The sequence below is a fragment of the Chanodichthys erythropterus genome, chromosome 21 (genome assembly GCF_024489055.1).
Source record: "Chanodichthys erythropterus isolate Z2021 chromosome 21, ASM2448905v1, whole genome shotgun sequence".
NCBI lineage: Eukaryota > Metazoa > Chordata > Actinopteri > Cypriniformes > Xenocyprididae > Chanodichthys > Chanodichthys erythropterus.
The window spans coordinates 11,898,710-12,042,888 of record NC_090241.1 but is presented as its reverse complement, the minus strand read 5'-3'; the positions used below and the strand labels follow the sequence as shown (position 1 = coordinate 12,042,888).

At 37.6% G+C, this 144,179-nt stretch overlaps 4 protein-coding genes across 6 annotated transcripts in view; all 4 read right to left on the bottom strand.

The window, feature by feature from the left end:
- plxna1b (plexin A1b) overlaps positions 1 to 49,437 on the bottom strand; it is a 152,160-nt gene extending 102,723 nt beyond the window's left edge. Inside the window, exons 1-3 of the mRNA XM_067374658.1 lie at positions 49,305 to 49,437; positions 18,874 to 20,234; positions 13,748 to 13,930 (exon numbers count right to left, since the gene is read on the bottom strand). Of these exons, the coding sequence (XP_067230759.1) occupies positions 13,748 to 13,930; positions 18,874 to 20,049 (1,359 nt within the window). The 5' untranslated portion in view covers positions 20,050 to 20,234; positions 49,305 to 49,437. The remainder of the gene's footprint in view (positions 1 to 13,747; positions 13,931 to 18,873; positions 20,235 to 49,304) is intronic.
- Positions 49,438 to 83,752: 34,315 nt separating this feature from the next.
- On the bottom strand, positions 83,753 to 116,957 carry chchd6b (coiled-coil-helix-coiled-coil-helix domain containing 6b). Its single transcript, XM_067373798.1, has 8 exons — positions 116,749 to 116,957; positions 116,078 to 116,171; positions 115,953 to 116,001; positions 112,463 to 112,607; positions 109,322 to 109,405; positions 98,722 to 98,792; positions 93,342 to 93,477; positions 83,753 to 83,943 (listed from the first exon to the last, which is right to left on the bottom strand). The coding sequence occupies exons 1-8, from the start codon at positions 116,830 to 116,832 to the stop codon at positions 83,920 to 83,922; spliced, it is 687 nt and encodes a 228-aa protein (XP_067229899.1). The 5' UTR covers positions 116,833 to 116,957; the 3' UTR covers positions 83,753 to 83,919.
- A 1,417-nt stretch (positions 116,958 to 118,374) lies between these two features.
- On the bottom strand, positions 118,375 to 135,995 carry tpra1 (transmembrane protein, adipocyte asscociated 1). The gene is made up of 11 exons (XM_067374107.1): positions 135,844 to 135,995; positions 134,933 to 135,110; positions 128,713 to 128,845; positions 126,485 to 126,571; positions 125,280 to 125,352; positions 124,619 to 124,698; positions 124,336 to 124,446; positions 124,183 to 124,243; positions 123,949 to 124,051; positions 122,093 to 122,173; positions 118,375 to 120,149 (listed from the first exon to the last, which is right to left on the bottom strand). Exons 2-11 carry the CDS (start codon positions 135,094 to 135,096, stop codon positions 119,906 to 119,908), a joined length of 1,137 nt encoding a protein of 378 aa, XP_067230208.1. The 5' UTR covers positions 135,097 to 135,110; positions 135,844 to 135,995; the 3' UTR covers positions 118,375 to 119,905.
- Positions 135,996 to 137,285: 1,290 nt separating this feature from the next.
- trim107 (tripartite motif containing 107) lies at positions 137,286 to 143,012 on the bottom strand. Of its 3 annotated transcripts, none has more exons than XM_067374136.1 (2): positions 142,716 to 143,012; positions 137,286 to 139,172 (listed from the first exon to the last, which is right to left on the bottom strand). In XM_067374136.1, the coding sequence occupies exon 2, from the start codon at positions 139,159 to 139,161 to the stop codon at positions 137,722 to 137,724; it is 1,440 nt and encodes a 479-aa protein (XP_067230237.1). In that variant the 5' UTR covers positions 139,162 to 139,172; positions 142,716 to 143,012; the 3' UTR covers positions 137,286 to 137,721. The 3 variants fall into 3 exon arrangements, with proteins under 3 accessions (XP_067230237.1, XP_067230240.1, XP_067230238.1); XM_067374139.1 differs by having other exon boundaries at positions 142,869 to 143,012; XM_067374137.1 differs by lacking the exon at positions 142,716 to 143,012 and adding an exon at positions 142,418 to 142,535.
- Between the last annotated feature and the right edge of the window lie 1,167 nt (positions 143,013 to 144,179).

Sequence of the window (144,179 nt, the reverse complement as noted above, 5' to 3'; positions counted from 1 at the left end):
AGACAGTGTTCCAGACACTACTGTAAGTTGCTGTGTGAATGAGACATTTCAAGACTCACACCTGTAAGTAAATGCAGTTGTCAATTCCAAAAACTGACAGTGTGAACGTGGCCTTAGTGTCGGGGCTTGTTTGCAGTATAAAATTATTATTATTATTATTATATTTTCTTATTTTTATTACATACTTTTTTTCTTCTATTACAAAATATTTTAAGAGTTTTGTTTCATATTTCATTAAGTAAAGAAAATACTTATTTTATAGTCATATTGATATATAAAAATCACAAAACCAAAATTTTGACAAAAATTGTGCCGCCCTACAAACAAACACACACAGGAAACTTGCATTAAAAATGAACTTTTTAAATAATTTTCTTAATTTTAACAGAAAATTTCCCCCAAAGCATGCAGCTCAATACATAAACAGATTCACTATTTGCCACCATCAAATCGCATTCGTGGTTCAGCACTTTCAAACTTGCGGTCGAGCTCAGGTCACATGACACACCAGAACCAATGGTGTATGTCAATGTGGCATCAAGCATCTAAAACCACTAGCTGATTTCATTCAGCTTCATTAACATAGTTGTGCGTCTCTTAATGTGGCCACATCTCTCTTGATTTTATCCATCGGGAATTGACTGGAAGGTGAAAAGGTCTCTGCATGTTATTTTCTGGTATTAATGTGCACTGATGAATCGAGCAGAAATGTGTATCAAAAAGCAAATAAGGTCAATTTTGAGTTCATATTGACTTTAAATATTCAGCGTGATGAGGTCATGCGACTACCATTTGACATGATTATCATTACATTCATTGTGTTCTAGTGTACTTCATGTTTCACAGAGGCGGTCAGAACACGAGTCTCGTTTGCCGACGGCAGTGCCAGTGATTGTAATAATCACACACACGTGTTTGGCTGCGGCTCGCCGCCGCTGAGGGGTTTGACCTCGTCTGATGGAGGGCCACAAACTATTACAAGCCTTTTCTGCTAAGAGCAGAGCAATTGAAAATCCATTCATCCAACACACACACACCCCCCACCTCCATCTGCAGTTATTGGCCCACTGAACAGCACGATACACACACGTTATCATAAGAGCAACACGCACATTCACAGAGCAATTATGACAGAAGTCAAGAGTGTGTTTGAGAGACCCATCTTTACCACAGATATTCACACACACATACATATACAGTTTGAACTGCCATTGGCTGCAGTCCGAAAACTTAGGCAGCTGACTTGCTGTCTGCGAAGTCATTGTCTGATAAGGCAGTGAGGCAACGTTGGCACACAAACCTGATTTTGGACAGAATTCTGAGGCAGCATGACAATTTAATGACCTACAACAAATCAATCACATGGTTTCAATTGCATGATTTCAATCACATCAAAAAAATAAATAAATAAAAAATGTCAGTGTTTTTCCTCACACGACTGCAGTAAAAATTACCAAGCAAATTATCTACTGTTTTACTACCCCCATTTCATTTTTTCTCCTCAACACTGCATTTAATGCTGGATCCACCGGTCATAAAAAGAGAATTAAATCAATAAATAATTGTGAAGAACAGAACATTGTCATCTTATCACATATGCAAGTCGTTTTTATCTCAATTGGTTTCATGCCCTTCTGCAAAGCTAACGCTCAGGCTATATAGACATCTTAGTAAAATCTACAATGATCCCAATCTCATCTCAATCAGTAGAAGGGCTGCATGATAAATTGAAATTATCAAATACACATGTCGCAATGTGCATATCGCAATGGTTTGCAATAACTTCATGATTTTAATACTCCAAAAGATTACAAAAAGTCCAAGTTTTAGGTCACTGGAGACAGCAGAGAGTAGATTGGGCACATGACTGTTAAATACATGTGACATGCTTAATGATATTAAATGTGATAAGTATTCACAAGCACAGAAAGTCACCTCTCAGACAGTGAAAGATGCCAAATTCAGCTCTCTTCCACAGCTTTTATGGCCAAACACACACAAAATTATGTCAAAATGTCCATCTTGGTGAGTATTCACATAAACACAGTCAGTTATGTCTTAAGTGGACTAAAGTTGAGAAAGAAAGCGCGTGTGTAACAATATATTGGATCCGTGCATTCGCTCTTAAAGGTGACAGCATCCTAATAAACCTGTGAAAATCGCTCACTGCTCTTGACTGAATAACTTTTGAAGCTTTAATAAGAATCAGTGTACATTTAATTCACACAGTGAAGAAGGCGTTTTATTTTCACATTTGATTATTCAATTTCTGTTGTTAAATTAACCTAATGTAGGCCTACCTGAAACCCTAAACTCCCCTGGTTTACACTGATATTAAAATAACACCTACTTTTATTAGGGCTGTCAATAGATTAAAAGTTAATCACGATTAATCATGTACTTATCGTGAAATTAAGCATGGACCATTTATCTTGTTTAACACGTCCATTTTGCCATCATTGCCTATATCCAACAAAGCAATCCATCAGATTGAAGTGTGATTCTCACAAAACTGTATTTTTCAGCTTTTTTCAAGATAAATTTAGGTGTCTTTCCAAAAAAGGACATTTGCAGACTACAAAAGGACACCAAATTACCAAATGATAGGAGTCCATATAATTCATACATTTATGTACACCAAAGCAACCATAAAAATCAGTGTATAGTATGTGCAACAGCAAAGAGCTTGTTTACATTTTAAACAAGTCAAGTTGAGATACTGAACAGGACCACATGGAGAATCCAAAAACCAGCCGCCTTGCCCTGTATATATACTAAAGTACACAGCAAAATACACAGGACAAATTCAAGCATTATCCTGAATGTGTGTGAAAACAACATGAATGTACTGAAATGTGTCTGTACATAAATACAATGTGCGATCAGTGCATCGAGAGCACTAATACATGATTTGTTTGCACATCAACGGACTCACGCGTGCTTAATGTACGACTCCTGTATGTCACTGCAATCGACTTTACTTTGATTGCAATCCTCATCCATCAAAACTTTACTAATGAGACGCTGGTTTGCTTTATCCAGCCAAGAGACACAGTTTGCATATCATCTTGCCATTCAGCGGTGGGATGTTTCGACATTCCGTTCAGACAGGAACAGCACGATGAGGGAGGGCTCGTGCTCTTCAGATACAATGACAGAATATGACAGAGAGTTTGTGTTCTAAAGCGAAACTAACACTGGAATGAAGTCTCTATTCTCTCTGCCATCTCAACTTGGACTTTTAAGATCATCTAACTTTGTGACGTAAATTACATTAATGACAATTTCACATGCTTCAATAATTTATTTGCGTTAAATCATTTTAATGCGTTACATTATTTTAACGTGTTTAGGATTTTGAATTAATCGCATGCGTTAACATTGACAGCCCTACTTTTATGTAATGCTACAATAAAACACTGCTGTTCACTTTCAGAAGTTGTAGGGATGCTTTCTTTTCACCAAAAGAATGTGAAACGTGCATGCTGGTGATATCCTTTTCAGTTTTTAAATATATTTAAATATAATTTAAATTTATTTTACATACATAAAGCATGATCATATCGCATATCGAATATCACATTATTTAACAAATTATCGTATTTTTCTTCAATATTGTGCAGTATACACATGAAATCACAGACATCCAGTGCTAAAAACTGTAATTCAAATGTCATTTAGAAAACCAATTCTGTTTGAATAGTGCAAATTATAGTATTTTCATTTTTGAGTGAACTATTCCTTTAATAATTTAGTTTTTTTCAGTTTCACATTTTTTTTTTCTTCTATCTTTCACTTTTCAAACAGGGCAAGATAAAGAATCACACCCAAATGACACACACACACACACACACACACACACACACACACACACACACACACACACACACACACACACACACACACACACACACACACACACACACACACACACACACACACACACACACACACACACACACGCACGCACACACACGCACACACACAGTAAATCCTCTTTTATCCCTCACTGAACTCATTCTCGGCTGGCCTTGACCGCTGCGCTCCGTCAGATGCTACTTTTGGCCCTGATGTACGGCTCTGTGGGTCTGCCAGCGCAGACGGCTGCTCTCCAATGAAACTATGGATTTAACATTCAGTCAGTGCCACCGAACTGCTCCTCCTGAACACTCAAAGCACATCCATTGCCGGCAGACCCTCGATAATCACGCCAGAAAAATGAGCCCAACGCACAATGTTTGAACATTCTGAGCGTGCTTATATAGTCCTTCACGTGATGTACTGCGCTCTCGAACAGAAAGAGTCACTCAGTCACTCGTCAATGGACTGCATGAGTGCGCTTCATCTGAAAGAGGAGCTTCACATCCTCAATGCTTTATAAAACAGATAATTCTGCCGCTAAATTATGATTGAATGAGCTGAATTCTATATTAATATTAATCATGGTAAAACCATTGTAATGCACAACCTCTGTACTGCACAGACATCATTCAGAAATAAAAAGGTTGCACTATAATCCGACTGTGGTTCCGGTTTCAGATCCAGATATTGATTGCGGTGAAGCTCAGTAACACGCACACTTATGCATTAATATTTAATTAAGGTTAATCCTGAAATATAAACCTCTCGCTGGGCAAGACACATTCATTATGATTAAAGTCAGTTCAGTGACCCGTTACACTGCTGAGACTGCAGGTAAAGTACAGCGCTCTGTTTTTACAGTGCATGTCATTTATGGGATGTGAGAGAGTGTTTAGAAAGCTCAAATCCACATGCACTTGAAAAAGCTCTCTTGTATCTGTAGATCTAGTGTTTGGCTCTCAGTCTAATAAGCGCTTGCGTTCAGACAGAATTGAGTGTGACTGCAGCCCCACGAGAAACACACACTGAGTCAAAAAACAAAGCCGGCGATGGTCTAATAAACCGGAGCATGCTTTGCTGCTGCGGCATTATCCCACTAAACCCTAATTTCCACACACATGCAGCTAATTAACAGGCTGGTAAAGCTGCAGTCACTGCACTTCTGTAGTGCTCACACACTTCAATAGCTTGATTCTGACACTGTTACAATAACACATACCTCAGAGAAACACCTGGACACATTCGCACTGATTAAAATGTCAGAACAGCTGGGGAAATCTTTACATGCAGTGTGTTATTAAACCCGAGGTGAGTGTGTGTTTCGGTGTGTGAGACGGGATTTCATTTCACCTGAAGAGATTGAAGACAACAGAAGAATTCCTGAAGTTACCATAGAAACACAATGATGAAGAAACACACAGAAATGGACAGATGCGTCGCACTGCATTAAACAAGCCTATGAAGAGAGGTTTATTATCTGAACATCACAGATGGACCTCAATGCAAAGAATACAAAGAAACATGCAATCAAGAATTATAGAGAGCCATGTAAATATATTCATGATTTATAATAATTATTTATTGATACATTTATTTATTATAATTTATTATTTATTAAAAGGCACAATATGTAAATTTTCACCACTAGAGGTCACCTATTCAAAAGAGACAAGCATGACACATGGTTCGAGAGCAGCGGAAATTGTATTATGCCACAGTCGCCGCTTCCGCTTCTTCCAGTCAAGCGTATGTAGGGTAACGCAGCACTGTTTTATCATATAGATACATTTGAGTGAGTTGAAAATTGTTATAATGTTACTCCGGCTGCTATGAGACACTGCAGTAAGCTAGATCGATATTAGAATATCAAATTAATAAATGCTGGATGGCTTGTGTTGATAAATGGCATGCAATTCATTTTAAAACATTGTAAGACGGAGAAAATGCTGTATTACTGTTACTTAAAATAAAGTTGCATCTGATTATGCTATGTTAGCTACTTGACAAAATAGTTTTTCTGTGAGGCAAGGTGAAAAACATGCAGTCGTGGAAAATCAAGAAAACGAGATTTAAACAGTAAGACTAAAAGTGTTGAGCTATATAAAAATGATTAGTGTTCTGTCTATAAATGTAACCAAACAGTTGTTCTCTTGTCTAATTAAACATGTAATATAGTGTCTTCGGTGTTTCCATGGTTTTTACAAAATAAAACCAGAAATCGAGTGTTAAGCAGGTATGATGTCATTGACAAAGCACAGTCACAGTCTGTGTCCGGGTAAAATTACTTATTTCTCTGGATTTAAACATTCTTGGAATGGGATAAAAAAAGTCAAGTACACAAGTCAACAAAATATATAACACTGTGTCTAGTGGGTTATGGATATTTTTATCCAAAATTCTTACATTTGTGCCTTTAATGTAAGGGGTTTGTGAGTTGATGAAAAACTAATAATTAATGATATCATAAAAATGCTAAATTAAAATGGAAAATCAAGATAGAACACCTAAAAAAAAGATGAAATATTTCATGCGTTTACCTTTATGTCATGTGACCATTAACCAACATCAGACAATCATGAACATGCAAATGCATTCATAAATTACTGAAATATTAACTCAAAACATTAGTGGGGACTTCAAAGGGGGAAAAAAGGTTTGGGAATCCCTGATCTAGAGCATGAAATAATGTGACATCCTTTAGTGTAACAAAAAATAAATAAATGAATAAAATATAAATAAAGAGAAAGAGAAATTAGGAGCAATGAAAAAAATAGGGCGGTACTAAAAGTGTCTAACAACAAACAATATATCTTTATAAATGTTACTGACGAATAATTCACAATAAGAGCAGGAACTTGAATTAATAAAGTAAATAAAGTCTGTAATTGTAAGTCTTTAATTTAAATCTTAATTTAATTAAAGGTGCCATTGAACATTTTTTTTTTTACAAGACACAGACACATCGCTCCCCGCCCACGGACCTCGCGCTTACCTTAAACAGTGCATAAAGTTTACACTGCTAATATAACCCTCAAAATGGATCTTTACAAAGTGTTCGTCATGCATGCTGCATGTATGCATCAGATTATGTGACGCATGCATGTGTAACATTGTATTTATTTGGATGTTTACATTTGATTCTGAATGAATTTGAGGCTGTGCTCCGTGGCTAACGGCTAATGCTACACTGTTGGAGAGATTTATAAAGAATGAAGTTGTGTTTATGAATTATACAGACTGCAAGTGTTTAATAATGAAAATAACGACGGCTCTTGTCTCCGTGAATACAAGAAGAAACAATGGTAACTTTAACCACATTTAACAGTACATTAGCAACATGCTAACGAAACATTTAGAAAGACAGTTTACAAATATCACTAAAAATATCATGTTATCATGAATCATGTCAGTTATTATTGCTCCATCTGCTATTTTTTGCTATTGTTCTTGCTTGCTTACCTTGTCTGATGATTCAGCTGTGCACAGATCCAGACGTTAATACTGGCTGCCCTTGTGTAATGCTTTGAACATGGGCTGGCATATGCAAATATTGGGGGCGTACATATTAATGATCCCGACTGTTACGTAACAGTCGGTGTTATGTTGAGATTCGCCTGTTCTTCAGAGGTCTTTTAAACAAATGAGATTTATATAAGAAGGAGGAAACAATGGAGTTTGAGACTCACTGTATGTCATTTCCATGTACTGAACTCTTGTTATTTAACTATGCCAATATAAATTCAATTTTTAATTCTAGGGCACCTTTAAAAAATTGTCTCATTGATGAAGATCATGTGGTCTACTCAGACATGAAGTTATTTCTCACACCTACTGCACAAAAAGATCTACCTTTTGTGAGTGTGTATGTGTGTGAGCGTGTGTGTGTGCGCGTGCATATGCATGTGTGTGTTAGAGAGAGATTTAAAAGCTCTCAGAGCAGCATGTCATGAATATTTCAGCACATCAGAAAAGATGACAAGCTTTCTCTCTCCAAAACTCACCCGTCCTGTCTCACTCTCTCTGACCACAGACAGAAAAACTGAATATATTTAAAGGTCAAAGAGGAATGTGCGTGTGTTTGTGTGGTTAGTCCTAACACAACACACACACACTCACAGACAGACAGATGTGTCTTTGTGCTCATCCTAATGTCTGAGTGTGTGTGTGTGTGTGTTTGAGGTGATGAACACTGTGCTCTTTGTGAGAAGGTCCCGAGGCATCCATGTGTATGTTTAGGACATGACCGTGGGAATGATCTACAAGAAGCGTCCAATGGCATATGATCACCATGTGACTGTCGTGCACACATTTACACACACACACACACACACACACACACACACACACACACACACACACACAGACGGCAGTCTACAGCTGAGTTCACATCCAATTCCATCCACTTACATTTATAAGCATCTTCTGAACACAAGACAGCCGCAAGGTCTGCTGCGAAGCCAACAAAACTGCTGCATACCAAAGTTAAAGTTGAACAGAGAAAAGATGTTTAACCAGCAGAGGATGTAATGTTCACAGACTGACCACTGACCTCTTAAGACTGAATTTGTAGACTTAAAACTGCATCATTGGCAGTGTGTTGCATGCTTTGTGTGTGTGTGTTTTGGGATTTATGAGGACACAAATTTGTATAATGACATTGGTATTCCTCTGGTATTATGACATAAACATGAAATATGAGGACATTTCATAAGTCCTCATATTTAAAATAGCTTTAAAAACATACTAAACAATGTTTTATTAAAAATGTAAAAATGCAGAATGTTTTCTGTGATGGGTAGGTTTAGTGGTAGTGTAGGGGGACAGAATGTACACATTGTACAGTATAAAAACCATTACGCCTATGGAATGCCCACACTTTGATAGCAAAACAAACCTGTGTGTGTGTGTGTGTGTGTGTGTGTGTGTGTGTGTGTGTGTGTGTGTGTGTGTGTGTGTGTGTGTGTGTGTGTGTGTGTGTGTGTGTGTGTGTGTGTGTGTGTGTGTGTGTGTGTGTGTGTGTGTGTGTGTGTGTGTGTGTGTGTGTGTGTGTGTGTGTGTGTGTGTGTGTGTGTGTGTGTCAATCAATGATCTGAACGTCAGTACTGGAGAAGAAACGCTATTGTAAATGAAAAGACGATCTGAGGAAACGGAGCATTAACAGAGATGATCTTCTCATTCATTCATTCTCAAAGCTCCTCTAGTTCATGTAGTCCGTAATTGATTTACATCCTACATCATGAAACATAATCGACCGCACAATGAGCCTGACGGCTGTCAGAGATCCAGCGGGGGAAAATGCTGAAGTGATTGTACTTCATTACTACATTTAAGTATTGTTTTGGGCAATCTGCGCTTATGATACACAATCAACACTGAAACCGAACACTCTTGAACAGTCAAGTTCATTACCAACAGAGGGGATAAAAACCATACTTTTTCTCTTTAAAGTTTCAATTAGACATTCAAAGAACAAAGTGCCTCTATCACAGGTCATCACTCTTTATAAAAAGCTAAAAAGCTAATCACATCTCACTGACATTTGAACTATTCTGATATTCATATCACTTCAGTAAAAAAAAAAACGTAAAAAAAAAAACTACAACAATGTCTATAAGTGAAAGCTTAAATGTCACATCAAACTGTAATTGGTTCATCAAGCAGTCTCTTCATAAGACTGACAGCTGGTCAATATTCACTGGTTCCCAGGCATGTAAATCACACAGAAGTCAACACAGACTGTTTGCAATGGGATTTCCTTTAGGGTCAGTATAGATTATTTTAATGTTTTGAAAGAAGGCTCTGTGCTCATCAAAGCTGCATTTATTTTTTATTAAAAATACAGTAAAAAATTGTAATATTGTGAAATATGAATACAATTTGGAAAAAAACTGTTTTCTATGTGAATATATTGTGAACTGTATTTTATTCCTGTGATCAAAGCTGAATTTTCAGCATCATTACTCCAGTTTTCACTGTCACATGATCCTTCAAAAATCATTCTAATATGCTGATTTGCTGCTCAAGAAACATTTCTGATTATTATAAATGTTGCTGCTTCACATTTCTTTCAGGATTCTTTAAATATAAAGTTCAAAAGAAAAATATTTATTTGAATTAGAAAATTGTGTAACATTATAAATGTCTTTATTGTCACTTGTGGTCAATTTAATGCATCCTTGCTGAATAAAAGTATTAATTTAATTAAAAATAAATAATCTTATATAATAATCTATCCCAGGCATTTGAACGGTAGTGTATAACACCCAACACACACATCACCCACAAAAACACTGCAAAACAACAGATGAACAGACGCTGATTGTCACAACGCACCCAGTGCCATCTGTAATAATCAGTCAACACCTAATCTACACTGATGAATCTAAGTAATAATAAATCAATAAAAATCATTCAATGGGAAACTTGTCAGAGTGAATCGGCATGTTCATGATGGAGTGTGTGTGTGTTCTCGGCCAGATCTCATGCTGAGACACTAATTACAGACATGTAGAGCTCAGCATAACACACGCAACAACCAGCAGAGCTGTGATGCACACACGCGTGTGTGTAATTAACCTCCGTGGCTCACATCACAGCCAACACTTTGAACTGAATGTAAGAGGAGCGATAATACAGAATTCCTCTGTGAGTGAGTGAGTGAGTGAGTGAGTGAGTGAGTGAGTGAGTGAGTGAGTGAGTGAGTGAGTGAGTGAGAGTGTGAGTGAGTGAGAGTGTGTGAGTGAGTGAGTGAGAGTGTGTGAGTGAGTGAGTGAGAGTGTGTGAGTGAGTGAGTGAGTGAGTGAGTGAGTGAGTGAGTGAGTGAGTGAGTGAGTGAGTTGTGATTTATGAGGAAATAAATTTGTATAATGACATGGGTATTACACTGGTATTATGCCGTAGACATGAAATATTTCCTCATGTTTAAAATAGCTTTAAAAACATCCTAAACAATGTTTTATTAAAAATGTAAAAATGCAGAATGTTTTGAAATTAATATACCATCTCAATCTCTCCTCAACATGACATGATTTGAGGAATCAATGTTTGGAGCATAAACTGAACTTAACTTTCATACTTAAGTATGAGGGATAGTAATAATAAAGGGCACTAATAATAGCAGTGATTTAAAACGTATGCAAGCATTCAACCACTACCACATCACTAGAAAGAGTGAGCGAGATGGATAGAGAGAGAAAGATCAAGTGTCTCAAACTGTCATCTGTTGAGGGTCACAGAGGTCAACAGGTTAGTGGGTCAGCAGATCAAATCCAGAGCTTCCAGGATGTTTAACTTCTAAAAACAGCCAAGCTTAAATCAACCCTGAGGATTAGCGTCTGATGACACAATGTGCATCAACTCAAAATGAAAATTTTTTTTTCTTTATATCTGACACTGAATACAGGGTCTGTCATTAAAGAGGACAAACACACACCTGCTATTGACACTCAAGGCCAGGAAAAGCTCAACGGAGGAATCTGCTCACAGACGCAGCAGCAGTTTTGTATGGAGCCATAATTAACAACATTATTACTCAGAGAGGGAGGCTGGCGGACTTTACTGTGAGTTTAGACCACAGTGTGTGCGTGTGTTTGTGTATGTGGCCCAGTTGGCTCGCCCATCTGTTGTTGATTTGACCAGACTGAATCGTCTAGCGCAGTAAACCCAGACGGGAGAGCTCAAGAAGGGTTACTCGTGCCCAGACATGCAACGACGCTCCAGATCAGCAGGATTAATCCAGGTTCAACACCTCCAGACACACATGAACATCTAAAACAGCCCTCACCAGCGACTCACTAAAGATGAAAAAGCTAAATCGCAACATTACACAAAAGTTTAATATATACACTTATGTGGCGTTAAAGAAATGGTCACACCGTAAAGATAATCTTGAATGGATTAAAATTGCATATAATTGCTTGTTGCTTGATGACATTGGGACTAGTGTAAAAGCCTGATCTGAATTGGCTGCAAATTTCAGCAACAAGGACCTAGATGATGTCTTAAACTTCATTTGTATGATGAGAAAATTTCACATTAACAAAGCAAGATATCTTACTGTAAACACTTTTACTATTATAATCACTTCAAAATATTGCCTCCATTAAAAAAAAAGGTTTAAAAATGTCTTACATTACAGAATAATTTTTAAATAAATTGTAACTTTTTAAGTATTTAACTATTTATTTTCCTTTGTATTCCCTCACTTGTTTTTGCTCTCTAATGTTTTGATTTTGTTGAAATCCCATCTGGCTAGCGCGCTTCCCATAATGTTTATGCATTCGGTCAGTAGGCGGAAAGTAGGTGGACTTTCGTGACTTTTCAAACGCATTCGACCACATGAGCGCCTACATTACAAAATCAATCCGGTCAAATGTGTTTTCAACTACCTCTGGAAGTGGTTGAAAGTGGACAAGCTGAAAACTTTTTACACCATTTACACCTGTATTATAGAACCGTCCACTTGAGATCCAATTTATGAAAACATCTTGATACCAGGTGTAAAGAAGGCCTTAGTTATTTTTTTATTTTCCATAAATGTGAAATGGGTCCTAAACACTACAAAAAGATGAACCTGAAAGTAACAAAAGTGAAAGACACACAGTAGACGTTGTGTGATAAAAGCACTTCTGTGACTGACTGACTGTCACACACACATAACATAAAGCTGCTGGATATTTCATTCACATCTTCAGTCAGTCTCTCAGGGATGGACAGAGTCTGTCCTCCATTTCACATCTCAGTGAACCGATCATGTGATGCTCCAGTGAGTCCTTCCACTCCTGCAAGCCTCTAACACACACACTCACACATGCATACACACACATACACACAATCACACATGATGAATTCTGAGCTCATCATACACACACACACACCTGATGCATACTACAAATTTCACATCTCAAAACTAACAAAAATAAGTCATGGTGCCAAACTACCATTTACTTTTGAACACTTGCACAGTTTCAGTGATTAATCTAGTTACTGCTCTATTGACCAATGCCGATAATTCAAATATAGGCCGATATATCCTGAAACCATGCAAATTACATGTCAACAGTAGTGGTTGATGTCCGAGGTTTCCAAAGCGCAAAAATGCAATGCCTAAATCATAATAATGAAAACTATGAGCTACAAACAATGAAAACCACAGTGCAACAATGCAATTACTAAATCATCTCCAAATGTCTGCTGAACACATATAGATTGTTTAAAACACTACTTGTAGTAAACGAATAGTTAAACCGTCCCAAGCACAACACCTGAATCTAATCAGCATTAAACACTGAATAAAATGCTAAATTAAAACCGACATTAAAATAGCATTTGCAATTTTTAAGTTTAACCAACATGCATGCACACAAAGCAATATCAAATGAAAAGGAAAAGTGGTTTGAAAAGCAGAGCAATTAGACTTTAATGAAAAATTAAACAATCTTTCCTTTTCTTTGGAATAATAGCACCGGTAAAGCATTCACAATATGACCAGGAACATGCATTAAGAAACTTAAACAGGATCAGTTTTGATTTGGTTGATGGTGTTGTGCCAAATTTCGACCCCCTGCCAGATTATTACCCCCTAGTATTGGTAGGTTTAGGAGAAGGTGTGGGGGAGGGGTTAGGATTAGTGGTGGGGGGCGGGGGGTTGTAGTAATTTGGCAGGGGGTCAAAATTCGGCACAACAATGATTTCCATTTCTTATAGCCCAGGAATTTTCCCTCATCATAGCAACTTTAAACAAATTTACAACACAAAACACCAAGAGTTGCATCATAAATCTCTTAAAACTACCTCCTTCTGTTCCACAATGAGTTAAGTGAACAAAAAGATGACAACTCGGAGAGTATGAAAAAAACAATAAAATCTACAACTGCACGACTCTTACCTTCTTCATTCGGCCGTTGCGTGTTCCTGCAAAAACCACTGTGTTGCTGCGATAATCGTAAGCAGCTACCGAAGTCATACCATCATCTTTGTCTATGAAGAGCGGAATGCCCTCGATAGTGCTGGTGCCCCCTAGAGGCTGGTTAAAATCCTGCCCGCAGAATTTATCGTCAATCTGGAGAGGCTGAAACAGACAAACACAGAGGGTTTGAGAAAGGGACTCCACCAAAAGGTCAATGCCTGGGTAAGACAGGCTGCCAGGGTGGGTTTTTCCTAAAAACCGTATCAGTGGAAGTCTTACACACACACACACACTCACACACAGTAGTAAGGCCATTTATTACATGGATGCCAAAACGGAAAAGCAAGGTCACTCTATTGCAGGAAACCCTGGAAGGTTGATGTAAGGACACGAAAGTTAGTGAGTGGGAAAAGGGTAACATATTTACAATACTTATAAAACCAATTTACTGTTCTTGTTATTTTCCAACAGAATGTCATCTTAAAGTATCTGTTAGTCATGTAATATATACACTACCATTCAATGTTGAAAACAGTTGTGCTGCTTAATATTCTTGTGGAAACCGTGATCAATTTTAAATACACCATTCTTTAATGAAGTTCAAAAGAACAGCATTTATAATAGAAATCTTTTGCAACCTTATACATTTTTTATTCTCACTTTTGATCAATGTAATGTATCTTTGCTGAATACAAGTATTAATTTCTTTCAAAAAATAATCTTACTGATCCCAAACTTTTGAACAGTCTGGAAGTATGTTTCCTATTAATTTTCATCATAAAGATTTAAAGAAATTCTTCAATAAACTTCAAAATTTAATTTGTGAAAGCGTGGTATTAGTAGAGTATTGTTTGAAATTAATAAATTACTCATCCCACATAACAAGTCACTAAATCATTTAAGATGAAGATTAAAAGTTTCTAAAAGTTGAAATCATGTTGACTTTTTTGGGGTTCTGACCACTCGTTCTAAATGTTACGAATACAAATATTGATTCTGAATGGAATGTTTACTTCCAGAATCCTGTTCTGTTCTATTGCCATTGTACAGGAAGTTCCTCTCTGATGAAGTCGGGGGAGAGAGCGAGAGAGAGGGAGAGAGATCCAAATGTATCCGAGCCCACAGAACTCGAATGAAAGCACTGCTAATTCCACAGAATGTGAATGCCATCCATTCACAATATTTCACACATTTTCCACCCTGCATTTTGAAAAATGTTTGAATAAAAGGTTGAATATATTTGGCTAACTTTGCATACTTTACAGCTGTACCTCATGGGAAAAAAAATAGGCTAAATTTGATCAAACCTCCAACTGGTGACAACTTAAAAGTTAAATATTATTCAAATAAAATGTGAAATTTTCTTTTAGGGTTAGACTTTAGGTTAGTCTTTGCTGTATACATAAACAACTGTCTGTAGTAGGTGCGCTCATTCAGAAAGCTAAGTAAACGTGTGTGTGTGCGTGTGTGTGTGTGTGCTTTTGTTTATATTACATTGTGGGGACCAAATGTCCGCGTGATGTAATATAAACCTGAGTTCACGTACATCGTGGGGACCAGCCACCGGTCCCCACAAAGTAAATTAATTAATACAAATACTAAATTATGTTTTTGTGAGAAAATAAAGGTGTGCACAGTTTCCCATGATGGTTAGGTTTAGGGTTAGGGGTAGGGTAGGGGATAGAAAGGACGGTTTGTACAGTATAAAATGCATTGCGGCCTATGGAAAGTCCCCACAATTCACAAAAACAAACATGTGTGTGTGTGTGTGTTCTAAAGCTGCCTAGGCACACATCAATAACCTTTCTTTCTTTCTCACTGTCTTTTCTCTCTTCACCTTCCCTTTTCTCTTTGTTTTTCTTTCTGTCTTAATCCGTCCAAAAGAGTCTCTACCTCACAGCAGGAAGAAAGGAAACAGAAGAAAAGAAAGAGGAAAGAGTCATACGGGCATCAATTCACTTAGCAAACTCACTTTTTCTCCTCTGAGCTAAAAACCTGATGTCAAGCAGTCAGACACTTCAGACACACTCTCTCACAGACACACACACACACACACACAAAGCCTGGCTGGAGGATTTACAGCTTTGAAAACATCAAAAGTAATTTAATTCAACATCTTTATGCCATCATGAGCTAAGCTTATTTAAATATCATTCTTATGTAGTCAGACTTTTAACTATTAGCATAAAAGCAATCCCTATGAACGGCTGTACAGAAAAACCCGGAACACAAAAACTAGTGGAATTTGGTATTGGATAGGCTATATTTTAATTTTGATGCAATGCATTATGCGACGGTCTTCTCTAAAGAGATTTTGAAAGAAGTTTTTTCTGCTCACCAAGGCTGCATTTATTTGATCAAAAATACAGTAAAAACAGCCCTATTGTGAAATATACAATTTATTTCTGTAAATTTTCAACATCATTAGTCCAGTCTTCAGTGTCACATGATCTTTCAGAAACCATTCTAACATGCTGATTTGCTGCTCAAAAAACATTTCTGATTATGAATGTTGTGCACAGTTGTGCTGATTGATGTACTTTTGTGGAAATTGTGATACATTTTTTCAGGATTCCTTGAAGAATAAAAAGTTCAAAAGAGCAGCAATTCTTGAAATAGAAATGTCTTTACTGTCACTTATTTTGATTAATCTCATGAGTCCCTGATGAATAAAAGTATTAATTTCTTTCGAAAATATCATACTGACCCCTAACTTTTGAATGGTAATGTATCTAACTAAAAAATTTGGCCCAAAGCAGGCATCTGAAGGACTCATGACCTTATGCTGCCTTCTGTGACGCATTTATGCATTTTGGAACAGAGCTCTAGTCCCACTGCTATTTCACACTTGATTGATGGCTGATTTGATGCAGTATTTTCTCAATACTCATGGGTCACACAAAGAAGATGAGCATTACATTCACTCAAAGTGTGTGTGCTAAAGTAATTACATTCTCTCACACACACAAACGCACATTCACACTTTACTAGTGAGGATTAAACTAATGCAGGACTAAACCGGTTGCAGAAAGACATACCAAAACACACACACACATGCATAACTCCACAACAATGGGTGTGTGTGTGTGTGTGTATTTTCAGACTGTTGATTATGTGTCTGCTCAGGGCAGAGGCGAAACCAAACACAACACACAACATTCCAGAGGGAGAGAGAGACATGACTCTATAAATGTTTCAAAAAGTTGAATGCGTTAAACCAGTTACATTAAACAAACACACTGCCCTGATCTGATCAGTGTGAATCATTTGAGCAGTACCAGATTTTCAACATTCTATTTTGATGAGATTTAAACGGCTGATTTCTGTGTTCCTGTGAGTAAAAATACACAAGCACTGAGATTCTGTCAGACATACAGCATTAAATATGTTATTTAGCAGTGTAATTGATCTGACAACAACAACAAAAAAATAATCATTTTCAAAAACCATAAGCAATTTTGAATCTGATAAAAATTATATAAAATGAAAAGAACATTTGTTTGGAAACACAATATTTTTAAACATGACATCAATTTGTTCACCATGGACTGCACCAATATAAGAATTCCATTTAGATGGCAATATATAGTTATTCTAAAGTAGCATAAACTCTGAAAAAAAAAAAAAAATGTAATGGGCTTTATTGGCATTTAAATTGTTAGAGTCATGAAAGACTCGAAAAAAGCTGCACAATTTGGATGCAGATTGGAGTGCTTCCATTTAAATTTTTGGACTCACAGGGCAATAATTATTTGTCATATGAGTCTCCATTTAAAAGCACAGAAAAAAAGATTTAAATCACTAATCAACATCACTAATTAATGGCTAGTTAGTTGTTGGATGACTAGTCAACCATCCTGGGAACTTAAGCACTGAAATTTGGGGTCAGTTGTGTAAAGGCCAGGTTTATTCTTAATTAAAAACGGCCATAAGATAGGGTTTTAAAAGACATGAATTGGTAAGCTGATAAGTGAATTGTGGAGAAAAAAAATAAAAATATTGAAGAGTTCTGAACAATTTCAAATGTTTAAGTATTTAGACGTGACATGTTCAGTGGCTCTGTATTAGTTTTGCTTCCCAAAAATGTCTTTCATTCTCCATTAATCCATCCGCTTAGAGGTCTACCGACAGACTTTGAATATAAAGAAAGGGAAAAAGATCAAACCGATTTGGAATGAGTCAGAAAAATAAAAATGAGGATCTTTATCTCTGAGTGCTTGGTTAAATGAAAGCCATTCTTTGCCACTGAAAGCCCCAAGAAAGACAGAGCGAATGAGACGAACAGAGACGAATGAGGAGAGAGAGATTAAGAGTGAGTGAACGAGAGGACGAAAAGCAAGCCCTGGTCCCAGAGGACCGTGATGGCAGAGAAGATGGGATCAAGCCTCGCTAAATGAATTAGAAAGCATGAGCGAGAGAGCAACTCATGAAATTTACTCAACTCCCCTAATGATGTTCCTGTCTGACTGAATAATGGAAGCACTTGGGAGAAAGACAGTGAGAGAAAGCGGACGCAAAAGGAAACAGGAGGTGGGTGACAGGAAGAGTTCTTGTGATATTTATATTCTACAACATTTAATGAAGTTAGACTATTAGGCACAGTTAGACACAAGCTAACAGTGTAGTCAAGGTTCTTGACAATAGTTGTACTACTCTTAACCAGTGTCGTTCTTTAATTTGCATCCCAGCCCAATAAGTAGACTGCTATAGAGCCGTGTTTATCAGCTCTAGTTCCACCCACCTCCCAGTTTTAGATGCCTCCTTATTCAACACACAAAGAAAGTGATGAGTTAAATCACGTAGTGAGACATCTAAAACTTTCTAGTAGGTGGGTCTCCAGGATAGTTGAGAAACACAGCTATAGAGGACTTTACTAGGCTACTCCTCAATGTTCCCTGTTGTCCTACCCTGACGACCCTAGTCTGCTCTCTAGTCTAATTTCTCCACTTATATCTAATCACAATCACCCTTTGCACCAAGATAATGGAAGCTGAACTCTAGCAGGGGACATTACTGAAGCACACAGCACACCCATTCATCCAACCCAACAAATCAATCGTCGTAGCCATGCAGTGTGTCTTAATGGCCTGCCATCAGAGACTTACCGAGTTGATGCATGGTAGCTCCTTGTTGAGTAGCCAGGGCAAAGACAGCTTGCCCTCTCCTCTATAGCATGACTGAATCCTTTCCTTGATCTTCTCCTTTATTCTGGTTAGCGTGAACAAGCAGAGTGCTGATTCTTTTGGGGGTTTGGCCCGGTTCTTCTGGCCTTGGGAGAAGACTGTAAACAATATGTCCTCTTGTTCAGACACTCCCAAAGAGTTAGCAAGTTGCTTTCCGGGTTTGCTCAAGTAGGCGTCCTGGATCAGTCGATACTCTACACCATCTTTGGTGCATCCAATTGGGAATTCCACATAGGAATAGAACCTGGGATCTTCAATACAGAGTCGGACGATCTTAGAGGTAAAGAACTGTTCCCCACTGGCATCAGGAGAAGTTAGTTGGGTATCCAGCTGCAAGGTCAAGTAGTAGACAAACTGTTCACTGCTAAAGCTGTATATGTAATAAATGTCAAATGCTGGGAATTTGGACAGCGTATCTGAGGGGATCTTCAGCTGGGACGAGACAAACTCATCCTGGTGGACAAAGCTGAATATGTCAGCATCCTCCTCATTGGCCATCAACTTACGGCTGGAAAGTGTTGGGAAGTACTCAGATTTCCCATCGATGGGCGTTCCAATGAAAAGCTTACTGATATGGCCCTCAGAAATGATGACGCCGGACATGGTTCCTGATTCAGCGACGCTGGAGAGGTAGTGTTCCTTACGGTGGTGTGGCTCGCCAAGCTTGAAAAGGTCATCCAGGCGCAGAAACTGACAGACGCCTTGCCAGGTGCTTCCACAAGCAATGAGTCGGTTTTGGGGATAGTCTATTAACAGCAGCTTATTCACATTACTATTTGGGTAAAGGTCATGGGGGCATAGCTGTACACTTGGAGGTGGATAGCATTTCTCGTTGTCCACTACCGGACCAGTCTCATGACTCCTCAACTTGGTCAAGTTGCTAGAGAGCTTGTAGATCCAGTTTACAGCGCCAACGTACACATCTCCTGTCTTGTTATGGATGGCTAAATGCGTCAGACCCCAATCAGGGGGCGAGAAGGACTTAAATGGCTCTGGTGCTCCTCCAGAAAGGTGAGGGGAAATGCAGATAGTCAGCAGCCCAAGGAGCATTACCGTCCTTGGGCTAATAATGCATTGCGGCCCCTGCTGAGGCCACATATCTGCGCTGGTCCTCGCAAGTGAAGGGTGTGGTGGTCCACACTATTAGTCTTCAACCTGGGACTTTTAAAGGAACTCAACAAAGAAAGGGAGGCAGCACAAGCCTTATCGATTCAATGCTTCATTGCCTTCTCACATAAAAGTCATCCAATCCAACATCCACCTCAATTCCTCGTCCAGGGCTCCTGCAGGGCAAAAAACACATTATGAGTGCAAATGGAACATATCTGATTCATTATGCATCATTTCTCAAAGTCAAACAGTAGGGAAAGAGATTCAAGACAATATCTTTCGGTTTGCAACAAATCATTTAAAACCGTGTGGTTGAATGAGGTGAACCGTGTCAACTTTTAATTACTAAGACTGATAGCTCTGAGGGTGAAGATGGATTGGAGATGCACTGTAAACAAACTCTTCACTAAACAACACTACAGCTGCAGAGTTGGACCTGCTTCAGTACAGGCATAAGACATCCATCATCACAAAGTGTCTGACAGCAGCTTTGTGTACATCAAGTATGCAGGTACATAACAGTGTCCCTTTAAAAGGGCACTGAAAAACAAACAAGTCTAAAATAAGTTTTTGAGGTCTGAGATGCTTGAAGTTGTTCTTAACTTTACAAGGACAAGAAAATTACATTGTCCTGTTTCAAGTCAACTTGAAATGATCGATTCCTTTTCTAATTCACAGCTCTGAGAACACAAATTGCAGTATAAAACCAATAGGTGCTCCACAATGCATTATGATGTTTCATATGCATTATAATTGTTGTCTCTGTACACCATAATAATATGATCCAAAATTCTGTTGAAATGGTGACAAACCATTGAGTAAACTGTGGTAAACTGTATTAAAATATGCTACACAACAATTACTTGTAAAAACTGGGCCCTAAGTTTGGACCAGGGGCAAATTCCAAATGGAAGGGAGAATCCCTATGCCCTACTTCCTTCGAAGGGCAGAGCCCTTAAAGTGGGGACTTTGGAGAGAGCAGGGCAATTGCGTGCCGTTATGTAGCTGTTTGGAATGCACTTGGCAAAAGGAGCAATGAAAGACAACGTAATTTCCCATGTTCCCATGACAACGCAGCACAGTGTCCATTAGCTGATTAGCTGTCCTTACAACAGAAATTTCTTATTATTGCTGTTAACATAACTGTTGCAAATAAAGATACATTTTATATAGTTAAAAAAGTGTTATATGTACGTGTGAGTGTATTTCTCTGTTCTCAACTTTAAAACTTGCCGTCTAATCTTTGAACGCTGCAAGAAAACACATTTCTTATAAATGAAATTTATTTAAAAATAACATGACCAAAACGTGTGAAATATATCACGAAAAAAAAAAACCTCCCCCACCATCTAGCTTTAAAATGAGCATTCGCTGAGTCACGTGACCATAATTTATAAATTATAAAATTACTTCCTTGAAGTGACCATTGCATGTACCCTTCGCTAACGGCCTTCTCGAAAGGCCCTTCGTGAAGGGATTCAGTTGTTCACTTTCGTTTGGAACACCCCTACAAATGGTGCCCCCTTATCAAAGTACCCTTCAAGAGTGCAAAAATGCCTTTGGAATTTGCCCCAGGATTCCTCAAATCCAGCTTTGGAAGGGCAATGCCCTAATCAAAGACACCTGAACAAGCTAATCAAGTTCTTCAGAGTTACTAGAAAATTACAGGAAGGTGTGTTTTAAACTCTGCAGACAGTGGCTTCAAATCCAGCCCTAGATAAAGATGTTGCCATTTAATTCAACAAATTAACAAATCCAGGACTGACATCACAGTGAATAAAGATCTGGACTGGTAACTCAAAAGGGCGACCATGAAACCATAGGTTACTCCAGAGGAACTATACTTGAAGTTGTTTTGGATAAAAGCACTTGATAAAAAATTACTACCCAATTAATTGTTAGGGAAACAAATTGCAATTGTGGTGATGACAGAAAATACATCCAAACAAAACAAATGAGTTCATCATGATTTCCACTTGAAAAAAATTATGAGACGAAACTACAAAAACAGGAAAATCTCAGCAACAGGAGAAAGTGTAAAAGATAAAAGGAAATAAAAAGAGGAGATAGAGCAAAGGGAAAATAGGAGGAATGTTTTCCTTTCTCTATCTTTTCTTTGCCCATTTCTTATCTCCATTGCTTTTTTCCTGTTCGGGTGACTGAGGGCCTTCTTATCTGTCCATCATTCCCCAAGGACGAGATGATGGGAAGTGGCGTCATTCCACAGATCTCCAGAAACATGCGCAAAAAAATGGACCAGAGAAGGGAAAGTATTCTTCTGTCTATCAGCAGAAGACCAACCAACTAAAATCAACTCAATACCACAGATGAGCTATCATATTTTATACAGAAAAAATTGAATTACTTTATTTTTTTTTTTACTTTATTTAAAAAGAACAAGCATTACCAGTGTAACCCAAAATACCCTACAATCATTGTTACTACTGTAAAACCATTAGTATATTAATATACATATAATATACAAACCATAGTATATTAATATACAAACCAAAATGTATTCAGACACCTTGAACATTTCATTCATTATTACAGTTTATTTACTATAGTTTAAAAAAAATCGAAATAAAATATGACAAGATATCAGAGTTAAACTGTCAGAAAAAAATGTATCTTAATTATATCAGATAACACCTAAGTAAAACATGGTCAGGTCAAAGTGTCTGAATAATTTTTTGTTTGACTGTAGCTCTCCTTCAAATAGCACAAAGAAGCTTTCAGAATTTCAGTTTTTATTTTGATGATAGTAGTAGTGGCCAGTTGGCTCTTTAATAATAACAAAAATTTACCATAGTATCCTACTACCACATTTTTGGACGTGTCATAGTACCATCCATCACGTATTCTTCAAAGAACTACAAAAGTAACCATTCAGTACCATGCTATTTCCATCACTTTACTATGGTACCACCACTATACTGTAAGGGAAGTCATTAGATGTCTCTGTTAAATTACTATGTGTGCATGTGCATGCAAAACAGAGCAAAATTCCCAAACCTCATTTCTCTTCATTTGAGTGGATCGGTCGTGATAGAGACGGCCGTAAATATCAAAACAAATTGCATCTGTGTGTCCTCATATTGTTATCTGGCAATGAAATGGTTAAAACAGTCTACACCAAATCATTTGTAGTGAGCTTAGAGATAAGGCATAAGAATGAAAGCGAATAAACATGAAAATTTAAATGACAAAATGTACGCCAGAATGCCTCAGAATGGACTGACAACTTAAGAGAATTATCAATCTCATCAAGAGATAAAAGAAATTCTTGCCTAACATCCCTGAATGCTTTCTTTCATCTTGTGTTCTCATCTTCCACTTTTAGATTCGCCAATTTCCCATGAGTACCTGCACTTCAGACGATCAGTAAGTGCTTAAATGATGCCAATCAATGAATCTGCAAGTGCCTGAATCAGCCTCTGAATATTTATCTGTCTGTGCATGCTGCTGTTATCATAGATATTCTTGTTTATATCACAGATCTCAGCCTAGCTCGATATTATCAGTGGCATCAGTTTCTACTTGTGTCAGTCAAATGAGCCGCTCTGAAAACCGCAGACTATTGTGCAAACATATTACAGTCCTAGAACCTGTATTTACTGGCACATCTACCACAAGCATCCAAAAACAATATGCAGAAACGTTTTAAATTTTTTATTTAATTAAATATCAAAAATGCAATAATTAACAACACCACCACCATTAAAATGCAATGTAATGCAAAAGAATGGTTCATTCTAAATTTTCTGCAAGCAAAATATATTTATTATTTTGCTTTGGGCAAAAAATGTTCCCGGTGAGATTCACCCTTAGAACCCGCCACACTCAACCGAAACGAGCGCTAGAGTACATTTCAGCATAAGGAACATGAGACAGAGTTAATATGGAAGTCAATTCATTCTCCATTTTTCCCACAGCTGCCCGAGGACACGTTATTCAGCGAGTCGTCTCACAACCCCTCTGCTTTAGAAAACAGAGCATAAATTCACATACACACACTGTGGACAGACCTCTAAACCCGTCTCCTCAGATAATGGCGAGTGGTGGCAGGCGGCCGGCTGATTTATTACTTGTGGCATATCAATTACAGAACTCGCCTCTCAGATGGAGCAAAAATACACACAGAATACACTCAGAAAAAGACGAGATGTGTATAAAAATCACAAAAGCAAAAGTCTCCAATGGAAAAAAACAACATACAAACTTAAATGACATGCTCTTTAAAAAATAAAGTACTATACATTTTGCATTCTGTGCACAATATGCACACCCGAATTATGTTCTGTATTTGCCAAGATGTGCAGAACAGAGCACACCATGGATACTGAATCCCACAATTCAATGTGCTTGATATGGCTTTCCATTTGCAGTGTGACTAACTAGACAGCACTTGTAGTTTTAAAAAACTAAGTTTAATGTTTAAAAATTACAGTTAAAATTGTTTATTACTGCATATAGAACACTATTTAGGATTACATGTTTTAGTATATAATATTTGGGTGATTCTTCGCTTAAGTTTCGACTACTTGAATAATGACATTTCTGATATTAAACTCTGAACGATGGAGGATGGGAAGGAAAACACAAGTTCACAGGAAGTGGCCAGTCAGCAATGACACGGTCATTTCACAGCTCATTATCCTACTAATTAAACACAGTAAATAAGCCTCAGACAAACGAACTGCATGCAAAAGTCAACATGCATGTTTATCTTGCAGCACATAGATGATACAGCGTTGGCCTGTGCATGGAGGGGTGTGAATATAATGATGCACACGAGAATCCAACACTTATGAATTGTATACATAACATTTAACCATATTTCCCCCCCAAAATACCACAGTTACTACTCTAAAATCATAATAAATGAAAGTAACCTTCTAAATCATTTTAGAATCTAAAACCTTGCAAGCACAGTTTTACTGTAGTAATACCTGAAGTAAGGCGGGGGAATGAACAGATGTTGTTTACGCTCACCCCTTTAATGCCTGACCCCGTCCAGCCCTCTTACCCCCTATGGAGTAAAATCCCTCTCACACTCCCTCATCTCCAGCCCTACCCCCCGTATCCAGCTCTAAACTCTCAGAAACAGGTTTTTGAACCGCCCGCATGTCAAAATTACTGCACTCATGTGGCCAAACAAACAGACATCTACCACAACACGTTTATAATTGAAAAATCTACACCTATAAAAGTATTATATGATCCCATTATCTGATCTAAACATCTTTGAATAAGAAGGAAACCACCCAGCAACCACTCAGAAAATCCTAGCAACCAAACAAAACACTGCAGCAACAAAATAGCAACATTCTGTATTAAAATTAAAATAAAAGTTGAAACAAAAGTTTGGCAGAGATAATATATTCTGTCATCTGAAATCAGATCTTCTAACATTAACACTGATTTTAGTCATGAAAGTATGTTTTTATCTAGTTTTTTCAGCTGGTTGGTTCTGAAAGTATTTTTCCCATAAGGATTTTAAAAAAGTCGTTGTTTAAGAGTTATAAGCCATGAACCAAACCAATCAGCTACGAGGTGAATCACAACATTACAAACTTTGGTTTGGAATTTTTTTTTTAAAAACTGGACAAAAAGACGAAAGTACTGTGAACTTAAAGGCTTTAATGATGGAAAGAACTACAAATCAATTAAAAAAAAAAATACAATATTTTTTTAGTAGTTCAGGAGTGTATGAAAATTGACTCCACGTCATTTGCAGTGCTTCATGGGAGTGGGCGGGGCTAAAATGTTATTTGTGCGATTTGCTAGTCAAGGTTCTGATTGGTGGAGACTTCTTTTCAGAATCATAGGTAATGACATTTTCTTCAGGAATTCCGCAGTTAAACACATTTAAAAAATAAGTTGAAATAATTATTGTGGGTTTGTAACTGTTGAGGCACACGCAAACACTATAAATGTAACCGTTATTCCTGCTGTTAAATTATGTACTACATTCGTATTCATACAAAGGCAAATTCAAACTCTCTGGATCTCTCAGCACTGTCTAGGCTAACTGTGTTGAGACCAAATGTGAATGGTGAATTACCGTTACAATGAAGATAGAGCAGGAATCAAGGCTTCGTCGGGACAGCATTCTTGCACGGAAAAGTGCAATTCCACAACATTTTAAGATAAAGAGGCATTCTTTGGTTTTTAACTATGGTAACTACTGTGCTCACTCACAGAATCAGACACTAATGCTTTTTATATAACACATTTCCCGTTATGAATTATCATTTGGTTCATTGGTCCATTGGGTCGGATTGCTTACACATCTCAAGCAAACTGTTCCACCTCTTCAAGGAGGTCTCGATACACTTGTTTGGTCCGCTTTTGTTGCGCACCTGAGTACGATTGCTGCATTCACACCCGCCCAAACGAATAGCACCAAGGGGGACAACGAACTCTAGTGCGATTCAACCAAACTAATTGAGGCAGATGTGAAAGCACCCTAAGTTATCATAAAAAAATCAATTACCTCTGGAGAAAAAGAATGGCATTTTGGCTTCCAGAACTGGACTGTTGCGCTCTATAGCCGCGTTTCCACTGTCGGGCATGCCAGGGCATGTTTCCACTGTCACTTTCAGGACTTGAGCAGGCCTCCTCAGGTCTTTGGCCCGTCAAATACCTTGGTCCAAAGTGGGCCAACTGGGGCTTGAGGAGTGGTCATGAACAAAGGCGGAGTTTATCGAATTCAGGATAGGGTCAACACTGCTGCTCATTTCCTGTGTTTTCATATCAGGCTACCAACTAACCTCCACATTTAAAACCTTAAAATAAATAAATAAATAAATAAATAAAATATATATATATATATATATATATATATATATATGTGTGTGTGTGATGCTAAAGGCTACTCATGCTAACCATTTCGATAAATGCACAAATGATCAAATGATTATGGAAAAGACCGGTGAAGAACATAGACTATTGTATTTATTTGGTTTCATGTTCTACCCGTCTCTTCCCTGTGCCTTTGTTGATGACGGACTAATGCAGCCGCATATGTCATAAACCACATATACTCCGGTTAACGCATATAACTTATAACTCTGGTTTTCTGCTTGTGAGCTCCCTCTGTTGCTCTGGCAGAAAGTATAACAGTAAAGTGAGATGGGAGATATCGCTCAAACATCCTTCCTCAGATCACATAATTTAAAAAAAAAAAAAGAATAAAAATGCTAAACATGATATTTTATCAATATTTTTCTAAACGTGTAAGCCTTTTGACTTAAAAGCCTTAGTTGAAGTTCACAATTAAATGGATGCAGGCGGGACTGAATAAGTATGTGTGTTCTCTTTTTATGTGAGCTAATGATCAATACCATTTGATTCAGCATGACTGATGTGCACTCCTGACAATTTTTTTTAAATTACTCTCACTGTAACATTTTTTATTGTAAATCATTGGTCAAATATTGATTAAAGTCTTAAAGGGTTAGTTCACCCTTTCAAAAATTAAAATAATGTCATTTATTACTCACCCTCAGTTCGTTCTACACCCGTAAGACCTTTGTTCATCTTCGGAACACAAATTAAGATATTGTTGATGAAATCCGATGGCTCAGTGAGGCCTCTACTGAGAGCAAACTCTCAAAGTCAATAAAGGTACTAAACACATATTTGAAACAATTCATGTGAGTTCAGTGTTTCTATCTTAATATTTTAAAGCAACAAGAATACTTTTTGTGCACCAAAAAAACAAAACAAAATAATGACTTTTCAACAATATCTAATGATGGGCCGATTTCAAAACAATGCTGAAAAGTCATTATTTAGTTTTCTTGGCATAGAAAAAGTATTCTTGTCGCTTTATAGTATTAAGAACCACTGAACTCACATGAACAGTTTCAAATATGTTTTTAGTACCTTTATGGATCTTGAGAGTTTCAATGGCTTTGCTCTCAATAGAGGACTCACGGATTTCATCAACAATATCTTAATTTGTGTTCTGAAGATGAAAGAAGGTCTTACGGGTGTAGAACGACATGACGGTGAGTAATAAATGACATTTTCATTTTTGAAAGGGTGAACTAACCCTTTAAGTCTTTAAGCAAGATCAAATGTTTGCTTCCGTCATGCTCATTTTGCGATCTAGCTAGTTTTCAGTCAGCTAGCCCCATGCTGGTCAAATGGAGGCATGTTAAGGGCAGGTTTTAGGGTAGCGCTGCAGGGCAACTGGCACGACAGTGGAAAAGCGTCTTATGACCTTAAAACTTTAACTGTTTTGGTAAACAGTCATGACACTATGAAAGTGAGTGTTTGCTGAACATCCCTCAGCCTTTATTTAATGTTGGACTTCATGCAAGTCCTTCACAGCACAGTGGTTCATCTAGGACTGTGAATTGAAAGAATTTACGGATGTTCTCTCATTAAAATCTTAAAACTACAGACCATGAAAGAGAACACCAGTTGTCTCAAATTATTTCAAAACAGACCAAGATGACCAAAAACCTTCCATTACATCACCTCGCTAGTGGGATTACGAGACTACCCAGAATCCCCTGCGTCGATGACTCGTGCTGCTGTTTGCTGTGATGATTCAGTCTGTTAACACTCCAAAGGAAAAGAGAGGAAACGAAGAACACGAGTGAAGCAGCAGAATGTGAACTCTATCTGTCCTTCTCTCTTTCCTGCCGTCTTTCCCGTTTCCTGCTTTTCACATGGTCAGTGAAGCAAAAGAAACAGTACGGCTACGGCATGTGTGTGTTTCAGAGATAAAACACAAGATAGCTTACAGAAAAATTGCGCAAGTTCTTTAAATCAAACAGGTTCAGCGGAGAGGAATGAGAGAGGCATGCAATCTGAGAGGAAACAGGAATGAAAACACATCTGAGCAGTCAAACTCTGAATCACATGATGATGTGCATATACACGCGTGCATATTAGCATACATGCATATGCATGACACACAGAGAGAGAATGAATGATTAACTAGTAAAACAGGCTAAATGTTGCCTTGACTCACCCGTCTCTTTCTCTCTCTGAGCTACACAGGCCTGTCATGATTATTACATCATATCCATTGCACTTTTTGCCAATGACTGATTAAGGTGCGCTTTAAATTCCAGTCATACGCAGTTATGCAAATAAGGAGATGAAGTAAATTTAGAAACACATGAATTGTTTTCAGTGCAGCAGTGCATTATGTGAGTGCTTCAAATTAACTCAGATGCATGAAGAACAGGTGAACACCTCCTGAACAACTATCAAAAAAGCTAACTAACTATACTATAAAAACTAGTGCTCTAATTTACACTTTACTGAAATATTAGCTTACAAAGCCTTAAATCATTGTGTGATAGTCATATTGTAGTCTTACTATATTTTACCCATTACATTTTTTTAAATATAAACTCACAGAAAACGAATGATTTCCATTGGTTTCCTGTCTCTCTCAGTTGTGTTCTGTAAGCTGTCTGTCTCTCAGCACTAGAGAACAGTTTTAGAACAGGAGAACAGTGACATTTTCCATTCGATTTGTTTTCTTGCCATCTCAACTCTCATTTTGTGACCTTTACAGACAGATAATTCTATTCTGTCTTGCGTCTCATTTGCTGTGGATTCGTGTATGAGTGTGTGCGTGTTGACACGATTACTGTGAGCTAATGAATGAGTGTGTGAGCACTCTGGACTCCCTCCTCTCTGTTTAGCATTCTCATTATCAGAAAGGATACATTTGCATCTTAAACACAAATTAAACTGTTGCAAATTGAATTGCAGATTTGTGCCACTGCACAGAGAGAGAGATGGAGAGAGAGAGTCTTGTGTATAAAAAAGGTGCTGATTGCAACATCAGGGAGAGGTGATGATGTCACACAATTAGACACTTAAAAACATTAATAGTGGAAAATGAAGATTGAGAAGTAAAAAAAAACAAAAACAATTGGTGTTATGAACACACCTGAATTCACAAGCAGCTGTCTTAAAGTTCACTTTCAAATGAAAATTAGCCCTAGATTTGCTCACCCTCAAGCCATCCTAGATGTATGACTTTATTCTTTCTGATGAACACAAATCAGGGAAATATTAATACATATCCTGAGCTCCGAGCATCATAATGGCAGTGAACAGGAGTTGTAGAAAGTGCTTTGATCCTCATCTATCCATAAACGTACTCCACACAGCTCCGGGGGGTTATTAAAGGCCTTCTGAAGCAAAGCGATGCATTTGTGTTAAAAAAAAAAAAAAAAAATCCATATTTTACAAGTTATGAAGTAAAATTTCTAGCTTGCGCAAGACAGCCTTCCATATTCAAGTTACAAAGAAAGTGTAAACTGGCATCACATCAGTTAAACTTTTTCCGTAAGTTGAATAGGGAAGGCGTATGACATAGCATAAGCTTTTTGAACTGCAAGAGAGTAGGGCTGCACGATTTATCGCAATTGGCAAAGGTTGCGATTATTTTATGAACAGCTTGTCAGAGCTTTACGGCTCTGTGATCAGTAGTAAATGCTTCTCCATCTGAAAGCCAGAGGGCGCTCTTGTACAGAAACTGCAAATATGCCCTGTTGCAGAAGTAGATAACCAGGAAATCATAGCATCATTTCAGGAAATCACATACTATCGCTGTAGTTGAATAAACAGAAGATTGAAACACTTTGATTAAACACGCGACTGCCTTATTCTGTGTAAGAAGCCACATCACCTCACAGAAGGACGCTTAGCTGTCAGTATGAAATGAGTTTGGAGTAAAAACATGTTATTAAATGTTGTCTTTTGTTGGACAAGATGTTAATAAATGCTTCTCATGTCTGGAAAGATGTTTGTTGCGTGTTGCTTTTTCAAATGCACATTATAAGCGAATCAAACTCGCAGTGCTTTCAGATGGATTAGCAATTGGAGCCATACTTCATTGACAAGCCGCACATTAAAAAAACAAAAACAAAAAAAATGCAGCTTTGCGATTTCATAAACGTACTAAGCCATATCATTTAAGCGCAATTTCAATGTTTTTTTTAAATTGTCCTTTTTTCTAATTGTCTGATTAATCGTGCAGCCCTGCAAGAGAGTTTTACACTTTCTTCGTACATTGAACATGGAAGGCGGTCTGGCGGAAGCTAGATATTTTACTTCATAACTTGTTAAATATGGATTTTTTTTTTTTTTTTTTTTACACAAATGCAGCGCTTCACTTTAGAAGGCCTTTATTAACCCCCCGGAGCCATGTGGAGTAAACGTTTATGATGGATGGATGTGGATGGAAGCACTTTCTTCAGCTCATACTTGTTGATCCCGCTCACAGGCATTATAAAGTTTGGATGCATTAAGATATTTATTAACATATCTCTGACTGTGTTCATCAGAAAGAAGAAAGTCATATACACCAGGGGCGGACTGGGACAAAAATTCTTGGTTCCCCGCAGAACCTTAGTGAACAGTTCTTCTTAAAAGAACCATTTTTTTCTTAGTGTGAAGAACATCTAAATCTAAAGAACCTTTTTTTTACTATAAAGAACATTTTGTGCAACATAAAGGTTGATGAAACATCAATGACCAAAAATAACCTTTATTTTTAAGAGTGTACTAACATGACAAAAAAAAAAAATTCTGGAAAATTTGGTAATTTGCATTTTGGATAATTGTTTGTACACACATACTGAACTTTTATAATTGGTGTTAAGTTTAATCACATCATGAGCACTAGTACTAGAGACAACTGACTTTACAAACAATGCTAATAGTACAGATTACAAGAGTGACTGGCTGCAAAACCACAAGAAAGAGTGTCCTATATCCTACAGATCTATGTGGTTTATCATCAAACTTCAACCCGCAGCTCAGCAAGAGACAAAACCACCTGTGACAATCCAACCAGTTCATTAACCTCCAAACAGTGACTCAACCAGACAGACCAGCTCGACTTCTTTACCGCTGACACACACACCTTGGGAGTTTGAGTGTTTTTTTTTATAATTTACATGAATGACATCAGTGTGTGGTTTTCTCCTCTCAAACTTCAACATTTACATAAGATACAGATAACATGTGTAAACATACAGGGCTGGTTTATATACTAAAGGTCTGAGATATAGCTTGTTAGCTACTTCAAACTACAAGCCACTCAATTTAAATAACAGTCCAGCTACTCTTAAAACAAAAGTTATCCATGCTACAAACTACTAACAAAAAGTGGCTAACTAACCCAAAGCAACTCAGGCATATGTATATGTATACAAGACAATGAATATATAATATTACTGTATTTTTAACCAAATAAACACAGCCTTGGTAAGCAGAAGAGACTTACAAAAATTAAACATTAAAAATCTTTACAGACCACAAACTTTATCTAGTGTGATAAAAAAAAAAACAACAACTATATTTTAGCCAGCAAGGTCTACTTCCATCCTGACTGATTTGATCAGACTGCCAGGAGTTAAGATACACAGGTTTGAATGTAGAGCAAGGCTTTATTTTATCATAGTAGATAAAATATTTTTGCTTAATTCTCCACCCTCATCGCTTTGGTTTCACACACAAAAAACACATTTCTGATCAATTTTGTTTTTCGATAGCCCATCTTTGCTCTCTCATCATCTCTGTCTGCTGATATCATTCAGTCAGGCGCATTTATGATCAGAGTTTTCAGCATATCTTTTTCTTCCATAAGCGTCCCAGCGTGACACATGTGTGCACAGGACGCTCTCTGCGTCTCCAGCAATCAGTTGTCTGATGCCAGCGCAATCAAGACGCTGATTTCTCATCGAAACCTCCAGCGGTGAAATCAAGCCGGCTGCAATGTGATTGGCTGACACTTTGCGATCAGAAAAACTCATGCAACTAGTACAAAGAAACTGTACACGCACAATCTGGAGATAAAGATAGATGCAGCTGAATGAGCACAGCAGAAACCGAAAAAGCATACTTTGTCATATCTGATAGGCCTGTAAATGATCAACATATTCAAAACTTTGCTGAAAAACCTATTGCACAATCTACTACATGTCTTCTGTTGTCTGATTGCCTTTTAGTATAATTGTACAAATGTCCACCTTCAGCTTGTGGTTCACTTGTCTTTATGCTGTGAAATCTTTACTCATTTTGATAAAGTAAACAAAAGAATAACATATTGTTAGTAACATTTCAAGGGGAACACTTACTGGACTGAAGCAACTTCGGTTTATTGATTATCCATCATTTTATCAAATATGTTTATTAATCGCTCAACCATCATTGTACTGCACAGCATTATGTTTGAAAAATACAGAGCTTTGATCATAAAACTGAGCATTTAAAGGTGCCCTAGAACCACTTTTCAATAGATGTAATATAAGTCTAAGGTGTCCCCTGAACGTGTCTGTGAAGTTTCAGCTCAAAATACCCCATAGATTTTTTTAATTAATTTTTTAACTGCCTATTTTGAGCCATAATTACATATGCACCGATTAAGCGCGCGACCCCTTTAAATCTCTCGATCCCCGCCCCCGCGAGCTCTCGACAGCCTTAAACAGCAAACACAAAGTTCACACAGCTAATATAACCCTCAAAATGGATCTTTACAAAGTGTTTGTCATGCATACATCGATTCCTCTGAGTATAGTATTTATTTGGATGTTTACATTTGATTCTGAATGAGTTTGATAGTGCGCCATGGCTAAAGCTAACATTACACACTGTTGGAGAGATTTATAAAGAATGAAGTTGTGTTTATGAATTATACAGACTGCAAGTGTTTAAAAATGAAAGCGACGGCTCTTGTCTCCATGAATACAGTAATACACGATGGGAACTTTAAACACATTTAACAGTACATTAGCAACATGCTAATGAAAAATTTAGAAAGACAATTTACAAATATCACTAAAAATATCATGTTATCATGGATCATGTTGGTTATTATTGCTCCATCTGCCATTTTTCGTTATTATTCTTGCTTGCTTACCTAGTCTGATGATTCAGCTGTGCACATCCAGGCGTTTTGCCCTTGTCTAATGCCTAGAACATGGGCTGGCATATGCAAACATTGGGGGCGTACACCCCGACTGTTACGTAACAGTCGGTGTTATGTTGAGATTCGCCTGTTCTTCGGAGGTCTTTTAAACTAATCAGATTTATATAAGGAGGAGGAAACAATGGAGTTTGAGACTCACTGTATGTCAATTCCATGTACTGAACTCTTGTTATTTAACTATGCCAAGGTAAATTAAACTTTTAATTCGATGGCACCTTTAAAAATCATCTTACTAAGACATACTTTTGGCAGATATAGAGTGATGATGCATTTATTATAAGTAGTCTGTTATATTGTTGTAAAGATTTCCATTACAAGGAAATCTTTATAATTTAATTGAGCTTTTTGGCCATATAAATATCAGCATCTGAAGCAAATCACGTATTTGGGCCTCTGAATAAAATTGAGGCTATTTTTTCCTCCATATTCTCACTATATCACACTATATGAGCCATAAAAGCTTGATTTGTATCAAATATGATACTCAACATCAAAAAACACATGAACACAGATCAACAAGAAACAAAGGGACTGCAAGACTGTAATGCCTTTTCAGGATTCAACGTACATAAATGGACAAAGTTGTTTAAAAAAGTACTAGACAACTACATTGGTTCTAAGGAAGAACTAACTATAAACTAGTCCTGCACATTCTGTATCTCACAATCCCTCATCTCTGTCTTATCGCTGCTCTGGTGAGAAACACCAGGGTCTTGTTCAGTTAAATTCCCTGTAATCTTTCCTCCGAGCCGATCACTGTTGCTCTGATACAAGCGGAGCCAAACTCTCAAATCACTCTGCTGAAAAAACCCGCAGCTCCTGCCAATGTCCACACCTCTGAGTGCTGGCGGCAGGTGTAAGCGCTCACCGCCGCGGGCCACAGATGCACACAGACCCCTGAGCTCAACACGCTCACACCTCACACCAGCAGGACTGCCACTGTGTTTGCTGTCATGGGTGTGAAGGGTTTCGGGATTACAGTTTGAAGCGTGTGTTGTGATAATGCTCAAATTGTTAGGACCATGTTTGATGTTAACTACTATACAAGCCATTCTAATTAATGGACGCTAAATGATACATAAGAAAATGTTTATGAAGCAGCACATCAGCATATTAAAATGATTTCTGAAGGATCATGTGACACTAAAGACTGGAGTAATGAAGCTGAAAATTCAGCTTTGATCACAGGAATAAATTACATTTTACATTATATTGATGGATCCAAAATGGTCAATATTCACTTATTCATGTTCTATGTTAATCATTCATTATTAATTATTATTAATCACTCATTATCACTTATGATTTTCCATGCTACTTATGATTTCAAGTATTCATATAATCTTACTTAAATTACTCGCATATAATCACTTATATTCAAGTATAACCACATATTTACTCAATGTGCTCTTTTTTCATTTTGATCTTCATTGTGCTTATTTCACCTGTTGAAATTTGTGACTTTGAAGTTCCAAGTGAACTTTAAGTTTTCTAGGTAAAAGAGGGTTTGGTACCTTTGTGGTTGAGTTGGGTTCCTGCCAAAATTTTACCAGAACGTTGATGTTCTCGGAATTGACCACATGTTGTACTTTTTCTTCAATAATATTTTGTATCTCTGTATTCAAATGAAAGGGAATCTTTGAAAAATGTTAATTTGTTATTATATTGTTCTGATGAAGGTGTTAACCCACCCTTTTTGGGCCTATTTTTGGGTGTTTTTACTCCATTTGATAATGTCAATTGTCACGAGACCATAAAAATTACCCAATGACTGTTTGGACAGCAGGAAACCATCAAATGTCATGAATTTCTTTAAATCCTCCAAAACAATGGAAAGGTTCATTCTGACCTTTCTTATCTATCCAAACAAGACCTGGAAGGGAGATGTAAGATTTTTCCCAATCTTAGGGTATAAAACCTGTCTCGTTCTCTCAATTGGTACCCCCTTTCCTGCTATCCTGACTTGCATCTTGCTGTCTTGTTGGCGCCATTTCTAATGATTTTCTTTCAAATTACTATACTCAGATTTCAGAATGTTCTTATCATAGATGTTCGATTTCTGATTTTTATTTTACCTTTTTGGTTTTATTAAATATTTTCATTATCGATTGAAGTTTTCGCGTGAGGCTGAATTTAATTGAAATTAATAAATTATTTTTCTTCAACGTCATCAACTGCCTGGATCTCATTTTCTCAAGTTTTTGCATCAATATTCAAAGAGAAAACAGCAATATTTCACAATTTTAACTATTTTTGATCAAATAAACACAGACTTGGTGAGCAGCATAGACTTTTTAAACATTAAAAATATCTCTGAACGGATTTTTGTGAAAATATTAGTATTTCTGTAGCTTAAGTAGCAGAATATAGCGCTAACAACAACAACAACAAGATCATCATGGGTTTGATTCCCAGAGAATGCATGAACTTGATAAAATCTTAATTTAAATGCAATGCAAGTTGCTTTTGTATAAATGCATAAATGTTTGTTTGTTTATGATTTAAAGCCATGCGAGCTACCGCGGCTATATTCATGGTGAGAACGAGATTTTTTTTTTAAAGGAAAAAAAAATGTAATTATATTTTTCAATTTGACCTTAGATAAAAATTCTGAAACTAAATCAGGCCTTAATTCATTAAAAATATTTTCATAAACGTCCACAGAAAAAGAAAAAAAAAAAAAAAAAAAAAAAATTCAAAGATTTCAAACAACCACAATCCATCAAAATATGCTTCAGTGATAATGGATTCTTATATGCATAAATGTAAATTCATCAACAAAAAAATTATTTTATCTCAATATATCAGACTGGAAGCCACAAAACTTGTTTTAATCTGTGAATTTTAATCATTTATAATAAATACTGAAATATTCCATAGAAAACAAGAACTTTCAATTTTGATTTAATGGTGATTTTAACCACTACAGCTAAACATTATTCTGTCTGAATAGAACAAAACTGCAGTCAGTTTATTCAGAATCAATAATAAGCTCATCTCACTATATGTAAACACCCACAGGAGTGTTGACCGAGACGGCAGCTAGACTAGTTTCCCAGCTCTCCACATGGACCGTGTTTCTGTGGGTGTGTTAGTGTGTTTGTAGAGCAGCCGCAAATGACACACAGATTTGGCCTGGTTCTTCGTTTCCATCTGGCACGGCCCTTTTATCCAATCTCCTGTACGGTGACCAAACGCCTGCCCAGAAACCCGTCAGCTGAGAGCTGAAGGGAGCGAGAGGGAGTGACCAGGTCAGTGAGAGAGAAATATGTACCGTTGTAAACTGGGACAATCCCACATCAGATCATCCGACCAGATGTACGACATTCCCGGCCGTGAGAAACACTCAGAGCGAGAGAAAACAACAGGGTAGAAGAGCTTCCTGTTAACACTCATTCATTCACACATTCTTTATGTGTAATATGCAGAATGAAATTTGATTACTCATCGAGGATTTGGAATAACAGAATTGGAGAACAAAACTAAGACCAATTAAATTCCATCATAATCCACGTCATCATTATTTCCAAGACAACCATTTTCTAAAGCTTTCTTAAGCTTTTTAAGGTTTTTAAAAAAAAGTTTTTACATTTAAGTGTAACAAAACTACATGTAAGTAACAAAAATGTACTATTTTTAAAAATTTTACAAAACATTAAACTATGACATTTAAATTAAATATTAAATTAAATGTATTAAATTAAATTAATTAATTAATTAATTGAAAATTACATTAAAAAATAAATTAAATAAATAAAAAAATTATAATTTAATTAAATATCATCCCAGAAAAACATTAGGATGCAATAATCCACTAATGCTTCTTTAATAAATGTTTCTGGTCTTATTGTGAATTATTCAGTGAGTGTATGTTACTCTAAAGAAAGAAAAATATTTTCATCTTTGTTTTATTTTTTAATATTTTATGTTTTTTATATTTTATTTTTTCGTTTTATTTCATTTCATTTTATTTTATTTTGCCAGGAAGGAGAAAATCCTTTTACCCTCATCTGAATTAACGTTTCTGCTGACATAACCAAAGCCATGTGAGCAGGAAATATATTAACCAATAACATCACATCCTTTTCATGATTCAATCAAATCAGAATAAGGGTGGGATATAAAATCTGACAAACATATACAAGCAGCCTCTACGTCTACATCATATGGGTGTCGTAACTAAAACATTTAAAATAAAACTTTTCCCATTTGTTTTGCCCAAAACTGTGCATCCATAAATGTATTTGCACCCGATGATGAGCAACTGTCCACCAACATCCCATTTCCTACAAAAATCACAATAACGAACAAATTTCCATGAACCTCTTTGACGAGATGAACAGCCTCTCACATACAGCTAAACGGGTTAAGCCCAAATTAACACTGTTGTCGTAGTTCAACCTCTGGGTTCATTTGCATCAGGCGCTTGTGTGGGATAAATATTTTCTCTTCAGCGTATGTCACGATCTGACCCCAAGAGTACAACGCCACTACATTTCACTCACAGCAAACAATGCACCGATGCCTCATCACTGCTGACTCTCTGGACCTTTGACAAACACAAAAGCAGCGAAGACAAAGAGTGAGAGAGAGAGAGAATGAGGCAGATAGATGGATGAATGCGGGGCTTTTGAAGGGGTCGGGCGGATGGAGGGGTGGCGCGTTCGTGTGGGTGACGCCGCATTCCTGATGGACACTGAACCGTTTCACGCATCGCTGACCAGTGCCATGGAAACACACTAGCGTTGGGCGGTATGATGGTACATGAGACTGTGTAATATAGTTTATACCACAAATTTGGCAAAAATCCAATACCAAGAAGAAAAATACACACTATTAGAACTGGTCAAACACACGCTGGTCTGTTTCAGCATTACATGCTGCTGGAATGTTGAAATCATGTTCCTTAAAAAGGTCCAATGAAGTGTTAAATGACAACATTAGCACAGTACAGAAATTACACTATCAACACACACAACAGCCTCTCTGATATCTGATACATTCATTGAAGGATTATAGGAAAAAAGCATGAATGTCATACTGCAGTCTACGTTTGGCCATCACATACACACACAAACAAACCCACTAAGCTGCCAATGAGGTAGGAAGAATGTTTAAGGAACTGTCTAAGATACGGGTTTCTAAGCGGCTTCACATGCATCCTTCAGAGAGAAGGCAATCCTTAAAAACACTGTGCTGAGATCAGTGGGGAAAAACATCCATATATATATATATATATATATATAAAAAATAGTGGACAAAATAGGAATTCATTCAATGCCAATAAAATAGTTAATTTTAACTGAAAAGGAACTATTTTACTGAATATTTGTGTGATGTATTTTAATGCTGGCTAGAGAAACGCATTCACTGAGTCCGAATTTGCCTTTTTCCATACTTTATAGTAGGCGAAAAGCAATATGTGAACCAAGTAGTATGTCCGAATTCATAGTATTCATTACCTGAATTGTGCATCACAGACACTTCCCCGTGTCCGAATATGCCTACTTCCATACTTTATAGTAGGCAAAAAGCAATATGTGAGCCAAGTAGTATGTCTGAATTTATAGTATTCATTAACTGAAGCGTGCATCACATAGACACTTTACTATATCATGAGGCCATGGGAGAGGAATTGTGAATGACGCAACTGACACCATTGGTCACATGACAGTGACAACGTCCAAATTTTATTCATGGTGTACAGAACGTACATTTAGACCAAACGTGGTAATATATTTTTTTTACAGTCTATGGGTAATATACAGTATGCGATTTTGGATGCAGCAATTGTTTGTTTAGCATCTTGTTAACAAAATCATATGAAATTCAAGTCTCTACATACATTTCCCAAGAGGAAAGTAATTTCTATGATGCACAGAGTAAAAATGTATCTTAAAAACAACTGCCAAGGCTGTAGACGGCTCACTAGGTTGTGGAACATAGCTGACCAAATAAATAAATGAAGAGAAAGCAGCTCACACGCAATCACACAATCGACAGCCAAAATGCAAACAGCATTAATGCACTCATTTGCATGCATTCATAATCCTCAGTGCTCCTTTCAGGTCTCAAGCAGCAGCACATGCATAACTTGCTCGCAACAAGGCAGCAAAAGAAAAGTGTTACAGTTATTGATAAATTTAGATTTTAGGCACAAAAAGACTTGGAATATTGTGTAGTACATGGACTAATTATGGTATTTTAGTAATTTTTGGAGCTTGGCATTAACATTCCTTATATGGAAAACAGAAGCTTGTTCACTCTAAAATCTCCTATTGGCAAAAAAAAAAAAAAAAAAAAAAAAAAAGGGGAAGAGCATGATGACAGATAACCGAATTTACATTTTTGGGTGAATTATTGCAAAGTGGTTGGGGCTGAATTAATTGCAGAAAACAAAAAAGGAATTTGGATACAGTGCTGCCTCGCACGCCCTGTAATAAAGCACCAATAGATATACAACCACTTAGTGCAATCAAACAAGACAAACATAGTGTGGAGAGCACAAACGCATAGGCTCATGGGAAGAAAACTGTTTGAGCAATGCCATAACTCAGCGAAGGAAATAAATCTCATTAGCTCTCACTGGAGCACGTTATAATTAAAACTATGTGTTGCAGTGTGTGTACATGTGTCATTTATAATTGAAACATTCGCATTAGAGCTTTGTTCACGCTTTTTTTTTTTTTTGCAATTATTAATGCACTGAGTAGAATTAAATTAAACAGTTTGCTGCAGTGCAATATGTGGGCTCGCATTATTTACAAGCTGAGCTTAAGATGCTGAATTATTTAAACGTCTGTGCAGTTAAAACTGCAGGAGGAGAGCAGCCACAATACGAAAAAAGTGTGTTTGAGTGAACGCATGTGTGTGTGCGCACAACATGCAGAGAAAGCAATGCCGCAGCGCTGTGTGAAATCACAGGGGAGAACAGTGCTGCGATTGTGATTCTAGTGCAACGGTTCTCAACTAGTTCTGCTTCAGGACCCTGATTTTGCATTGAACATTAAAAGGTAAACATCTATGAAGAAGTGAAATGCATTCATTTTACCATGAACTGCAGAGACCCGACAATACAAAACCTTTAAACATGAAATAGGCTCAATGGTTTCATCAAGCGGTCCACAACTTATATATACTCCTAAAAAGAAAGGTTCTTTATAGGCGTTGATGATTCCATCAGTGGAACAAATGATTCTTTAAAGTGGAAAATATTTCTTTAGATTAGACAAGACAAAAATGGTTATTTTAGGAAGTGTTCACTGAAATGTTCTTTATAGGGAACCATAAATAGTTCTGCTATGGCAACGCTGTGAAAACCCCCTTTTGGAAGCTTTATTTCTAAGAGTGTACAGTTCACAACACACTAGTTGAGAACCACTGATCTTGTGATGAGTCGAGGATTGAATTTTACTCAATTCAATCAACAACCTGCACCAAGAAGCATTACACTGCAAAAACAAGCAGAAAATACAGAGTAAAAAAGAAAAATTATTGGAGAGGTCAGTCTTCCTGATTGCTGCTTTAGCCACTGACTGCATTTAAAAGGAAAAAACATCTCAGATTGAGGCTGGACCCCGGCCATTTACCAGGAACACATCCAAACACTGACATACACACAGCTGATGAGCAATGCGAGGAGAAAGAAAACAAGGGGGAGAAAAAGCAGAGCAAGTGGGAGTGGTGAGAGAAGTCAAGTTGACAAAGAGAGAGAGAAACATGTAGCATCATTCATATCATGTATGACCCAAAAATGACTCGCACAGCAGTAAACTCCAGAACATTTGTTTAATTTCGGTCCAAACAACACAAAAAGTATCACCATGTCACATGCTGCAAAACACACGAACACAAGTCCACGCCGCAGTCCGGATTCAGATTCATTCATTAAATTCAGATTTTGCTCTCTTTTCATTCTGTGTGCTGTTCAAACACACATTTGAGAGCAAAAAGGAATAGTTTAAAGGGATAGTTAAAGGGATAATTTACTCACAAGCCATCCTAGGTGTATATGACTATCTTCTTTCAGACGAACACAATCCGAGACATAAAAATATCTTTAGTCCTCCAAGGTTTATAACAGTTGTGAATGGTAGGCCAAATTCTGAAGACAGAAAATATGCATCCATCCAAGAAAAAAAAAAAAAGAATCCATATGACTCAGGAGGGTTGATAAAGGCTTTTTGAAGTGAAGGGATGCATTTTTGTAATTAAAATATCCATATTTAAAACTAGGGATGCATCGATACGGATATCAGTATCGGTATCGGGACGATACCAAGCTCATGTACTTGTACTCGCACTCGTAAAAATACCCCAATACCAAAGACCGATACCTCACGTGACGTAACTGACAGAAGTTTCCGTGCACAGAGACACCGGCGGCAGCAGCAGAAACAATGTCAACCTCAGAGGTGTGGAAATACTTCAAAATGAATGATGACAACCAACATATTGCGAATTGCATGCTTTTAATCACAATTCGTTATCGATTAATTAAGGCTGGACAGGCGGAATCGCACTGAATGACACAGACCAGAAGCGCTCTCTCTCTTTCTCCCAGTTCTCAGACAGCGCGCGGTCAGTTCTCCTTGCGCCTGAATGGTCAAATGCACACATTATGTTTACGTCCACTTAAGCCATAACCGACTGTATTTACGTGAGATACTCCACACAATAAATACAGTCAGTTATGGCTTAAGTGGACGTAAACATTTTGGTGAAAACAGGATGCGTGTCAGTATCCATGGATTCGGTCTTAAAGGAACCGTAGCCTATATTTGTCATTAATGTTAATAAAACTACAAAAGATGTTAAATAAATGTATACATGGTAAATAAACCTACTGTATCTGAAAAACAAGTTTAATTCATTTGTATTTCTAGTATTTGTTGTATTGTTTGTAATTTGTAAATTTCTTTTTATATAATGACAATATATATATATATATGTAATTATGCCCTTTGAAGATTATTGGACACTTACATTTTTGTTCTTTAAGTTTGTGAAAAGCACATAAAAATTATTACTTTTTTCATTTTTTATAATAAAGAAGCTGTCCTACATTCATTAGTCTCACTGTGTTGTGCTTGGAAAACTGCCACATCACCAAAAAAAAAAAATTCAAATAAGCTTCTGGCGGACAACCGTAAGCATACTGCGCACGTCAATTTGGGCGGATTAGCAACCTTTGACTTGACGCAATGACGCACGTGGAGGCGCAGAGGAGATAGCAAAAGAAAACACTAGTCACGAATTAGAAGTTTAAAATGAGAAATTTTAAAGAGAAATGTCGGAGGATTTCGATATAAGAGAAGAGGAGCTTGAGTTTGTTGCCCAGCAGTATTTGTTTGAACCGTGAGAGGCGTCTAAGCTTATGATACTTCTACATCCTGTGTCATACATCACGTCAGAGGATTACTCATTTGGCGCAAGTAGACTTGTGCATTCTGCGTGCGGTCTTTTGCCGAAAGCTAGTTGTTTGAATATATAAAGTTTTAAATATGGATATTTTTCTTACAAAAACACATCCCTTTGCTTTATTAACCCTCGGGAGTCGTATGGATTCATTTTTTTATGGATGGATGCATTTTTTCTGTCTTCAGAATTTGGCCTACCATTTACAACCATTGGAGGGTTTTTAAATATATCTCGGATCGTGTTCGTCTGATGGCTTGAGGCGGAGTAAATCATTTTTGGGTGAACTATCCCTTAAGTCTCAACTCATGACATTTTAAAGCTGAAGTGTGTAAAATTTTAAGTGCTAAAGTACTTCAATTCCAGCTTAATATACAGAGACAACTTAAAGTAAACCATTTGATTTGATTTCCCTGAAAAAGTGTAAACACAGTGGCGCCATCAAATCATCGCTCTGAAATGCCCTCCATCCAGCCTGACACAGCAACACTGAGTCAACCAATTGCGTGAGTATCTGTTTGAAAACATTCATTATTTTGTGATTCCGTTTAGTGGAGCAGAAGTCACACACTTCAGCTTTAAGTTTACAACTACTCTAAACCCAAATACTCACTGCATGTCCCAGAGATCACAGATGCTACAAAACAAATCTCACATGTGCACACTATCAACAACAGGAAAGAAAGCAGCAATGAGCAACTGCCAATAAAATTGTGAGAAAGAGTGTAAGGAGGGTGAAGCTGGAGCCAAAATACAAACAAACAAATTAACAAGCCAAAGTGGCAGTGAGCTGCTTCCCACGTCTTTTCAACCACTGTCTCATTTGTAATTTTGTTGGCTTTTTCCATTCTGTGCAAAACCAACTGCACCTCCTTCCTCTAAGTTGTTTGTTTACATGCAGTTATGAATCAACTCTCGAATAGCATAAGATTATGCAAGAATGGAATTACAGTCGGAGAAGAGGATAATCTCATCACTTATGCACCTACTCTACGATTAACCGTGTAAGCTTGTGCACCAAGTCGACAACATTACAAATACGAAACTGTGAGTCTTTAAATGTACAAAAGGCAACAAGCTTCTGTCTTAAGAGGATAGATGAACCTGTTCACATAAATTATATGCATTCAAGTACAGTATAATCAGGAAAGTTTGCTTGCAGGGTGTAACCGCAAGCAATTGTCAGGCATTCCTGAAAAACAGCTCATCCTAAATAACAGATGTCAGACAGAAGAGACAGAGAGGGACAGAGAGAGCGAGAGAGAGAGAGAAAGAAAGAAAACGGAGGTCCTTTGAAGAACAGTTAAAAGTGCAGAATATGAAAATAAAACTGGAAAAAGCTAGATATTAATAATTTATAACTGTCAACTCAAAGTGTTCACATGCCATCCAAAGAAAAACCACATTCCGCTGAAAGATAGGTTTCTGTTGAAGAGTTTTACTAAAGGTGATACAATTTTCTAAAACTAATGAAACTTTGAAATGCCTGTTTTTCATGTTCTGGATCAGATTTTCTTGTGACATTCTTGATTCAAAGCACTTTAAAAAGTAACGTAAATGCACTTAAAACCGAGGGCCACATATCAACAGAATTCAAATGGTATGAGTAATTCACAAAAACAAACTGAATGCTAGACTGCAAAGGTCACAACGAATATTTGTTGTGACTACCATGAGCCTTGAGTGAAGTTTGTGGAACATTCGTCTGCATTCTAAAGCATGATATCAGTGTTCTGAAAGTCTCCGGTACAGTATGCTGACTAGCGGTTGACAAATATAGGATGATAACTAGAGAATGAGGCAGCCACTGTCAACAATTAAGATGCAGAAATTCACTCAAAATTCATTAATAATATTTGAAAACAGAAATTGGCCATTATCCATCAACAAGTCTAGTTGGTAAAGCCAAGTGGGTAAAGTTTTAAGCCAATGTTAATGATCTCAAAATGGGCAAATATTTATCCAGTTTATCAGTCTTTCACTAGTATGGATGCAAGTGAACGCATCATTTCATGGGAGGTCAAACTGTGTAGTGACTGCCTGAAGGTTGGACAGAGTTAGCAGTGTCTGTGTGTGAAGAAGACCTCTCACTGTTTGCTCTTTAACAAACAGAGTAACAGCCAGACCTCTTAAATGCTTTTTAATATCACCACTGGCCTTAGGACAAGAAGAAAACACAGAGAGAGAGAGAGAATGAGATGAATGAAAAAAAAGGAAAAACATGAATGCTTGTACTTTTTCTTTTAAAAATAAATAAAACTAATTTTACAATTTTGACTTAAGGAAGCACTGTATTTTACCTTTTCCGAGTGGGTTTTACCATGTAAACAGCTCAATCTGAACATGCTAATTAAACAAATGCAAACAGCAAAACTAATATATATATATATATATATATATATATATACATATATATATATATATATACATAAAAAAACTTAACATCTAAAGTTTCCTTTAATTTGCTTGAGAGCTTTGATATGTCTCTGGAGTCACATGCTCTGATCAGAGATAATATTTTTACAGCACACTACTATGTGTTCTACCTTTAATATTATAGCGCATACGAGACCAATAGATCATAATGAGACATAGGCCGCATTTACATTACATGGTTCAAGAGACCCAATTCCATTTTTTTCTTTCCATGTGGCACAGATCGGATCTGACCCATGAATGTGTAAGCTGGACAAAAAAAACCCACAAAAAAAAACCACATGGATTCTGATATTCCCAGATCGGTTTCAGACCTCATTCATATGTGGAAATAAATCTGATGCCATGTAAGGAGACAGATCGGATATTCCCGTCAATTTGAGTCGTATGTCAATGAAAAAGTGATGGTGGCGAATGACATCAACTCAGGTGGACATCAACTGCAATCACGTGACTCTTTTCAATGCCTAGATTGCAAGGGCTGTATTCTTTTTTTTTTCTCTGCCTTAAGAGACCAATATTTTGCTGACCTTTCAAGATGGTATGGAAACCAAAAGCTTGTATTATCATTTCGTCTGAGTCCATTGCAAAACGCACAGTTTTACTTCCTTTTCGGCCTAAGCTTTTCCGGGTCAGTAAGTCTACCTTGGGTTGATTCACCAAGTGTATAGTGTAAATGCAGATATTGGATATGGGTCACTTTTAAAAGATGTAAGCTGGTTGTCAAAAAAACAAAAAAAAATGGACAGAGTTAACAAATAGGAATTGGGCATCTAGACCCGCAGTGTAAATGAGGCATAGAGACTTCTTTCAGTCAGATTTTGGGGCTTGAAACCTTTGAGTGATAGAATGGCAAGGCGGCACACAAACATTTACCCAGTACCATGTGAGAGACTAGCAGAGAGAGAGAGATTATAAATAGAAGTCAAACAGAGGGTGAGCTATGGGCCAGAGAATACCACAATTATGAGCTCTCATGCTGCAGCCTGGGATGTTGACAACGCAAGAGGAGCACAAAATATACAAAGAAGAGTCTCTTGTAGTTGAACACCAGCCACTAGCAAACAAATAATGCATGGTACTGCCATTGGTTTTGGGGCCTCTGAATGTATTATCCATGTAAATAACATGAATAATTGTCCAGTAACATGGTAGGCTATATTAAATCCATTACCATTTGATACTATCACAGTACTATGGTAGCGTAAATTGTAATATGTAGCTAAAAGCAGCAATCTTGCCAAGAAGATCTTATCTCTCTCCCCCACACATTTATTAATCTTCTCCATTTGGCCAAATTTATTTCACAACTCCACTCATATCATAATAATCTATAACAAAAACAATAGCCCAATTCTCTCCCTTTGTGCCCAATTTACTGCAGTGCTTGTATCTTTCTCTTCATAGGCTAATTATGTCCCCGCTCATGCGATTTATTTCCAATCATTTTTGTCTTGCTGAGATCAATTATTTTGGTAAAGGAGCTAATCTTGGCCATTATTTTTGCTGTGGGTCTGAGCAAAACCAGTCACGCTAGTGAGGAGGGGAAGCCTATGCGCATGCGCACATCTGCCGTTCTACAGCAGCACGCGGGCCAGGTCGCATTCCAAACTCCACACATCACAATTGTTCCCGGCGCGAATCTGTGTATGCAACGGATTTTTCACGGTAAAAAACAGACACGTAGCAGTATTACAGGTCTTAATTCTGAGGTTCATATAGGTAAAGTCAGGTTCATATTCTAGACTGTATGTCAAACTAAGCTAATTTTATGGGAATTTCTAACTTACACGTTTAAAAGTCCTCCATTAAACATTTGACGTTTTGAAATAAATTTACACGCGTACAACATTGAGGATCTGGGGCTACAACAGTTGGATAATAGTAAACTCAACCTCAGCATGACGGTGTGAATTTTATTCATAATTCATGCCCAAAATGAGGGAGATGGCTTTAACTCGCTGACCCACGGGGCCTCAAGTCGTTTTTTTTTTTTTCATAGGCAAACTGTAAGATTATTCCCGTTAGGGTTGTGTTTTTGGGAGTCGTGCCTCTTTCTAAACAAACGATTCCCTCACGCCTGAGGAAACACATTCCCAATTTCCATCTGAATGTCCGTCACGCTCCTAACCGTCACGTCGTTATAACAATGGGAAAGACATGGACCATGAATAGTCGTCTGAGATGTCGAGACCAATCGTTTTTCTAAGGTCTGTGTCTTAAACCCTGAAGAACCATCAGTAACCAAAATCCCACCAGTCCATGATCATAAAAAAGCCTGCGCGAGCTCAATGGTCAAGTAGGGGCAGCTGATGCGGTCACGTCTGTCAACTTCTGAGAATCCTCGTAAATGGTTCACATATGGTTTTCATGCAGCGAACATGATCACATACATGCAGACCTACTGAAGAAAGACCAAGAAAATGAATAGTATGTAGGCGCGTATAGGCTACACACACCCACGGACAGGCAGAACCTTCAGATGCACCGCAGCAACAGCTTCCATAACCAGTTCTGCTGTTAACGCCCTTTTAACGCAACACACCGAGACTAATCATTTATAAATCAATTAGAGCCTATCGATTTTTACCCAAAGCAACATGTGGTCCTCTGAGATGAGGGAGCCTCTTAGAGCTGGATGGAGAAACAGGAGTAGTTTAAAAATAGCCCGTTTAACAACATATGGTTCCGAGACAATTTCAAATCGGAATGTTCATAAACAACATTCTTGCCACGTCCGCGTCATTATTTATGTGCGAATTTCTCTAAACGATTTTGGAATGTCAGTTTCTTATCGGTTTCAGTAACTTTGACCTAACCCCAGCACAATCCGTCACCATGCCGCTTGCTGTTCTTCTTCTCTGGGATCTAAAACGATCTGACTCAAACAGTTCTAACCACGACCTGATTTGTTCAACTCTACAACGTGTTTGGAAAGTATACAAACCGGATCAAGTAAACAAAACCGATACATTTGATACAAAACACTTCCATTCATCCGGAGCGTTCGAGGAAATGTAATCAGTAATACATTCCCAGCCTTACATTCCATGATACGCGCTTGTAAAATGGATTATGTGAAAATACACTTATACGCCAGCAAACCATAGATCTAAATGTTTACAAAGTCTCTAAATATGATCAATATTGGAAACTCGAGTCTCGGAGAACAAGTGAAACGCCGGGTTCTTAAAGTTTTATACGTGGTGTTTGGATATTGTAAAAGCCAAATGCTGGTTTCCACACTTGAAACACCACAGCAGTGCTTAAATTACACACTACACGAGAGTAGTCTCAACGCAGCGCTACGCTCCAAGATCCTGCTTTCCAAAACTACTGCCGCGAAGATATCTACTCACATTTCTAACCATTTTAACGTAGACAGTTTAGATAATTCCTTTATGGTACTTACACGTTCGTGTGATTGTTGGATGGCATGTCCTAGTCATAGTTAAATTCCCAAACTCGCTGAAATATCCCGTTCCGTGGCGCGACAGGAATGCGTCTCGGCGTTCAGAACGCGAGCAGTCTCGATCTGAGCAGCGCGAGGACGGACTGCACTGGAAACGATCAATCACGCGCGGAGTGCGCGCCCAGGCGCTACTCTAGCGCGCCACCTCGCGGCGTGTATAAAGGCACGACACTGTAAACTTTCTTGTGAAGTTTATTCGCCAAACTTGATCCCAAAATTAAGCATAACACACTAAACAGTGTAGTACACTATTAAATGCAGTATACAATAGAGTAAAATGCAATATACACAATATTTTATTGTTTCACATTATATAAACAATACAAATACAAAAGCATAATACAGCACTACAAAATTACAATTACTTTGAGTTACATTTCTCGAAAAAGTAAGAACCTGAGCAGTTTTTGTTTCACTTTACAGAAATCTTTACAGGATAGCAATCATACTGATCCTTCTATTGTCAGTGGCATAAAACCATAGGAAACTCAACTCGTGCTGAAAGCATTACTCTAAAACATATTAAGCATTAATGTTATGGAGTTAAGTACAGAATGGTGTGTTTGTGTTAGCATCTGATTACTTGAATAGAGAACAAAAGCTCTCTCAGGCCACAGAGTCGATTGATCCGCTGGTGGTGACATCTCTTCACTCCCCGGACTCACAAACATTGTGTGAATGCAAGCAAGCATGCAAATATAAGCATTTGTCAATATAAATAGTTCATACAAAACAAATACAACATCATACAAATGCTACAAAAGGCTGGAGCTGCAACAAAGCCAGATCTTGATCAATTTCACCTGTCACATGATTAATGTCTTCCTGACATGTCTTTTATTCTTTCATGTCTTTTAAAAAAAAAAAAAACCTCGCCAAACTACTTCAAAGCCTCTGTGTTCATATCACTATACTGTCTTAGTATACAGGTCATATCTGGCCAGCATCTGGTTCTCAGTCAGTGATGCTCATATTCGATAATCGCTTAAAGGGCTAGTTCACCCAAAAATGAAAATTATGTCATTAATTACTCACCCTCATGTCGTTCTACACCCATAAGGCTGTCGTTCATCTTCGGAACACAAATGAAGATACTTTTGATGAAATCCAAAAGCTCAATGAGGCCAGCAAGATAATTAACACTTTCAGATGCCCAGAAAGGTACTAAAAACATATTTCATGTGACTACAGTGGTTCAAACTTAATAAAGTGATGAGAAAAACAAAATAATGACTTTTCAACAATATCTAGTGATGGCCGATTTCAAAACACTGCTTTGAAGTTTTATGAAACTTTTTTTCGAATCAGTGGATCGGATCACGTATCAAACTGCCAAAGTCACATGAACTATTGAAATTTCAAAACACTTATGACGTAACAAAGCCTTGTTTACTGAAATCATGTCTTTGGCGCTCCGAACTACTGATTTGAAACACAAGATTCCAAAAGCTTCGAAGCTTTATGAAGCAGTATTTTGAAATTGCCCATCGCCCCTAGATATTGTTGAAAAGTCGTTTTTTTGGCGTACAAAAAGTATTCTTGTCGCTTTATAATATTAGGGTTGAACCACTACTCACATGAACTGTTTTAAATATGTTTTTAGTACCTTTCTGGGCACTGAAAGTGTTAATTATCTTGAGCACTGAGCACTGGATTTTATCAAAAATATCTTAATTTGTGTTCCGAAGATGGTGTAGAACGACATGAGGGCGAGTAATAAATGACATAATTTTTGGGTGAAGTAACACTTTAATAAAACAACATTAATATACTGCATGCATTTATTTAATTAAGTGACTTGATCAACGACAGCACAACAGTTTTTTTTATTTTGTAATATATATTTTACCTCAGCACATACACTCACTGACTGGTCATCACTAAATAAAGTGTTCACCTTCTGTTCTTCTGAATCCTGTTAGAGGCGAAGCCACATGGCAAGGATTGGCAACCCTGCTGGGATGAGATTAGACAAGCTATTAAAACACACACACACCAGACCATGTTAGTACAACCATGCACCACATTCCACTACTTAAAGACTGCAGCCATAAGGAGATTAACAACTCTGTTTTCTGCACAGGTGTCATATGGACATCCACACACCATCAGAGGCACAAGCGGCATTTATTTGCCATGGCCGATCCTGTCCCACCACTTTATGAAATAGCTCAGGGCAGGGATGAATCTAATACAGAAGAAGATCTTCAGTTCTTTTACTGTGTTACAGTGAGTGGTCACCTAGCACTGGAATTACTTTTAATGTTTAGCTGAGTGGTCATTGCAGACAGCAACAGCAGCATACATCCATTCTGTCTGTTCAAAAAACAAAATGCAAATTCCAGATATGCATCCACTGGCATAGTGCTGCAATTTTGGTTTATTAAAATGATTAGGCTTATAGACTTGACTGCAACCTGAAACCCCTCATATTCAAAGCAACAAAAACATTCCCACTCATCCAACCTGTCATACTGGACCTTTAACTGGCGATCCATGTATTTATGCATCTACAAATTCCTGGGATTGACAATGGCAGATGTTGTAAAGAAGTTATCAAGTTAAGACACTTTCCCCTGGTTTCACAGGCAAGGCTTAAACTAGTCCCAGAATAAAATGCATGTTTGAGCTGTCTTAACTAAAAGCAACTTGCACAGACATATCTTGAAATATGTCAGTGCCATTGTTTTGTCTCAAGATGCACACCAGTAATGTTTTCTCTCTCTCTCTCTCTCTCTCTAAGGCACGTTTATAAAAGCTACTTAAAGGTGCTAAAGAGGATCTTTTCGTCGACTGAGAAACCAAAGACTGTTACTGAGTTTTTGAAATGAGTGCATGCGTAAGAACAACCCCTCCCTTCACAGCTCATTTCAAGGGAACGCCTCCCAAAACTCGTGAACGAGTATTGGAACACGAGTGTTTACCACCGGCATTCGCTGTGTCGTGTTAGTGGATTCATTATGTCGGACTCACCGCAGTTGTTACTCCTGTCTCCTAACAAAAACATTGCATGCAGCACCTGTGGAGTGTGGAAAGTTACTGGAGCGCGCAGCCGTGCTCGTCTCTCACAAGGAACGTCATGGCAGTGATTGAGAAGCCAGAGGGCCAATCGTTTACGCGACGATCGCGTAAACGATTGGCTGATGTTTTTAACCCTTTCGCACGTAAGTTTCAAATATTCTGGCTGACCCCCAGCGTGAGTTTTTTAAGGCGACCGTTATTTAGAACGTATCGCTTTATGGTTTCCATGGTGACGCGTCATTGCTTGTTACGTGACACACTGCAGCACTGTATGAATGATGATCTGCTTTTATTTAATTTTTCCTTTTTTATTCAAAATATTCACAAATTTGTTAACTATAGCATGAAATATCTAATATTCCGATTGCCAAATATGTGCAAGTGGATGTGTTTTGCTGCTTAAACACCTTTATAACGATCGCGTTAGTTGAGCCATATGCGTGATGGGCGCCGCCATGTTAGTTTGCGCCGCACAGAGAATCGGATCTGTTGGATTTACAACCCGTGAATTCATCCACTTCTCCCGAAATACATGAAAGTAAGTGAGTCGGTGAACTGGGGAAGAATAGAGTAAGCTTTAAAGTTACTTTCACAATGTGTTTCTGATATGAATAAAACGTGTCGTCTAATTATAATGGAAAGGGTTGTTATTTCCGCTTCTATAGACATCATTGTGTATTTTACAAACTCTAAATATATTGTTTTGTTAGTACTCATGTCTATTTAAATTTCTGAAACCTAAAATAAACATCATTTGGTTGAAAACACTGCATATATGTGATATATTAAAAGCGCTGCGCGCGTCCGTCTCTGGTTTAGCGCCAGTTAAAGCGCGCACGCACATTTGAATTTGGCAGTTGATCGCGTGATGAGCTGAACATTCTAATCACACCGGTGTGATCGTTTCAAGTAGTATTGCAAAAATGTATAAAACATAACATCCTCTTTAGCACCTTTAAATGTCCTAATTAAACCAAGGCCTAATCCTGGCTTGATTTAAGCCCTGTCTGTGAAACCAGGCCTTAGTTTACTACTTGAAAATAATGACTGTTTCCTAAATTTTCTTTGAGAATTTTAATGTAAGAATGGTATAAATGATTTTTTGGATTTTTCTAAGCCAATTATTTTTTTTTATTTTTCAGCCTTTTCTCTATTTGTTAATCAGAACAGTACACAATCATGTTATATTATTATTGGTGCAAAACCTAATTCATGGCCTGGTTTCACAGACAGGATTAGGCCTTAGTTTATTTAGGGTATTTAAGTAGCTTTTATAAACGTACCCTAGAAGAAAAAAAAAACATTACGGGTGTGCATCTTGAGACAAAACAACGGCACTGACATATTTTAGGATATGTCAGTACAAGTTGCTTTTTAGTCTGGGACTAGCTTAAGCCTTGTCAGTGTATGGAAACACTGCAATATGAAGCCTTCTTTTTGCTTTGAGGGTCATTGTGCTTGCATTCTTGGGTTCAGATTACATTCTGCCTCTTGTCTCTCTGGAATTTGAATTGACTATTTTGGCTTTGACCTCGGACAATTTAATGTTTACGGTCTTTGCATTATGGCTGGGGTTGAGCTTGTTAAAGAGTCCAAGGCACTTGTTTAACCGTGTAATTGTCCTTATAGCTTATAAAAAGTTTGCCACATTCATATACACACACACAGTTTCCTACTGAATCACTGTTATATTGGCTGAGACATTTAAACCTCAGTCACTGAATGTAAATCTGTGATGGCTTCTTATACAATCACATCTAATTCCATCAGCTCAGCTGCAGAGACAACATACTCAACTCGAGTTACAGAGCTTTTGATCACAGCTACAACTGCCCATATTAAGTTCATCATGAGTCTATTTTGGAGTCTCATACAGTGTAAGGTTTTGTTTTGAAGTCCTGTATTCTTGAGTAACATATTTGAATCATATTATTTAGGGTTATTATTTTGATTTTGGAGTCTTATATTTACAGTCGGTACGGAAAGTATTCAGACCCCCTTAAATGTTTCACTCTTTGTTATATTGCAGCCATTTGCTAAAATCATTTAAGTTCTTTTTTTCCCTCATTAATGTACACACAGCACCCCATATTGACAGAAAAACACAGAATTTTTGCAGATTTATTAAAAAAGATAAACTGAAATATCACATGGTCCTAAGTATTCAGACCCTTTGCTGTGACACTCATATATTTTACTCAGGTGCTGTCCATTTCTTCTGATCATCCTTGAGATGGTTCTACACATTCATTTGAGTCCAGCTGTGTTTGATTATATTGATTCGGACTTGATTAGGAAAGCCACACACCTGTCTATATAAGACCTTACAGCTCACAGTGCATGTCAGAGCAAATGAGAATCATGGGGTCAAAAGAACTGCCTGAAGAGCTCAGAGACATTTTTGTGGCAAAGCACAGATCTGGCCAAGGTTACAAAAAAAAATTCTGCTGCACTTAAAGTTCCTAAGAGCACAGTGGCCTCCATAATCCTTAAATGGAAGATGTTTGGGACGACCAGAACCCTTCCTAGAGCTGGCCGTCCGGCAAAACTGAGCTATCGGGGGAGAAGAGCCTTGGTGAGAGAGGTAAAGAAAAACCCAAAGATCACTGTGGCTGAGCTCCAGAGATGCAGTCGGGAGATGGGAGAAAGTTGTAGAAAGTCAACCATCACTGCAGCCCTCCACCAGTCAGGGTTTTATGGTAGAGTGGCCCGACGGAAGCCTCTCCTCAGTGCAAGACACATGAAAGTCCACATGGAGTTTGCCAAGATGGTGAGAAATAAGATTCTCTGGTCTGATGAGACCAAGATAGAACTTTTTGGCCTTAATTCTAAGCGGTATGTGTGGAGAAAACCAGGCACTGTTCATCACCTGTCCAATACAGTCCCAACAGTGAAGCATGGTGGTGGCAGCATCATGCTGTGGGGGTGTTTTTTAGCTGCAGGAACAGAACGACTGGTTGCAATCGAGGGAAAGATGAATGCGGCCAAGTACAGGGATATCCTGGACGAAAACCTTCTCCAGAGTGCTCAGGACCTCAGACTGGGCCGAAGGTTTACCTTCCAACAAGACTATGACCCTAAGAACACAGCTAAAATAACGGAGGAGTGGCTTCACAACAACTCTGTGACTGTTCTTGAATGGCCCAGCCAGAACCCTGACTTAAACCAAATTGAGCATCTCTGGAGAGACCTAAAAATGGCTGTCCACCAACGTTTACCATCCAACCTGACAGAACTGGAGAGGATCTGCAAGGATGAATGGCAGAGGATCTCCAAATCCAGGTGTGAAAAACTTGTTGCATCTTTCCCAAAAAGACTCATGGCTGTATTAGATCAAAAGGGTACTTCTACTTAATACTGAGCAAAGGGTCTGAATACTTAGGACCATGTGATATTTTAGTTTTTCTTTTTTAATAAATCTGCAAAAATGTCAACAATTCTGTTTTTTTTTTCTGTCAATATGGGGTGCTGTGTGTACATTAAAGGTGCTAAAGATGATCTTTTCATCGACTGAGAAACCAAAGATTGTTAGTGAGTTTTTGAAATGAGTGCATGCGTAAAAACAACCCCCCTTCTTCACAGCTCATTTTGAGGGAACGCCTCCCAAAACTCGTGATCGAGTATTGGAACACGAGTGTTTACCACCGGCATTCGCTGTGTCGTGTTAGTGAATTCATTATGTCGGACTCACCGCAGGTAACTCATAATCTGCAGTTGTTACTCCTGTCTCCTGACAAAAACATTGCATGCGGCGCCTGTAGAGTGTGGAAAGTTACTGGAGCGCGCAGCCGTGCATGTCTCTCACAAGGAACGTCATGGCAGTGATTGACAAGCCAGAGGGCCAATCGTTTACGCGATCATTGGCTGATGTTTTTAAGGCCCTACCTCGTGCACAGATGATGTATATTAATATTATTCCTTTCAGTGCACCTAATAAATAGTCTTTTATCAGTTAGTAAAGACAGTTTCAAGTAATATTGCAAAAATGTATAGAACAAAACATCTTCTTTAGCACCTTTAATGAGGAAAAAAAATGAACTTAAATGATTTTAGCAAATGGCTGCAATATAACAAAGAGTGAAAAATTTAAGGGGATCTGAATACTTTCCATACTCACTGTATATCTGGCGTGGGTGCATTATGCAAATATCGCACACCAATTCCATTGGCTTGTTTAGTTCACTCGAAGCTGATAGGGCTCTCTGGCATGACAGTTTTTTCAAGCAGATGATGGGTATTCCAATTGAGCTTTGGTTTTTCTCACCACTAACTGCTAACTAAGAGTGCTTGTTCATTGGATGTCTTTAGTTGCATAAACCCAAAGTGAAACAATTACTATAATTTGAGAAACATTATGAATTAATCTTAATTTAATAAATCAGCCCTCATTATCAAATGACAGCAGAACAGAAGACGGCTGATGCTTTGAAACAAATGAATATTTCTGAGCTTTACTCCTTGGATGTCTTCTCATTATCACTGATTAAAAGATCTCGGATATTAAACCCAATTAAAACCAGCTTGTGTGAAAAATCGTGTGAAAGACATGTTCAGTAGTTCTGATATACAAACCACAACTGATACTATAATTTGATATGCAATCAAGTGCTGTTCACACTAGTCGATTGACAATTAATGGCAATGAAAAGCTCCTATTGAAAGCTGAAAGAAAAACATACATGTTGTTTTTCATTTGTTAAAGCAGATCTGAAAGCAGGAATAGCTGAGTAGTGAAAATAACCATTTCTTAATCTCTCATAAGTCTCATAAATTGCCTACTTGCATAGTTAGATACTGAAACTGCACCAAACAAAGCCAAAGTTCGTGGCTACAGTGATGACCGCAGATGTTTATAACGTGATTTATGAAATGTACAGTGTGAAAATGTGAAATCCTGCATATACAGAGACTGATCTCAGAAATCATTCATACTCCTTCAGATGAAAATTTAAAAGAGTTAAAAAGAAGCATGACCTCTCTCTTCTGTAAGGATGGAGTCTAACATGTCCCTTATCTGACTGAAATATACTGTATAACCTTTTCCCCATCATATCAGCATTTTTTTGGGTAAAAACCATAAAGACAGAATAATTTTTCATTTAGGATATAATCTGATGGTAGATTCTCTGAACACATTTGAACTTTAGGGTCAGACTCTGACTCTTGACTGATTTGTTTTGAGGATCAGATCACTGAGGAGCTGCACTCAGTAAATGTGAATACTAAACATAAGCCAAAGATAAACTGATGTTTACAGTTGCACTGGGAACAGTCAGACATGCTGAATATTGCTTAGAATCTTCAGCTCACATGCTCACATGTGTGCCAAGTATATATGTGTGTGTACACTCTTAAATATAACGGTTCTTCACTGGCATCAATGGTTCCATGAAGAACTTTTAACACCCATGGAACCTTTCCATTCCACAAAAGGTTCTTTATAAAGTAAAATGTTTAAGATTTTTTAAACTTTCTTTGCACTCAGCAGGGCCAGTCCTCACTTTCTGACACCCATTTAAAGGACTGTTTGAAGGTTAAGAAATAGTTTTAGGTTAGGGTACAGGGCTATAGAGATTGCATTATATCAATGAACATTTGTGTTTCTGACCCTGGACATAATTTTTGTTGCTTCTCAAAAACACTAAAGAATCTAAATATACAGTAGCATTCACACATTTAGACACACCTACTCATTTTTAATTACAACTATTTTTCATATTTTACAATAAAACTAAAGTCATCAAATGGATGAAACAGTTTGTAAATTATGCAACAAAACCAGATCTCATCTTACCTTAGATTTTTTTTTTTTCAAAGTTACCACTCTGCCTAGATTACAGCTTTGTAAAATCTGCTGTGCTGTAGTTGTTTGTTTGTTTGTGTGAACTCAATGTCACTTCAGCACAAAAATCCACAGATGTTTAGCACCACGAGAATGAGCACATGGCTGGGACTTGAAAACAGCTGAGGGAATGTCATCAGTCTGAGGACATTGGTTGGCTTCTATTCACTGGATTTGGCAAAGATTATGACATGTTTCTGAACATCCAGCACTGTTGTGCTATTATTTGATGCAGAGTATTTTCCTTGTCCATCTGTTATTGTACCATTTTAATTTTCAGATTTACTGAGTCCTAAATGACACATAAAAACAATTTTGGACAGGTTGCATGATGTCCTCATCCTCAAAAACATCTCGGTTACGTATGTATCCCTTGTTCCCTGAAGGAGGGAACAGAGACTTACGTCAGTAGTGACCGACGAATTGGGATATCGCCTGAGAGCCCTATCAGCTTCGAGTGAACTAAACAAGCCAATGGAATTGGTGTGCGATATTTGCATAATGCACCCACGCCAGGTGGTATAAATAGGGAAGCAAATGCAATCGCACTCTGTTTTTCGCTGAGGAGACAACCTTGAGTCTGCACTACAGTGAAGGCACAGGAACTGTGGCAACGGGACGTACGTTGCCGTTCCCTCCTTCAGGGAACGTGGGTTACATATGTAACCGAGATGTTCCCTTTCAGTCGGTCACGTTCAACGTACTTCAGTAGTGACCAACAAACTGGGATCCCAAATAAAATGCCACAGTTACTGACCCCGGTGCACCTAAGACTTAGTACAGTAAGACTTAGACAACACTGGGAAGTGAACCCATAGGGGACACTGTGGAGGCCACAACCTACACTGTAAAAAATTCCTGTAAATTTACATGGAAATTTAACAGTAAAATGATGTTTTCAAGCAATAACAGCAAGTTGTTGTTATTTACAGTGCATTATGGGAAGACTTGTTCACTTTGGGTTGCGTGGTCGACCAACAACAGTATGTCACTGTTATTTAACAGAATTATACCATATTTTTTCCCCCAACGTGAACAAGGCGGAATTTTGATTATCTGCATGAGGTAAGTTTGCAACTATTTATGATTGTATTTGCCTCTCTTGAAATTACTTATTACTTTAAAATATTACATCTTAAACATCAAATGACACGTCTGTTATTTAAATCAGACGTCTCTATTATAGGTAAAGGGGTGATTGAGCGACTGAGGAATCGATTGTATGAGCTCAGAGTCATCAGACACAGGTAAGAATCCCTCATTTTCATCCAAAATGGTTATTTTACAAAACGTTATCTAAGTAAAATATGAGTGTGACTCGGTGGGAGTGTACAAAATTGATTGTTTGGTAACTTTTAACGTGCATCTGAGTAATTTTGTATCTGCTAATGTTGTTTGCCACTATGTCCGATTTTAACCTTCAAGTACTTCTAAAAATAATATTATAAAGATCAAGTGAATCCTTTGTAGGGATTGTGTTAGTGAACGGTTACACGCACTCTGCGTTTGTCGACTATGCATCAATCATACAAGTGAAGTTTATGAAACAGGCGTGTGATAATCTTTTTGTCTGTTAATGGTAAGTGAGGTACGAAATTTACAATTCTTGTTGTAGTATAATTACTGTATGTGCTTTTGCAAACCGCTTCTGGCTTGATCACAGAACTATTCGCAGCATGCCAATCATTCTATAAGAAAATGTAAGTTTGTCTTTGTGTTTGTCTTTCATTGTGGTTGTTAGTTCTTAAAATGAACACCTGTATACGAATGGTTCAACCAAAAATGAAATTCACTCAAATTTACTCACCCTTATGCTTTCTTAAATTCATAAGAATTTAAGGGGCACAGATAAAGATATTTTAATGAAGAAATTATGTCTGTTTCCCTATAAAATGCAAGTGAACTTCAGACTCCAAAAATGTCATAAATTGTTCTCTTTGACAATAGATGTCTGCCACTCCTGCTGACCTTGAGAAGATGGGTAACCTGCCTGTGACTCCTCGTTTGATCCTGCTTGTTAAGTATATCATATTAGATAGGTCTGCAATTTGTTTTACTAAAACAAGGCTCACACAAGTTTTACTATTAGTAGTTCCTGTAACGATCACCGTCTGTTCCTGTCACTCCCCGGACTACACTTCCCACAAATCTCCCTGTCAGTCACATGTTCACTTCACACCTATCACCTGTTGCCACATCCACCCTAGCACACCACACTGATTACCACACCCAGCTGCAGCTCATTAACAGGACTATAAAGGACTTCCAAACACACCACCCCACCGCAAAGTATTGTTTAACTGTTGTTGCAATTTCCGAGCGTTTATTCCCTGTTTGCCTGTCTGTTCTCGACCTTGTCTGTTCCTGTTGTTTGATCCGTTGCTGCCTGTCCTGATCCTTGCCTTGCATACTGTTCCGTGAGTGATATCTGCCTGCCTTTTGACCTACCGCCTGTACCCTGACTACGATTCTGCCTGTTCCTCACTGTTCCTGTTTGTTCCTGTTTTGACCCTGCCTGTACGACCACTCTACTTTAATAAACGCTGCACTTGGATCTCCAGCCTGAGCCTCCCATTCGTAACAGTTCCACATTTATGTGCCTAAAATTTATGCATTTGGCAGAAGCTTTTATCTTACATTGCATTCAAGGTACACATTTTACATTTTGTAAGTTCTTGCTTTCCCCTGGGAATCAAACCCATGACCTTGGCATTGCTAGCACCACACTCTACTGTTTGAGCAACAGGAGCTACAGGAAAGCCTTATTCTATCCATATTCTAGAATCCACTGTCTTTGAATCATGTTTTATTGCACTGTGCTGGGCTGCGTTTCTCAAAAGCATCATAAGCCTAGATTTATCTTACCTAGATAATCATTGCCACCAATGGTCTCTACGATCAACTTAGGCGTATGATGCTTTTGAGAAACGCAGCCCAGGTTTGAATTTAAAATATTTATTCAACTAAGCCAAGTCTTTGTTTGAGAATTTAGTTTACCTATAGAAACCTCATAGTTTGTTTTTTTTATCACTATACAATCACTATACAATTTATTGTGTTTAACCTTTTTCCCATCTTGAAAGATGGCTTGCCATTAAAGGGATAGTTCACCCAAAAATTTGAATTCTGTCATTAATTCCTCACCCTCATGTTGTTCCAAACCCGTAAGACCTTTGTTCATCTTCAGAACACAAATTAAGATACTTTTGACAGAGCTCTCAGATTTCATAAAAAATATCTTAATTTGTGTTCTGAAGATGAACAAAGGTCTTACGGGTGTGGAACGATACGAGGGTGAGGAATTAATGACAGAATTTGTCTATGGGTCATTTGTCCAGGAACAATGAGGCACAATGATATTACACAGCGCCTGAAAATAGGCTAACTTCAGTCAACATAACCAATGTGACAAACTGCTTACACAGAGAGTGCTGGGGACTATTTTCAGGTGCTGTGTAATATTATTGTGCTGCTGCACTCATGGGACGGCTCAAAGTTCCTTGATCATTACACAGAAGAAATGAGAGTATAGTTCCTAGCCATATTGGTCTAGAATATCACAACTTTTCATTTTCCGTCAGTCTTAGTACACAATGTAACTATACACATCACAACATGCAAATAGGAAAATGTTGGCGTTATTTTGTCTCTTATTGAGCAGTAGGCTAGATGGAGCCGTTTACCTCCCGTCTTTGTGCTAAGCTAGGCTAGCGGTGTGTGCGTCAGACAGAGTTATGGCACGCACGGAGATGAGAATGGTGTGTATGGACTTATCTAACTCTGGGGGATACGGTGAATAAGCTAAAGTCCCAAAAAGTCGGTGTGTTCCTTTAACAAATTAAATGTTATTGTAAAGTGTTACCAAAATTTTGATCATACCATATAAAATCATTGTTCATTAAAAATATTTCTCTCTTATTTTAAAGACGTTTTGTTGGAATAAATCCGGAAAAGGGGACCAAGTCTGCACGGGGAAAAGTTACATCCAAAAAAACTGGGAAAACCATAACTGTCAACACCAAAGTGTCAAACCTCTTAAAGAGACTTATGGACTTCATTTAAAAAGTGTAGTTGACACACCCCACATCCATGCAGGTTGGTTTCTGAAAAATGTGCTGGCCTGGTGAGTTATTCTTTGTTTATACCAAGTTATTTAGGTATTAAAAATGCTGATGCTTTGTTAAAGCATGTTCGAGTGTTTATTTTATTTTTTATTTTTTAATAATTGGTTTGTTTCAGTGCAATTGTTTTTTTTGGAGTAATGTTTGGTGAAGCCTGATTCTATTTGTATTTTATATACAGGTAGATAGATATTGTTTGTTTTTGTTTGTATGTTTGCTTTTTCATTAGCCATTTTTGTATTTTGATATGTTGATGGGTGTTTATTTTGTATATGCACTGAATATTACTTGAATACTTTTACATTTTTATCGGAATAAAAAAAAAAAAACTAACTTGGCTTTTTTCCTTTTTGTTACCCATAGCCAAATATAAAATGCTGAGTTATTATAGCATTTAAAATTTGAATGATTTGGTTGTGACTAGTGTCATTTAACAGCTATCAATGTAAAAGAATTTCCCTGTAAAAAAAACAGTAATCTACTGGCAGCTGTGGTTGCCAGCATGATACTGTAAAAATACAGAGCACTACCGTTTTTTAAATTAACAGCCAAATACCGTTTTTTTCAGCTACAGTAGACTACTGTAATTTAACTGTTAAATCACAGTTATCTACTGTAGCTGAAAAAACGGTATTTGGCTGTTAATTTCAAAAACGGTAGTGCTCTGTATTTTTACAGTATCATGCTGGCAACCACAGCTGCCAGTAGATTACTGTTTTTTTACAGGGAAATTTTTTACAGTGTACCCTGCGGGGGAGGAATTACGTGGAAATACACATGTGGATTGGCTGTGGGCAGTACGCATATGGAGTCCCTGGGATGGCTCCAGCCTAGAGATAGGGGGAGACTCATCTGACAGGTGACAGCAGAGCTGGCTCTGCTAAGGGAAAGACACAGGCTCACCGTGGGGAGTTGACCATGGACAATACACATATGGGACTTCTCACGTGGAGTGGTCACAACATATGGCACCCAGCCAAACCTCAGCGTCAGATTTGGCCAGGCATCAGACACTCCGCAATAGACAGGGTTCGCCAAGCGGGGAATTCTACTGGAGTAAAGGGGGCGGGAATGGCATTGCAAGCCGATACTAGAATGGGTTCTTCGTGTTTACCAGCTACTGGAAGTGTCTACATGGGAAGATACCCGTTCCACACGAAGGCTATAGAATTTAGCGAACGTGTTGGGTGTCGCCCAGCCTGCAGCTCTACAGATATCTGTCAACGAGGTGCCATGCGCCAGCGCCCAGGAAAAGGCAACTCCTCTAGTGGAGTGAGCTCTTAAACTGAGCGGGCAAGGTACGCCTTGGGACTGATAAGCCAAGGTGATGTCGTCCACTATCCAGTTGGCCATCCTCCATCTGCATATTTGCTTAGGCCCCGGGGCCAGCTGTGTGCCAGAGCATCCATGCCGAGAGTGCCCTCGGTCAGGGAATAAAACAACTGGCAATGGGCTATGTCCGGGGAGGCAAACAGATATATCTGTGCAGCCCCGAAATGCTGCCAAATTAGCTGGATCACCTGGGGATGGAGTCTCCATTCGCCCGGAAGCGGAGGCTACCGTGAGAGCTTGTCGGCTGCACGGTTGAGCACGCCTGGGATGTGAATGGCATGAAGCGAACTCAGATGCTTCTGACTCCATAGCAAGAGATGGCAGGCGAGTTGCGATGTGACGTACTGACGTACTGCTTGCAACTTGAGGCAATTGATATGCCAATGCAGTTGAGAACTGTCCACAGACCTGATACTGCATGCCCATTGTACTTGGCTCCCCACCCGGTGGCAGAAGCATCTGTGTATACCACAGCATGCCTGGACACTTGTTCGAGGGGAACTCCAGCCCGCAGGAATGAAGGGTCCGACCATTGAGTGAGGGTACAACAGCAGTTCGGTGTCACGGGGACACGGAATGTACCATGCTGCCACGCCCATCTCGGGACCTGGCCGTTAAGCCAGTGTTGAAGCAGTCTCATTTGAAGCAATCCGACTGGCATGATTGCGGATGCCATAAGCCCCAGGAGCCTCTAAAAGAGTTTCAGTGGGGCCGCTGTCCTGCGCTTGAGGGTACTCAGGCAGTTCAACAATGAATGGACGCGCTCCTCGGTGAGGCATTGGGTACAATGAAGTAGGGGCTGTAGAACCCTGACTCCATATTGGCTGGAGGGACCGGCTCGATTGCATCCTTCGCCAGGAGGACAGCAATCTCCGCCCGGAGGATAGGTGCATTGTCCAGGGACACGCGAGTGTAATGGACACCCCTGAACACTGGGGGACTGAATCTGAATCGCATAGCTGAATCTGATGGTATGAATGAGCCAGCGGGACAGGCTGGGAAGTGCTAGCCAGGCTTCCAGACACAGAGCCAAAGGCACCACAGACGTACCGGGTATGGGGCAGCGAAGCAGAGTGCTGGGACCCGACTCGGACGGCATAGCGGCCCGAAGTGGGGTCGGACTCTGCAAGGTAGCAGTGTGTATGGGAGATGGCACATGGGAGGTGGCCTCAACCAACACACTGGGACCTGCTGGCGAAGTGAGAGGGGGCTGAGAGTGGCAAGGCGGAGCACCGCACACTGCCAGCCGCGCCCTCTTGGGACCTGGAGGATTGGGAAACAGCTCTTTTTGTGATAAGGTGGTTACTGCTGGACTCTGGAGAGCCAGCGGCGGGACAAGACAAGACACAAATTCCCCTGGCCCTCCTCCAGGCAAGGGAGAGATGCGGGCATCACACCCGAAGAGCTGACATCCTCTCCTCCAGGTCAACCGTCTCAGGACCACTTCCTCGATCTCTTGCCATCTGGCTTTGCTGGGTTCTGAGCGGGCTGGGCGCCACGTCCACGACCAGCTCCCTGCTGTCTGGCGGGTATAGGCTGCTGCTTGGCCGACTTAGCAGGGGCGGAGGATGACGCAGGCGGGCGCCCTCTGCGACGAGTAGACTGAGGCTGTGCAGCCGGCAGCGGGGTGGAGGCAGCAGCGGACCGCTGTGGCAGGATGTGTTTGATAGCCTCAGTCTACTTCTGTGTGACCGAGAACTGCTGGGCAAAGCTCTCGACCGCGTCACCGAAGAGGCCTAACCTGAGACATGGGTCCAAGAACCGATAATTATCAGTCTCCCTCATGTCTGCCAAGGTCAGCCATTGCCTGACCAACGGAACGCACCGTCACCTTAGTCGCCTGGAGGGCGAGGTCAGTGGTGGCATGCAGCTCCCCCAGAAGCTGTTGGTCAAGACCACCCTGGGGCATGTCCATGAGCACTTTGGCCTGATAGACCTGTAACAGGGCCATGGCATGCAGGACATAGGCGGCCTGTCCACAGGTTCTGTAAGCTTTCTCTGTCAGTCCTGACGAGAATTTACAGGAATTTACGTGGTTAACCACGCCAGCCAGCGGCCGTTGGACACAGTTGCATCGCAACAGCCATCCGGAGTGGTGAAGGCAGAGGAGGGGCCAGGCCTGGCACAAATGCTATACGGCATTCTCCACGACTCATCCAGCCGAGACGGTTCGGGACACGCTCCTCGGTGAGGCATTGGGTGCAATGAAGTAGGGGATGTAGAACCCTGACTTCATATTGGCTGGAGGGACCGGCTCGATTGCATCCTTCGCCAGGAGGACAGCAATCTCCGCCCAGAGAACAGGTGCATTGTCCAGGGACACACGAGTGTAATGGACACCCCTGAACACTGGGGGACTGAATCTGAATCGCATAGCCAACATGGGTCCAGGAACCGATACTTATCGGTCTCCCTCATGTCTGCCAAGGTCAGCCATTGCCTGACCCATGGGGGGCCAGGCCTGGCACAAATGCTATATGGCATTCTCCACGACTCATCCAGCCGAGACGGTTCGGGGCGCGGGGGAGGATTTCAGATGAGCCCGACCTTCTCGGCGGCCCAGGAAAGCATAGCCGTCAACTCAGGATCGGGCTCAGGCAACACTACACTCCCGAAGGGAGACAACGCAGCCGAGTCTTCATCTCCCGAGGACTCTTGCTCACCTTCCAATGCCGCAATCGACATATGGTCGTCCACTGGCGCACCGAAGGAAACGACTGGTCACTCAACAGAGGGACCAGTGCGATCCTCCTAAAACACCACAGGCCGCAGTGTTGCAGAGGGGAAAGGGGCCTGCGGAGCAGAGCTCGGTGGGGAAGCCCTGACCGTAATCCTCAAGTCACCCTGCCTACACGCCGATGCACCATCACCCTGGCCGGAGCCAGAGAAATCGGCTGAACGGGGCATAGGGGAGGGGACCCCCGCTCCCTATGAATCAAGGAACGAGAGTCTAGACCTCAACACTGAGATAGTCATGTTCCCACATTGAGAACATGAACTATCCACAAAAGCTGCTTCAGCATGCTGAATGCCCAGACATGTGATGCAACGATTGTGACCATCAGTGGGGACCAGGGAACGACCGCATCCAGTAACACACAGACGAAATGACATCTTGAAAAAGACGCAGGGTTTGTCTGTGAAGCTCTTTCAGAAGGGGAAATTCAGCTCTGGTATTTTGTGCTGAAGCACACAGGGACACCGAACTGCAGGTACACCACGCCCTGAGTCACATGCATAGAGGAACCAGCCCAAATCACAAACCAAACGGGGCAAATAATGCTGTAAAAACAGCAGTTGAGAGCTGTATAAATATCTCAAACTCCTCTGGAAAGCCCACGGCCTCGCTGTAACGTGCCTTCATGCCAACACTTGCAGAAGAAAGCTCTTCAAAAGCTTGAGAAGTCACTCTCAGTCTAATAGCAGGAACACACAGGTTGGCTCTGAAGTGAAAGACAGAGTATCTGCTTCCCTATTTATATCACCTGGCGGGGGCGGTGCACATTATGCAAATATCGCACGCCAATTCCATTGGCTTGTTTAGTTCACTCGAAGCTGATAGGGCTCTCTGGCGATATCCCAATTCGTCAGTCACTACTGACGTACATCGAACGTGACCGACTGAAAGGGAATAGTATGAATATATTTCAGTGTTTGATTTTTACTTTTGCACAGTCAATGATTTTGGTCAACGCTTTGTGAAAAAATTGTGTCCTGAAGTAAAACTTGTCAAGAACAACTTTACTAGATCATTCTGAGAATTAATGAAAATGAAAATTCTTTTATTAATTACTCACCCTCATGTCGTTCCAAACCCATAAGACCTTCGTTCATCTTCGTAACACAAATTAAGATATTTTTGATGAAATCTGTGAGCTTTCTGGCCTCCAACATACTGCAATGCAATTACCACTTTCAAGGCCCAGAAAGGTAGTAAAGTCATCGTTAAAATAGTCCATGACATCATTAAAATTGTCGTTAAAATAGTCCGTAACAATGTCAACAATTTCTCCTACATTGATCAGGTGGTCAATACAGTGCAGCGCTTCCGGGTCTATGTAGAAATGGCCGACACCGTTCACATGAGCAGCATAACGCATGTGTGTGATGCTGATGCAGGAGCCTGTCAATACTGAGTTGCCGTTCTGACGTAGAACCCGGAAGCGCTGCAATGTGTGTACTACATGATCAGCATAAGAGACTGACATGGAAGAGAAGAAAATGTTGAATAAAGTTGCTATTTTTGTTCATTTTTTGCACATAAAAAGTATTCTCATTGCTTCATAATATTAAGGTTGAACCACTGTAGTCACATGGATTATTTTAACGATGTACCACCTTTCTGGGCCTTGAAAGTGGTAATTGTGTTGCAGTCAATCAGAGGCCAGAAGGACTAAACATTTCATCAAAAATATCTTCATTTGTGTTCTGAAGTTGAACGAAGTTCTTACAGGTTTGGAACGACATGAGGGTGAATAATTAATGACAGAATTTTCATTTTAGGGTGAACTAACCCTATAAGTGTTCATCTACCATGTGTCATGATCACTAGTTGGAGTGCCCTAGGCAGCCACTAGAGGGCACTCCAACCCGGACTGTTCTTCACCCCATTTGTGAACTGCATTTCCTATAACCCACTTCCCGGACTCATTTCCTCTTCATTGCACCCAGCTGTCTTATGTTATGTTCATTAGTGTCTGTCTATTTATACTGAGTTTGTTCCTGCTTTTGTTATCATGGTTTCATTTACGGTCACCAGTTCTGTTTCTCTTCTTTTCTGTCTGGACTGCTCTATGGATTTTGACCCTTGCCTGTTTGTGCATTACGTTTTGGATTACCCCATTAAAGCTGCACTTGGATCTTACCTGTTTGTCTTTGTGCATAACGTGACAGAAACCACGATCACTAATAGATCCAGCAGGATGGGAATTCGAATCACTCCTCCGGCTACTATGAAGGAGCGGATGGCTCGACTTCAAAATTTGACTACCCTGAAACAACAGGGGATGGAGGTAGGAGGTTTTGCCCAGTTGTTTTGGACCCTGGCGGTGGGGCTAGGCTATAATGATGCAACACTGATGGATCTTTTGAATGGTTGCCTGGATGACTCGTTACCTCTATGGGAGATGAATGGACTTAAGGACCTGGATTTTTGGGGGTTCATCCACTATCTCCACCATCGGAGTCAATGGGCAACACCGGGTCAACCAGAGCCCGTTCCAGCCCGTGAGCCCGCTGCAGCATCCACAGAGCCAACGCCTCACCCATGTAAAAGGAGGAAGAGGAGGAAGAATGCTTCCTTCATCCCTCAAGGCCCGGAGGCCTTTCCAGAGCCTGCTCCAGCCCGTGAGCCCACTCCAGAGCCCGCTCCAGAGCCTGCTCCAGCCAGTGAGTCCGCTCCAGCCAGTGAATCCGCTGTACTGCCTGCATAGGAGGTAGGCACAGAACCACCGCTTCACCCACGCAAGAGGAAGAAAGAGGAGGAAGAAGGCTTCTTCCATCCTTCAAGGCTCGGAGGTCTTTCCAGAGCCCGTGGTAGTTCTGGAGACCATCCCAGAGACCGTTTGTGCACTTCCCAAACACCTTGCCCTGCCGGCGCTGGAGGTCAGTTCCTCCAGCGCCGCACTGGCATTCAGCCAGGACTCCAGACCTGCTGGAACCCACCTGGTCAGTTCCTCCAGCACCACCCTGGCAATCGGCCAGGACTCCAGACCTGCTGGAACCCGCCTGGTCAGTTCCTTCGGCACCACCCTGGCAAACGGCCAGGACTCCAGACCTGCTGGAACCCGCCTGGTCAGTTCCTTCGGCGCCGCCCTGGCACTCAGCTTTTGTTATCGTGGTTTAATTTACGGTCACCGGTTCTGTTTGTGTTTCTCTTGTTTTCTGTCTGGACTGCTCTGTGGAATTTGACCCTTGCCTGTTTGTGGATTACGTTTTGTATTACCCCATTAAAGCTGCACTTGGATCTTACCTGTTTGTCTCTGTGCATAACATGACACCATATATGATCCATAAAATAAAGCTTATTTAGCAAATTTAACAATATATATTGTTTAAATACAAATGCATTTCAAACATTTAAGGTACCTCAATTCACTTTCTGTTTTGAATGGCACATAAGCTTTGGTTGCTCATTAACACTTATCTCCTGCTTGCCATGCCATCACATCCATTGACACATGAGATCACTTTAACCTTCTCTAAACACACACACACTCCTCCACAAACAAACCATCAGAGCCATTCATCTCTGTCATATAACAGTGACAGAAATACAATATAGAGAAGAGCACAGAGAAACATCACACACAAACACATTTAACACCAACAGACACTGTCCGTGTGCTTCTAAACAGGACCTATTATGCTTTATTATGTTCATTTTTCTTTAGTATTTAAAGTGTTTGAGCATGAAAAAGGTCTGCAAAGTTCCAAAGCACAAAGTCCCTCCAAAGGGAGTTATTCTCTAAATCAGTGCGCACTGTTTCTGAACTCCCTGAAATGCCTGCATTGTAGTCTTGAGTTTTCTTCCAGGAATAAACACAAAACAAATTCCCGCCCAAGGCATACACAGAATAAAGGGTGGGGGCTAGTAGGCTGGGCATACACTGTGCGGTTTTTGTCTGATTTTGAGCCGAATACTGACTCGTGCAGCCTATTTTCAGAAGTTAAACTATTTCATCTTTAATGCAGCAAGAAAGGAAATGAAAATAGGGAGATCTTTAAGTTCTGTAGATATTACACAAGCAATGTGCAAACTTTGCACAAGAGTTTTGCTGGTGAAGAAGTCTCAAACCCCATTTAATTATTCACTATACAGAAAGTGAAAACTTGACAAGCTTTCGGTCACATATTCTCTCAGAGACAGAGAGAAAAATCCTACTTCAATTAAATATTTCTACTTGAATTTATTTTCCTAATATTTTTCTTGTGGCCCATATACGTATAAAGATGAGAAGTATTTCATGTTAAACAAGTTGTTTTTGAAATAAAGCTGCTCTTAATTTTCATTGATGACTGATTATGGCAGTGTTTGGACATATAGACTGCTAATAACTTGTAACACTGTCACATAAAATACATGTTTTACCGCTCTATTTATTACAATGATTTTATGTATAATAGAGTTTTAATTGGTTTACATGTTTTTATAGTCCATTTTATTCCTCTTAACTATTTAATGTGTGTGTGTCTTTAAATTAGTCTGGGTCTGCCTGTCATGTGACTGATCACATGATAGGAACAAGGAAGTAAGCCAGCATAAAGGCGGCAGCATGGCAAACAATCAGCCCGCCCATTATAAACGTGATCACAAATCAGCTGGACTGTGGAGTTGCATTTTATGAACTTGCCTTTCCAGCAAATCACATCACCTTCACTTGGATTAACACTTCCGTGGACTTTGTATATACACCGGTGGACACTTTCACATTGGGACTTTCAGCACGTTACTAGGACTCTTAAGGACTGTTTTAGGGTATGGTGCAAATGGACTCCCTGCTTTTAAACGGCCTAAGTTTTTCTAGTTTTATTGTGTTGTTGTAAGTTCCTTGTGATTATTGTAAATACACCTTATTTATTCATTTCTGTTGTCTGTATCATCTTTTTAAACACTCATAACTGCTCACACAGTATAATCTGACCCCAATTTCAATCAATGTAAAATCGACCGATAGGGCTGATCGTTACAAACTAATTTGAATTATAGGCCAATAATTCAATGTATTATTGATCTAAATGTTTTTTAATAATTTTCAATAAGGAGTAAGCTAATCTAATTTTTTTATTATCCTCGCAGCACGTCGGTTATGTGGCGATGTGCTATGATTGTTGTGGGGCAAATTAATTGTAATCAATTTAATAATAATAATAGTATACATAAATTGGAAATGCTAAATCCTCTTGATATCAATAGCTGATGCTTTTGACAATATCTCTAAATACATGATATCATGGTCTATAGAAGAAACCCAACACAGGGGTTTATTATACATATTTCACACATAGGCTATAGTGTGAGCAGACAAGTCACAGCGTGATGATCGGACCATAGCCTGAGCACATAAATTGTAAGCTTTGACTTTACATGCAATCTACTCTTACAGTGTGATGCCTAGTTCAGACTACACAACTTTAAACATCAGCAGATCGCTGTGCTGTTCAGACTACATGACTTGTCTGTAATCTGGAGTCTTGATATTGTTGTGTTCACACTACATGATACAATGCAAATGATCCGCAACAGGGGTTCACACACTACATGAGCTGACAACAGCTCTGTCATCCAACTACTCTATCCGGTCCCCAAACCACGTTTTGTCATGAAAAACCACATGTACGGTGTTCATATTAGGACTTCCTCACACCTCAGTCATACATGGAAGAGGAGTCATGCCTCAGACTAAAAGGCTTCAGTCATCGGACAAAACGGCATCGCGCCTCAGACTGAAAGGCTTCAGGTCTCAGGAAAAATGATGTCAGGTTTCGTACAATTAGGAATCAAACTAAACAGCCTCAGACCAAAAGGCATCAGACAAAACGGCCTCAGACTAAAAAGTGTTAACTATGTTTTTTTGGGGGGTTTTTTTGTCGGATTGATACTACTATTTGTATAACAATAATTTTACTACAAATACCTTAAACTATAGTATAGCAAAACCATGGTTAATTTGTGGTTACCATGGTTAACTACAATAACCATTTTGTTTTATTTGTAGTAAACCCATGGTTAATTTTTATAAGAGAGGTAAAAAAATATTTCGAGCTATTTGAATGCGTTGTTATAAGCACAGCTGCTTTGTGTACAGAGGTTACCAAGGAAACCGCTTTATTTCTGCTGTTCCAGCGCCACCTACTGTCAGAGTCAATTAGGCAAGGCAAGGCAATTTTATTTGTTTAGCACATTTCATACACAGTGGTAATTCAAAGTGCTTTACATAAAAAGGAAACAAATACATGAGAATAAAAATGGAATGCATAAAAAATAACAACAGAAATAAAAACAGAATACCACTATCTGGTTGGAAGAGTCACATTTACATTTTCATTCAGCCCGTTGCTGTTTTTCTGCAGACCAATGTGAAAATCGGCATGTTCTTTTCTTTTCTTATTCGCCAAGGGATTACATAAATAGCCTACATGAATACCATCAACAGATAGATTCTACATAATTAACATCCATGCATACACACCTTACATTAATTTGGGAATAGTAACAGTAAAGAAAAAGACAACTGAAGGATGGCATTATGATGGGATAAAAGCCAACAGAAAGTTAGGCTATACAAAAAAAAAAAAGAAAAAAAAAAGATGCCTTTTAGTTTGAGGCTGTTTAGTTCGATGCCTAATTGTACGAAACCTGCCACCTGACGTCATTTTTCCTGAGACCTGAAGCCTTTCAGTCTGAGGCATGACTTCTTTTCGTTGTATGACTGAGGTGTGAGGAAGTCCTAATATGAACACCGTACTAATGAGTGGAATGGGAAATGATGCGAAACAGGTGTTGTTTATTTGAAAATGAACATCGAGAAGAATTAGCGCTGCAAGCTGTTTGCGCAATGATCTGTTCTGAAAAACCCTCAAAAAAGAAAAAACAAAGAATATGGGTGAAAGAATGGATCAGCACACAGGCAGCAGGGATTGTCTGTGCTAGAGAGAGTTGAAGGTGAGTAATGTTTATATCCCATACAAAAATTAATCAGTTTTGTCATAGTAAAACTATGTTTTTTTTTTGGCGTATTGACTGCCATTTGTATAACTACAACAAAACCATAGTTGCCAAAGTTCCATGGTTATCATGGAATAACTTCAAGAACAATGGTTTTTTGGTTTTATTTGTTGTAAAAGCATGGTTAATTTTTGTAAGGGTATGTTGCTGCTGCTGTTTTTCATCCGTTGACCTCAACCCATGCCTTGCTCTCTCATTGGCTGTAGTTTGTCACGACACTTGTCATCACAGGATGTCGAGTCGGCCAACAGCTCCAGATATCATGCTAGATACTTGTCTGGCATCGGTGAGGTGTCGACAAGGCATGAGCGACCCTCTTTGATGCGTCGTTGAGTAGTTCGACGTTGGCGAGCACTGATCACCAGCTGATTTGCCACCGATTACAGCCCGACCTGTCGTTGAGCTTGTTGACTTGCAAATCAGGCTTAAAATCCTGTAGCATGAACTTGGCATGGGTTGGTAATAGGGCTGTGAATCTTTGGGTAGACAGCAATTCAATTCGATTCACGATTCATAGGTTTTCGATTCGATTCAAGAACGATTTTTGCAAATTCAGAACTATTCGTTTCGAGACGATTCACATTAAAATTCAATGCGATTCGATTAATTCGATTTGATTCTGCATTTTAATATGCATTTATAGGGAAATTTAAATATTGAATATTGTCCATTGTTAATGTTAGTTCTCAATGATGCTACATAACTTTATTTTAACAGCCTATAAAAACTGGCATATGTGGAAATGTACATAAGCCAAAACTTTAAAAGAGCTTTAAAAGTATTTTTAGGCCTAGTTCATGTTAAATATAGTGGAGGATATTGTTAAAGGCTACACAACCTTATTAAACTGTTCCAGGTACATTAAACATACTAATGCTTACATGGAGAGACTATCATGCACTTCCCCAACTAATCTTAAACTAACTTTTCTTCACGGAATAGTTATAAGAGCTGTAACGTCTGGATGGATCCGTTCAGAGTCAATAAACTTTGGAGTTTTCAGAACGCTTTTAACCTGATGAACTTTGTTTCTTAATCACTAAATCGGCTCCGAACAGTCTACTAAAGATGAGCCCACTTGACACCTTTGTTGCCCTCCGAGGTAACACAGCAGGCCCAATTTCCTTGCTCTTAGGACATCAAAGGGGCCCCACATGTGGACTACGGGCCAGATCCACATTCCAGCACCCACACACACTGGCACACACAAAAACACACACACAGACACACATACAGAAACACACAAACATACACTTTTAACTGTATATATATAAACTACCACTATGCTGAAATATATATTTTAGGGCCTATGCATGTTTCCTAGTGTTTAAATGAGTGCATTTGTGCTAGTGTGCATTTTAACGATATAATTTTGTCTGTAAACCATAACTTCTCTCCTATGCCTTTCTGATCTGTCGAGTTTGGTCTCTCCGTAAAGCTCCGGACTCGAGCTATTTACTGAGGTGGGTCACATGGCTGACATATGCATTTTTGCGTCCGAAATCGCATACTACATGAGTAGGTACTACATTTGAATTTGAACGTAATTCCCGACCGTTAAAACAGTACGTTCTATATAGTATGAATATGGGTAGTATGAATGGAATTCGGACGTACTACATCCGCCATGTTAATGTTGTCACTTGTCATGCGTCGTCACAACAGCGCGCAAATTTAAATATGTCAAAGTATAATCACCTATTTAGCTAGGAAATTTTACCTCAGAATAAAAATACATCTGTGAATATCACGACAGAGGCTGATTTGAAGCAACGAAATTAAGCAATTTATTGTTAAAATGAATGCATATAAAAATACACGAGAAACAAAAGACATGAATCAATAAACAAACTTGAATACATTATATATAAATAGTGTGTAGATAGACAGAGAGGGCGAGAGAAATGCACAACATGGCCTAAATATTATATACAATATATACAAATAAATACAATGATAATAATATACATATTCTTAAAAAAAAACTACAAACTGTGAGCCCTATAAACTACTGCTGCCTGAATGTTGCTGTCCGTTAAGTTTTCTAATCTCATTAAACTGCTTAACAACGAACGTCTCCGTTAAATAAAACAGTGTTAACAAGCGGATGTAATGTTATCTCGACCTGTTGGTTAGCTTGATGTGCTGTCAGTAATAATGATTAAACATCTTTTTACAACCGACTCTTAATCTTCTCATTACATTGTTTAAACTTTCAATAAGTCAGCCGTTTACTTACATTATGTTAAACAAGTGCAATTTAACCACAATAAACAGTTTTTCCCTGAGGTACTGAAGGACTTGAATGAGCTGCATATCGCCGCTTTCCGCCATTTTTGAATTATGAAGAATCCTCTCTCCTGTGGCATCACGGGATAGCGCAGCGTCCATCGAATGCCTACTACAGAATTCGGGCGGAAGCAGTAGGTCATCCGGGTACTTCTCGCCTACTGTTTTTCGAATACTATGAATTCGGACATACTACTCGCCTCGCATACTGTTTTTCGCATACTATATAGTAGGGAAGTATGCGATTTCGGACGCAGCATATGTGTTTAATGATACTGTGAAGAAAGCACTCGATCTCGAAATCCGGTCTGATGGCCATTAATTATGCAAATTCATCTTGGAGACCAAACCAAGGAACTTTGCCCGCCAAATAGTGCTGCGCATCTATTGGCCGCTACAATTCAGGAGGTGTGTTAGTTTGGGTTTCCATAAAAACAACGACACACACCTTTTCTTTGTTCTCCCGGTGACCTCCCGATCATCTCGTGCACGTCTCTCCGGACGCCTCAGGTGACCGCGCTTCCCAACCACGCGCGCAGCACGGGAGGACCACTTCCTCTCTCTCTCTCTCTCTCTCTCTCTCTCTCTCTCTTCGGTTAAGTTACTTAAGTTTAAACCTCTTTTGAAAACCCCGCCGGAGAAACCCTCTCGGAAAGGACCAAGCCAAGCGCGTTGAAACTGCTACTCACGGACTTGAACCAATAAGCAAGTATTATCATTTACCTTAAATTTGTCTAAACTGATTTCTGTGCTGGCTCTCTCTCAAATTTAGATGTATAACCTCTGTATTCGTAGTTTGCATGTATTAAAACGTTATTCACGCTCGATTGTTCTGTTTGTTCTTTCAGCTGAAAACCAAGTCACTTTAACGTTTTTCGATCGCTTTATGCTTTGATGCAAGTTATTTTCACGGCCAGAGAATAACTCTGTTTATAATATTCTGTGAGGGACTTAGTTTGCTGGACAAACGAACAGTTTCTCTAAAGAATTATTAAACCAGAACTATATGTAATTGATTACAATTCGTTGTAATTGATTCACAATAGAAGTTTAATTCCCCGTTGGGTCGATATATGAATCATAATTTATTCATAACCTTATGAATTATTATATTCATATTTCATCCATAAATTGATTAATAACCGCTACACATTTCGTTTCAGAGCCATCTTTGTTCTCTTTGAATGGAACATTTTCCTTATGGTGATTCTGAAAGAAAACGCGCTGGGTTTCTACTGTTGCTATAGTAACGAACGCAACTTTAACGCGCATCTGATTGATAAACCGCGTGCTCTCATGTCAGTGTTGTTAATGTTGTAGTTATTTCAGCAGTTTCCTCACACATTCAGTTTAATGACATTAAGTTCATAATTTCATTTATAAAATAAACGATTCACGATTCAAAAAACATATTTCAAGATCGATGCATATGCATCGTCAGGATTTGTAATCGATGCATTGAGAAAACGAGTGAATCGTTACACCCCTAGTTGGTAACCATACTGAAATCGGCAGGACATTTCTCGAACATGTTCAAAGGGCTTGACCAATCACAACAGACTGGGCCAGCCGACCAATCAGAGCACACTGTGCTTTTCAGAAGGAGGGGTTTAATAGACACAGGAACTAAACAGTGTTACTGACAGACTGAGAAGAGAGGTGCTGCAACAATGTCAAATATGCAAAAAAATAATGTAATATATAATGTACTAATAATGTGTTTTTTGAACATTCAAGTATGAAAACTTGTTCTAGTACATCCCCAAAAGTCAAGACTTTGAAAAGGGCATAATGTGGCCTCTTTAATAATCTTTCATAGCTCACAGTGGCTCTTCTGAGGCTCTTACCCCAGCAAGGTGAGCCCTACCTGGGGTTCAGCTCTGAGAACGGCATCTGTTTACACCTGGAGGTGTGGAGATGATCCTCAAATAACTTTCTAAAGTGATAGAAGTGCAGTGGAGATCTGGTTTCTGTGTTTAACAGTCCTGAGGCAGTTTAATCAGGACCACAAAAGAGTCAGATAAATGCAAACACACGCCTGAGGTGAAATGATCAGTTATTACTGGAATATTCAAATATTGTGTGAATGAAGAAAACTCACAAATGCAAACATATTCTATAACATGTTTTTGTGTACTGTTACCTTACACCACACACTGCTGGGAGTCTCAGGTAAACCTGTTTTCCACGCTTCTCATCTCCCCAGAGCTCTTCATGTGAAATGACACTCAATCTCAAATGGTACCCTCAGGCCACCGTACAGCTACAGGAAGTGTTTTCACATATGTGCAGTTTCACAAGTTTCTTTTTCACAGCTATAATTGATGTATTTCTGTTTACTTACTATGTTTTGCTGCTTTGTCAAGCCAACAAACTTTTTTGACACAGCAATCCCAAACAAATTCCACAATGATTGTTCTGGGTTCATTTTCCTAGGAAGGACTGGAGTTCGAGACCTTTATTGATTAGTGACATCACAGTAATTTATCGTTGACCTTTGACCTTATTGCCTGCAGCCTTTGAACAATTACCAGCATTTGTAATAAGCATTTAACCTTGTATTTGTGCTGAGAGAAGGACACACACACATAATTATAATTGCTGATGCCAAATGCTTTATAAAAATAAATAAAAACTGACAATTCACTTTCTGTCAGCCATAAACAGTATAAGACCACCCACAAGCTTCAATCTGATTGGCTGGTTTGAACATTTACCTTTATGCATGCAGCATGTAGCAGATGCTTTTATCCAAAGCAACTTTAGCCAAGAACAAAAGCTCATGCATTCTGCTTATTATATAAAGCAATTGTATCTATTCATAAGACATGGATTAAGACATTTAACCAAAGTCTCATGGGTTTGGAATGATGTGTGAGTGAGTAAATGATGACAGAATTCTCATTTTAGGGTGATCTATTCCTTTAACAATGTTTTGTGATCTTTTGCCATTGACAACTGCTGAAACATGTATTTCTACATTTTTATTTAATAGCATTTTACTTCTAAAATCATCTCACTCATTCTTGAACCTGTTATTTGTATATATCTTGAGCAGAAACATTTTAAACTACATTTTAATGTTCCATTTGGCATCTTTATTTGAGTAGTGCTTCATAATTTATATGAAGTAAACTGTTAGTAAAATAAGATAATGACAGACCGGCTATAATTTCCATAATCATAATGTTTGTTGACATGAGAGTATGTTGTGGTTTGGCATCTGCATTATTATCTGGCAAACTGTGATTAAGGACGATATTTACTGCAGATTACAGTTCAACGTGTCTCAAAATGTTTTCCTCCAGCCATGCAACAACCCAAACTATTCACCATCAAATACTCGTTATTGCAAAGAGTTGGATTCAATTATTTGACATTATACTAAAGCAAGTAAACAGCATCATAATGAGAGCAGAACACGGAGCTCGATGGAAATTACGACAGAGAGGCTTTATTTTCATGAATATGCTTTCGCGAGTGTTAAATGAGCTGTGAAATGAGATTCCATCGCATACACACAGTGTTTAAAAAAAGTGTTAAAGTGTTTAAAAGGAACATTGAAAGAAAGTAAAAAGCCAATCTCGTTTTCAGGAGGAAATCTGGGATCATTACATTGGCTTTTGGAAGACATAAGAGGAATTTGATTTTCTAATGGCGTAATGAACACTGTGTGTGGATAAACATGCTTATATGCAAATGAAAGATGCACACACATACACACACTCGAGCACACACACCTGGCAGTGCCGCTGTCAGCTCACACCAGAACTTCTAACAGAAGCTTATTGAGAGATTTACAGATTCACAGACACTGTGCGTGTGTGTATGTGTAGATCTGCAACAGCTCAATTTTTGCATTTTCCTATGGTTTGAAGGCATTTTGCACCTGTTATGGAGAAACTTTCACTGAACTAATTTGCATTTGTTCACTTTGCGTCTGTTTCTGAGCTTCAGGCTGTGAATGAAGTTCAATCTCTATTCATTAACACATGACGTGTGCACATGACAAAGGTAACACATGAGGCGTAAGAGCAAAACATTTTAATCAAAATCTCATATTAAATTAAAACCAGTTGAAATGACAGTTTTACTGATAATACTGAGAATAATAAAATAAAAGTCCTTTGCTCACATGGTATTTTGGATGAGATAAACGATCCATCTATGATATATGAATATCTCCAGGAGATCAGCTGTCTGTCTCAAATGTCAGATATTACATCAACATATTTAATCCAAATGACATTTAAATGCAGATACAGTCTATAATATCAAGTGACATCAGTTACCTCTGAAGAAACTGATGCTGTGAATCAGTATATTCTCATATATAACTCATATGTTCATTGACTACCATAATGTATAGCCTATGTAACAACAAACATGCTGCACTTTACTGGGTGATAACATGAATTTTATGATCACATAATGATGCTGAAAATCACAGAGTCTCTGATATTGTAGTCTCGCGTAGCCAGACGTTTGGGTTGCCAGGTTTTCACAACAAAACCCGCCCAGTTGCTTCTCAAAACTACAGTAGCCCAGTCAGTTTTCAGAGGGGTGTCACAGTAAAAATCATGTTCCAGGGGGTAAAATCCACGTTTTTGGCGGGGTTTCCTGGTAAAATTTGCATCCCAGGGGCTAAATATCATGTTATTTGGGGTTGCTTCAACCCGCGGATCTTAAGAACAACCCGCCCTGTTGCCAGTGTAAAAGTAGCCCAGTTCCGCAGGAAAACTGTGGACTTGGAATCACTGTGGCAGAAGGTCTGGACTCTATCGCAGCTTTCATTGGCCAAGGACTGCCCAAGAGGACGTTTGACAGACATGTAACGCAACCAATCACATTTCGTCTTGTTCCATGTCTTGTTTAGGGGCTTGAAAATGTAAAGTCAATGTCCCTACAATAATAGACCGAATAATTCAAGAATGCTGTGCAAGTTTACTGCAACAATGGAGCTGCGAACTTCACATACTTTTGAAAATCCAGGATTTAGATAATCCTGGTAAGCGCTCATTGTCACAGTTGTGAACACGACGGCATTTCACCTTCCATGAGGGGGTTTGGCTTCACAGCATTTGTTTCTAGGCGGACCGTTAAAGAACGTGACACACACGTCTCCCAGATATCCTGTAGAATTCAACCAACCAGATGAAACTCCTGAAGTGTTTCCAGATAAGTGTGCCATATGCATCAGATGTTCAGACAATGGTCCATGGGCATGACGTCTGAGACTGAGACTACTGATACTGTATATATTCTCAGTGTTAATGTGTACTATTCACATTAGTGGTCTCCAATTGCCATGACAAGTTTTTCAATGGCTGATTTTTACCTCCATTTTTAAGTATACTATCAAATATTGCGTGTAACAACTATAATTTTGTGCATCCATGATTTTCATCAGGCGTGAAACAAATGCCAGTATTTCCTGAGAAAGTGCCTGATCTGTATTACTTGAGCTCAGTGTTTTTGACCCTTTATGATATAAAGTTTATATCATAATATTCTACTTCAAACAAGACACCAGTTTCATACTCTGGTATTATTTTAATATGAACTCAGCAAACATAATAAACCGCTGTTATTCAGTGTCACATGCATACGGCATTCATGTGAACTGTTTCTGTGGCCGTCATGTTTGAATCGATGATTAACACTTTCTCTCTGATTCCCACATGGATGTTTAGTGATGGGAGATCAATACGGCACATTGAGAACGCGAGATTCCATTTTCTGACCTGTTATCTTCATCCTTCTCCACCACCAGCGTTGCCATGACTACAACCAACAGGCCACCTTCCGCTCCTGAGCATCCGCTCCTCATAAAAACAAGTGTGAGTTTGAGATGAGCAATGCATGAAAATCCAGTCACATGCACTTGAATGGCATCTCGATAGAGAGAGATTTTATTGATCCCTGAGGGATCATTTACTCTGAAACAGACGCTGATTTCACCTCTCACAGGATATGCATCTATTTCTGAAATTTGTGAAATACTCAATTATCAAAGCACATGGATGTGTCATACTTCACTGGAGCTCTTAAATGCTTTTCTCAACTTACTGATGGAGAATCTCCAAAAATCAAACCTGTGTTTGTGCAGGTCAGAAAAGTTCCAAGTATAAAAAGCAACCAAAGGAGAGAAAAACATTGCCAACTGCTCCATCTGTGCAAATGAAATGACGTAAAGATTGTTAAATTTTCTTTATGCCAGTTATCGTAGATTAATATCACACTAATCTCACATAGCTGGACTTTCAAAGAGAGCTAGTCATTGGCTGTTTCCATCCACATATTTTTATGCAAATGTTGGGATATCGCATTAAAAGCACTGGATGGAAACACCACTGATACGCTCAACTGAGGTGGATAATTTTTTTATCCTATAAAAAGACATGTGCATTGGTGGATCCAAAATGGTCAATATTCATATTCATGTATTTTATGCATATTTTTATGTTAATCATTTTTGGCTCATGATTTATCAATATTACTTTTGATTTCATATATTCATGTATTCCTACTCCATATATTAATCCTCATCATATTTTCAAGTATTTACTCTTTATTGTACTCCTTTATGGTTATTCTTCTTTTATCTTTAAGAGTATGTATGCTTGCTATATTCAATAGTTCTTCAAGTGTTCCAATGTGACGGGTCATGTTGACACGTTTGTGGTTAGATACTGGATGCCTGCCAAGTACTGCAGAAGCGATTATGTTTTCAGAATTAGTTGGTCATTTGAACTTTATGTACTTTTGTATGAAAATATGTCTGTTTCCATTTCTTCAGACAATGCAAGATCTGCAATATTCTCTTAAAGTGTCAAAACAACACCTTTTGTATCTATTTTCATCTATCTTTGACATTTGACTAGTCACTCTGACCTAGCCGTTACACCAACTATGACATAATGGATAAGTGTTTGACCTTTTCTTATTAGACCAAAACATAAGTTTGAGTGGGATGTAAGTTTTCCTATGCTTATGGTATAAAACAGGGTCTTTGATAGTTTAGCTTTTTCTTTGCCCTTTTTGCATCTCACGTCTCTTCTGTGTCTTCTGCTTCTCTTCAACCTCTCATTTCATTCTGCAAACGTCTTAATTTTGTTCCTTCTTTCTCTATATTCTGATCTTCATCTTAATCTATTAGATAAAAAAACTCTAGATTTTATTATTAACTATTAATTACTTAATTTGTTTGTCTCTATAATTTTTAATTAATACATTTGTTATTCCTTATTTAAATTTGATCTCTGACATAATCATTGCTGGACTGTGGATTTCATTGCCTCAAGTTTTTGCATCACGCATAAACTATGGTGAAACACATTTACTGAATAACAATAAACTCAGGTTACTTTGCTTCAGCAGTGGATGTGATAACTGGATAACTGGACTAACCAGCTGACCAATCGCATCACAGTATCTCAAATGTTGGTTTGGTGGTTCTGAAACGCCTGACTCAATGTCTGTCATCAGAATGATTTGGTTACTTCCCTCCCAGAAGCGTTTCACATAATTGCGTTCCCAAACACTAGCATCTGAAATCAAGAGAACATGATAGTGTTTATTGCGTTTCGTCTGCCACTCTTGAGACGCAAGTCATTTATGATGGAGGAAAAAAGAGCAACACTTTCTTCCCCGATTGCAGCATCTTCCATTTTTATTATGGTTTTTTTGCACCAATTTCGCTGGAAGTGACGTTTTTGGTCTCTTGAACACATGGGATGGAAACGGTGCTATTCGCAAATGTTTTATGCAATATTCCAGTTTTGTGCACAAGTTCGCAAAATTCACAACATAGCTAATGACAGTGGAGAAAAGCATACAATTTCAAATCATGCACTGATGAAACATCTACTATAGTGAAATATTAGTGATTTTATATGCAAAAAATGCATTTCCTCAGAATTCACAGCAGTGAAGAAACTTGCCTTTTGCCTCCATAATGAGGTTGCATCATATTCATCTGCACAGACCTTCAGAAAATACAGTTTCAGACTGATGAACACTTTCAAATTTACTGTTTGGAAAGCTAACGGAGCAATGAGAGACTGAAGAGATAAACAGCGCTGAAGAGACTTTATTTGCTCACAGTACATGAAGATCAGCTCAACAAACCAACACAATCCTGATACCACAGTCACACACACACATTCACACACACAAATGTATCTGGATGGACGTCTTCTCACGCTGCATCAACCATCCTCTTCATCCGTGATTCACCAACATGCTCTGCAGAGAAAGAACAAAACGACACGTCAACAAGTGCTTATTTCCATAATAAACGTCCTTCATCATTCAAGCGTTCACGTGTCGCTCACCTCTTCTAGCTTTAGTTTGAGTTATCCTATAACCAGCACATGCTCAAGTCAAACTCTCCCACGCGCACACACACACACACCTTTTTGTGAATTGTGGGGACATTCCATAGGCATAATGGTTTTTATACTGTACAAATCTATCACCCTACACCAACCCTAAACCTACCCATCACAGGAAACTGTGCACATTTTTACTTTCTCACAAAAACTCATTCTGTATGATTTATAAGCCTTTTGAAAAATGGGGACATGGGGTAATGTCCTCATAAGTCGTCCTCTCCTTGTAATACCTATGTCATACCCATGTCATTATACAAATTTGTGTCCTGATTTGTCACAAAAACATGCACACACACACACACACACTTGTGGTTTACTGGGACTATCCATAGACGTAATGGTTTTTATACTGTAAAAAGTATAAATCAGAAAAATATGCACATGCACACACACTTACACGTTGCTTTCACAATATTAGTGAGGTCCTCACATAGACGCAATTTTTTCTATATGATGGTGATGATATTTGCACACAGACCTGCTGAAATCAGATTTAAAACATTTGATTTATTATTTTTATTAAATTATTTTTGAGTCTTTCAAACAGTGAATAGCTCTCCAAAAGTCACTTTTCATCATGTTTCACTATATTTGTGAGGACATTTAAAAAAATTTAACCAAAGACTATAGATATAGAAAGACGGTTTGCTCCTATTACTTATGAATGGGAGAAACTGCAATGCGCAATATGATGTAATACGTCCCGCCTTCTAAGTAAAAGAGCCAATCGCTGACTGATAAAATCATCGTGTCACTGCGGCTGCCGTTAGAAGCTCACGCTTAGGACTGTATATGCGCATGGTCTAGCCTGAAAAATAAGCTTTTTTAATGCTATTCGAGTACAAACCCGATTCCAAAAAAGTTGGGACACTGTACAAATTGTGAATAAAAACAAAATGCAATGATGTGGAAGTTTCAAATTTCAATATTTTATTCAGAATACAACATAGATGACATATCAAATGTTTAAACTGAGAAAATGTATCAATTTAAGGGAAAAATAAGTTGATTTTAAATTTCACGGCATTAACACATCTCAAAAAAGTTGGGACAAGGCCATGTTTACCACTGTGGGGCATTCCCTCTTCTTTTTATATCAGTCTGCAACCTTTAGTCCGGATGACATGGCATCCCAGTTTTCCAAGAAGAACTTCAAATTTTGATTAATCTGACCACAGAACAGTTTTCTACTTTGCCACAGTCCATTATAAATGAGCCTTGGCCCAGAGAAAACGCCTGCGCTTCTGGCGTTTCATGTTTTATCATGTTTAGATATGGTTTCTTTTTTGACCTATAGAGATTTAGCCGGCAACGGCGATTGGCCCGTTGGATTGTGTTCACTGACACCGATGTTTTCTGGAAGTATTTCTGAGCCCAGGTTGTGATTTCCATTACAGTAGCATTCCTGTATGTGATGCAGTGCCGTCTAAGGGCCCGAAGATCACGGGCATCCAGTATGGTTTTCCGGCCTTGACCCTTACGCACAGAGATTGTTCCAGATTCTCTGAATCTTTGGATGATATTATGCACTGTAGATGATGATAACTTCAAACTCTTTGCAATTTTTCTCTGAGAAACTCCTTTCTGATATTGCTCCACTATTTTCCACCACAGTATTGGGGGAATTGGTGATCCTCTGCCCATCTTGACTTCTGAGAGACACTGCCACTCTGAGAGGCTCTTTTTATACACAATCATGTTGCCAGTTGACCTAATACGTTTCAAATTGGTCCTCCAGCTGTTCCTTATATGTACATTTAACTTTTCCAGCCTCTTATTGCTACCTGTCCCAACTTTTTTGGAATGTGTAGCTCTCATGAAATCCAAAATGGGCCGATATTTGGCATGACATTTCAAAATGTCTCACTTTCAACATTTTATATGTTATCTATATTCTATTGTGAATAAAATATAAGTTTATGAGATTTGTAAATTCTTGCATTCCTTTTTTATTCACAATTTGTACAGAGTCCCAACTTTTTTGGAATCGGGTTTGTAGAAGAAACAACATTCATGGGTCAGATTTTGTTGCTCATTTGAAATATGCTATTTAATTGTGAGTTCACCAAGCAGTTTATGAGATTTCAGGATTCCCCCATTCTTGGATGCCCGAAATAGCTGCCCGGAGGTATGCCGCAGAGTGAACAGACTTTCCTTGAAATGGACTCTGATTTAACCTATGCAAGTATGTAAACAAACTGTCTTAAATTCAGTTGGTATTGTCTCTGGGACCATGGTTCAGTTTAGTCAGCAGTTTTTTGTATTTAAGTTTTTGTTTTTTTTCTGGTTTCACACCAAAGTAGCATTTGTTATTTTACTGTATTACTTAAATGAATTTAACACTATTACATTACTTTATCATGAGAATAATGTCAAATGTTCATGGTAAAGTAATATTATAGACTTACATTTCACTATATATAGTTTAGCATTCAGAGAACAGACAATATTCAAACTACAGCAGCATAAGATATGTGTCTTTTTTGTCAGCAGACATTGTAACAAAGCTGCACATCTTCAATCCTCAGTGCAGACGACACGCGGCCTTCAGCCCGACAACACCGAGCCAAACGGGCCACAGCTGGAATGAGGCGTCCCAATCAAGCCAAAGGAGCATAAAATGAAGATGCCAGCCTGAGCTGAGGAGCGCCGCGGGCATCACAAAACACTAAGCAGCTTCCCCCTGTCCCTGACGTGCAGATTGTGCTGTAGATTAATGAGTCGGCTGGCGGCTTCATCAGTGAGCAGCTTCACCTTCTGACTCTCTGAACAAGCACATGAGTCAAAGCTCACTCTGAAGACCCGCTGCCTTACTTTATTATGACACACAGAACCCTGCGGCCATCTGAATGACCATCATTACAGTCCTGGACAGATAATGGGACTCACTCAAAGACACACGACAGGGCCCAAAAAAAATAATGGACACTTTATACAGTATGACGACAGAAATGATTCAACCGATTATCATTTTATAACAGATAAATCTGATCAGATATCAGTGGACAGGACTGCTATATGTTATGCTGCCTTCACGTGCTATTGGAAATTTGATAATTGAAGTTGTGATTACAAGCTCATTGCAATCATGTTTCAAAATGGGAGGGCGTTCATGTGCAATTTTTACCTAGGAAACTCGTATTTATGATAACTCCAAATTACAAATGAGAGCTATGTGTGTGTGTGTGTGTGTGTGTGTGTGTGTGTGTGTGTGTACTTGTTTTTGTGAAATATCAGGACATAAATGTGTATAATGACATGGGTATGACATGGGTATTACAAAAAAAGGTGAAATATGAGGACATTCAGCATGTCCCCACTTTTCAAAAGGCTTATAAATCACACAGAATGAGTTTTTGTGAGAAAGTAAAAGTGTGCACAGTTTCCTGTGATGGTTAGGTTTAGGGTTAGGGGTAGTGTAGGGGGATAGTAAATACGGTTTGTACAGTATAAAAACCATTATGTCTATGGAATGTCCCCACATTTCACAAAAACAAACATGTGTGTGTGTGTGTGTGTGTGTGTGTGTGTGTGTGTGTGTGTGTGTGTGTGTGTGGGTGTGTGTGGGTGTATATATATATATATATATATATATATATATATATATATATATATATATATATATATATATATATCTCGAATCTGATTGGCTGAGAGGTCTTTTCAGTCATGCCATATTCTACCAGTATGAGAAAGAGTCCGTTAGTGATTTTGACTTTATGAATGAGTCAGTCAGTCATAAAGACTTTTATATTGAAATGGACTGAAACAAGGACGTTGTTTTTACTTTAAACATCTCATGCATTGACTACACTGTAAACCCTAATGCTCTAAATTAGGGATGCAGAAAATTAGGGATTCTGGTATCGGTATCGGGCCCGATACCAAGCTTGTGTACTTGTACTCGTACTCGTTAAAATACCCCTGATACCAAAGACCGATACCTTGCGTGATGTAACTGACAGAATTTTCCTGCACAGAGACACCGGTGGCAGCAGCATAAACAATGTCATCCTCAGAGGTGTGGAAATACTTCAAAATGAATGATGACAAAACACACATTACAAACTGCATGCTTTCAATCACAATTTGTTATCGATTAGTGAAGGCAGGCCACGGAATAGGCGGAATCACACTGAATGACACAGACCAGAAGCGCTCTCTCGCGCACGCGTTCTCTCTTTCTTGCACGCAATCCCAGTTCTCAAACTGTGCACGATCGGTTCTCCTCATGCCTGAATGGTCAAATGCACACATAGTTGTCAAAATGTCCATCGTGTGGAGTATCTCACGTAAATACAGTCAGTTATGGCTTAAGTGGACATAAACCTTTGGGTTAAAACAGGATATGTGTCAGTATCCATGGATTTGGTCTTAAAGGGACCGTAGCCTATATTTGTCATTAATGTTAATAACTCAACAAAAGATGTTAAATAAATGTATACCTGGTAAATAAACCTACTGTATCTGAAAAACACGTTTATTTAATTTGTATCTCTATAATATTTGTTGTATTTTTGTAATTTTCTTTTTATATTACAATTATATATATTGGTAATTATGCCCTTTGAAGGTTATTGGACACTGAAATTTTTGTTCTTTAAGTTTGTGACAAGCACATAAAAATTATTACTTTTTTCATTAGAGTAATAATAAAGAAGCTGTCCTACATTCATTAGTCTCACTGGGTTATGCTTGGAAAACTGCCACATCACCACAAAAAAAAAAAAAAAAAGAGAGAGAAATTAATAAATGTATAGGTATCGGTATTGGCGAGTACTAGAAAAAAAGTATAGGTACTCGTACTTGGTCCTTAAATTGGTATCGGTGCATCCCTACTCAAAATACTTAATTGTTTTGAGTAGGACAAACTTAAATTGAACAAATTAGTTCAGTTAAATTAACTGCTATGAGTATTTAGACCTTTCTTTTTCTTATGAGTTCACAGCACTGACATGTTTCAAGTAAACTCAACTATTTCATTGTTTGATGAAGAACTCATTGTATGAACTAATTTCTTTTAATTTAGACGAACTTAAGTTTAACTGAAACTGAACTGCGATTTCTATTTCACAGCATGCTTTGCCCATAGGACTCGAAAGGGAAAGTAAAATAACGTGTTATATAATGTTTTTGCACAAGATTAATGGTAAGGGAGATTTAGTAGTGATTAATGTTTTGTTATGCTAATTTAGAAGAGTTTCTGTTAATGTGGGTTTTTGGAGAGTTACCATCATGGTGACAAGTAGAGCATGTGGCTTAATATGAGAACAGGTAAGTCACATGTTTTAAGTTGCTGTTTTAAGTTAGCAAATTAGCAAATTGGTTTACAGTGAAGTAAACTCATTTGATTTGCAAGAATGGGAATGTCTTAAATGTTAAAAGGACAAAGACAAAAGATGTCGCTTTCCTCAGTGAACATTCAAACTGATTTTGTGATTATGAATATAAGATTGACCTGAAAGATATAAGCTAAATGCAGGTAATACACTCGCTTAGACGATCTCTCTCTCATAATACTTTACATATTACAGTGAATTTCAATGAAGCGACTCAACGTTCCTTCTAAAGTGACGTTTTAGAACTAGTAACGGGGGCTTGGACTCAACTGTTAAACTGTCAACTTGAGATTTGAATTTTTGGCGGAAGGAAGTGGTTCCTCACAAAAGAAGGTTTTTAAAGACACTGTTGTTGTTCTTATTTATTTGCACACTTGTGACGTCAACTGTTATATAAACGCAATATCACACGAGTAGCCCTGTGATATGGCAGCCATATCGCACGGCTACTTGTGTGATATTGCTCATATATATACTCATATATATCGCATTATCTGACACAGTCACTATCCTAACAGTCAAAAATATAGTGTAGTCTGAACCCAGCATAAATATTTTCTTCCTGTCTGGCGTGAAGAGTCTCAAGTGTCTGCGATGTTCTGTTCTCTACATATGGCTCAGGTACATGGAAGCCTATTTCATAAGAAAAATAAATCATGCTTTTTGGTAAATCATAATTATATCATAAATATCAAAATTATGAGATACTAAGTCATAATTCTAAGATATTATGAGCGACTATGAGATATTATGATTACAGGACTTGGCAGATGGGAGAGGTGAAACAGAATGACAATACAAAGACACTTAATTCATGTGGCATTTCTCATCCAGTACAGTTTGTGAAATCATCCAATATGAAATCCTGGAATATCCAGAATGAGGCATTCATGTGCCACATTTAGCTTCAAATGCCAGTGGGTTCAGTGTGAAAGCCTTACAAATATGACAGTCAGGGGACATCTACTGACTGCTAGAGATATAAACACGATACTACAACCATCATGGTCAGGAGGAAACAATGTCTGTCAGCTTCATTATCTGAATCAATCACACAGACAGTCTTATAACTGCAGGATGGCACATGAGAAATGTCAGAAGCATTCATGATCTCAGGATCGTCCTGACATGCGTTTCTTTCATTATCATCGCTCTTTCAATCAGCCAGCGGAGCGGATCTCGAACGCGGCATTAAACTGGGCTGATCTGCTCTAAAACACTGAACCTGGACAGGAAGATACTGAAGCCGTTCACTATACTGTGACACATAGATGTTCTCAGTTTGGGATATCAGGATATGAAACTGACCTCTTGTTTGAGGCAGAATATCATATTAAGTTGTGAGTTACAGTGATCTTACCACAGTAAAGTGGTATGGTCATGCCTCGCTTAACTGTAAAATACCTGTAAAGGCATAGCCGCTTCTGATGAAGTGCCTTTAGCAAGAATCAATCATTTTATCTTGTATAGTGTGTCATAGTGGACGACAACCGACGTTGCGTCTGTGACGCTTCACAACATCACGACAGAGAGACAAGCATGTTTAATTTCACATCTGTGACGTTGACCAATAGGAGCACAGAAGCTCTTCTGTATACAGCTTTCAAACATGGCAAAATGAAAGAGAGACAATGGTATTGGTGCTACTAGGTAGAATTATGAGATGGAGGAAAGGTTCATAGAGCTATGGCAACAGTATTCCTGCCTTTATGATGTTTCCTCAAGGGATGACCACAACAGAGAGAAAAAAGATTAAAGGTGCTATCGAACGTTTTTTTAACAAGATGTAATATAAGTCTAAGGTGTCCCCTGAATGTGTCTGTGAAGTTTCAGCTCAAAATACCCATACATTTTTTTAAATTAATTTTTTTAACTGCCTATTTTGGGGCATAATTAGAAATGCGCTGATTCAGGCTGCGGCCCCTTTAATTGCTTGCACTCTCCACCCCCTCCCGAGCTCTCAACTCTATCATTGCATAAACAAAGTTCACACAGCTAATATAACCCTCAAAATGGATCTTTACAAAGTGTCTGTCATGCATGCTGCATGCATACATCGGATTATGTGAGTATTGTATTTATTTGGATGTTTACATTTGATTCTGAATGAATTTGAGGTTGTGATCCGTGGCTAACGGCTAATGCTACATTGTTGGAGAGATTCATAAAGAATGAAGTTGTGTTTATGAATTATACAGACTGCAAGTGTTTAATAATGAAAATAACGACGGCTCTTGTCTCCGTGAATACAGTTAGAAACAGTGGTAACTTTAACCTCATTTAACAGTACATTAGCAAAATGCTAACGAAACATTTAGGAAGACAGTTTACAAATATCACTAAAAATATCATGATATCATGGATCATGTCAGTTATTATTGCTCCATTTGCCATTTTTCGCTATTGTTCTTGCTTGCTAACCTGCATAACGTCTGTTGATTCAGCTGTGCAGATCCAGACGTTAATACTGGCTGCCCTTGTGTAATGCCTCGATCATGGGCTGGCATATGCAAATATTGGGGGCGTACATATTAATGATCCTGACTGTTACGTAACAGTCGGTGTTATGTTGAGATTCGCCTGTTCTTCAGAGGTCTTTTAAACAAATGAGATTTATATAAGAAGGAGGAAACAATGGAGTTTGAGACTCACTGTATGTCTTCTCCATGTACTGAACTCTTGTTATTTAACTATGCCAAGATAAATTCAATTTTTAATTTTAGGGCACCTTTAAGTAGCTTCAGTAGCCATTGTTTGTTTACAGTCTTTTTTCTTTAAGTCAGTCTCTAGCTTTGCCTTCTCAATGACATCACACACGTGGTTAAATACGGCAAGAGATGAATGGTCGGGAAGCAACGTGTAGTCTTACATGTTTCTTGTCCATGACACAACACGAATTTAGAAGTCAAGATCGCATTATCTGACACAGTGACTATCCTACAGACAAAAATATAGTGTACACTGAACCCAACATAAATATTTTCTTCCTGTCTGGCATGAAGAGTCTCAATCATCTGTGATGTTCTGTTCTCTAGATATGGCTCAGGTACATGGAAGCCTATTTCATAAGAAAAATAAATCATGCTTTGGTAAAATCATAATTATGATATAAAAAGTCTTAATTATAACATAAATGTCAAAATTTTATGTAATCTTTGTCAATTATTTTTAATGTCATGATTTTGTTCAAAAAGCTAAAACTGGCCAAAAACTAAATGTCATACTACAGCAGATTATAAGACTTATACGGAGAAGGTCTGTGTTTGTATGAATCTAGTGTTCATCAGTGAGTCAGACTGCTCAGAGTCGCTTGCTCTTCCTTTAGTCGCAGATGATTCTTTTGAATGTAAATGTCTTTCATTAGCAGTGTTACACTTCAGTAGCAGTGTGGCATGGTGCCCGCTCTAGTTGGCATATGGCCACTGTGCCAGCTTTACCCCCTCAGTTACTGAGACAGAACACACACACACACACACACACACACACAGAAATCACCTTTAATAAAGACTGTTGTTATCTCTGTATGTGTGTATGAATGATCCAGTATTAAAATGAGCTGCTCACACACACACATACACACCCACACAGATGTGAGATGAGACACACAGCAGTGGTCACCACTTCTTATTTCCTGCAGAGAAAATGACTCTGGCATGTTTTAATATGAACCAGCTCAATTACACAATGGAGGGGCAAAATGCATAAAAATATCAGTATCGGCCAGTATTAACATATTGTTTTATTATCAGTATGGGTCTGATTAGACTACAATTGGCAATATCACCAAGGCTGATTTCTTACATTTCAAACTGGTTCAATGACTGGTTGACTGTGCATTGTCTCTTTTATGTTATATACAGTAATAATAATAATATTCCTGATAAAACACACAAACAAACCCCACACGTACCTTCTTAGAGGTGTTGATGCAGTTCATGTAGTCTCTGGCCAGCTGTGAGCAGTGCAGCGTCTGCTGTCCATTCAGTCTGTAGCAGTTCAACACCTGCGACTGCAGCTCAGGGCAGATGGGACTCACATGACGATGCCTGATGACCAATAAACACTCTTACAAATACATATACACAGGCTTTATGGAACATACTGGTGGATGAGTTATATAACAATCAATACAACAAAACGTTTGATACCACTAATGATCACTCTACTTCAAAATCTAAATAAACAAACATGGAATCACCTTAGTGCCAATACTTTTTCAGATGTGACCTAGTAGAGTTGTTTGTGAATATAAAAGGTCTAAAAAGTTTCAAAATCAAAGTGCATATGAATGGAGTTATTGTCTCCCAAAAGAAGGAAGTGATTCCGAACTGCCTGAAACAAGTCGTCAGTAATTCCAGTCTTACTTCCTGATGAACCTACAAACAATAGGTTTGTAAATAATTTGCATACTGCCAGACTATGGTCTTCATTGGCTGTCGGCGAACAGCGTCTGCTTTGCCCCGCCCTCAAACACTGAGACCAGAAGAGTTTGGTTCATGTTGTTCATGTTGAGAAGACGCTGTTTTCTGCTGCCAAAGCAAATCCACTTTTATGAGATTGATATGGCAAAACCGACGCCATCGTTAATGTTTGTATCACTGTGTATTAGTTTTTTTTTTATAATTGCTAACAAGCATTTACCAAGTACTTTTCCTAAACTCTTAAGGCCAGAACACACCAAGCCGGCGCCGACGAACTAGTGGCGACGAAAGCAGACTGCGGGGTTTGCTCACGTCGGCAGCGTCTGTGTCCAAAGTTGCCCTGCCACACCAAACCGACGCTAAACAGCCGACGGCCAACCAGCACGTCAGTTCTGCGCCTGCGTGATATGAAATGCCTTTCCGAAACAGCAGGCGGCAGTAGCTGAACAGCCAATCAAAATGATCATATGGCCGACGGACCGACGAGGTCCAATGCCGATTCAACATGTCGAATCGGCCGAAACAAAGCCGACGAGGACCAACTTCAGCCGACAGTGCGGAACACACCGAGGAAACTTAGTCGGCCGACGAAGAAAAACTGCCCGACGGACGACCGTCGGCTTGGTGTGTTCTGGCCTTTAACTCAGCAACACACCTACATCACACATTTTGCCAAATAGTTCATTTTCTGCCCCAAACCATACTTTGTTAAATAAATACAAACTCTACATTTCAAAATGCTGAAAATCTTTTTCAACACATACTAACTCTATCAAAACACAGCATACCTGTTCTGTCAAAACACTCGCACTAGTTTTCTATCCAACATGAACATATATGCTGTGTCCCAATTCGCCTACTTATACTACGTCCTAAAAGTATGTACTATTTTTGTAAAGAAAAAGTACATACTTTTCAGTATGTAGCAGAAGAGTATGCAAGCTTTGGGACATACTACCTCGTCATAATTGCGTCTTTAACGGAAGTTCTGTCGCTTAGTTATGCAACCTGTAACTGTTTAAACTGTCCTGTCAATCATCTTGTCACAGATAAAATCCTCAACATTCAATTAAATTTAATTTCCTATGTAATCTTTGTCAATTATTTTTTATGCCATGATTTTCTTCAAAAAGCTAAAACTGGCCAAAAAATAAAAGTCATACTACAGCAGATTATAAGAGTTGGGAGAAGGTCTGTGTTTTTATGAATCTAGTGTTCATCAGTGAGACAGACTCACACTAGTTTTCTATCCAACATGAACATATATGTTGCGTCCCAATTCGCCTACTTATACTACGTCCTAAAAGTATGTACTATTTTTGTAAAGAAAAAGTACATACTTTTCAGTGTGTAGTGTGTATGCAAGCTTAGAGACATACCTCGTCATAATTGCGTCTTTAACGGACGTTCTGTCGCTTAGTTACACAACCTGTAACTGTTTAAACTGTCCTGTCAATCATCTTGTCACAGATAAAACCCTCAACATTCAATTAAATTTAATTTCCTATTTAATCTTTGTCAATTATTTTTTATGTCTACTGTTTCTGAGAGAAATGTAGTCGCACGTTTATCTGCCAGCCATGGGTCTTTCATGCGGAGAACTCTCCTCATCTTTGCATAATGATGCATTTAAAAGTTAATGACCAAACGCATCGTTATAAAAGTTCACAATGCTGTTGCAGATGAAATATAATGTGGATAACATTTAATAAATATCTTTTCGTCAGGTTAGATACTGATTATTAATCATTTAAGCCCCTTTATCTTAACCGCTCTGCTTAACTGTCGGTCTTGCATATCCAACATGTTTGTAGTTTTTTGACACTTATTTGTAGTTCTAATCGAATCCTCGTCCACAGCACAATGTGTTATGGGCAATATTAGCTGTTAGAAGTGTGCACAGATCTGCACTTCAAATTCTAACTGGAAAAAGTAGACCATCCGGGTATCTTTGGAATACTCATTTCAACATACTACGATTTGGGACATACTTTATCTTTTTTCGAATACTATTTAGGACGGATAGTATGCGAATTGGGATGCAGCAATAGTCAATCATAGCACAATGACAGTCAAAATACTAACAGCATGTTTCAGGTCTAACTGCAGACAATATGAAATACATAGTTTTTATAATTCAGTTTCCTTTTACTTAGTTAGTGCCCTACGCAGACCACATATTCTGCATATATGGAACAGTGGTAGTGGAATTGTTGTAGTGAAAGCTCTACATGAAGCTTTTACTCAAATGAAAACAAGAAATTGCTGCCAACAACAACAAATCCAACATACGTGGAGACTTTGGTTACTATGGAAGCTTTTTTTCTGCCACAGAATAAAAAAGTATAAAAAGGTAATTGTGACATTTTATCTCACAATTCTAAATTTTTATCTTGCAATTGTGAGTTTACATCTCAAAATTCTGACTTTTTTTCTAAGAATTGTGAGATATAAACTAGGAATTGAGAGAAAAAAAAGTCAGAATTGTGAAGTAAAAAGTCACAGTTACCTTTTTTATTTTCTATTCATGGCAGAAATAAGCCTCCATGGGTTCCACATGTGTAAGGGGAAAAAATACAGAGATGCACAATCCAGCACACATTCTTCCTCCTCTCCCCTATTCTTCTCCCTTGTCCTGATCCAACTACTCCTTCATCTATTCCTCAGCCAGACATTTTTCTCTCTCTCTGCTCCTCTGTGTTGTTCTGCATCCACACTGAACAAAACCAATTCAAAGAGTCCTATTTTACTATATGTCCACATAATGAAAAGAACATCAACACTTGACTATGCCTCCAACTGAGATTAGAATCTGCGACTTCTCAATATTTCAGTGATCTGCTATGATTATCAATTGTTTCAGTATTTGTTTTATATATTTTTAAAACATTTGAGCACTGTTGTTGCAGAAGTAGAGGTTTTATACTATATTTAAAGATTGGACCATTACGTATGTTGACATACTTTTGTAAATGATCAGAAAAATTCATGATTTTGGTATGGGGTAAGCTTGTATGAAAAGAAAATTAAGCATTTTAGAAACGTGTTAATTGACTGTATTTTGTGTGAAAACAACATGAATTGTGTAAATGGTATTATGGTCACAACAGACAGATGTTGTGCTAATTGTGTTTAGAGTTTTGAAAATGTGACTACAGACTGAACAAAAGAATGTTAGCAACTGAAAAAAATATGTAAGTGCTGAGGATACAGGAGCTGAAATTCAGGTATGATAATGAGTGTTTGGTTTCAGAGCAGAGCAGAAAGGAGGGGTTTAGAGACACTGAATCCTTTATCGAACCATTTCAGACAGAAATAAGGTGATGTGCAATGTATATTATGAGAAAATTCAAGTGTTTTTTGACCTTGGATGCTTATTGTAGGAGACTCCAGAACAGAATTAGGAACCTTTAAAATAGCTTCATAGCAGCACTTTAAACTGTGTTAAATACCCTCTCAAGAACACAACTCAAGAACACAACAACACACATTGTCATTGGTCAAAGATGGACAGACACAAAACAGTAGTAGTAGTGCTGCCACCTAGTGGCCTGCTGAAATATTGTGGTGGAATTTGCTGATTTTTATGATTTTTGTCTCTTACTCACAAACAGACAGACATTGAGAGCATTATGGTCCTTAAAAGATGAAGTCACTGATATTGAGCATGTCTGTGAGATTTTTGCCCTTTCACAGAACAAAATTAGTCATTAAAGGCTAAAATGTTCTCTTAGTAAATTACATTGTTCTGACTTCTCAAAAAAGTATTATAGCTAACTAAAACTAAAATCATTAAAAAATGTGTTACTTATAACAGAAAAAAAAAACATTACTATTTCAGCTAAAAATTCTATTTCTGGTAGTTTCTTATTTTCATTTTGTTTAGCTTGATGTAGCAAAAAAAGACATTTAAAAAAACAAACACTAATAAAAATGACAAAAACACGACAGAAACAGACAACAAAATTACTAAAACTTTAAAGGGTTAGTTCACCCCCCTTCGTTCTTCTTCGGAACACAAATTAAGATATTTTTGATGAAATCCGATGGCTCAGTGAGGCCTGCATTGCCAGCAAGAAAATTAACACTTTCAGTGCCCAGAAAGCTACTAAAGACATATTTAAATCAGTTCATGTGACTACAGTGATTCAACCTTAATGTTATAAAGCGACATGAATACTTTTTGTGCGCCAAAAAAAATTAAAAAATAACTTTTCAACAAAATCTAGTGATGGGTGATTTCAAAACACTGCTTCATGATGCTTTGAAGCTTTACGAATCTTTTGTTTCGAATCAGTGGTTTGGAGCACCAAAGTAAACGAGGCTTCAGTACATCATAAGTGTTTCGAAATTTCAATAATTCACATGACTTTGGCAGTTTGACATGCGATCTGAACCACTGATTCGAAACAAAAGATTCGTAAAGCTTCGAAGCAGTGTTTTGAAATCGTCCATCACTAAATATTGTTGAATTCATTATTTTGTTTTGTTGACGCACAAAAAGTATTCTCGTTGCTTCATAACATTATGGTTGAACCACTGTACTCACATGAACCTGTTTTAAATATGTTTTTAGTACCTTTCTGGGCATCTGAAAGTGTTAATTGTCTTGCTGGCAATAGAGGCCTCACTGAGTCATCGGATTTCACCAAAAATATCTTAATTTGTGTTCTGAAGATGAACGAAGGTGTTACGGATGTGGAACGACATGAGGGTGAGTAATAAATGACATAATTTTAATTTTTGAGTGAACTAACCCTTTAACTCAAATTAAAATGAAAACAGCAAATATGAAAATAAAACCTGACTCAAAATATGAATAGAAACTATATGATACTAAAACAGCACTGCAGTGATATTTGTACTTACTTCACCGCAGCCTCTGCTTTAACCGCCTCTTGCGTGTACATGTGTAGAGTCTGTTGATAGTAGTCAGTATTCTACACAAACACACAGAGAGAGCTGGAGTTTAGTCATGTGAAGCAGCATTCATGTAATACACAAGACTGTATTAGAATTGTATTTGTTTTCCTCCATTTAGAATAAGCAAATGTTGATTTACAGTCCCAAACAGGAGCATTCATAACCTTTTTGCCACATTTATCATGCAAATTCATATGGGGAAATAAAACATTTTCCCCTCAATCTCAAGTTTCTGTTAAACTTTTCTAAAGCAATCCCATAATGCAATAAACACTCAAGAACATTTCTTTTTAAATGTGTATGGAGGAGGTTAACTGTGCCTCACAGGTTCAATTAAAGCCGTGTCATTATTTTTCTGACTCTGTCAGCACATCTCTCAGCCAGTGTACGGCAAGTCGTAACGTTTTATTTAGTGAGCTTTATGGGCATTTACATGGCAATTACCACAATAACAAAACACAGCAGTGCTGAACGTTTGGCCACATTCACATGGCTAACTCAGATCGTTTTGGTGTAAGAAACCTTGACTGGCATTATATGGCATGTCGAGTTTTATCGTTGCAATATCTGCTCCTTCCTTCAGCTCTGAGCTGTTAAATTCAGCAAGACGCAAAAAAACAATATGCTGTAAGTGATTATAATCTATCAATGTAATTACAATCTCACAGTCTCAGCTGGAGTAATTAGACTCTGTCGTCTTATTAAATCTATCATTCCCGATGAAGACAAAAAGAGGTAGAAAGAAACAGGAGGGACAGAAAAAGCATTGGAAATCATCTGTGTAATTAATGACAGAACTGTCATTTTACGTAAATTTTACGTTTGTTCAAATCACTAACTAACAGTATAATGATGGTTGCCTTATCAAACACCTCTAATAAGAGACGTGAAGTTTCACAAATCCCATAATTTCTTCCTCAGAGCTGTTAAGAGTCTAATCGGATAAACAGCAAATAACTAAAGCTCACTCATGTTCTACAGATGTCATTTTCCTACACAGTTTCACACCCACTTTCTCTCTCAATCGCTCCATCTTTTGATTCTCAGCTCGTTTTCTCATTTCTCACGTCATTAATACCTGATTCGCAGCTCTGTTGAAGCATATCTGTGTATTTTCATCTCTGTCTTTCTGCTCTGGAATGGTTTTCCAAGTCAAATTTATTTGTATAGTGCTTTTCACAATACACAAATCAGCTTTACAGAAACTCATGATGTTAATGTTTATAATATCTTCATGCCTTATACAGTAGTCACTTTTAGCAGATTATAGCTGGGCGATAATATAGTTTATTACACGGCTCTGTGGAATACTTGATTCTGATTGGTCAATCATGCCATCCAGCGGTATGTTAATCAAACACGATCACATGAGAATGCGTATCAGTAGTACGAGTTTGTAATCTCGTAGAATATATACGCCAAAATGAGTTTCGTATGTATAATATAGTGCGTATCCATAAAGTGCGTATTATATGCACGCAAAAAACGTGTACCATAAGCACGCCAAAACTCATTTTGGCATATATATTCTACGAGATTACAAACTCGTACTATTGATACGCATTTTCGTGTGATCGGGCTCGTTATTCCCCGATAACAACCGCTAAAAACAGATAACACAGGCTCACCTGGGTAACTGAAATCTGCAGCGCTATACGCTTGCTAGGAACGGGTTTTCCTCATGGAAGTTTTGTGTTTGATGAGGTAATAAAATATTAAAAATCAGTTACGTCAATATTTTATGTACAGTTATTTAATTATTTCATCCCTTATCGCTGACTCACTCTCTCTTGTTTCATACAAACGCAGCTGCTGGTACGATTTTAAATCAGTTTCATATCAGATCAATATCTCTTATCCAAATAATTATTTATGTGGCGAAATGCTGTGTAATATGTGGTATGACTGTACCGTATCTCTTAAAGGTGCCCTAGAATCAGAATTTGAATTTACCTCGGCATAGTTAAATAACAAGAGTTCAGTACATGGAAAAGACATACATTGAGTTTCAAACTCCATTGTTTCCTCCTTCTTATGTAAATCTCATTTGTTTAAAAGACTTCCGGAAAACACTTGGATCTCAACATAACACCGACTGTTACGTAACAGTCGGGATCGCAGAATAAACCCTTCAGGCTGATGCAAGAAGTCTTGATCACCCTACAATCAAAAAAAGAACTACAAACAAAATAAAATAATGGATAAACATTTGTTATGTTTATTGCAAAATATACATATATACAAACATTTATAGTAGTTTGAGAGCATAAAGGAAGTAAAGGGGTGCAAAATAGTTTATTTGGTGATTTACTCATTTTGGAACACTGATACAACCATGGGTATTGTAGTTTTTCACCTGGAATTCACGACGGTTTAAAAAAATAACTGAACTAATGAGCAATGAGGGCTTCAATGCCATCAATTAACACTTAGCTCACAGTAGGTCTGTCTTTAAAGAAAGATAAGTTCAAAATCAGCTCCCCTTTGGAGAAAATGAAAGCCATTTTTATTTCTGACTTTCAGATTGTAATGACGCGTTTTAACGGTCATCAGCATCGTAGATCTTGCGACGGTTTTTATATTTTCTTTTTCTCTTTTTTTTAATGTATGTATATTCATAACACTATACTTAGTATTATATTACCTTTGCATCAAATGACAAAAAAAACTAGTTAACGCTGCTGTGAGGGTGTTTCTAATACAAAGTTGACATCTGTCTTGTTTGATTCGACTGAATCAAACTCAAGTTTGTTTCCCCCCTTGGTGCGGATCTTTTGGGCAGGTGTGAATACAGCAATTGCACTCAATTGTGGACCAAACAATCATACCAAGACCCAGCTTAAGAGGTGGTCTTGGTCCAGTTCCAAAAGTACTCTTGTACGGCTTGAGAATTTCTGTCCAGTGAATAGATGACCTTAGTACACGTGTGGTTTTGTTCACAAATTGGTTCACTTGCAAAAAAGGCAGTGTGAAAGTGCACTCACCACACCATTGTACCAAATACAACATTGTATTTGGTTCGGACCAAAGCAAGTGAACTAGCAGACTTTCCTGGTGTGAATACACCCTCACACTACAGTGAAGGACCGCCTACTCACCTGTCAATCAAGAGTCTTTGGGTCAGATTTACTAAATGGGGCAAATTAGCGTGAGAGCACAATTCCACAAATGCGGCGATGAGAGTGGCAAGTTTTGAACATGATCTACTGCTGACGTGCAAAATAAAGAACACAGGCAAACACAATCAACACAATCAAATCATTTGCATAAGGTGCCATCGAACGTTTTTTTACAAGATGTAATATAAGGCTAAGGTGTCCCCTGAATGTGTCTGTGAAGTTTCAGCTCACAATACCCAAGAGATTTTTTTTAAATCATTTTTTTAACTGCCTATTTTGAGGCATAATTAGAAATGCGCCAATTCAGGGCTGTGGCCCCTTTAATTGCTCGCGCTTCCGCTAATGCTACACTGTTGGAGAGATTTATAAAGAATGAAGTTGTGTTTATGAATTATACAGACTGCAAGTGTTTAAAAATGAAAATAGCGACGGCTCTTGTCTCCGTGAATACAGAAACGATGGCAACTTTAACCACATTTAACAGTACATTAGCAACATGCTATTAATTTACAATTTACAAATATCACTAAAAATATCATGTTATCATGGATCATGTCAGTTATTATTGCTCCATCTGCCATTTTTCGCTGTTGTCCTTGCTTGCTTACCTAGTCTGATGTCTGATGATTCAGCTGTGCACATCCAGACGTTAATACTGGCTGCCCTTGTGTAATGCCTTTCATAATGTTGGGAACATGGGCTGGCATATGCAAATATTGGGGGCGTACACCCCGACTGTTACGTAACAGTTGGTGTTATGTTGAGATTTGCCTGTTTTCCGGAGGTCTTTTAAACAAATGAGATTTATATAAGAAGGAGGAAACAACGGAGTTTGAGACTCACTGTATGTCATTTCCATGTACTGAACTCTTGTTATTCAACTATGCTGAGGTAAATTCAATTTTCAATTCGATGGCACCTATAATGACCAACGCAATCTACCAAGAGCAGTGCAAAATAGCATTGGGTCTCAAATAAGCAGAGCTGCTCATCAGATGCAGGTCAACACAGGCGCAACTTTTTACATGTAATCTGACAAACACGTACATATATATATATATATGTAGGCCAATATGGCCTGGCAAACGATATGTTTGGATAACATCTTCTTCTGGCATTCCAAAGAAATTAATAAGAGTGGAAAATATTTTCTCCCTTCAACCACGCACTCTCTGTTCTCTGTGGTGTCTCCTCCTAGCAGCAACAATTGCAGCCATGCCGCAATATGGGTTACGACATGCTTTTTTGGGCATTAAAGCAGAACTAAGCAAGATTCGCGAAGCTCCCCCTACAGTTTCCTTCAGTGAATGACACTGTCATGAATACTCCAAGCGCAGCTCTGGACTACAACGACTACAACACTCGCCAGCGCAGTAGTTTTGCAAATACAGTACAAGAAAGAGGAGGTGGGTAATTTGCAAATACAGTACACTCGATGGAGGTGGGTAATTTTCGAAATTGTCTTATAAAGACATAATATATACATTGTTTTTGAATTACCGTAAAGCATTTTGTCACTCTCGCGTGAACGTGAACATGAGGCGAGATTGTTTCGGGTCGGTGCAGCTCAAGTTGCAAGTGCTGTATTCTGGCGTATACGTGCCAGAGGGTGTTAGTGCACGACTCAAACACACCACTACAAATCAATTAACCATCGTAAGGACTTAGAAAACTACTTATGGAGGTAAAAAAAGTTACTTAGTTCTGCTTTAAATAATGGCGCAAATACCATTAAATTGACTAGCGTAAACATTAGTAAAACACTGTGCATGATTGATTTAAATACTCTCCTCCCATAAATGTTGTGTCTGAAAGGGAAACTCCTACAAATGCATAGAATATTCAATAAGGTCAGCCGCAAAAACAACTCAGTCCACGCCTTCTCAGAGCTAATTTTGCACTGCGTGTCTTTAGTAAATCCCGACAGTATTTTTTAAATGCCAAAAGAGGGTTTGCGCTGGCACAAGCTGTTAGTAAATCTGGCCCTTTGACTATTACATGCAGACTTAGAGGAAATTAGAGGAATAACTGCTATATGCTTTTATTAGTGTGAAGAACATTTTAAAAAATCAAAAAGAACCTTTTTTCACTATAAAGAACCTTTTGTCCAATGGAAAGGTTCAATGAATGTTCTTCATGGAATCATAGAAGCCAATAAAGAACCTTTATAGGATAGTATAGGAAAGAGCTAAAATTAAAACAGAGATTGAAAGTGGTGTAGATTTGTGTATTCTGACTGTATGAATAATAATGAGAGAAATTACGCCTCAGCAGATATCAGTATGATTATCGCATCAGACCTGATATTTCTGATAACATGAGCAGCTGAGTCGGTTTTATTCTTGCAAATGCTTGACAGAGTGAAAAGCACAAACCTTTTTTGAGATGAAGGACATGAATATTACATGACAGTGTGTAGAGTGCAGATAGACATGCAGAAGAGAAAGCCAGTGGGATCAGGACCTTTGTTCCTCTCTCTCGCTCTCTCTCTCTCTCTGTGAGTGTGTGTGCACGTGTGTGTGTGTGTGTCACGCTCAGGATTTCTCTTTGAGAGCTTAACCAAAGCGTTTCAGATTAGTGTGTGTAGGCTGAATCTTAAAAATGTGAGCTGTCATTTAAAGCATCACACACAGACTGCAGCAGTATAACGCACACATGACAGACGAGAGCCGATTAAAGGTCTCACCTCAATAGAGCAGGAGAGAGTTACAAAGAAAAAAGATTTCAGGAATGGAGGAGTGTGTGTCTGTGTGTGCACAGCATCACATCCACTATGTGTGTGTGCATCACCAAATGAAATTGCACAAATAATGAGACAGGTTTCCTTGTACACTTCCTCATCTGCCATGGGTTGGATAAACAGACAGACCCACCCAAACACTTTTATTTTAATGAATCTATAACAGACTTTTTCTTGATGCAAAGTATAATTTTTTTTAAACACAATTCAAAAAAACACAAAATGAAGATTTTCAAACATTAATGAAAGTTTTGATGGGAAATGTGTTTAATTGTTATGAAAATAATGTTACAAAACATTTTATCTTAATGGTCCTAAAAATTGTCTATAAGCCTTCAAAAGTTTGGGGTCAGTAAGATTTTATTACTTTTTTTTTTTTAAGAGAAACATATTTTATATTATATTTTATACGTTTAGCCTGCAAGGATGATAAAAAAATGACAGTAAAGACATTTATAATGTTACATAAGATTTCTATTTCAAATAAATGCTGTTTTTTCACATTTTTATTCATCAAAATATCCTGAAATAAATGTATCACGGTTTGCACAAAAATATGAGGCTGCTGAAAATTCACTTTGATCACAGGAATAAATTATATTTTAAAATACATTCAAATAAACTGTTATTTTAATAATTCACAATATTACTATATTTTTGATCAAATAAATACAGCCTTCGTGAGCAGAAGAGACTTCTTTCAAAAACATTAACAAAACTCTTGCAGACCCCAAACATCTGAATGGAAGTTTACATTATTTCTTTTCTTTTTAGTGAATATCTTGTGAAAATTTTTTACTGCAGATAGTGTATATTATATTTGTGTGTATTTTTTAGACAAACAAACACACACACACACACACACACACACAGAGCTAAAGCGTAACTAAGCCTGTTAGGTCTCAGAACGAAAGCAGCTGAACAGACATTGCACTGTAAACGCCGGAGGAATGATGATCCATCTATAACCTCAGTTCAACTTCATAGCTGATATGAAACACATTGATGTCCTTACTGTAATGTGTCATATACTGCATTAAAGAATTAGTTCACTTTCAAATGAAAATTACCCCATGATTTACTCACCCTCAAGCCATCCTAGGTGTATATGTCTTTCTTCTTTCAGACGAATACAATCTGAGTTATATTAATAATCACAGTGTTTCATATCAAATTACTCTTGTTTAATGACTCACACTTTGGTGGACATCACCGTCTCATACAATGCATTGTACGTTTGTCATATTTATCAGAATATAAATGGACACAAAACTACAAGCTTACTCCCCTCATGCAAATGAGTCCTCTTTCAAACAAAGGAACTTTCCCGCTTGGAAACTAAACCTTTCTCATTGGTCAAGCCAAAACTCAAAGGTGTGACTTCTATAGAGGTCAAAAAGAAGAGACAGATCGCACTGTCTCTTCTGGTTCTTCTCTTTGTTCCTGCTGATACTATGGATGGACAGGCCTCATTCACTTCAAGCCATGCGCAACTTCCTCAACAACAGGGTCAATTTAACAGCGCAAGTATGTCGCCATTTTCTTCATTTAACGCAGAAGATATTGACTACAACTTCAGCACCATTGGACTTAACCATCAAGAATTTCTCCTCAGCCTGCAGATCCCATCGCTCCTCAAAAGCTAATGCAATTTGCAAGTATCGTACATTTTAACACTAAACGGCGGAAATTTTGAACCCCTTTGTTAACAAAGGTGCTTTACAGTGAAACTGATGGTTCTTCCAGTTCGTTAAATGACTCTTTTCATAGCTCCTTTCCCCTGTTATGCTACGGTTCAAATTCATTTCCACTCTCTCATTCCCTATGGTTGTGTGATTTGTATGTCTGTGTGTGTTTAGTCTAGCTATGTGTTTGTGATTGAGTTAAATAAAACTTGTGTGCACATTCTTGCGAGTTGATTCTGATCTGCTTATTAACCAATGCCACTGATAACCATTAAGATCACAGCTACATGCTAAGAAAGAGTTCTTTTTTTGGTGGCCACGGAAAATATATTTTCTGAAGAGATGATAGATAATCAATACTGAGTATTCGTTGGCCGAACAGATTAATTGATTGTAATATTAATTCAGCTACATCAAGTTCATTCGATGAACTGATTCAAATATTTATAATTAATTATAATGAGTTATGATTAATTATTCATATCCCCCTTTTGAGCTAATTCGCTACACCCGGATGCTTCCAAGCTTTATAATGGCAGTGCATGGAAACCACCTGTTTGAAGCTCAGAAGGTGCATCTATCCATCATAAACGTACTCCACACGGCTCCAGGGGGGGTTAATAAAAATAAAAAAGGAAAAAGTGTAACGCCTCTCACATTTCAAAACACTTATGCTACGCCCTACGCCTTCTCTATTCAACTTACAAAACAAGCATAACTGATGCGACGTCAGTTCTTTTTTCATAAGTTGAATATGAAAGGTGGTCTGGCAGAAGCTAGTTATTTTACTTTATAACAAGTTAAAGGTGCTGTAGAACTTTTTTTTAAAAGATGTAATATAAGTCTAAGGTGTCCCCTGAATGTGTCTGTGAAGTTTCCGCACAAAATACCCTATAGATTTTTATTAAATAATCTTTTTAACTGCCTATTTTGGGGCATAATTAGAAATGAGCCGATTCAGGGTGTGTGGCCCTTTAAATCTGGTGCTCCACGCCCACTGAGCTCGCGCTTGCCTTAAACAACATAAAAAAAAGTTCAAACAGCTAATATAACCCTCAAAATGGATCTTTACAAAGTGTTCGTCATGCAGCATGTCTAATCGCGTAAGTACAGTGTTTATTTTGATGTTTACATTGATTCTGAATGAGTTTGAGGCTGTGCTATGTGGCTAACGGCTAGTGCTACACTGTTGGAGAGATTTATAAAGAATGAAGTTGTGTTTATGAATTATACAGACTGCAAGTTTTTAAAAATGAAAATAGCGACGGCTCTTGTCTCCGTGAATACAGTAATAAATGATGGTAACTTTAACCAGATTTAACAGTACATTAGCAACATGCTAACGAAACATTTAGAAAGACAATTTACAAATATCACTAAAAATATCATGTTATCATGAATCATGTCAGTTATTATCGTTCCATCTGCCCTTTTTTTGCTATTGTCCTTGCTTTCTTACCTAGTCTGATGATTCAGCTGTGCAGCTCCAGACGTTCTGCCCTTGTCTAATGCCTTGAACATGGGCTGGCATATGCAAATATTGGGGGCGTACACCCCGACTGTTACGTAACAGTCGATGTTATGATTCGCCTGTTCTTCGGAGGTCTTTTAAACAAATGAGATTTATATAAGAAGGAGGAAACAATGGAGTTTGAGACTCACTGTATGTCTTTTCCATGTACTGAACTCTTGTTATTTAACTATTCCGAGGTAAATTCAATTTTTGACTCTAGGGCACCTTTAAGTTTCTTACACAAACCCATTTTTGTTTAAAAATAGTGTAAAACTTCCCAGCTTCCAGTTACAGCACTTGACTAAACATTTTCTGTTATACAGTCATATTTAACTTAAAATCTTCATGTTAATTTAAAACAATGTTAGGTTCATATTTAAATCCATATCTGCTAACCATCAGCTCTGGTCTTATAACACAGGAGGTTTGATAATTTTACAGTTTGTTTTATTTTTTAAATCTTATACAACTTTATTGGGGCATTTAGCTCTACAATGTAGGCATTAAGGAAGTTTAAGGATCAAAGGTCGACTTTCTCTTGAACATTTGCAACCTTTGAACCTACAACCTCTTTAACCACTACAAAACCCCAGGTCTTTAAATTTAAATGCATGTACATATGGTTAACTTGAATAAAGTTGTATAAAATTTAGAAATAAAATAATCAGACCTCCTGTGCACAACACCACAAGTCTGTAACACATTTAAAAACATTTCCAATCAATCAGTGTCCTTCACAGACGCTTCAGGCCACCTGATGCGTTTAATTGTTTCATTTTTTACAGCACTAAATAAATGTGTTTTTCCACAGCTATTGGCTTACAGTTCATAGATTTCTTTTGATATAAAGTAAATATATTCTTTATATTTCAGTTCTTATAAAATTCATTTATTTTTTCTTCTGTAGCTTTGATTTTCTCTGCTGGACACATCAAATAAACACAAGTTCAAACTCTTTCCTTCTTCAGGCAGTTAATATTAATAAATGATCTCAAACAACTTTCAAAAGCATAAAATCATACATTTGGATTCTACCCACAGTTCATCTCTCCACATCGGTCACACACACACGCATTAAAGTGGCGTATCGCTAATCAGAAGGAGCAGATGAAGCCGCATAATCACCACCTCTGTTATCGAGTTTATGCAAACAGTTGTATTTATAAATGCAACATTTAATATGACCATGAAGACATCAGAGAGAACAAACCATCTTCAGCCTGAAGCACGTACAGTAAGATCAAAGAGATGAGAGAAATGTGTAGAAATGTTTCAGATTTAGAGTGTGTTTAATGGATTCTTCACCGTCCTTCTGTGATGTGAGCATGTGTCTGTGTTTGTACTTCTGAAGGCCACATTTTGTAAATATCATCACAAATATGCTAGAAACTGATGTGTGATGAAACAAAGGTTCATACATGGACCGAACTGAATCTAAAGATCTAAAAATGGCACAGTTTGTGAGGAAGCGTGTTTGTGAAGTACACACCTTCTTCTCCATCAGTTGTAGTTGCTCCTTGTAAAACTGTTCGAGATGTTTCAGTTCATTTTCTTTCGTCTTCAGCTGTCGGGCCTGATAGAGACACAGAATAAACCTCTCAATTTGCATTTCAACCAAACTCTTAATAGCTTTTAAACATGGAAGATGTTCCAAAGACACTGAAGCAGTGAGGATGAGCAGCACACGATGAAAACTGATGATGTTCCCGACACATGACAGAAACTGGCAGTTAAAGAAGTGTAGCAGCATGCAACAGAGACGCAGGCATATCATCACAAACTCTCTGAATAATGATGATATTAGCCAGAGAGAAATTAGCTCGGCAAACTCTTGTACTAACATTAAGTTTACTAATAACAAAACAAAGTATGATGGGACAGAATTAAATGATACACTTCAGCTGCATGTATAAGATGATACACATTCAATGTGTGTGTGTGTGTGTGTGTGTGTGTGTGTGTGTGTGTGTGTGTGTGTGTGTGTGTGTGTGTGTGTGTGTGTGTGTGTGTGTGTGTTTGTGTTTAGTCACATCGACTACACAAATATGATCCGATGCCTCCAAGACAAATACATATGATGACATACGGTAGACTTACAGTAGCAATAGCGCACACACACACACACACACACACACACACACACACACACACACACACACACACACACACACACACACACACACACACACACACACACACACACACACACACACACACACACACACACAATTGAAATAAATCAGATCCACATTCAATCTGTTAACTAACAGGAAGATTTCATTCATTTGCATGACGCAAGATTATCTGGATAACAGCTTTAAAGTCAACATGAAAAAGGCTTGTCTTCATAATCTTCATCACAATATAATAACTTGCTCTGCCTCTGAAAAAAATAAAAAAAATAAAAATAATAATAAAAAAAAAATAATTTAAAAAATAATTAAATTTAATAAAAATCATAACTGAGAATAAGAAGAATTACAAAAAGAAAACCTTCTGAACATATTACAGTAATGAGAATTTGGGTAGAATTGTGCATAATTGACATAAAAAAAGTACAAATTAAATATTATTTTTTTATTGTTAACTAAAACTAAAACTATTAAAAATTGTTTTTGATAAGTGAAATAAAATAAAATAAATATAAGACTTAAACATTAAACATTTAATTGGAAGTTGAAGTAGTAAAATTACTAAAGCTGAAATAAATAAAATAAAACTAAATAGAAATATTGGGGAAAAAACAAATACATATGAGAAAAACACAAACAAAATCACTATAATGAAAATATAAAAATCAAAGCAAATTCAAAATATAAATAAATAAATACTATAATATTATATAAATAATATTAAATCAATCCGTATTATTTTTTATAACATGTCATTATTGAGACCATCCAATCATCATGGATAAAATCAAGTTCCATCCTACATTTCTCGTTGAATGTTGTGTTTCACTCCAGTAGCGATGGTTGTGAACACAGTTTCATGTTGACTTTAAAACAGCTCTGATAAAGAAACTGTGTGTGTGGTCTAATTTACATGCAGTTACAATGACAAATAACAGCTAAAATAAAACTGAGATTTACAGCTAACGGCTGCTGCTGCTGCTGCTGCTTACCCGAACATTCAACTCATCCGGCTGAGAGAGAGAAAATAAATATTGAAGAAATTTTTTACAGCTGACGACCCTTAATCAGAGCATTCATTATAATTACATGAAAGAAAGAAAGAAAGAAAGAAAGAAAGAAAGAAAGAAAGAAAGAAAGAAAGAAAGAAAGAAAGAAAGAAAGAAAGAAAGAAAGAAAGTTGGTTGTACTGGATATTATTTCTGCAAATTTTAATTTAACAAAAGCACTTGGACAGGATTCATAATAATGGATGAGCTGACGATTATCACTAATCAGAGTGTAAATGAGCCAGAATATACATGCATGATTGATCAGTGCTGTTGATAGTAATGAGAACCACATCAGCTGACAGAAAGACAGAAAGAAAACACTAAAACAAAAGATTGCAATAATAATAATATTATTACTATATATAGCAATAATAAGCCCATTTCTGCCACATAATTTTTTCGTAAATCATAATTATAATATAAAAAGTTTAATTTATGTAATTACATTTTTTATGTAAATTATGACAGTATGTTATAATTGACTTTTTAAGTCATAATTTTGACTTTTTGTGTCAAATTATAACTTTTTTAGCTAATAGAAAATTAACTGAAAGAGAAAGCGCACACAAAAATAAAATAATGTGAACAAAAAAATAAAGCTTTATAAGAAAGCTTCACATGTAAAACAGGGTAATAATATTAACAGCGAAGCCTGGTTATTATAAATGTCACACTATGTAATTAAATGGCAAGCATGGCCTCAAACAGCAAAATGAAATCAAACGCCACTGCTGCCATCTAGTGCCACACTAATCATGCAATAATACAAGATGTAGTTGTAAAAAAAAAAAAAAGGGTTTTTATGTTTTTCCAAAACATTTGAATTATTTGTGTTTCTGGGACTTAAAGATGTTCAATTAAACTAGTTTTTGATTTTTAAAAAATATATTTTAATTAAACATCAAAGCATGCAAATGTGAATTCAGATGAGTGTAAAATCAAATGATCATATGCGTCATGAAGATAAATGCAAAAAATATCTGAGAAAAACACAAAGACACTGAGAGCATTAACTTATACTTTACTAACAGAATATTCCTTTGTAAAATGAGAATTAATTTTGAATTCTGAAATAAAACATGTTAAGATGCATGTGTCAGAGTAGCTGTTTCCATCCAACTATTTTTATGCACATTTTGGGATGTTGCATAAAAAACGCTGGATGGAAACACTAAGATGTGCAGAAATTCTCAAAATGCACATATAAAACTCATGTACTCAATTGAGGTGGAAAATTTTCTTATCCTATATGCGCATAAACTATGATGAAACACATTTACTGAATAAATCACTCGATCCACAACCAAAACTCAGGTGACTTTGCTTCAACAGAGCATGTGAGTTGATTTTATGCGATATTCCAACTGTGTGCATAAGTTAAATTTGCATTGCATGGAAACATAGCTAGTGTTTGGAGCAAAGACAGAAGAAGAGAGCATATCTCACCAGGCTGTGTTTTTTCTCCAGGTCCTGGCGTGTGTTTGCTCTCTCTCGCAGCACTGCTGGGTTCATGTCGTCTCCCGCCGCCTCTCGCTCTCGACGGGCGATCCGGGCCAGCTCTTCCTGGATCATTGCCTGTTCCCGCTCAAAACTACAGCCAAACACACAGACATCATGACTAAACTACTGCCCCACTAGTGACCAGCAAAGACTGTTCAAGAATTAGTCATGTTTAGTGAGCCAGCTAGCCTTGATTCAATTGAACGTGAGTCACATTTCAGCCAAAACCCTATTGTAATGCATGATAATCTCATTTTCATTACTGTAATGTAAAAAAAATCATGATATATTATTTAAACTGCCAAGTATTTAAGCATCATGGTAGGATTAGATGTGATGATGTTCAGGATTGTTATCATTATCTAAAACTATTACAAACATTAGGTCACACTTTAGTTTAGGATCCAAAATTCTCACTATAAACTATTAACTAACTATTAACTATGACGACTTTTGCCTCAATAAAATCCTAATGACTTCTTATTGATAGTAAGTAAGGTAAGTTTAGGTATTGGGAAGGATGTAGAATATTGTCACGCAGAATAAGGCATTAATATGTGCTTTATACAATTAATACAATTAATAAGTCCTAATAAACAATTAATATCCTAGTAATATACATGCTAATAAGCAACTAGTTAATAGTGAGAATTGGATCCTAAACTAAAGTGTTACCAAACATTTTTGTTCATTGAATTAAACATAAAACAGAATTATTAGATGAAAAATTTAAACTGAATAAAAAGTAATTATAAAAATGTATAATAAAAATAAAAACTGAAAAAATTAAAAATTAAATCTAATTCAGAATATTTATAAAACTATAATAATAGTATATAAATAATACTAAAATAACACTGATGCTTTTAATGTATGATTATTTGAATAATTTACTTAAGTAAAAAATACTGTATTACAGTAATGAGAATTTATATATTTGAAACTCAGAATAATAAGAATTACAAAAACACAAAAAGTAAAAATTCTGAATGTATTACCATAATGAGAAGAAATGTGTAGAAATGTGCATAACTGACATGCAAACAATAAAAATTAAACATTAATAAAATATTCTTTGATATATATATAAAACACTTTTTTTTGCCCTCATTTTTCATGAGCTGAACTCAGAAGATCTAAGACTTTTTCTATGTACACAAAAGGCCTATTTCTCTCAAATATTGTTCACAAATCTGTCTAAATCTGTGTTAGTGAGCACTTCTCCTTTGCCGAGAGAAATAGGCCTTTTAGATCTTCAGCTCATGAAAAAGTGTTGCGTTTATAATTTTGTTCAGTGTATATTATATATATATATATATATATATATATATATTATACTTTTTACAAATTTTTGATAATAAAGTCTTGGAGATCAAGGCTTCCATTAAGCCATCAACATATGATCCCCCTTTGAGTTGTTCACCAACAGATTTACCAACTTGTTTTCATAGTTACCTCTGCTCATCTAGCTGATACTGTTTCTGAGGCTAAATCCTCCAGCTGTGAGTCCGATGTAATCTCAGCTCATCATTTCAATGAAGTGTTTGTAACCTTGAGCCTAGCTGTATCAGCCAATATTAACAGTTTTCGAGCAAATGGAGTTGTACCTGCTAGTTTTTAACATGCTGTGGTTCACCCTCTGCTTAAGAAACCCAATTCTGACCAATTCTATCCTTAGCAATTTCAGACCAATCTCCAAATTGCCTTTTATTTCACAGCTCTTAGAGAGAGTTGTGTATTGCCAGTTGAATTCCTATGTCGGTATGTCCAATATTTTAGATACTTTTTAGTCGCGTTTTAGATCAATGCACAGTACGGAAAATGTTGCAAGTTCTCGATACTGGTTCGTATGCGGTGTTTGTCTTGTTAGATTTAAGCGCTGCATTTGATACATGATCATATTCTGTAACATTGGTTGGAAAAGGTGGTGGATATTCAGGGTGTTGCCCTGCAGTGCTTGACCTCTTACCTCAAAGACAGAACCTTCTCGGTGAGCATTGGGAAATTTTCTTTTTTGTCCATTTCCTCTGTAATGCGGTGTGCCCCAAGGGTCCATTTTAGGCCCTCTTCTCTTTTCACTTTATATGCTCCCCTTGGGTGCCATTTTTAAGAAATATAAGATCTCCTACCACTGACGATACGATTTTATCTAACTGTCCCATGTTGTCACTGCAAAACTGAAAAGGGTGGTCGGTCCTTCTCTTCTGTAGCACCTTTGGAACAGTCTGCCCGTAAATGTGAGGTTTGCTCCTTCACTAGCCAAGAGCTTAAATCAGCTCTTAAAGGTGCCGTAGAACGTGTTTTCAAAAAATGTAATATAAGTTTAAGGTGTCCCTTGAATGTGTCTGTGAAGTTTCAGCTCAAAATATCCCATAGATTTTTTTTTTTTATTCATTTTTTTAACTGCCTATTTTGGGGCATAATTAAATATGAGCCGATTCAGGCTGCGGCCCCTTTAAATTCTCATGCTCCCCGCCCACAGAGCTCGCGACTGCCTTAAACAGCATAAACAAAGTTCACACAGCTAATATAACCCTCAAAATGTTCATCATGCAGCATGTCTAATCGCGTAAGTATGGTATTTATTTGGATGTTTACATTTGATTCTGAATGAGTTTGATAGTGCTCCGTGGCTAAAGCTAACATTACACACTGTTGGAGAGATTTATAAAGAACGAAGTTGTGTTTATGAATTATACAGACTGCAAGTGTTTAAAAATGAAAATAGCGACGGCTCTCTTGTCTCCGTGAATACAGTAAGAAACGATGGTAACTTCAACCACATTTAACAGTATTGTTATATTTATATAATGTTACAAAAGATAAGATTTTAGATAAACACTGTTCTTTTGAACTTTCTATTCATCAAATAATCCTGAAAAAAAAATATTGTACACAAATATTTTGTACAATTGTACACATTAAATGTTTCTTGAGCAGCAGATCAGCATATTAGAATGATTTCTGAAGGATCATGTGACACTGAAGACTGGAGTAATGATGCTGAAAATTCAGCATTGCCATCACAGGAATAAATTACTTTGTGAAATATATTCAAATAGAAAACAGTTATTTTAAATTGTAATAATATTTCGCAATATTACTGTTTTTACTGTATTTTGTAATTAAATAAATGTAGCCTTGGTGAGCAGACGAAACTTCTTTTAAAAACATAAAAAATCTTAGTGGTTCCAAACTTTTGGACTGTACTGTATATGCTCCACGTTTTGTTGTACAGCACTTTGGTGCAACTCTGTTTTTTTTAAATGTGATATAGAAATAAATTTTGACTTGATTTTGAAATATATATATGTTAATGAAAGACATGGAGACTAAGCACATGATTTACTGATTTTTGAGTTGCAGTATATATTATGGCAGAAGATGTCTTCAGAAATAACGATAGACATAAATTTCAACTGTTGAACACACTAACCGTCTCCTGCGCTCCTCATGTGTCTCTGCTGTAGAAGGTCGGGAAGGCCCTGAAACATCAATATAACACAGTCAGATAAGAGATGAAGGGGGATGTTGCTGTGGGGGAGCATAAGCGGTCGGTACCTGGCTCAGGTTTGGCACTCTCTGGTTTGGGTGAAGCTGGTTTCTCTGGAGAAGATCCCGACTCCCTCATCCGCTGAAGAACATCACCGGACAGCTGAGAGCACACATAAAAATATCATAAATGATGCTCTAATCTAAATATCCCTTTAAATACAATTGTGTTTATTTACAAAAGTGTAGAAACTTTCTTTTTTTTTGAAAAATATCTGAAAGATATTTGTTATTTCACTACTACATGGCTGATCAGTTGTGAAGAAACACACAACACACACCTCACTGTTCACAGATCAGTCTTATCTCAATGTTTTGTATCTTTGACCTTGAGTGAGAGCAGATAAAATTACTGTAGGTTTCTATTTCACAGTACAACTATGATATAAAAGAACTGAGGATTAACTTGAGCACAATGCTTTAAAATGAACAAATTTCATCACTATATATCACATATGAATCAATGCAGTCAATGGAACGCTAACAAATCAACTGATGCTTTCACTTTCTCAGTGCAACTGAAGTTCACAAGAGGACAATAAGGACAGTTACAATAGTTATTTTATAAGAACACAGTTACAATAAAATATCCCATTAAAATCATATAATGGTAATATAGTATCTTGCAGGACATGATTACATTCTAAGTCTGTGCTTGTAATAATGTGTTGTGGTGTCACCTTAACTCCCTGTAGGACCGTGACATTGTCCTGTTCGTCCAGTCCGTATGACACAGATCTGCTCCTACTGTCACCGGCCCCCATCAGCCGACAAAATCACCCCAAATACTAAGATAGCAGAAATAAATTCACCCCGATTCAGTTCAGGGTCACTGTGTCCCTCTACATGCGGATAAAATCATCGAATATCCTATTACGGTTTATCAGGCGTCATCATGTGGCCGCAATGAACCATGGGAAATGTCGTTTTTTTATTTTTATTTTTATTTTAATTTTTTTTTTTTTTTTTTTCTATTGAAGATAGAACAAATAATAAAAACACAGCTTAGCATAAAATAGTGCAATACAAAACATTAATTAATAACAGGGGATCCGAAAATAATATTGTAAACATGTTACTGTCTTTTTTTTTTTTTTTTTTTCTTTTTTTTTTTTTAACAATTTCAGAGAAGATATAAAACAATCAAATTCCACTAAAAACACCTTAAACATTGGGGATGAATTCAAGCATTTTTATTTATGTATATACAATTTTGCCAGCAATATAAATAAATTCAAGACCTTTGTTCATAGTAGCTACACAATAATACTCTTTAATGAAAAACAGTACGTTTACTAAACTAAAAATAAATCCTGCCAATTCCCTCCTAAAACTTTGGGTAATTTTACAATCAAAAAACTCATATACATAGGCTTTACTATAATTCATGTAATTTATGTGTTTATATTGAACATACTCCACAAAGCAAAACTTTTTTTAAAGGGTTAGTTCACCCAAAAATGAATTCTGTCATTTATTACTCACCCTCATGTCGTTCCAAACCCGTAAGACCTTCGTTCATCTTTAGAACACAAATGAAGATCTTTTTAATGAAATGTGAGATCTTTGTGTCCCTCCATTGACTGCCTACGCAACTACAACTTTCAAGCCCCAGAAAGGTAGTAAAGACGTCATTAAAATAATCCATGACTCCAGTGGTTTACCCTCAATTTTTTGAAGTCACGCAAGTGCTTTGTTTGCGAAAAAACACCCTCGTGAACGCGTGTTGGAGATTTGTAGCCTAATTTGTAAATAAAGCAGTAAATTGTTTTTCTTTCTCTCTCTGATTTCATTAAAAAGATCTTCATTTGTGTTCTGAAGATGAACAAAAGTCATACAGGTTTTTATTAACAGAATTTTCATTTTTGGGAGAACTAACCCTTTAAATTACTGTAGTGAAGAAGTATTATTAACAAACAGAAACTTTGAGAAATGCACTTTATTTTGCCATTTATTTTACTATTTTATTTTACTTTTTATTATAATGCAATGGTCCACAAATTTAATAAAATCTAATTAACAATAAAATGTGATTCTTTTTCAATACACTTATTTTCATTACATATACCTATCAAGATTTTTTTGTTTTTATTTCGTACAGTAATTTTTAGTGTCATATTTACTTTGATATCTTTACTTACTTCACACAGTTCTTGTGATAATATATGCTGAAATAAAATCAAATTAAATGTGCAATAAATTAATAAGAGTCGGGAAGTTGGTAGACATCACATGACGACACTTTCGATATGACGTATAAATAAAAGCACAGGTCACAGTATGGGAACTGCTTTATTCATCAGGAATGTTAAAATGTAGAAGAAACACCTGAACGTTCTTTTATTGATAGTATAATCAGAAAATAAGACATTATTCACATCTGATGACGTCTGATAGTTCCTGCTTATAAAAACACGTCATTGTAAAGTATGTTCCAAAATAAAAGTCCCGTGGAGCTCATTATTCAAGACAGTCTATGATTCAAGACGTTACAATACTGTGACATTCAAGTATTTTTGCTGGACCTCACTGTTCACCTGAATAAAATACATCTTCTATTGTGCTATATACTGATGAAATAATAATAATAATAAAAACCCTGATGTTTAACCAAGCATTTTAGGAAAGAAAAAATATTAAATATCTTTGAGATATGCTTATACTAGTAGGCTACAAAATCAGATGAAATAATCAGGCAGTACAAGCAGTATGACATTTTGCACTGAATTTAAGATTATATTAGTTATTTTACAGTGGCATTACAGTGCAAAAAACAACTCCAAGATTAATTTGATTTACTTAAAATCCACTGATGTGCTCAAAAAAAAAAAAAAAAAAAAAAAAAAAAAGCAAAGCATCCAAACACATCTCTAAATAGATACATTTTTAATCATAAAACATTTTCTCTCTCAAATCATAATAAAAGAGCAAAGAGAAATAAGCAATAAGAAACAAGCATTTTACTCAGACCAAATTTAATTGAATTATAGTGTTTTCCAAAACCGCTGGCGTTGTGTGTGTGTGTGTATGCACCAAGAAAATGTAACATTGTTATTAACTTGCAGGATTTTTATCAAATAACATAAACCGGGTCAAATGCTTTCTCTCAGTATGGTCCTTTTTTCTTGCATCAGGTTCTTTCTCCCACATGGAATGAAGTTACAATAAATCAAACTTGAACCAGTTCCATTTTCACTATCAATTAAAAAAAACAAAAACAAAGGTCAAGTTCACAATTTAAGCTTTAAATTTTAGGCCCAAATCTAAAGACAGGCTAAAATGAAATTCAACAGATCACTAAAATAAATAAAAATCAAAAGAAAAACACTACAATATAGCACTAAGAAACAAATGGTTTCTAGACAAACGCCCAGCATGTGAAGCAAAGTCAAGGTAGATTTTAGGGTCCTTAAGCCTTCAAATTACAACACGCACCAAAACTCAGGATGCCCGGTGAGCCAAATTAATCATTTTCAGTGCAAAACAACCCTAACGGTAGAAAAAAAACATCAAAAACTGAGCAAATGTTTCGCTGGCATCAGTAGCATAACTCAGAAACTAGCTAATCCAGTCTGAAATCACGTAGAGATAAGATCATATATCATTTCAGAAGATACATATTAGGTTATGCACTTCACAAAAGTCCAATAAACTTGCTTTGAGTACACAAATGTAAAATTAAGAGCACTGTTGTTACACAAGGAATGTTGGATTCATGGAATACAAATTTTTAAATAACAGCACTGCCTGTGAAAAGGCAGTACATGACAAACTGAACTCAGATCCGCAGCATGTCAAATGTTCGTCTGGTCATGGAGGTCATTGTTCAAGCGTGTCTCAGGCGTTCAGGGCTCTCCATCGGTCACTGTCGATGCTGTTGATGCTGTGTGCTCCTCCATACGGTCCCGACACCACGTCGTCCAGGTACGCGCCGGAGCCGTCGATCTGCGTGCTAGAGTATGAGCCGTGATCCAACTCCTTCCTGCCCAGTCCAGAGGATGACGTGTTGGGCAGGTGCACGTCAGAGTCTTCTGGCTCGTCGATTTGTGACTTGTAGGAGAAGAGGATTTTGGGCTCGGAACTGAAGAGAAATGAGGAAGTTTGTTACATGAAGAAAACTAGCTGTCATCTTTTGCTGTATTGAAAACCCGGGTCAAACATTACCGGCCTTTTAAAAATTGCTTGTAAATCACTCATATGCTATATTATCACTAAATATTGGATTCAATCTTTTTGTCAGCTTGTTTTCTTTCAATTTGGACAGGTTTTGTATTTCTTTTTGGAACTGATTGATCGTAGGCCTCATTGAGCTGAGATCATGCACCTCAGTTTTTGAGTGAAAAAAAAAAAGCATTATTTGTGCATAATTTTCAACAAAGTATGGAACAAATATGCACTGTTTATCACACTAGTATGCTTTAACCAGCAAGTTTGTTTTGAAATGCTTTTATTTTGGCCTCACTGATCTGAGGATAAAGTTCATCTCTGTGGAAAAGAAAGCCTGTAATACTCAAAATAGTTTAAATGTGTGTGTCTGCACGGTCCACAGCCTTTATCTTTGCAAGCACACATGTGCATATGTGAAGTGTGAACATGAACATGATGAACATGCACCTGAACACTAAATATTTCTCTCTTTTTTATCTCCCCCTTTCATTTTCAAGGTATGGACATTTTTGACTAATATAAGTTCAGATCAATGAGGCTTACAATCAGACAGATTCAAAAATAAATACAAAGTCTGACCTAATTAAAAGAAAACAAGTTGACAAAAAGACTTAATGCAATATTTGGTGATAATATAGCATAATAGATTTATGAGCTATTTTATTGTAGGCCGGTCATTTTTGACCGGTATCATCACAAGTGTATTAACATGTATTAAAATAGTTTCCTTTTGGACAGGAGGTGCAAAATTTAATATGTTTTTTAAACATACACTACTGTTTAAAAGTTTTCTTTAAAGACTCCTTAAAAGTTTTTAAGATGTTTTTTTTTTCTTAAGAAATACTTTTATTCAGCAAAGACTCATTAAATTGGTCAAAAGTGACAGTAAAGGCATTTGTAACGTTACGAAAGGTTTCCATTTCAAATAAATGCTGTTCATTTGAACTTTCTATTCATCAAAGAATCTTGAAAAGAATATGAAGCAGATCAACTGTTTTACAACATTGATAATCAGAAATGTTTCTTGAGCAGCAAATCAGCATATAAGAATGATTTCTGAAGGATCATGTGACACTGAAGACTGGAGTAATGCTGCTGAAAATTCAGCTTTGATCACAGGAATAAATTACATTTTATATTTTAAATTGTAATAATATTTATAACGGTACTGTATAATAGTAATCTTTTTTAAGTATTGAGGATACATTATGGAAGCTAACTATGAAGTACTGCTATACAAAAAAAAAAAAGAAAAAAAAAAAAACAGATAATAATTTTTAGAGGCATCCAAATAAAGATTTTGTAGATTTTTTCAAACTTTTTTTCTTTTAGAAGATTTGAAACAGGGAATTAATTGGTTGTTTCCACTCCTGATATCATAAGTCCCCTGATTTTACTATATTTCTGGATAGTTTCTGTAAAAACTATTCAAAGGATGCCCAATTGTCCATAGTTGTACAACAGAAAGTGCAAAAGCTTCCATGATATGAAGGTTAGCACCAGTTGCTAATGACAGTCTGTAAAGTGGAACTTGGCGCAGTCATATAATGGACAACAAGAATTTCCTTGCTCTTTTAAAACAGATTTGATTTGGCATACAGAAACATTACAACTCACAACTTCAGGAAATCAATGACTGTTTTTGATGTATTAAAAAATAGAACTCTCTGGTATTTTAAGGAAGTTGAAAACCACCACAGCCGATTCATCTCATCTAAATACAGTTACAGTTACTCAGTTCCGCATGCAGAACTAAAGCGTCGCAATATGACAGGAATGAGTCTGTCTAGGGGGAATGGACTGACATGTTTGTAATATCCTGTGACAGAATTAACTGAAGCAGGTGGATCTACATACCCGAAGAATCCTTTGAGGAACGTCACGTAGATCAGAGGAGCAAAGACGGAAAAGTACAGGAATGTGGTCACGTCCACACAGCTGCCAACACACAGAGGAACAGAAACAAAGTCACCATCAAAAATACAGAGGCTGTGTTCATCTGGAATCCATAAAAACCTTGACTTAAATACATTTTAAGCAAGGTAAAACGAATGAATATTATGATATAATATCAATATGTTCCAATATTATGCTTTTTAAATATTACCTTTCATGTAGTGTGTAATAAAGCTGTTTGTGAATGTAAAAGGTCTGCAAAGTTTCAAAGATCAGAGTGCAGATAAATGGAGTTATTGTCTCCCAAAAGAAGGAAATGATTCTGAACAGCCTGAGTCAACTGTAATTCCAGGCTGTATGTTTGTAACTAATTTGCATAATATCAGCCTATGGTCTTCATTGGCTGCTGGTGAGCAACATATACTTTGCCCCGCTCTCAAACACTGTAGTTATAGCTGAGACCGGAGGAGTTTGGTTTGTGTTGTTCATTTTGCGAAGATGCTATTTTCTGCTGCCAGAGCAAATCCACTTTGATGAGACTGATCCGGTAAAAACAGACACTATCATTACTGTTCGCATCACTGTGTAAGTGCTGAGGAAGAGCTAAAATTCAGATATGATAATGGACGTTTGGGTTTCTGACGCACGCTGTAAGCGGTTGACCAATCACAACAGACTTGGCCATCTGACCAATCAAAACAGAGCAGACTCTCAGAAAGGAGGGGCTTTTTCAGACACTGTGAGGAAAAAGCTGATGCTGCAATGGATATTATGAGAAAATGTAAGTGTTTTTGAACTTAGATGCATTTGAACCTGTTGTAGGAGACTCCAAAACAAAATTAGGAACCTTTAATATTTTAATATTTCTATTATCTATGTCGCATTCTCAAATCATCAGACAAACCAAAGGCATTCTCAGATTCATGCTCATTTCTCAAACTTTTCACTCATCATTTTTATATAATGATAATATAATGTTGACAAAATAATGATTTTGTATTATATTAGAAGAGAATACAAAATAAAAGCTTTTTCACTTTTGGGCTTTCAATCTGGAGAGCAGGACATAGTGTCAAATACACAATATAAAACAGTATACAAAATTAAAATATTTATGGATATCGCATAAAAAAGCTGGATGGAAACACCAAGATGTGCATTCATTCTAAAAATGCACATATAAAAAGTATGTGCTTAATTGAGGTGGATAATTTTTTATCTGATAAGAAAACATGGGCATAAACTACGATGAAACACGTTTACTGAATAAACCCCTGATCTGCAACAAAAACCTCTTGTGACTCAACGGACAATGTGATTGGATAACTGGACTAACCAGCGGACCAATCACATCACAGCTTCTCAAATGTTGGTTTGGTGGTTCTGAAATGCCTGAATCAATGCCTGATGCCTCATGCCTGATGCCTGAGTCTGTCATCGGAATGATTTGGTTTAATTCCCTCCCAGAAGCGTCTCACACATGATAGTGCCTTTCGTCTGCCGCTCCGAGACACAAGTCATTTATGAAGGAGGAAAAAAGAGCCACACTTTCTTCCCCGATTGCACCAACTTCTTTTTATCACAGATATTTTGCGCCAACTTCCCAGGAAATGACAATTTTGTTCTCTTGAACACAAGGGATGAAAACAATGCTTTATTCGCAAATGTTTTATGCAATATTCAATTTTTTCGCGCATGTTAAATTTGCAAAATTTAAAACTGCGGATGAAAACATAGCTAATGGCACTTCTCTGTTAATTGGACTGCTAAAAAGTAAAATCATAATATACATTTGACAGAAAGACGTGAATTCTCACCACAGGCCTTCGATGATGTCAGCGCAGAGCAGCGCGCTCCCCAAACCCTGGACCAGATTCAACACGGACAGGATCGCAGCATACACATAAAAACTCCTCTTAGCTGCGGAGAACGAGAAACACATTCACATCATCATCTGAATGATTCGCCATTCCTACACATCAAACACTGAACACATGTGTCTGCCAAATGAATAAATGTAAATGTAAATGTAACCAAAGGCATTTACTCACATGGTAATGAGATTCTCTCTCTGATTGGAGTTTTAGGTAGAATGACTATTAAGGAATACACCTAAAACAGATTTGAATGCAGAATAAAATAAATCACTGAATATATAAACTCAAGATGGATTCAAAAGAAAGGATAAGTACTTAATTAGGTACCAGGAAAAAGAAACAGGAGCTGGCCAACCAGAAGTGCCGCCCACCGTGGCCGTAGATGTTGAAGTCTTTGGCGGAGAGGTGTTTGTCTGGGAAACGAATCTCCAGAGTCCCCTGAAAGAACAAGAGATGCTGTATTGAAGCAATAAATAACCCACAAGACTTACAAACAGCTTTATTACACACTACATGAAAGGTCACATCCAAAAAAGCATAATAGGGGGCACTTTAAAGATACACCTTCACTAAAGTGTTTTTGGTGCAATAAATGGCTCTGTAAACACACCTGTGTGATGGAGTACGCCAGAGACAGGACTGCAGTGATGGCCAACACACGCTTGATGCTGGACTTGCTCTCCAGATGGCCTGAACAAACACAATCATAAAACAAATCACTTTAACAGGAAGTGCAGCACATATAAAAAAAAACCCTTCATTTGAATAGGCTCTCACTGCACAACAAGGGTGTATTCACACCAGGAAAGTCCACTAGTTCACTTGCTTTGGTCCGGACCAAATACAATGTCGATTTTTTTGTTTGTTTGGTATGGTTCGCTTTCACGCTGCCCTTTTTGCAAGTGAACCAAAATTTGTAAACAAAACCACACGTGTGTTAAGGTGATCTATTCATTGGACAGAAATTCTCAAGCAGAGGACTGTACCAGAGTCTGTTTGGAACCGGACCGAGACCACCTCTAAGCTTGGTCACGGTACAGTTGTTTGGCCCGCACCCGAGTGCAATTGCTGTATTCACACCTACCCAAAAGATCCGCACCAGGGGGGGAAACGAACTTAAGATTCAATCGAATCAAACAAGACAGGTGTGAATACACCCTAAGTTACATAACATAACATAAAAATGTCTTAAAATCACTGTCACCCACTTTAAAAAGTAGATTTTTAATTAGAAACAGATATGAGATCACATGTATAAAGCAGGAACATACCAAAAGCCAATCCGAGTATGATGACGCTGAGCTCAATAGCTAATAAAAAGAACCTTGTAATTTCCCAAAGCACCTGTAAACACACAAACACAGAAATTACCAGTGGATTCACATCACAATTACACTACTACAGCCATCTTAATGTGTTCATTACATTGTCATCAAACCAGATACATCTGCAAGTCAACATGAAATTAAGAATAAATTTACTTTCTTAATTCATGTTCCTGGTCTGATTGTGACTGATTCATTAGTCACATTATTCTAAAGATATGAATGTTTGTCATCATAATGTAATAATTTGTTCCATCTCAACTTTCTGTTTCAGCTCACTTGTCATAGAAACACCATCCAGTTTCACAGTCTAATCAGTTTACGATGGATAAAATCAAGCGCTAGCCTACATTTCTTCTGTCAACCTTTCTCACTGACTATACATTTCACTAAGTACACTACTATTCAAAAGTTTGGGGTTAATAAGATTTTGTAATGTAATTTAGTCTCTTCTGCTCACCAAGGCTGCATTTATTTCATCAAAAATACAGTAAAAACAGCGAAATATTATTACAGTTTATAATGCCTGTTTTCTATGTGAATATATTGTAAAATGTAATTTATTCCTGTGATCAAAGCTGAATTTTCAGCATCATTGCTCCAGTCGTCGGTGTCACATGATCATTCAGAATATGCTAATATGTTAATTTGCTGCTCAAGAAACATTTCTGATTATTATCAATGTTGAAAACTGTTGTGCTTAATATACTTTTGTGAAAACCATGATACATTTTTCCCAGGATTCTCTGATGAATAGGAAGTTCAAAAGAACAGCATTTATTTAAAATTCTTTTATAACTATATAAATGTCTTCACTGTCACTTTCTATCAATTTAATGTATCTTCCTGAATAAAAGTATTAATTTATTTACTCTATTATTTACTTTTGAGCGGTAGTGTGTCAAATACATTAAACAAAGCAAACTTGATAGGTCTAGAACTGAATGTAATGAAATCACAATAGCATAGCTTAGATAACAGGAAAAAATAAAGGCATTTATTTTGGAGGCATTTTTCAGGCCCAACACTTCTTTTCATGTCAACAAATTTCTTCTTAGGTTGTATACAGCTCCATAAATAATCAAAGATTGACCAAAAATCAATATGAATTAATCATTAAGATAGCTCTGTGTGTTTGTTTGTGTTTTTACCTTATCTATGAGTGTGGCGGAGCTAGATGTGCTGACGGTCATGGAGACTACGGCACGTGTGATGCCTACAGCCGCCACCACAAACACCTGAACGGCACAAGAGAAAGAGCTTGTTACCACATACCAAATCTAAAAGTACAACACTCAAAACCACAACACAGATGTGGCGTGACAGAAACCAAACTTTCATGAGAGTCTGAGGGATTTTTTCACAAGTTTTATGGTGCAGCAGGTGAAAACACCTCAACAACACACACGATTTGGGGAATCATTCAAACGCTGCAGGATGGTGCACAAACTCAACTTTAAAGGGATAGTTCACCCAAAAAATGTAATTATGCCATCATTTACTCACCCTCATGTCATTCCAAACTCAATTTCATTCATCTTCAGAACACAAATGAAGGAATATATAAACAGATTTCTGTCCCTCCACTGAAAGTTTATTCACCCAAAACTCTTCAAAACATTCATTAAATAGTTAGTTCACCCAAAAATGAAAATAATGTAATTTATTACTCACCCTCATGCCGTTATACACCGTAAGACCTGCGTTAATCTTCCGAACGCAAATTAAGATATTTTTGTTGAAATCCAATGGCTCAGTGTGGCCTCCATAGCCAGCAAGATCCATTAATGTACTAAAAACATATTAAAATCTGTTCATGTGAGTACAGTGGTTCAATGTTAATATTATAAAGTGACAAGAATATTTTTGGTGCTTCCAAAAAAAAAAAAAAAAAAAAAACGACTTCTACAGTGATGGCCGATTTCAAAACACTGCTTCATTAAGTTTCGGAGCATTATGAATTTTTTGTGCCAAATCATGATTCAGATCGCGTGTCAAACCGCCAAACTACTGAAATCACATGACTTTGGTGCTCCGAACCGCTGATTCGACACAAAAGATTCATAACGCTCCGATGCTCCATGAAGCAATCACTATATAAGTCATTATTTAGTTTTTTTGGAGCACCAAAAATATTCTTGTCGCTTTATAATACTAATATTGAATCACTGTACTCACATGAACTGATTTAAATATGTTTTTAGTACATTAATGGATCTTGAGGGAGGAAATGTCATTGCTGGCTATGCAGGCCTCACTGAGCCATCGGATTTCAACAAAAATATCTTAATTTGTGTTCCAAAGATGAAGCCTTGTGATTTTAAATATTCAATCACAAGAAGATGTGAAAGATAACTAAATTTGGTACTCACTGCGTGAGAAGTTTTGTGCACATACATCCAAAGCGCACACCTGGAAAGCACCGTTTAAGACAGCATGCAAATACTGAATTGAATTCACTTCTTATAATTCACACAAAATAATATCAAAATGCCCGTCTTGGTGAGTATCCTTGTAAACATAGTCCGTTATGTCTTAAATGAACATAAACAGTTGAGAAATAAAATGCATGTGCAACAGTATATTTGATCTGTGCCGCTCTTAAAGTGTTAATCTTAAGAGCTTAGTGTTAAAGCTCTTAGAGGATTAATCTTTATTTAATTTATACAATGAAGAATATATTTTACATTTGATTACTATATTACTGTACATGAAAACTACTGTTAGACCTAACTGAAAAAATACTGTTTATTTCATATGCATCATTGTTCTGTTGTATTTACGTATTTATGTTGACCTGTTAAATGTTAAATAGATCCAATCCATGATCAGAAGAAATTATTTAATGATGCAGCAATAAACTAGCTAGTATACCTTAATGCACGCGTTTTTTAACTTTGCTAATTTAAAACATGATCAAAACACTAATCTATTTTAATGACAAATGTTCAAATAAGAGAGCAAGTGACAAATATCGATATCGGAATCGGCCAATAGTAGTTTGTTAAAACTGGTATTGTATGGGCCAAAAAATCCTAACTGTGCATCCCTAGTTCATATGGATTTATTGTACCATCTCTTTAAGAGTTTGGGGAAATGGATTTTCAATGCAGGGACAGAAATCTCTCAGATTTCATTGAAATATCTTTATCTTCATTTGTGTTCTGAAGATTAACAAAAGTCTTATGGGTATATATTGACATGAGGGCGTGTAAAGGATGACAGAACATTCATTTTTGGGTGAACTATCCCTTTAAGATTTAGTGCAAGAGGTTTAATCACTAGTAGCTCTTGGAGGTTTCACTCACAAAGGAAAATCCCACAGAATTCAAACTTCCACAATGCAGTTTCAGGTCATGTGAGATGTTTTGCTGCTTACCAGTATGTAAAACGCCACGAATATGGGGCTGGAGGTCAGACGGATCTTAGCGCGAGCAGAGGGAAGTTTCCACATCAGGAAAATGAGGAAAGCCACGTTTGGGATGAGCAGCATCAGATCCCAGAAACGAACCCTTACAGACAAACAGAGACAAATTGTTACGATCTCGCCCTAAACAAGCTTTACTGCTGTTAGAGAGTGGGAAGACAGTGTTCATTAAACACGTTTAGATAAAACAGCACAGAAAACAGACATTTATTACTACAATACTAGACCACACACACACACAAAACACACACAAGCACATCAAAAACAGGATTTTCAACTTTGATGCCTTGATGGAAAATACCTATTTACCCAAAACCCACACATTCACCTCCTGGGAACCAGAAAAAAAGGTTTTAGTGTTTAGCTTTTCTTTTTTTTTTTGTTCTTCTTTATATCCTTTGAATATTTTAATGTGTCTCTCTGTAGAGAACATTGGATGTTGTAAGTGATGTCTTTGATTAACAAATATATTTTAGGTTTAGGGCTGCAACGATTAATCGTGATTAATCATTTGCTAGGGCTGGGCGATATATCGTATGCTTTTGTCACACGCATTTTGTCAGTAAAGCCGGCGATTCATATCGATATTGAATCCGATATTGCGTGGCTTGTCAGTGAACTACGGCTCTGTCTATTAAATTCCGCTCCATTTGAAAGCAGGTGATGGCGATTTAGCGGTAATCAGGGAACCGGCTTTACTGACAAAATGCGCGTGACAAAAGCATTTGATATATCGCCCAGCCCTATCATTTGCAATATAAAAGTCTGTTTACACGTAATGTGTATGTGTGTGTTCTGTGTATAATAATTATATATATATATATATATATATATATATTTATATATAAATACACACATACATGTATATATTTAAGAAAAATGTTATAGTTATATATAAAATATTTGTTTATATGTAATATAATATATAAATATATATATTTATAATACATGCATATATTTCTAAACTTTATACCTGTATGTGTGTGTATTTATATATACATAACACTGATTCTTGAGAAGTGGGACAAAACAGGATGCAATATTGAAAAAAATAAACCTTATACTCAGGCAAATTAAACTACATTTATGTATCTTACATGTAATAAGCTACTGAGCAATGCTTTGATACAACCTCCCAACTTTACTCTTTTTAATCAAAATGTGCTTTTTACCTTGCCATCACTTATATTGTGTCAACACCGTCAGACAACAAAAACACAAATTAATTTTCACTCACATTATGCAAGACCTATAAAAAGTATAGTAAACACTCATTTTTACCAAGGCTGACAGAGGCCACAAAATAATACTTTCAATATGTGTATATATATTTATTATAAAGATTTTCATTTGTGTTTCTTTAAATTGGACTGTGAAATATAACTTTAACTTTATCTTTAACAAAAATCAAGATGATTTTAACATTTCAAAACCCATTCTCATGTTAGCAGACAGATTACATTTTTACCTATGACCAACAATTCCTAAACAAATATAAAATATCATAATGATATATCAAAATATTCATCTGACGGAGTTGACACATCTGACGGTGTTGACAAAAACCTGAATTTGTAGTCATGTTAACTATCAAATACTTGAATCAATCAATTACTCTATTAAAACAAACACAACAAACAGTGAGTATGTTAACAAAACAAAAATAATGACTTTATTCAACAATATCTGTTATTCAACAGCATAGAAGAATGACACAGAAGCGAGGATACTGTTGAATAAAATCGTTATTTTTGTTTAGTTTTTGGGCACAAAAAGTATTCTTGTCTCTTCATAATATTGAGGTTGAACCACAGCACTTAAGTTGAACCACTTGAGTTTTAACGATGTCTTTAGTACCTTTCTGGACCTTGAAAGTGGTGATTATATTGCTGTCTATGGACAAGTCATAAACCTCTTGGATTTCATCAAAAATATCTTAATTTGTGGTCTGAAGGTCTTATGTGGAACGACATGAGGGCAAGTAAAGGATTAAAAGATTAGTTCACTTTAAAATGACAATTAGCCCAAGCTTTACTCACCCTCAAGCCATCCTAGGTGTTTATGACTTTCTGCTTTCTGACGAATACAACTGGAGAAATATTAATAATCACCCTGATGCTCCTAAGCTTTATAATGGGAGTGCACAGAAACCACCTGTTTGAAACTCAAAAAAGTGCATCCATCCATCATAAACATACTCCACACAGCTCTGGGGGATTAATAAAGTCCTTCTGAAGCGAAGCGATGTGTTAAAAAAAATATCCATATTTAACTAAGGAAGAAGCATTTTTAACTGTTAGAGTTTTACACTTTCTTCCTAAGTTGAATATGGAAGGCGGTCTGGCGGAAGCTAGATATTTTACTTCATAATGTGTTGAATATGAATATTTTTTTTTTTACACAAATGCATCGCTTCAAGTCAGAAGGACTTTATTAACCCCCCCGGAGCTGTGTGGAGTACATTGGATGGATGGATGCACTTTTTTGAGTTTTAAACAGGTGGTTTCTGTGCACTGCCATTATAAAGCTTATCGGAGCAGCAGGGTAATAATTAAATTAAGCCTAACTCTGCTAGAAGTGATGACTAATCCACAAAAGCAATATACGCTGTCAGGTCATATAGTTAGTATTAGTACAATATTAGAAAAACTATACACTATTTTATATTTAATATAATTAAAAATGACTTGAAAACCACAAAAATATGATGACTTCATGTTGAATGTCAACTCCGTCATTGGCCTGTCACCACCGTCAGAAAGAAAATCTGACGGTGTTGACACTGACGGTGTTGACATATTTGCCTTTCTTTCACAAAACAAATGGAGTTCATGTAGTAGCCATTTTGTTTTCTCTGTTGATGCTATATGCTAATAGAACCTGCTTCAGGAGAAAAAAATAATCTAAAAATTTTGAATAATTTCCTCATGAATTGGAAGAGGGTGTTGACATATCATGGTTGTGACACAGGGAATATTAACATTAAGATTTAAAATATTCTAAAATTATAAAACTTACTAGAGCCTGTCTGACATTGATGTACTCTGCAGAGGTGGAATGTGGCAAGGGGGTCCCTCAGAGTGACAGCTGCCCCTGATATTCCCTGATATTATTACATTTTAATAAATGTCTGACGGTGTTGACAAAAAAGTGGGGACACAACTTGGAAATCTTATAAAACATGCATGTGTCATTGAAAAACAATATTGCTCTGACATGAAATATTATCAAGTATTGCTTTTTATAAAACAAGCTTTTTCATCATTAAAAAAAACATTTTTATCCATTTTATTGCATACAAATTTTTGAACCCTTCTCTGTGGACACACTGTTTTAGATGTAGTGAGAAGACAATAAGTGTTATACATTTGATATAATAATGATAAAATTAAATTGAAGGGGATAATTGTGATAAATACTTTCTATTATTAATCCCTCATAACATTTAAAATAGAAAATATTTTTATTTTTAAACCTAATAGCAGTTACAATTGCTGGACATGTTTTGTCCCATCTCTCAAGAATCAGTGATAATTATTATACACAGAACACACACATATATATTACGTAAACACAGACTTTTATTTTGCAAACGATTAATCGCAATTAATCGTTGCAGCCCCATTTAGGTTTCAGACTAATTTTCCTCTTTAACTTGTTCTCTGTAACATTCATAAAAATAAAAAGATATGTATAAAAATATTAAAATGTTTATACTAGCATACATATATTCGCAGTACCTGCAGTCAATGAAGTTTAATTTTAAGATGTATTTGATCTCAACTTACAATAAACATATACAAACCAAACAAAACTCAGCTATGTAATCAAAGGTATTATGGAATTATTTGTTTATATAATATTTATGTCCTGTATGATTGCATAATGTTTAATTCGTTGTAAAACCTGTACACTGGATCAAAAGTTTGGGGTCATTAGATTTGGTAACACTTTAGCATAGGGAACATACTGTATAAAAGCTTTTAACTATGACTTTTCCCTCAATAAACTCCTAATTTACTGCTTATTAATAGTTAGTAAGGTAGTTGTTAAGCTTCGGTATAGAGTGCCCCAGGGATGACGCATTTTGTAGGCAAAACCCAGAAGTGAGTTAGCATTTTAGGACTTCCGGTTCCAACGCCGCAAAGTCTATGGGTTTTTTGAATGGGTTTTTGCTAAATCGCCTGTAATAAGTTCTGTGGTTAACAAAGCCTCTAAATACTTTCACGTTTTGATCTATGACTTAAAACACACCAGTTATAACCCACTTGTTATTTTTTAAACTTTTACTGTGTCTTAAAATCAGCGGTTGCTAACAAATTGCTAAAAGGGACTACTTCCTTTGGCGGGGACTTTAGACGTCATCATTAAAAACGGGACATTTGGACAGCATTTCTCATGAAAAAGTGGATAAGTATTCATAACAGCACAGATCATAATCAGCGAGCATGTTTATAAATAAAGTTGTTTTCTAAATAAAGTTTGAGGAAGCTTGATGGTGACGTTGATCCGCGACCATGGTGTGCTGTAGTCCGTTTATAGCCTACTGTTAGCCTTTTATATCTGACGACTTTATTTAGGCTTCAAAATCTATAAATGTTTTGTTAACTTGTAAAGATTATTTTTATACACAAAAAGTGTAAGTGTCATAACCCTTTGTTAAACACAGAGCTTATTTTCTGCGATTTTCCAAAAGTCTATGGGAAAAACGAATATGCTTTCAATCGAGGGAACCCATGCGCCGCTAACTTCCGGGTTGGCCTACAAAAACACCTCATCCCTGGGGAATGTAGAATGAGGTCATGCAGAATAAGCCATTAATATGTGCTTAATAATTACTAATAAATAGCTAATATTCTATTAATATGCATGCTAATAAGCAACTAGTTAAAAGACCCTAAAATAAAGTGTTACCTTAGATTATTATTAATTTTTAAAGAAATAGCTTTTTTTCCAACAAAAACACATTAAATTGATCAAAAGTGACAGTAAAGACATTTATAATTTTACAAAGATTCTATTTCGAATAAATGCTGTTCTTTAAACTTTCTATTCATCAAAGAATCCTAATATATACATCACAAAATTATGAAGCAGCACAATTGTTTTCAACACTGATAATAAACAGAAATGTTTCTTGATCTTTGCATTACAGGAACAAATTGCATTTTACAATATACTGTATGCAAATAGAAAACAGTTGAGATTGTAGTAATATTTCACAAATATTAGCTTTATAATGAATTAGTTTTTCAATTAATATTATTCATTTTTGTGTGCACTATTCACTTGTAGTGTAAAAAAGTCCTGATGTCCCTTACAGAAATTCCCTGCTTAAAAAAACCCTCACTTTTCTTTAAAACTCACATTTCTGCTTTAAAAACTGTTTTCCTCTGAAGTTTGCTTACAAGAAATTACTCAGATACAATAGGAAATTCCGAACAATAGACCTACTGTTTTTCTTTCTATTCAATTTGCTGATACTATGTAATTTGAACAAACAAGTAGAGGAAGTTGTCTTCACTGATTGAGCAAACATCTGTAGCCTCTGAAGAGCCTCTTTAAGACACTTAAAACTATGCTGAGCTCAGAGAGATATTCACTAACACAAATATCCTCAAAGGAAAACAAAACTAAACATCCCAGGAGAATCAGCAGGGACTTTTAATAAAAATACAGAGGACAGTCCCATTTGATAGAGACATACTGGCACAGAAACGAAAGCAGAATTGAAAGCTCGTGTTGTAAATGGCCTCCACATCTAAAATCACATTTCACGCACCTCACAAGCGTCTACTGTCAGATCCTACACAAAACCATCTGTATCTAAGAGAAAACTGAGCTTAGAAACTACATTCTTCAGGCATTCAAACATGGCAAAGTGCCCAGACGAAAAATACACCACATATTTAACATAACTAGATAAAACGCATACACTGCTACGACTACACGGAAATAGAGTACATAGGCTAGATAAAGAAATTAGGAAGTATGCTTATATGCAAATAAGACTACATGATTTCAGACAATCAAGCCAAAGCAAAGACAAAACTACAGATATGTTTTCTGCAAATATAACACACTTGCATGAATGTGCACTGACATATAAAAGCACCATATCAAAGGACATATACATGTCCTGCAGACATTAATAAAAGTTAGACGGCCGTACCTAGACTGTCCGATGTCCTCATACAGGATCTGCAGACACTTGTGTGGTTTGGTGATGTTGATCTCACGGTCAGGGTTGAATTGAGAGCTGTTCTCCACAGTGGGAAACACACTGGTGTTGCCATAATGGACCAAATTTGGCACATCAGTCACTGTCTCCAGCATTCTGGATTAAACCTCTGCAAGACACACAACTACTTCAATTTGCACTCTTACTTCATTCGCAAACCATTTATTTGCATGTAAAGCACATATTTCTAGGAGTTATTGATAATAAACTGCACAATATTAGATTCACAACTATGTCAAAACACAAACATTTCACATAAAAGAACATAAATTTAAAATAGCAAGCCTCGGCAAGTACTAAAATCACTAAAACTGAAATAAAAATAAATTAAAGCTAAATAGAAATACATTTTTTTACAAAGCACATACAATCCCTAAACTTAATCTAAAGTAAAAATGAAAACTGAAAATATAAAAAATAAACACTAATTACAATATTAATAAATACTATAATAGTATATAAATAACAAAATAACACTGCCTCACTTTAGATCATTTAATGACTGTTCGTCTTCCCTTAAATATTCAATTTCATTTCAATTTATTTTTAAAAATATTATATTTCGAAGAGATCAGAATGTTTCGAATGTAACAAAGTTCTTCCGCTGGAATGTGTTTGTGTATTTAAAGATATATGACGTTACATAACAGCTCACAGTCTGTGTGAGAACACACATCAAATACTGATCCAAATACAAATTCAAAAGCTTCATTGAACTAGAATATTCCTGTATGTGTATTGCACGAATGTGATATGTTTATATTGTAAATGTATCATATGACACAATTCACACACACTGCAAGGATATATATCAGCTGATAAACCTCATAAACACAGCTCACCTTTAAATGATGATGATCTCAGATCAGAGGCTGGTGTGCTTCAGCATTAACGTGATCATAGGTTATTATTTGAGGCATAATAACTTTAGTCGGTGTGTCGGTTGTTTGTTGTTTACAGGCAGAACGAAACTGATGCGTCAGTCGCGATTCGTTTGTCAGATAAAAGTCAGCGTGAATGCGTTGTCGTATAAAAGATGGCCCCCATCTATGCGACACTTCATAATAAAAGACTCAAGATAAACAATAATTGCATAGTGTGTGTATAAAATTAACTACTTTCATAGGTTTTGTTTTATTTTATTTCATTTCACTTTATATCCTCCTGAAACCCAGCTATGGAGTTTTGTTGTCTGTAGAGGACATTATATTTTAGCGAATTTCTCTAAGACCACTGTTTTGTCTGGATGTCCTGTAAAGACCACATTCAGGGCTTTTCAGAGATACCAAATGTTTTAAGTTTTACCATGACTACTCCCTCTCCTTGGTCTTTAAATATGGCAGCCCTTATGGAAATATGATAATATTTTGTTATTATCATTTACTTCATTTACTAATATTCTAATTGTGTGTCATGAATCAACATTTCAGGAAAAATGTTATGGGGTTTCAAATCAAAACACGACTTTGTTACGAAACAGGACATCGATTTATTACATGTCCACTGTAGTGGACACCGGGATTTAAAGCATGTTTATCAGGCATTTTGAGAGACACAAGTGAATAGGGAAATAAATTATATATCAATGTTCCTATGAAATATGAGATGATATTATAAAAATATTGCCAATTATTACTCCCATTATAACACTTCTTTTTTCATTAGATGTTGCTCCAAGAACACATTAATATGCAAATTACATTCATCATGTAGATACATTGTATATAATGGAAAAAAAAAATTCTTATGCTCTAAGCAATAAAAAAAAAAAAAAAAACTAAATTCACACTTTTTTTCTGGTAGTCAGGAGGATATTGCACTACTAATATGTTGTTTAATGTGTTGATATTACTTTGATTTGCATTTGTTGTATATTATTTAAATCTTATTAATTAAATAAAATTATCATGCACATCTCTATTCTTTATCAGTAATAATATATAGTTTTGTGATCATAATAAAACACAATAAAATTGAAATTTATTTATAATAACTATTACATACAGTATAAATATTGTATAGCTATAAACTATCGTAAACTAAACTACACAGATCCCAATCTAAGCGACACTTCAAAACAAAAGACTAACCGCCTTTCCGAAGTTGATGGTCGCCAAGAAGGCAACACTTCAAAATAAAAGTAAAACATTACGATAAAATAATCTTTGGGGGTTTAAATAGACAATAGGCAAATAATTACAAAAATGTAGATGCTACGGTTTATTTAAATGTAGACAGAAAAAAAAAAATAATACACATGTTAAAAGAAAAGCACAGCAAAGAAACAGAAACAGATTTTTTTTTTTTTTTTTAAATGACAAGCAAATGTAATACAGGCTTGTATTAATGTCACATGCTCAAACGAGTCAACGAATCACATGAGTGAAGAAACATCATATTTTGATTAAATTAAATAATGAAAGCAGAATGCATGTGACAATTAATGTGCAGCAAGATGCATTTAGTGCATAAGAGGCGAACATTAATGATGTATTGCATCATAACTTCATTAGAAAAGGACAAATATGGATGAATAAGTTGCAAAAAGTATATTTGACAACTAGTGGCACAATGTGAAAACAGTGCAGAAAAAAATTGGTTTACTCTAATGGCCATTTGAATAATCTCCCAATACACCACTGTAATGGAGTGCACTAAACTTTATTTGTCTGCAGTAACTAGTCCATTGTAAGGTGTAGTGCAGCTTCTGTATGAAATAGCTAGTTGACTGTTATGTGTGCTTTGGGCTGACCAGACATCATCCTTACGGCCAGATACACTGGTTGCGTAAAGCTCACTTTAAAAGTATGCAGATGAGTTTTATCCCCACTCACATCACTAATGCTGTAAAACGCTAAAGTGCCAGTGCTGAAGCTGAGGTGTATCTCCATTCTCTTCAGAGATGGTGTACGTCTAAGTGGTGTGTCCTTTCCTTTTTCGTATGCCCTCAGAAGGTTATCACAGTACATGAGGCACCAGGAACCAGTGCTGCTCTCCAGACCGCTACCAGAACCGGATCGGGGAAGTTCACCGTAGCATACAGCCATAACCCAAGGACAACCCTCGGCCTGAAAGTTCCAAAGATGTTCTCCTTGGACGAAGCTCTGGGAGCTCAAAGCTTGGAAAAAACTGGTAAACCTCTGAGAACTGGCCGGATACGGCTGTTTAGCAACGCTAAAAGACACAGTTTTAAGGTCTTCCGACAAGACCAGATTGGAATGGATGGTATCAGGGTTGAATGTCACCTCAGATGGGTTGAGAACAACACGTAGAGCCCGCTGAGCGGATCCAAGTCCAAGACGGAGTTGGTTGTTTTGGTGCTCGATTTTCTCACAGACTTTTTTCAAATTGCTGGATAATTCCAGATCGCTCGTAAAGTCCCGCAGAGGCTCCACGGTCAAGCTGGAAACTTGGCTCTCGACGTCTCGGACTCCGTCACCGAAACACGCATCTTCCGTCTCCCCCATTAACGAGTTGACCCGAAGTTCAGCCGATCTGAGCTGCTTCTGGAGGTCTGATAGCATCTGCACTCTTTTCCCAACAGCGTCTTCTCTGGGCTTTAGTTCAACCTCCAGAAGTTTCATTCCAGTCTTTCTGTAGGTCTCCAGTAGCTCTGCCATCTCCTGCAGAATGCTGCTCACATCTTTCCTCAGATCAGCATGTGTCGCTTTGACCGCAGCCTCTCTGGCCGTTTCTTTATTAACCAGATCATCTACTAGAGCAAGCTTTTCTTGAAGACTAGTTATAATGGGACTTAATCTAGACTTCCTTCCATTGGCTTCCATCCCCTCAAGAGAATTTTTCCCACAATCTGTTGACGTGGACTCATCAGTGTCTTCTGAAGATGGTTCATCATTAATTATCTTGTCTTCTGCACTGGAGTGAAGTTCACCACTGGCACTGTTGGCCTTGTAGTTCTCAACTATTTGTTTCAGTTTGACATTTCTAGGTAGGGACTCTGGGCTGAGATGTTCCTGTCCACATACGGGGCAACAAAGTTCTTGAGCAGATCCAGAAGTCTTATCCCTATCAAGTGTTTCCAGGCAAACCAGGCAGAAACTGTGGGCACAAGGAAGAGTGACCGGGTCGAGGAAGAGATGGAAGCAGATTGGACAAGTGAGCTCTGACTCCAAAAAGCCCTCTGAATATAAGTCTGCCATTATGATTATCTCTGTGTAATACAAACAGAGAAAACATATAGTTACATATATGGTTATTTGGCTTCATGCTAATAGATATGTGGCAATATATCTCCCTTCATGAAATTAAAAATTAAAACATTTTTTAATTAAAATTTCAAAATATAAGTACATCTGACATTCCATGATGAAGAATTACATGTAGCCATTTATTTTTAGTATCGATTATAAACTTTCTCAATGTATCTTAATTTCATCATGGAATTTTGAAACAAATGTATAACAATAGAGTTCCCTAGAAGTGTTTAATAGCAGGTAAGAATCTCATTAAATGGTCACACTTCAGTTTAGGGTCAAATTCTCACTATTAACTAACTATTAAATATGACTTTTGCCTCAAACTCCTAATTACTGCTTTTTAATAGTTACTAAGGTAGTTGTTAAGTTTAGGTATTGGTAGGAAAGGGATGTAGAATATGGTCATGCAGAATAAGGCATTAATATGTGCTTCATAAGTAATAATAAACAGACAATATCCTAGTAATATGCATGCTAATAAGCAATGAGTTAATGGTGAGACTTGGACCCTAAACTAAAGTGTTACCCATTAAATTAATAACTATTTTGTTGAAATCAAATAAAACAGCATCTAGCATTTTGCTAACATCCACTTTAAGTTAATAAAACGTACTCGGTTACTAACGTAACCTTGGTTCCCTTAGATACGGAACGAGTACTGCTGCGTTCATCTTATTAATTAATGTTGATTATTAATAAGACAAGACACAATGGGGAAAACTCCTTTTTCTCCAATTGCAGTACTCGTTCCGTATCTAAGGGAACCGAGGTTACGTTAGTAACCGAGTACGTTCCTTTGCGATACTACACGAGTACTGCGTCGTGCGTCTTATTAATTAATATTGATTATTAATAAGACAAGACGCAATGGGGACAGTACAATCACACCGTGCTATGCAGGGGGATGACCAAGCAAGGCAGAGCACTTGAAAAAGGGCTCACGACAGATACTCAAGACAGAGTAGCCCAGACAACAGGGACTAAAGCACTGTAGTTATCCACTCAAGCCCATAAACTAGGGCACCAGAGGGGCCTAGGGTACACATGCAAAGGACACAGAACATAATTATGCCCAGACGTGGTCGGGGTTGTAATGGAAAGCCATAGGCTGGACACAGCAGGGAGGCTCATGCTGAAAGGACCTGCGTCTGAAGTGCAGGGAGGCTCATGCTGAAAGGACCTGCGTCTGAAGTGCAGGGACATCCAGATTAAAACCTGACAAATGTGGATAGTGAGGCCCAGTCGGCTGCCGCACAGATGTCAGCAATGGGAACGCCACAGGACCACGCCCACGAGGAGGCCATACCTCTTGTGGAATGCGCTCTCACACCCAAAGGGCATTGAAGGCCTAAGGAGGTTCAACTCCAACTCCTGTTCATCCTGAGAAGGAGGAAGAGTGGAGAGAATCACCATCTGTGTGCTAAAGGGGGTAGATAGGACTTTCGGGACATATCCATGTCTCGGTTTCAGGACGACTTTGGAGTCATTAGGCCCGAATTCAAGACACGAGGAGCTCACAGAGAGCGCCTGTAAATCTCCCACATGCTAAAGCTAGCAGTAAGGCAGTTTTCAGTGAAAGGGATCATAAGTCAGCAGTCTGGATTGGTTCAGAGAGGACCTTTAAGGCCTCTAAGAACCACAGAAAGATCCCAGGTAGTAACCGTGAGGGGACAAGGCGGATTCAACAAGGTTACAGGCTCCCATTGAGATACAACGCATGAAGGTCCCACAGCTCGGGGCTGGGGTGCCATATTGTCCCTCTTGCTTGAAAGAGGAGGTTCCTTCCAGCCTCATCCAGGTCTCTGAGGAGCTTTGCTTGGTACACCTGGAGTACCGCCATGGAGCGCAAAGCAGAAGCTTCCTGACCGGCCGAGGTGTACACCTCGAGGTGTACCGGCAGGGTTTGGATGGGTGGGCGGCCTTAGACTTCCATCCAATGGCAGCAGGCGGACACAAGTGGCCACAGCTTCATCAAAAGGAGGCAGCTTTTCATATCCTTTCTGCCCTGCGTTGTCAACAGAGGTGAGAGCGTGAGAGGCAGAAGGATGCAAGTGGGCAGAGTAGGCTGCTAGGAAGCTGCTTGAGAGTGGCGAGCTGATCTGGCTGCTGCGAAGCGGCAGGCGATCAGCACTGCACGAGAGCAGCGATCTGAGCGGCAGGCTGCTAGAGAGTGGCGAGCAGAATAGAGCGCAGTGAGCAGGGAGGCGAGCTGACCAAACTGCCGCAGAGCGGCAAATTGATCAGCGGTGAATCCAGCTGCTTGCAGGTGAAGGTGGCTTCAAGTCTTGTAGATCAAGCGAAGAGATGATATCTGCGTCGCTGAAAGAGAATAAATCGATTTGCCATAGAGAAATGGCCACTTATATAGCCCGAGACCCCGCCCCCCTTGGCAGGCACGAGCAGGCTTGCGCATTCTGCACTGTCATTGGTTAATTTACTTTAACTTCACAAACCAATGGCCATGCAGTTTACACTGCTTGATTGTATGGCTTTAGAATCTGAGAAAAAGGAGTTTTCCCCATTATTGCGTCTTGTCTTATTAATAATCAATATTAATTAATAAGATGAACGACACAGTACTTGTGTAGTATCACAAGGGAACGTTATTTGCTACTGAATGTTGAAAACGTCCAGTTTTTAAAATGATTTAAAAACTTTTTTTTTTTTTTTTGATGTAATGCAAAGGTTAATAGAACATTCTATGTTATCATTCTGCAAACATTATGGTAATGCTACTTTTGAATGTTCTCTGAACGTTCTGAATCAAGAAGTAACATTTAACTAGGAACAAAAGTTCTATTAACGTTACTGGAAGAACATGTTCATAACTTTGAGAAAACCTTGGCAGTACGTTTAGAAAAAGCTCTGAGAACTTTAGCTGGGATATCATTTGTGGTCAGATTGCTGAAGCCAAAATAAAGCGACAGGACGCCAACTAGCGGCGAATGGCGTGACCTGCAGCCATGAACCCGCTGAAAGACAGTGTGAGAAGAGCGAGGCTAGACTTTGACACCTTCCTCTAACAAATTTGTGTCAGTCACCCACTAAGCCACACCACTCACTTTCATATCCTAAATCTCGCCATGCTGTTTATCGCATGTAGTATAAAGGTAGAAACCCTCTCACAAAGACGTGGGCGCTTTTTGTTGTTTATGTTCAGCCATTTTTCCAACATAAATTAGAAACGTGCATGTCTTACCTAGAACGCGCACAGAACTCGATGGAGATGCACGTTGAATTGTGTGTGCGTTATACAATCATCATACCAACACAATGTTATGTGTTCGTTTAGATCAAGCCAAACGCGACGCACTCCCGTTAACGCCTGCAGTAACAATCGATGCAGTTTCGTTTTCCTGCCGTTACCGTCGCACCGCCTACATCATCGCTCGTGTGTTACTGTATAACCTATAGAGATTACTATACTCGATTAATTTATGGGTAAATGTCACAGTATTTCTACTTATATTTATTTAAGGTTAATTTGCTGCACATACCTGCATTTTCCTCTTAAATTAAGATTCACTTCTCCTGAAATTGAACATGTGCTGTTTGCTGCGTAAACCAACAGTTATTGTTACAGACAGACAGGGAGTGTTTCGTTAAGAGTTGAAGGAGTGCCTGTGATCTGCATTTACAGCCATACACACCTTTATTTAGTCAAACTACTGCGGCAGCTCAATCGCCGTGTTTACTCAAGCATTTACTCCACACATCCGAGATAACAACAAAACATTAATATGATGACGTAATGGAGTTTACAGAAGTTGTCTTTGACCCGTTTTATATAAAAAAGAAGCAATACCTTCCTTCATCTTTTGCTGATTTTATGTCTTTTTACATTTTGAACCACATCAGAAAAAAATAAAATAAATAAAACTACAACGACCTCCATTAGCAAATAAAAGTTCCTATTTGACAAAAATATTTTTGACGTGGACAAGAACCAGATAAAAATACGTTTAGGATATTTTCTTAAACTTATTTTTATCTGGTTCTTGTCCACGTCAAAAATATTTTTGTCAAATCCGAACTTTTATTTGTTAATGGAGGTTGTTGTAGTTTTATTATTTTTTACTCATATATAATAACCATTTTTTTTAATTAATTATAATAGATTGTTAAATATGTTTTAACACAGTAATAAAAATATAAACATAAATAAATATTTTTGGCCAGCCAGGTAGTATCAACCTAAAAAAAAAATGTTTTTTTTTTGTCAAACGGGAACTTTTACACACACACACACACACACACACACGCACACGTATTTATATAGAATCTAACATATTACAATATCTTTCATATATTTTGGTCAGAGATTCTAACTAAAAAATAACCCTAATGTGTGTATTTAACATTAATTATTTAAATAATATTATTTGAACAAGTTTTTGGTTGATGTTTCCCTCTTAATACGGTTGCTGGTCGCATCACAGCCTGCCTGACAGCCATTTCTGCCTGGATGAAGGACCACCACCTCCAACTCAACCTTGCAAAAACGGAACTGCTTGTGATCGGTGCAAACCCAACACTTCATCACAACCTTTCAGTTCAACTTGGGTCTTCAACCATCACTCCTTCCAGGACAGCCAGAAACCTTGGAGTGGTGATGGATGCTGGTCTAACCTTCACAGATCATGTTGCAGCAACGACCCGGTCCTGCAGATTTGCCTTGTACAACATCAGGAAGATTAGACCCTTCCTATCTGAACATTCCACACAAATTCTTGTCCAAGCTCTTGTTCTATCCAGACTGGACTACTGTAATGCTCTCTTGGCTGGCCTTCCAGCATGCACTATCAAGCCTCTACAACTGATCCAAAATGCTGCAGCAAGACTGGTCTTCAACGAACCGAAGAGAGCGCACGTCACTCCTCTCTTCATCAGTCTGCACTGGCTGCCAGTAGCTGCTCGCATCCAATTCAAGGCTCTGATGTTTGCTTACAGAACGACAGCTG

Excerpts from the sequence above, each read along its gene's own strand:
- chchd6b (XM_067373798.1), bottom strand. The coding sequence starts at position 116,832 with ATGGGGGCCGGTGACAGTAGGAGCAGATCTGTGTCATACGGACTGGAC. Across the intron at positions 109,406-112,462 it reads TGGAGAAAAAACACAGCCTG|GCCCGACAGCTGAAGACGAA; the intron begins GTGAGATATGCT and ends TGTCTCTATCAG. Across the intron at positions 98,793-109,321 it reads TACAACTGATGGAGAAGAAG|AATACTGACTACTATCAACA; the intron begins GTGTGTACTTCA and ends GTGTTTGTGTAG.
- tpra1 (XM_067374107.1), bottom strand. The coding sequence starts at position 135,096 with ATGCTGGAGACAGTGACTGATGTGCCAAATTTGGTCCATTATGGCAAC. Across the intron at positions 124,699-125,279 it reads CATACTCGGATTGGCTTTTG|GCCATCTGGAGAGCAAGTCC; the intron begins GTATGTTCCTGC and ends GTGTTTGTTCAG. Across the intron at positions 124,447-124,618 it reads TGGCGTACTCCATCACACAG|GGGACTCTGGAGATTCGTTT; the intron begins GTGTGTTTACAG and ends TTGTTCTTTCAG.
- trim107 (XM_067374136.1), bottom strand. The coding sequence starts at position 139,161 with ATGGCAGACTTATATTCAGAGGGCTTTTTGGAGTCAGAGCTCACTTGT.